Below are 144,179 nucleotides of genomic sequence, written 5' to 3'. Positions count from 1 at the left end.
GCTGTTCAGAGCTTGATGAGAATGACCATGTCCCAGGTAAGTAGAGGCTTGAAGTCTGAGGGGACCCAGGTGTCGCTGAGGAAGGGGAGGAGCGATCCTCAAACACTAATTGTCTCTCGGCACCAGGCTCTAGGCAGGAGAGGTTGTTGACATTTCTGCTTCTTCGAAATGTCTCAGCAAACCAAACCTGTTTGAAATGTGGCTTCCTTTCGCTGAACTAATGTCTCCAAGGGTGCACCAAGAAGGAACACAGTCTACAGGATGAACTGGCTTATGGAAGAAAGATTTTTGTAGTCAAAGCCTAAAGTGGGAGGTGCTGTAATAAACAAGCACTGGCAGATTTCTTGATTACAGGACTCAGAGCCTTTATTATGCAGTTTATGAATCTACAAGAAGCAAATGTCATACGCAATATGTCTTGCCTATTGGGCCACGAAGTCTCTGAGCAGATCCTTGCATGGCTCATATGACTCAAAACACCCTCTGAGAAGTATGCAGCCTCAAGAAATCAAAGGATCTTTCAAATGTGTCTGTCTAGCTACATCAAGGGACTGAGGAAAATGTTGTCTCAAGTCCTTGTCATCTCTGATTCTATGGCCAACTGAACACGGCAAAATATTAGAATCCAGCATTTGGTGTTTCATTATAATGGGTCCGGGACTTCTTTATTCAAGTCAATAAAAATAGTAGGAATAACAGCAGCAGTAACCAGCTAATTTCCTTTTTACTGAGCATGAATCTGCCAGGTCCTATATAGTGTCTTCTAAAATCTTCCTCAGTGCCCTAGGAAGGGGGTTTCCTGTTTTACAGATATGAAAGTAAACTTTCAAGATGTGAAGCAGCTTGCTCCAGCTCACAAAACCAAGTGGTGGCAGAGCCAAGAAACTGAGCCTAGAGCTCCTAATCAGCATGTGTTATGCAAAACCAGCACTGTGTCCAAGGAAACACAAGTCCCTCAGAGAAAGTCCTGGTGGCAAAGAGGAGGAGTTGTTCTTCCAAGGGGCATTAGCATAATGGATATAAGCATAATAACAGCCTTCAGAAGCCTTTAGACATTTCTATAGGGATTAGTACAGGTTTGGGCACTCAGTAGACTATCTATAAAAAGCTCTAAATAATGTCACCTTCTGCTCAAAAATATTTCAGCCCTCAGAACAGAGCACACACAGAGAGAGAAGGAGAAAACCAGGGAGAAGGAAGAGGGGGACAGGAGGCCAGGGTCTATACATACACATAACTAGTGAAAAACTCCCCCAGGCAGGGAAAGACTGATCCATTTTGTGAGCCAAAATTGCTTTTTTTTTTTTTTGTAGGCTTGGGAACAGCCAAAACCTAAACCCTACAAAACACTTCAGAGTCATCCTCTCTTTCCCTCACTGGACCCTTGCTCACATTCAGTCCATCGGTAGAGTCTCTCGATATTCACAGGAACTGGTACCAAATTCCAGAGTCACCAGAGTAGCTCCTGAGCCCATTTATTTACTGACACCTCCCCACTGATACTACCCTTATCCAAGCCACAATCATCTCCTGCCTCACCTACCACAGAGCCTATAACTACTCTTCCGTAACACATCCCTGCCTCACAATCTATTCCACACAGAGCTACTGGAGAGACCTCCCCACCACAACCACAAATAAAAATATGCCATGCTCTCCTTAAAATCCTCCAGATGTACTAAATGCAATTCAAATTCCTTAACATGGCCTCCAAGTTCGAGAGCTGCCTACTGCTCTTATCATCTCAGATCGCACTTTTCTGTCACACAGTCTTCCTTTCTGTTTCTAAAATGTCCACCTGTTTTGCCCATGTCAGGCTCAAACTTGCAGCCCCCTCTGCCTGAACAGTGTTCCCTGAGGTGCCCACTAAACCAGCTCCCTCCTATCCCTCAGGTTGTAGCTTTCCTCCCATCTCCTCAAAGGGGCCTTCCTTGAGCTCATACCCCACTGCACTCTCCATCACCTTCTCAGCACCTGTTACTACCTGAATTCCCTGTGCACTTTCTGGTGACTCACTTTTGGCACATCATTCCCCCTGGGATGTAGGCTCCAGTGAGCGAAGCCACTCATCTTGCTCACAACTGCTGCTCCATAGCACCTTCTAGGAACTCAAGGAGTATCTACTGAGTGGAAATAGACTGGAAGGATGGTCGCTGTGTTGGTATTTCTCTGAGAGAGTGAAATGAGGGATTTGTATCTAGTGGTGGGAACGAGGCTGGCAATGGGGAGCAGTGCCTCCAGGAGAAGCTGTGCACAGCATAGACCCCTACACAGGCATAAATGCGTCACCCCAGGAATCTTCAGAGACTCTGTTAGAATGACTTGGTGGACCTTTCACAAACCATGGCATCAAGGAATGGCAGCTTCATGAGGTTGGGGGATTTGTAATTATGGGAGTTAGCTTATCTAATTTAAGCTGAAGTTGGTGTGATCCCTAAACTCACAAAATGAGTCTTTGGAAATGTTGAATCATATCATAGCCTAGTGGCAGAGTCCTTGAACCCTCACATTCTCTCTGTCCCCTGCTCTCTATGTTATGTGGATTCCTATTTACCTGTGGCATTTGCCACCTTCTCAGACACCCATTATTGATAGCATCTAAGAGTAGAGCAAATGCTTTACTGAGGAGTCAACAGAGAGAAAAATCTCATTTTTCTAACATATCAGAGTCTTGGTGGAGTCAGAATTCAAAAGAAGCTTAGGAGGATTATATTTATAGAGTTATCCAGCCCTTCTCCAGTTATGGGAAGTTGCTTCTTTGCTGTTGGGAAGTAAAGCTGGAAAAGAAACCTCTCTAAAAAGAAGCCTAACTCTCCTGCAGGCCAACAAGACCCCCCACAGAAGAGCTGGCACTGAATTCCAGAGCTGCCAGAAACTATGCCGGGTAGGAATTTATAACCTTTAGTTTTCCTGGCTCCTCTTAATATGATTTTTCCCTGCAATGATATCTCTGAGTGATGAATAATTGACATAATATTCAACACATTTGAAGATCGATGTGATCTTAAGGCTATCAATCTATCCATTTTAATGCTTCCTTTGCCCACATCCCTGATGGGCCCAGAGATGAATGGGGGAGGGGAGATCCTGCAAAGCCTGGGGGTGAAGGTGACAGAACAGCCTCAAATTATCGTGTTCCCAGGATTGTTTGGGGGAGGGGAGAAGAACTTGGACTCAGCAGCACCTTGTTAAGACTCCCTGGGGAGCCACTAGTCAGGCGGAGAGGCAGACCCCAGTGATGAATGGACTTCTCATGCCCTTATTCTTAGTGTCTTTTCTCTTCTGAGCCACAAGATGACCGGAAAAGAATACAAATGCAGACACATACACAAAATGTATTCGCACAGGCATGCATGCACACACACACACACGCACACACACGCAGAGGCTTGGCAAAATCCTACTTAGGTTCAGAAGCCCTGCTAAACTATTCACTGTTTAGGTTAAAAAACAATAAATGACTGTAGGATGACTTTTGTCTTTGGAGTAAGAAAGATAGGGAGAATGTGTCAAATTTGGGAAACATGGTTATTTTCAAAAATCTTGAGTGAATATGAATACTTGTAAGCTTTCTTTTAATTCTCAGGAATCATAAGACCAACCCAAGGACAAGCGTATTTTATAATGTTAGGCAGTTTATCAGCTTGCTTTTATGAATGGGATCCCATTAACTGGTTTAACAGTAATAATAAAAAGCTTCTTAGGCTTGAGAAGACCAACATGTATAAATATAAGATGCTGAGGTTACTATTACAGTAATTATTCTGATCCATAAACTTTAACATTTCTAGTAACCCTATGAAACCCATTTCCCCCCAGTGGCCAGTGGAACTCCAAGCACGTTTCTAACTATAATTGTGCCATTTGGCAATCATGATCTTGAACTCCTCAGCTAGTCTCAAGGTGATTAGATCACTTATCTTTCAAAATAATCATGAATAAGATAGAGATTCATCTGATACAATTCTGAAATATTAAGAATCTCAGTCATTGGGGCAGAATTGACAGAAAATACGTGATCTCTTATTCACACCAGACACTGTGCTTCATGCATTATCTCATAGAACCCCCAAACAAAGCCAAAAGGTACACTGTTAACCTTACTTTATAGATTTAAAAGGCTAACAAGTATCAATTGTCCTATACTAAGTAAGTGGCAGAACACAGTTTGGATCTTACTCCCTTGTCCTCTGTCATTCTGACATAAAGTTCATGCCCTTGACAACCATATTTTTGCATATAATTTCTAAGTAGCCTAACATAAACCCATTATTTTAAAGGAAATGATGGAAGGAAATCATCTGTAAGTTTATAGATTCTAACTTCTGCCCCCAAAAAGTTTCCATCAGCTTTTTTATTTACTACAGTTCCTAACATAATAAAAATGATAGGCTCATTGCTAACAATCCCAAGGGATGGACAATCGATGAACACAATCTTCCTTTATTCCCCAGCTATATCAGAACTGACTGCTTCAAGAGATTTGGACCAACTGGCTTTGGGGATTCTATGAGCCCTATCAAGTTAAAGTCAAATTTATCTGACCTACATGGAATTTTCTGGGATAAAAGGCCACAGCTTCGACCAGTTTCCAAAGGGCCTAGACACTAGAGACAGACAGTATTCAGATCCAGAACCAAGAAAAGATGCCTAGAATTCCATCTTCCTCAGAATGAAGGAGATAACCCACCAACAAAGTAACATTTTAGGGAATTAAAAAAGAAATTATATGAAACCTGCATGATTTCTAATTTAGTAATAACTGCACACTTTTACTCATTAAACAAGATAGCTCTTCCTTCTTGATTCCCTTCAAGCAATGCTTGAGACTTAGCCTTGTTCATAAAGATTCTTCTGTTAACACTTTTGGCCTTGGGCAATCTTGTAGCAACACTTAGCTTGCGCTAACCCACATTTATATTCTTGACCCCTTTGTTACTACTTCAGGAATAGGAGTAAAATTTCAAAGTAAATCAAAGTATATTGTGAAGTAGGAAAAGCATAGTACGGAACAGCACGCCTCCTGTGTTTCCATTTGTCTGCTTTAAAAAAAGAAAAGGAGGGGGACCAGCTAGGAGCAAGGGAAGATAGACATATTTCCCTATTTTTGTATAGAACATCTCCTGAAGTTCACACAAGAGACTGCTAAGAGTGGCCTCTCCCGAGGAAGAGAAATAAAGGACATATTTTACTGTTTACTTTCAAAACTTGAATTTTACACCATGTACATGTGTAGCTTAAAAAAATACTTTCAAGGCAAATCAAAGAACAGTAAAGTTATCTTCATTTCCTATTCAGTTAAACTCTTATTTATGGTTTTCTTTTTTTTTTAATTTTTTTAACATTTATTTATTTTTGAGAGACAGAGAGAGAGCATTAGCGGGGGAGGGGCAGAGAGAAAGAAGGAGACACAGAATCTGAAGCAGGCTGCAGGCTCCGAGCAAGCTGTCAGCACAGAGCCTGATGCGGGACTTGAACCCACAAACTGTGAGATCATGACCTGAGTTGAAGTCGGACGTTCAACCGAATGAGCCACCCAGGCGCCGATGGTTTTCTTAACTGAAATACATGCCACTGGAAGTCTAACTAAAACCCAGTCAGAGGAAGTTCAGGCACATGAACTATTATACCTGCTTCTTTGAGCTGAGAAAACTCTAATAAAGGACTCCAAAGCATTTAGAAAGTTCTGCCGTTAGTTGCAATGGGCGGCAATCTGTATATAAAACACCTTTTGTTTCAATGTTACAGGATAGTCTGATCTTTTTAAGACATTTTCACCAATAAAGAGATAGCCACATTTAATTTAGATTTACCCAAAATAGTGCTACCAAACAAATCTCTCAAGCAAGCTTACAATTGAACAGATTCCTTCTGTACACTCTAGGTTTGAATTTGAGGAGTCAGAGACAATTCTGATCTGTCATGACTCATTCATCTGCCAGGTAAATGTCTTTCTTTTGATATTAATTCTAAAAAGCATCTCAAATTCAGAAGTGTTAAAAGGGAGGTAAAGAGAAGAAGACAACATACCCACCAGAATAAAAAAGAATTTTTTTGAACATAGACAGAATCAAGTGTGGTCAAGGATACAGAGTAATTGGAACTCTCACATATTTCCAGTGGGAAAGTAAAACGGTACAATCACTGTAAAAACAGTTTGGCAGCTTCCAATCAAGTTAAATAACACCTACCCACTGACTCACAAATTTCACTCCAGAATATATTCCTAAAAGAAATGAGCATATATGTTCACAAAAACACATGTACGTGAATGTCCATAGCATCATTATGCATAATAACCAAAGACAAAATGATTCAAATATCCACCAGCAAGAGAATAAAAGAACTATGGAATATCTGTACAATAGAACACTTCTCAACAATAAAAAAGGACTTCTACAGGCAACTATTTGAGGATCAAAAACGTTATATTGAGTTAAAGAAATCAGTCACCAAAAAAGAAGTGTAAAGCATATGTTTCTATTTATATGCAATTCAAATCTAGGCCAAAATCATTTCCAGTGATAGGTATCATAGTAGCAATTGCCTCTAGTGGAAAGGAGGGGGTGCCTGCAAAGGCAAATAAGTGAAGATTCTGAAGTGATGGAAAAATTCTGCATCTAAATCTGGGTGATGATTACTGAGATGTACTCATTTGTCAAAATTCATCAAGTAGTACATTTAAAATTTGTGCATTTTACTCTATGAAAATTATTCCTCAATAAAGTATTACTAGCATTGAAAAATCCAAAGAAATCTCACTTTACAATTGAGAGAATGTGTTATATAGTTATATAGTTTATGAATACCTAATCCCCCAAAAGTGAGACTGAAAAAGAGAGATCTGAGCAATCTTAAAAGCAATGAAATACGAATTCAGTAAATGCAATTATCACCTCAGTTATGAATTTACTTGACTCTGGCAAATTTCCTTCCTTTCTGTCTTTTGGAACAGCTGGACTACATTAGTAAGTTTGTCTGGAGATCCTAATCTTTGAGAATCTGATTCAAGTGATGACCCAAAGTCTAGAAAAATAACTATACATACACTACTTTGCAAAGGAGGGTCATAAATGATCTGAAGGCCATTTACAGATGCCAAGGTAGGCTAGAGAGATGTTTTTCAGACTCTTCAAAATTCAGAGGTTCTTTGTTAAAGCTCTTATCTTCTTTTTTTTTCAATATTTGTAATGTTTATGTTTTTTAATTTTTTTTAATGTTTATTTATTTTTGAGGGAGAGAAAGACAGAGTGCGAGCGGGGAAGGGGCAGAGAGAGAGGGAGACACAGAATCCAAAGCAGGCGCCAGGCTCCCAGCTGTCAGCACAAAGCCCGGTGCGGGGCTCAAACTCGTGAACCACGAGATTGTGACCTGAGCTGAAGTCAGTTGCCCAACTAACTGAGCCACCCAGGCACCCCTTAATGTTTATTTATTTTTGAAAGAGAGACAGAACATGAGCGGGGGAGGGGCAGAGAGAGAGGGAGACATAGAATCCAAAGCAGGCTCCAGGTTCAGAGCTGTCAGCACAGAGCCCGACACAGGGCTCAAACTCACAGACCGTGAGATCATGACCTGAGCTGAAGTCAGTCACTTAACCAATTGAGTCACCCAGGCGCCCCGAAGCTCTTATCTTCTAAACCGAACCAATGCCCTCTAAAATCCAAAATGGTCCATTGAAGTATGGAAATACATATTATTTTAGTTAAAAAAAAACAGGCATTTGTGCCTTACTAATATTTGACCTATATGGAATCAGTACAAGACATACAGTTTATAAATAAATACATATAAGCTACAGTTTCCTGCTCAAACTTTTCGTATAAAAATATATGTCTTAAAGTATGGAACTTTTAGATCTTTGAATTTTTCAAACCTTTGAATTTCATGAAATGTACCAATCTAACTCCAAAATGGAGATCCACATGTTTGGAGGTATTTTTGTTGTTATTGTTGTGGGTTTTTTTTTTCTTTTCTGCATAATCCCTTACATTTACTACAATTTTATTAAAACGGTAATAAGGGGCACCTGGCTGGCTCAGTTGGTAGAGAATGCTTGATCTCATGGATCATGAGTTTAAGCCCTACATTGGGCTTACTTAAAAATAATAATAAAATAAAATAAAATATAAAATAAGGTAGGAAGGACATAGTCTCTGTAATAAAGATATTTGCATGATATAGAGGAGCCTGGGAAGATGGCCAAGTAGGAGGATACTAAGCGAGTTTATTTATTTTTGAGGGAGAGAGAGACAGAGTGCGAGTGGGAAGGGGCAAAGAGAGAAGGAGACACAGAATCCAAAGTAGGCGCCAGGCTCCCAGCTGTCCAAGGTGCCGCAGGTGTCCAAGCTTACCTCCTCCCATGGATATATCTAGATAAAAGCCACATCAGGGCAACTAACCCAGAAAACTGCAAGACTGGCAGAAGAGTCTCCACAGTTAACTGTGGAGAGAAGGCCAGATTGAAAATGGTACGAGAGGTGGAGATTCTATTGGAAACCAAACTCCCAGCAAGACTAACCACAAATGGGAAGGACACCACAAGCATGGAGAAGGAAGAGGAACAGACCTCATACCAGGCACCCCAGACACAGGGAATCTGCACTGGGAAGACAAGTCCCCATAGTATTTGGCTTTGAAAACCAGTGGGTCTTAACTTCTTGAGTTAATACGACCAATGGAGCTTACTAAATTCCAGGTACTTTAAAAATCAGCCAGCTTGGCTCTGGAAGAGCTATAGGGAGATAGGAAATGGAGTTTCTACCCTGAAAAAGACAGCATAACAAACAACTCCACTGAGATAGAGCATAGAAACAGTAGTATTAAAAGCACCTGGAGAATTCAGGAAAAATATTTATTTATTAATCTTGGAACATGTGCTGGAAGGTCAAGGATCTTTAGGAGCCTTCTCCAAGAACAAAAGAGTTGTCAGGTGCCATTCTCCCCACCCCCACAACCTAGATAAGGAGATGCCTACAAGAGCCAGCTGAAACATTCTACCTAGCTTGCTAATGCCATATCACACCCCCATATTCTCCTGCAATCAACACTCTCCAACCCCTCCAAATCAATGCCCGACATAACTCATTCTACAAGCAACCATTACAGCAACCAGTGCCCCAAAGTGACTCCTACCCTGGGGAGAAAGGAAGGTAACCATACACACCAGTTCCTACTGCAACCACAGCAGCAGGGTGGAGGCAGACATCTGGTCTGACTGCAGGCCCCACCCACCAACAAAAGCCTTTCAGGGGATAATGCAGGGGAGAGTCATACAGTGGGTGTGACCACAGCCCCCACAAATGGGTTAAGGGCAAGCACCTGGTCTGATCCAACTATAAGCCCAAGGAGACCCAGACTGCCACCTTGACAGCATAGGGATCAAATAACAACCCTCAAGAGACAAAGAGCCATTGCAGATGACCAGACCAGAGGCAAATGTGGCTCAGCCACAACAATAGAGTGCATGAAACACACATAGGAGACACCACTGAAGTAGCTGGTTTTGGTCAACAGGGGGCATTGTCTTACAGAGCACTACCAGACCTCTTCTTAATAAGGCCACTACTTTCAAGATCAGGAGACATAGCTGACATTTCTAACACATAGAAACAAAAACAGAGTTAGACAAAATGAGGAGACAGAGGATTATGTCTCAAATGAAAGGAACAGGACAAAATCACAGCAAAGGAGCTAAACAAAATGAAGATAAGTAACATTCTCTGATAGAGAATACAAATAATAGTCATAAGGATACATACAGTCTTGAAAAAAGAGTGGTGTCAATGAGATCTTCAAACAAAAGATAAAAAATATAAAAAAGAATCCAAGATTAAGAACTCTAACCAGAGGGAATCAATAGTAAATTAAAGGAAGGAGAAAGTCATATTAGTGTTTGGAAGACAGTAATGAAAAGCAACCAAGCTGAACAGCAAAAAGAAAAAAGAATAATAAAAAATGAGAACAGGTTGAGGGAATTCAGTGACATCATCAAGTGGAAAAATATTCACATTATAGGGATCCTAGAAGAAGAGAGAGAAAAGGGGGCACAAAAATGATTTGAAGAAATAATAGCTGAAAATGTCCCTAATCTGGAGAAGGAAACAGACATCCAGATCAAGGAGTCACAGAGAGCCCCCCAAAAATCAACCCAAGGACGACCACGTGAAGACACGTAATAACTAAAATGGCAAGAGGTTGTAAAAAAAGAGGGAATTTTTAAAGCAGCAAGAGAAAGAATAGTTAAATACAAGAGAACTCCTATAAGGCTACCTGCTAGTTTTCAACAGAAACTTTGCAGGCCAGAAGGAAGCGTCATGATATATTCAAAGTGTCAAAATGAAAAAAACCTGCAATCAAAAATACTCTAGTCAGCAAGGCAATCATTCGGAATAGAAGGAGAGATAGAGTTCCTCAAATAGAAGCTGAAGGAGTTCATTACCACCAAACCATCCTTACATGAAACATTAAAGGGAATTCTTTGAGTAGGAAAAAAAAAAACCAGAATTAGGAATAAGAAAATAAGGAAAGGGAAAATTTCACAGGTAAATACTAATATAATAAAAGTAGTAGATTAACCACTTATAAAACCAGTACAGAGATTAAAGGACAAAAGGCATAAAATCAATTATGCCTACAAAAATCAGTCAAAGAATTCACAAAATGAAAGGATGTAAAGTATGGGGTGCCTGGCTGGCTCACTCACTAGAGCATGCAACTCTTGATCTCAGGATCCTGACTTTAGGGCCCACGTTGGGTATAGAGCTTACTTTTAAAAAAAGAAAGGAAAACAAAAGATGCAAAGTATGACATCATGTACATAAAACCTGGGGTTGGGGGAGGGAGTGAAAATTTAATGCTTTTACAATGGGTTCAAACTTGAGCGATCATCAACTTAATATAGACGGCTATATGCAAAGGATGTTATATATAAACTTAATGGTAACCACAAATCAAAAATCTGTAACATATATGGGAAAAAATAAAGAAAAAAAGCCTATCACTAAAGAAAGCCATCAAACCACAAGGCAAGAGAGCAAGAGAAAAAAATAACAGAACTACAAAAGCAACTATAAAATAAGTAACAAAATGGCATTAAGTACATAACTATCAATAATTACATTAAACGTAACTGAACTAAATGCTCCAATAAAACAACAAAGTGTGACTACATTGGTTTAAAAAAAAAAACAGACTCATCCATATGCTGCCTACAAGAGATTCACTTCAGACATAGACAACTGAAGATTGAAATTGAAGGGATGGAAAAACATTTATCATGCAAAGTGAGGCTAAACTAAAGATAGGGTAGCCATACTTATGTAAGACAAAATAGACTTTAAATCAAAGACTGTAACAAACTGAATTCAAGAATACATTTAAAAAAATTACAAACCATGATAAAATGAGGTTTATTCCAAGGATGCAAGAATGATTCAAAATTCACCAATCAGGGTCATCTGACTTGGTCAGTCGGTAGAGCGTCGTGAGTTCAAGCTCCACCCACATTGGATGCAGAGATTACTTAAAAAAAATAAATTAAACAAATTAATTTAAAAAAACCCTCACAAATCAATGTGATACATGACATTAACAAAACCAAGGATAAAAACATGATGACCTCATTAGATGCAGAAAATGCATTTGACAAAGTACAACATCCATTCAGATTTAAAAAAAAAAAACCCTCAACAAAGTAGGTTTAGAGGGAACATATCTAAACACAATAAAAGCCATATAGGAAAACCCACAACTAACATCATATTGAAAGGTGAAACAGGGGCGCCTGGGTGGCTTGGTTGGTTAAGCGTCCGACTTTGGCTCAGGTCATGATCTCGTGGTCCATGAGTTCGAGCCCCGCGTCGGGCTCTGTGCTGACAGCTCAGAGCCTGGAGCCTGTTTCGGATTCTGTGTCTCCCTCTCTCTCTGCTCCTCCCCTGTTCATGCTCTGTCTCTCTCTGTCTCAAAAATAAATAAACGTTAAAAAAAAATTAAAAAAAAAAAAAAGAAAGGTGAAACACTGAGAGCTTATCCCCTAAGATCAGGAACAAGACAAGGATATCCTCTTGCACCACTTTTATTTAGCCTAGTACTAGAAGTCCTAGCCACAGCAATCAGACAAGAAATAAAAATCATCCAAATTGGTAAGGAAAAAGGAAAACTTTTCCTATTTGCAGATGACATAACAGTATATTTAAAAACCCTAAATACTCTATCGAAAACTACTAGAACTGATAAATGAATTTAGAAAAGTCACAGGATACAAAATCACTGTACAGAAATTCATTCCATTTCTATACACTAATAATGAAGCAGCAGAAAGAGAAATTAAGAAAACAATCCCAATTGTAATCACACCAAAAATAATAAAATACTTAGGGATAAACTTAACCAAGATGGTAAAAGACCAGTACTCAAAAAACTATACAATACTGATGAAGGAAACTGAAGATGACACAAACAAATGGAAAGAAATTCCATGGTCATGAATTACGGGAAAAAATATCGTTAAACTCCCCAAAGCAATCTATAGATTCAATACAATGTCTATTAAAATGCCAAAAGCATTTTTCATAGAACAAGAGCAAATAATCTTAAAATTTGTGTGGAACCACAAAAGACCCTGACAGCCAAAGCAATCTTGAGAAAGAACAACAAAGCTGGAGTTATCACAATCTCATATTTCAAGATATACTACAAAGCCATAGTAATCAAAACAGTATGTACTGGCAGAAAAATAGACACAGAGGTAAAGAGAACAGAATATAGAGTCCAAAAATACACCGATACACCCACAATTATATGGTCAATTAACCTCAACAAAAGAGGCAAGAATATGCAGTGGGAGAAAGTTTCTTCAACAAATGGTGCCAGGAAAACTGGACAGGTACATGACAAAGAAGGAAACTGGACCACTTTATTACACCATACACAAAAATAAACTCAAAATAGATTAAAGTCCTAAATGTAAGACCCAAAACCATCAAATTCCTAGAAGAAAACAAAGACAGAAATTTCTTTGACATCAACTGTAGAAATGTTTTTTGGATATGTTTCCTCTGGCAAGAGAAATAAAAGCAAAATCAAACTATTGTGGCTGTACTAAAATAAAAAGCTTTTGCATAAGAAACCGGCTGTAACAAACCATCAAAAAATGAAAAGGTAACGTAGTGAGTGAGAGAAAATATATGCAGATGATAGACCTGATTAGGGGTTAATACCCAAAATATATAAAGTCTTTATACACCTCAACACAAAAATAATCCTATTAAAAAACAGGCAGAGGACATGAATAGTTATTTCTCCAAAGAAGATATACAGATGGCCAACAGACACATGAAAAGATGCTCAACATCACTCGTTATCAGGGAAATGCAAATCAAAATACAGTGAGTTATCACCTCACACCTATTACAATGGCTAAAATCAAAAACACAAGAAATAACAAGTGTTGGCAAGGATGTGGAGAAAAAGGAACCCTCATGGACTGTTGGTGGGAATGTAAACTGATGCAGCCCCTGTGGAAAACAGTTTCCTCAAAAAATTAAAAATTTAATTCCCTGCAATACCTATCAAAATACCAACAGCATTTTTCACAGAGCTAGAGCAAACAATCCCAAAATTTCTATGGAACCACAAAAGATCCCAAAAAACCAAAGTAACCCTGAGGAAAAAAAAAAAAAGGCAGGAGACATCATAATTCTGGACTTCAAGTTACATTACAAAGCTGTAGTTAACATAACAGTATGGTACTGGCACAAAAATAGACACATAGATCAACAGAACAGAATAGAAAGCCCAGAAGTGAACCCACAACTATATGGTCAATTAATCTTCAGCAAAACAGGAAATAATATCCAATAGAAAAAAGACAGTCTCTTCCACAAATGGTGTTGGGAAAACTGGACAGCAACATGCAGAAGATTTAAACTGAACCACTTTCTCACACGATACACAAAAATAAATTCAAAATGGATGAAAGACCGAAATGTGAAACCTGAAAGGTAAAAATCCTAGAGAACACAGGCAGTAACTTCTTTGACAATGTCCAAAGCAACTTCTGTCTAGATAGGTCTCCTAAAGTAAGAGAAATAAAAGCAAAAAAAAAAAAAAATCCATTGAGACTACATCAGAATAAAAAGCTTCTGCAGAGTGAAGGAAATAGTCAACAAAACCAAAAGGAAACCTAAGGAAGGGGACAAGATATTTGCAAATGACATATCCAATAAAGGTTTAGTACCCAAAATATATAAAGAACTTATAAAACTCAACACCTCACAAAATGGATAATCCAACTTAAAAAAGGGCAGAAGACATGAACAGACATTGTTCCAAAGAAGACATCCAGATGGCAAACAGACACATGAAAAGTCACTCAACACCACTCATCATCAGGGAAATGCAAATCAAAACCACAATGAGATATCACCTAACACCTGTCAGAATGGCTAAAGTCAACAACACAAGAAACAAAAGGTGTTGGCAAGGATGTGGAGAAAGGGGGATCCTCTTGCACTGTTGGTCAGAATGCAAACTGGGGCAGCCACTGCGGAAAACAGTATGGAAATTCCTCAAAAAGTTACAAGTAGAACTACTCTATTATCCAGCAATTGCACTTCTGGATATTTACCCAAAGATAAAGTCCACTGATTGATGACTGGATAAAGAAGATATGGTTATACACACACACACACACACACACACACACACACACACACATATACTGACACTGGAATATTATTCAGCCATAAAAAAGAATGAAATCTTGCCATTTGCAATGACATGGATGGAGCTGGAGAGTATTATGCTAAGTGAAATAAGTCAGTAAGAGAAAGACAAATACCATATGATTTCACTCATATGTGGAATTTAAGAAACAAAACAAACAAACAAAGGGGGAAGAAAGGAACAAACCAAAAAAACAGACTCTTAAGTGTGGAGAACAAACAGATGGTCACCAGAGGGGAAGCGGGTGGGGGGATGGGTGATATATGTAAAGGAGATTAAGAGCACACTTACCTTGATGAGCACTGAGAAACGCATAGAATTGTTGAATCACTATATTGTACACCTGAAACACTATTATACTATACATTAACTATACTTGAATTTTTTTACAAAGGTATTTTCAAGGTTCTTCTCCGGACTTGACTAGAGAAAGAAAAACATTGCAAAGCAGCTCTAGTGCATAGTCTTAAGTGCTGATCTTCGGGAAATCTCAGCACTTTTCATTTGCCTGCAACAATCTCACACACGTGGAAGAGAAAGAGCTCAAAGTTGTCAATGTAAAATATTAATTTTTTTTCTTGCAGAGTACCAAGAACTTTACTTTGACTATAGTTAAGAGTTGGAGAAGGAGTAGATCAAAGCATTCTTGCCTTCTTTCTGACTCCTGTGGTGATTTAGAAGACTGATCCGAAAGCAAGAAAATACTTGGTGATTGATTAAAGAGCCCTCCAGGACTTACAAAGCAGAGAAAATTAATAAGTGTGTCCAAAATAATATTCTGGACTGGCCACAAAAGCCCATTAAATACAAAACTGCTCACTGATACTTGGAAGTGAGTACCGCCACCCACTACTGGAGCAAATGCTCCTCACCTGGACTGCCCTACTTCCCCCTGCTACAGGTGATACAAGAGATAAATAAATCTGGCAATGGGGGGAAATGGGAGGACCTGGAAAATTTTTGTTTTTAACCTGTAGATCAGGGGTTAACCAAATGTAGCCTGCTGCCTGTTCTTATATGATCCGTGAGCTAGGAAATGGTTTTTACATTTTTCATCAGTTCAAGAAAAGCAAAAGAATATTCCATGACACATGAAAAATATACAATTCAAATCCATGTCCGCAAATAAAGTTTTCTTGGAAAGCAGCCATGCTCATTCATTTACCAATTGCCTAGGACTGTTTTATGCTCTAACAGCAGAGTGGAGTAGTGACCACATGGCCTAAAAAACATTTACTACCTGGACCTTTCCAGAGTATGCTGATCCCTACACCAGACTCTAAGTATCAGAAGGACAGAGACTATGTACTTGTTATCAACATTTGTTATTTGGCTGCTCGGCCTCCATCTACTTCCTTTGGAAGGCCCAGTCTGGTTCCTTTCAGAGTCAGGAGGCGGGGAGCCTTTCCTCACTCCCAGCACAGTCCTTTGGGTGGGGCTCACCTCTGTGAGACCAATCAGTAATGCCAGTCCCCTCAGGCTCAACAGTAGGGTTGGAGGCACTTGACTCAGATGGTCCAGAGTGAATCCTAGGACTTTAAAGAGTTCCCTCCCTTTTCCCAAGGACATCAACCTGAGAGGTAGAATCAGCATCACTGCTTTCATGTACAAATTGAGTTAACACAGAGTGAAAGAAACAACAGGCATAGAAACAGATAGACATGCCAGGTGCCTGCAATATGATCTGAACCTGGATCGTGCAAAGTCTGAAGCCAAATCCACTCTTCAGTTCCAAGACAGTTTTGTTCATGTTTGTTTGAACTTGATTTCCTGTCACATGCAATAAGAAAAAAAAAAGAAGTAGTAGTCTTAGCCAATAATTCCATTTCCATTTGATTCCTGACAGCATGGAGGCCCACAACATTAATACCGGAAGGCTCTGTAAATGCCCATGAGTTGGAATGACAGTTTGAACAATTTAGAGCTAAGAAAAGGAATCCCTGCAGTTCTTTAGATATACAGAGGTAAATAAACACAAAGAATATAGAACCCTCAAAGGCAAGATAAGTTAAAAATAACAGCAGCAATATCAATGCCCACTGATTGTCAACACGTGCCCCACATTGGTTCAATCTTAACATGTCTTACGACAATGTATTAAAACCCCATGTAACAAAGACACAGACGCTGGGAAGTCTTTATCAGATGTTACACAGTTAGAGGAGACTGCAACCAGGTCTGCCCGATTTGAAAGCCCACACTCACAAATCCTTTGCCAATTAGAGCTCTTCTTCCTCAGACACAGTCCTGTGAGGTAAGGTGGCCTGCCAAGGTCAACTTAAAAATCGGGTTCAAGTTGTACTGATCCCTTCCTATGTGACCTCCTGCAAGTGACCTTTCTGAATCCCCATTTCCTCACTTATAAAATGGGGTTATTGGGGCACCTGGATGACTCAGTTGGTTAAGTGTCTGACTTCAACTCAGGTCATGATCTCAACGACTCAAGAGTGTAAGCCCTACATCGGGCTCTCTGATGTCAGCACAGAGCTGATTGAGGATCTTCTGTCTCCCTGTGTCTCTGCCCCCATGTGCTTTCTCTCTCTCTCTCTCTCTCTCTCTCTCTCTCTCTCTCTCTCTGTCTCTCAAAAATAAAATAAAATAAAAACAAAAATTAAAAAAAATAAACGGTGTTATTATCTGCCTGTATCTGCCTTGGGGCACTTGGGTGACTCAGTCAGTTAAGTGTCCTACTTTGACTCAGGTCATGATCTCACTTTCTGTGCTTCAAGCCCCACACTGGGCTCTGTGCTGACAGCTGGAGCCTGCTTCGAATTCTGTTGTCTCCCTCTCTCTCTGCCCCTCCCCTGCTTGTGCTCTCTCTCTCTCTCCTTCTCTCAAAAATAAATGAAGTATTAAAACAAAACTTAAAAGAAAAAGTTGCCTTGAGGATTCGTTGGCCAAAACAAACGATAAAGCTCCTGGCACGTCAATTGACACATACTAGGAGCCTCAAAAGAGCTCATCTTCAGTTTCCATGCCTGGGCTAGGTCAGGGTGGCCCTGTAGAGCAGAAGTCTCTTCACAACCACAGTCTAGGAGAATTCATTCCAAGGGAACATGCACATGCTCAGCTGCTCTTGTGGGACCCAGAAGCAGGCACTAAACGCTGTGAGTGTACCCTTCACTGGCTCCTGGTAATGAATTGTGCTTTTAACCAGCCGGATGCAGCCAGACCTCACGTTCCCAAGCTGAAGCCCATTAGCATACACAGCCCCATTTACTGATAAATGCAAGTAATTTGTTTCTAGCGTGTCACTGTTTTATGGCTCCTTCCTGTCTTGGGGCTCAAGTGATGAAGTTTTATGCAGTTGTAGCTTTTTTTCCTTTTAATTGGAACTTTAGATTTCAAGAAACAAAAAATTCGTGTTTGATCTGAAATCTCTCACGGGTTTACAATCCTTTGGAGCATTTAAAGGGGAAAATGAAGGGGGAAAGAATGAGGGGGACGTCTAATTGATCAACCCAAGTAAAGAAAATCAAGGCAGCTTATCTTGTTAAATGAAGGAAACACCTAGTCACATGTCTTTTGTGAAAACTAGGCCATTCTGTTGTCTTTCCCAGCTGCTGTGACCATCTCTAGTGGACCAGGCAAGCAGAGGTACGAGTCCCTTTAACCTACACAATGGGTGTCAATGGAAGCAGCTACTCTGACACCCAGCCCTTCACCATACTTATTTGCACAGGACCTTGGTTAATGATTTGTGTAAGTTTCAGCTTCCTGTTCTATAAAGCAAGCATAAAAGTTCTCAATTCACAGATATGACCAGAAATGTGGTTGCAGTCAAGGAGACTATATGAGAATCTACACAAGTACAGATGGGCACACATAGAAGATCAGCAGGAGCCCCCAGTGCTCCACAGACAGGGCAGGAAGTCTGTCCAAAATGCTACTGCCAGCAGCTCAAACAGATTTCATCAGCCCCATTGCTGCCCTCTTGTCTCTTAGCTCATGCTAACATCCAGATAATCCAGCCTGAGGGTCTGCTTACCTAACTTGCTTGCTGGAGGCAGAGAGATTGAAAGTGTGGCAACCCTGGAGGGAGGCACTGCCCCATACCAGGGAGAGTCTCGTGAAGATACCCACCAAGGTAGCTCTCCCCCAGATGAGACATGTCTATGACAATAGGATGGTTTAAGAATAAACAACCTAACACACAGAAAGCTCTTAGCAATCTCCTAGAATATAACAGATGGCCAATAAATGGCAGCTATTATTATTGCTGTAATTAGCATTATTTTTAGCTACTACCACTCTGGCCACCAGGGGTGATACAGGCAGGTGATAAAAATAGACTCATTTTTGATGAATTCATGATGAGGGATCATGGGGAGAAGGCAGAACTATAGACATAAAACATACAGGCCAATGCTTCTGAGAAATAATACCTAAGAATATCAAGGCCACTCAAGAACTATTCTTTTTTTTTTTTAAGTTTATTTATTTATTTTGAGAAAGAGAGAGAGAATGTGCACACAAGCGCAAACAGGGGAGGCAGAGAGAGAGAGCGAGAGAGAATCCCAAGCAGGCTCTGCACTGTCAGCACAGAGCCCAACGTCAGGCTTGATATCATGAACTGTGAGATCATGACCTGAGCCGAGATCAGGAGTTGAACACTTAACTAAAGGAGCCACGCAGGAGTCCAAATGATCCTTGTTGGGATCACCATCCACCTGGACACTGGGTTATCATCTCCACCTCCACAGGAAAACTGGTGTTGTTATGCCAGGGCCCCCCTTCCATTTTGCAGATTCCAGCACACCATGGGCAGGGTCCTCAGCTCTGCTCGTCAAGTTTCTTCCATTTTAATGACCTGCCTCACATCCCACATGTAGGCAAGATAAACCTGAGGTCCTCCTAAGGTTAACATGTGGGCTCAAATTTTGTCATTTAAAAAGAACATGGGGGGGGGCGCCTAGTGGCGCAGTCGGTTAAGCATCCGACTTCAGCCAGGTCACGATCTCACGGTCTGTGAGTTTGAGCCCCGCGTCAGGCTCTGGGCTGATGGCTCGGAGCCTGGAGCTTGTTTCCGATTCTGTGTCTCCCTCTCTCTCTGCCCCTCCCCCATTCATGCTCTGTCTCTCTCTGTCCCAAAAATAAATAAACGTTGAAAAAAAATTAAAAAAAAAAAAAGAACATGGGTATGCTTGCACATTGTTCGCATCCAAAATACAGTAGAAGTCTAATTATGAGCCCTGTGGAACTAGGAAGAAAATGCAAGGTTGACATGGCAATTAATTCTTTGCATCTCTCTGCAGTGTACAATGGGGATTTTTATTTTTTAAGGGGAGAATTCTCACCAGGGGCTCAAGTCCTATTGTCAGTGGCTTTGAACTAAAATTATAACTGAAGTAATACCTTGCAAATGGGCTATAAGTCATTCTGTTATTACAAGAAAGGGAATTATTTTCTGAAATGTATGATTTGAGTTCCTTCTGGGAATGCTAAGGAAACTTCGTACTGCTTGGTTCTTCTACATAGACAGCGTACATGATGGTGTATTAAAGATGTACCTGAGGACTTAGAGGGCTCAGAAGGGACACGGCAGTTGAAAAAAAAAAAAAAACACAGCAGTGCTTGGCTGGCTCAGTCAGTGGAGTGGCATTGTGAGTTCAAGCCTCACAGTGAGTATGGAGATTACTTTAATAAAATAAAATCTTTAAAAAAAAATCCCACATACTCAATGTTGGGTAAGATTTAGTGAAATTAGTGGAAAATTAGTATTGGGTTTAAGGTCACTATCATCTAAAATATGTAATTATTACTCCATTTCCCACCATGCCAGATCTTTCACCCATCCCAATATGTTTAAAATATAATTCAAGTTAGGATAGTGATAATGCTAATAATTTAGCATTAGCATTAATCAAATTTTAGTTAAAAGTTAATGTACTGGGTAGTCATTCCTTCATCTGAACAGTAGCTATTCAATGCCTCCCATTTGGTGAAAGCAGTGCTGAGTTTCAGGGATGCATTGAAGAGCAAAGGCAGTCAGGGAGTGCTGGAAGTTTCCTGACTTTTGTAAGAAAAAGACAGTGATTATAGAAAAATGCCAAGTGGTAAAAGCTATTAGTTCTAACAGAAGGGTAAGACAAATAAGGCTTCTCTAACCAAGTGCAGCAAACAAGCTGAGAAGTAAAGATTATGAGTTGGTACCCAGGTCAAGAGTGGATGCGGCAGGTAGAGAGGAAAATGTTTTGTCAGACAATCATCCAACTTGCCTCATCATTCCTTCCAAGGAATTTCAAAGGTCTCTGAACATCCTTGTTACCTGAAAAGTATATACGTCCCTAGACCCATCCTTAGCGTGCCAACCAAATGAAAGACAAAAATTCTCAAATCCGGTGCTATTGTTTAAGCCACTATGAGTAAGACAATGAAGATTATACATACAACAATAAGGTGTGGCTCAGCCTTGCCCTCCATAATACCCAATCTCATTTTGAAGACAAATCTATAAATAAAAAATTAACTATGTTAAAAACCTAGTCATTAAAAATCTAACTCTCATGCATTGCTGGAGAGAATGCAAAAAGGTACAAGGTACTTTGGAAGACAGTTCCCAAAGTTGCAAAACAGGCAGTTTCTTTAAAAACTAAAATTATTCTTACCATATGATCCAGCAATCACATACCTTGGTATTTACCCAAAGGTATTGCAAACTTAAATACACACAAAATCTGCACCCAGATATTTATAGCAGTTTTATTCATAATTGCAAACACTTGGAAACAAGCAAGGTATCCTTGTAGATGAGTGGAAAAATGCACTGATATATCAAGACAATGAAATATTATTTAGCGCTAAAAAGAAATGAGCTATCAAGCCGTGAAAAGACATGGAAAAACCTGAAAAGCATGTTACTAAGTGAAAGAAGCCAAGTTCAAAAGGCTACTTAAAAAAAATCTTACTATAGATAATTCCAACTATCTAACATTCTGGGGGAAAAGACAAAACTATGGAAACAATAAAAAGCTCACTGGTTGGGGGAGAGGCAGGGCAGGTGAACAGGTAGAACACAAAGGCATTTTTAGGGCCCTGAAAATGTTCTGAGTAATATAATGATGAGTACATGGCATTACACATTTATCCAAACCCATAAAATGTTCAACACCAAGAATAACCTCTAAGGTAAACTATGCACTTCAAGTGATTATAATTAACAGAGGTTCATCTGTGGTGAAACAATGCACATTCTGGTGGGGATTGTTAATGCAGGAAGCTATACAAGCATGAGTGCAGTGTGTACTTAGCAAATATCTGTACCTTCCTCTCAATTTTGTTGTAAACCTAAAACTGGTCTAAAAAAAAAGTCTTTTTAAAAAGAAGAAACATAAGGTTTTCATCGGGTCTTTACGGGGAGTAGAAATTGATTGGTGAGAAAGTGAAGAAATACAGCCCAGGAAGATTTAATGGAGGAAATAAATTCATAGATAAGAGATTGAATGTCCAGTTTGGTTCTGGCTGAAAAATTGATCAAGTTGGCCAACTTCTGCCTAATCTGTACCCAAGGAAGACAATTATGACTGATTGATCCCCATTCTATTCCTATTCCTAAAAATTTTTCTTTCCAGGCAACCAATCCTGAGAAGTTGAAATATAAAACTTACCCAGAAAAATGGTGGCATGACTAAAAGAAGCAAGGGAGAGAGGAAAGAGAGCTGAGATTTGAGGGAAACAGTAAAGATCAACTTAATTTGTCAGTAAGGGTGTGTCTAGGAGAAAACTAGTGAAATTCAGCAAGACATATTCATCTGGGAATCAGCCTCAGAAAGGTGCTTCCAGATTAACATTCACTCTCTTGAGGTCTCTTTGCTGTAGAAAAAAACACAAACCCAGGCTACTTTGGATGGGGATGAATAAGCTCTCCACTGCAGAGGCACCAGAGTTGTGGAGACAAGGTTGCAAACTGAGTGACTGTAGAAATATGCTAGTGGACCGGATCAGGGTTTTTCAAACTTCCTTCATTCATGTAACTGTTAGTGTAAAAAAGGTAGTGATAGATATACTAGCAACTAACCAAGATTTTGTCCTTGAAATGCAAAGATAACTGCAAGAATATACCTATGTAAGTTAAAGGCTATCCATCGGATCATTTATGTCTCACATTGTCTAAACATTGGACAACATGTAATTGAGTAAAATTTACTGATCATGTATCAGCCACCATTCTAAAAGATTTATGCTCAGAATGACTCTCTTATACAAAAAATATCTCCATGGCACAAGAACAGACACTCAGATCAATGGAACAGAATAGAGAACCCAGAAATGGACCCACAAACATATGGCCAACTAATCTTTGACAAAGCAGGAAAGAATATCCAATGGAATAAAGACAGTCTCTTCAGCAAGTGGTGCTGGGAAAACAGGACAGCGACATGCACAAGAATGAACCTGGACCACCTTCTTACACCATACACAAAAATGAACTCAAAATGGATGAAAGACCTCAATGTAGGACAGGAAGCCATCAAAATCCTGAAGGAGAAAGCAGGCAAAAACCTCTTTGATGTTGCCCGCAGCAACTTCTTACTCAACACGTCTCCAGTAGCAAGGGGAAAAAAAGCAAAAATGAACTACTGGGACCTCATCAAAATAAAAAGCTTCTGCACAGCAAAGGAAACAATCAGGAAAACTAAAAGGCAACCGACATAATGGGAGAAGATATTTGCAAATGACATATCAGATAAAGGGTTAGTATCCAAAATCTATAAAGAACTTATCAAACTCAATACCCAAAAAACAAATAATCCAGTGAAGAAATGGGCAAAAGACATGAATAGACGCTTCTCCAAAGAAGACATCCAGATGGCCAACCGACACATGAAAAAATGCTCCACATCACTCATCGTCAGGGAAATACAAATCAAAACCACAATGAGATACCACCTCACACCTGTCAGAATGGCTAACATTAACAACAACTCAGGCAACAACAGATGTTGGCGAGGATGCAGAGAAAGAGGATCTCTTTTGCATTGTTGGTGGGAATGCAAGCTAGTGCAGCCACTCTGGAAAACAGTGTGGAGGTTCCTCAAAAAACTAAAAATAGAACTACCCTACGACCCAGCAATTACACTACTAGGCATTTATCCACGGGATACAGGTGTGCTGTTTTGAAGGGACACATGCACCCCCAGGTTTATAGCAGCACTATCAACAATAGCCAAAGTATGGAAAGAGCCCAAATGTCCACAGATGGATGAATGGGTAAAGAAGATGTGGTATATATATATATATACAATGGAGTATTACTCGGCAATCAAAAAGAACGAAATCTTGCCATTTGCAACTATGCAGATGGAACTGGAGGGTATTATGCTAAGTGAAATTAGTCAGTCAGGGAAAGACAAATATCGTATGACTTCACTCAAATGAGAACTTTAAGAGACAAAACATGAACATAAGGGAAAGGAAACAAAAATAATATACAAATAGGGAGGGGGACAAAACAGAAGAAACTCATAAATATGGAGAACAAACTGAGGGTTACTGGAGGGGTTGTGGGAGGGGGGATGGGATAAATGGGTAAAGGGCACTAAGGAATCTATTCCTGAAATCACTGTTGCACTATATGGTAACTTAATTTGGATGTAAATTTTAAAAAGTTAAAAATAAGATTAAAAAATATATCTCCAATTTATATACGAGAAAAAAAACACACATGGACAGATTAAGAAATTTCCATGGGTCACACTACTGGAAATGGTAGAACTGGGATTGAAACCCCACCAGCCTCACTCCAGGCGCCACCCTCACTATCCGACTGTGCTGGCTGGCCAGCCAGTGGAGCACTCTTCTGTAGAGTGAGGTCATGGGAGCTTGAGTTGAGAGGTTGCTAAAGGTTCATGGACAGAGGGAAGGGTCTCTGGAAATCCAGAGTTTTGATGGATGGTATGTACCCCATAGTTACACGAATATAAGGAATAGCATTTAACTAATAAGACCGTTAAGATGAGACCTCCACAGGTGAGAACATCACAGGATTAAGTATTTTCAAAGAAGATAATTTAATATCGTCTATAAACTAATACAAATTCAAGATAGTATACGTGTGTACATGAGTATATGGAAGAGAGAGGAAATAAGTGTAAGATGGTATTTATTTACTGGTCAGAGTTTAGTGCAGAAAACAAAAACTACTCTAGGTATCTTGGGAAGATTGGAACTTAATTCAGGGATTAGATGCTTGCAAAAATCAATCCAAGAGTTAGCTGAATGTAATTTAAAAGTCTGCCTCTAGGCTTCTGTGGGCGTCTTAAGTCCTGCTCATCAGGGAGTTCAGCTCTCCACTTCTGGGACCACTTCCCAACCCCTTGGTGAGTAGGTGAAACTTATGACTAGTTCTGATCACTGATTTCTGAGAGCAAGGGGCATGCATTGTTTCCGGGTCAGAGAATTTGACTCTTAGGACAAATGAGAATTAATTAATGAATTACCCAGGACAATGTGCCTCCAGTTCTCCATCCCTCTTCCGTGGTACCCAGCAAAGACTGAGTGGATGGCTACTTCATGTGTCTCAAGCTTAGAGTGAGGAGACGCAAAGCACAGCTCCTTGCCCATCCATAGGGGGCATGTAGCATAAACAAGAAATAAACTTTTGTTGTGATAAACCACTTAAGATTTTGAGATTGTTTGTTACCCAGCAGAACCTCACCTACACTGACTCAAACAGGTTCCGACTTAAAGATTATCAACTATCACAGCCACGATCTGGAGAGCAAGAACAATGATTGCCAGTGAGCTATCAAGCTCTAGCTGTTTCCATGGCTACCACCACTGTTGAAGCCAGAGCTTCCCCAGACTACAAAAGTAAAGAACAAATAGTAAACATGGAGTCTGGCTGCTACCAATATTCACATATATATTGGCAGCACAAAATCTCAGAGCAAACAAAAAGAATGGTTTTTACCTCCCTACTACCTTCAAAATCTCAAGGTCACCTCCATGCCAGGACCTAAATTGTACCAAGAATCCTAAAAGCCAAAGAGTCAGGAGTATGTGATTTTTATTCTTCTCATCCCCGTGGTGGAGTACAGGGACACAGAAGGTGATAGACACTAAGTGCCAAAGCACAGGATCCAGCACAAATTCTGGAAGCTTGCTCCAGGGACCCTCTGCATCAGAACCACTGGGGGTGCCTACAACCAGGTGCTAAAAATACATGGGCAGAATCCCAGGGAGCTAGGCATCTGTATTTTTTTTAAGTTTATTTATTTATTTTGAGAGAGAGAGCACATGTGAGGGGGGGGGGGCGGGGGGGGGAGAGAATCCCAAGCAGGCTCTGCACTGTCAGCGGAACCCAATCTCACACACCGTGAGATCATGACATGAGCCGAAATCAAAAGCCACACATTTAACCAACTGAGCCACCCAGGCACCCCTGGGCATCTGCATTTTTACAAGAACCCCGAATAATCCTCATACACACTGAAGCTCAGGTCCTCTCAATTACGGCAAAAAAGAATTGCCTATAAAAGAGGCCAAAAAAAAAAAATCCAAAGCTAAATGGCTCCTACATGAAAATTATTTTTCTATTTTAGTGACTCCTATAAGTTGCATATTTCCTACATCGTTTTAAGTCATCTTAAAATTGCAGATTTTGTAAGTTCGATTTAGTCCTCAAAAAAATAAATAAAACCCAACTCTTTTGTCTCACAAACAAGGATAATAAAGCACAGACAGGTTGACTATGTTCCTTACGACAAAATATTTTTAGTGAAAAATTTTGTGGATCCAAGAAGTGATTGACAACCAAATAAATTAGATTTCATCTCAGAAGACAAGTTACCAGCCACCTGAGTATTACCTGCAGAGAAAACAGATCTTGGGAAACCCTTTATCCAGAAGCTACAAATGGATAGCTCAAGCCACAGAGATAATCTTTTGTTATATACTAGGTATCTCTTTAACATTTGAGCTAACATCTAAAATTTGGGAGATTTCACATAAAAATGCATATATTCGATTGCTTTTGAAAAATTAAAAGAGCTGACCATTTGGGGCCCACATTCCCAACTGGCTCTTCTGTGAAGCAGCTGCCAAATGGCCATCCAACCTCCTGTGGTACACTCTCCAGTTTACTATAATCCCCACTAGTCCTTACTCTCTCCTGGAATTTCAGACTGAGGGTCAATGTCCATTTATCACCAGGCTTGCCGTTTTCGCTGTTCAGAAAGATTTCTTGTAACTCTCTGTGAACCAAAAGTACAGTAACAAATATAGACAGTGAGGCTGCATGAGTTCTCGGATCTTCCCATTTCATCAATTTTTATTGCCTGCCTGGCCATTGGGGACAATCTGCCACTGTGGCCTTAGTATCCGGTAGCATTTCCGTCCTGAGGACAAGTAAGCATGTGGCATACGGTCTGAACTCCAACTGAGGAGAGCCCCCGCCTGGTCACCTGCAGAACAGCACCCTGGAGAGCTCACTATTTTTCTATTCTGGCACGCAGAGTGGTTAGGCGTGCTTCTCCGTACAGAACACCACAGCGCTGTGTTTGAGGTAATTAGTTTGGCTCTAAAATTAGCAGTTAAATAAATGTTAATGAACAGCTGTTCCCAATAAACAGGATAAATTGAAATTAATAATTGCCGTATTCATTTAACTAATGAATTACCCACTTTTTAAACACACCGACATAACGTGTAATCTCCTGCCAAGCCAGGCCAGTCTAACGAAATTTATTTAGTGGCAAAATAGGGCAAACTGGGAACTGAGCAGGGCAGATACTGTGCCACCCGCTCTAAAGGTACCAAGAAAACAGAGGACCGCTTTGCTTCCATCTACTTTAAAAGGTAAAAATAGCTGATTGACTGTGATCCAAACACCAGGGAGAAGGGAGTAATTGCTTTTTGCTAAAAGTAGGATAAAGTTGTGCCACGTGTTTCCCAAAGGGCTTTGGTCCTGACACCCTCACCCTATCCCATCCCTTATTTTTTATTGAAGCTACTACTTGCCCATGACTCGTTAAGGAACCCAACCAGGTATTGCCAAAGAAGTAGAGAACCACTAGAAATCTTGAGTTCTCAAGCAGTGAGAAATCATGAGCTCAGGAGGATGTGGGTAGTCCTGACGATGCCAATTACCTTAGTTTCCCCATATGCGCAATGCAAACAGCAGTATCCTCACGGGACTGTGGTGAGCTTCGCCTGAGGTCATACAGGTCAAACAGCATATTTATTTGCCACATAAACTGCTTATTACGGAGTCATTTCCCTCTACACCCCAAAGGAAAAAGCAGATTCCAAGAGGCCAATGTGCCAGTCAGGTAAACCTTGATTTGCCAGAGCCTCTGCATTCATCATTCACACAACCCTCATTTAGTGTGTCAGACTCTGTTGCAGGCAGAGATGCCAACGTGAACAAGGGCTCTGCTGGGTGGGGTTCACACACAATTGTCCTCAAAAGGGCAGACACACTGGTGATGCGCAAGAATTTCCAGGTGAGTAACCTCAGGGGACTTGAGAAATGGCTACAAGGCTATAACTAGAATAACAGATGTGAGGAGAGACCTCCCTGAGAGGACCCCGAAGCCAGCCTTGGAAAGATCTCCAGGTAAAGAACAAATGTGAGGATCTTAAAATGGGAACATCTGGCATATTCCAGTTAGAAGATCAGTGTAGAGTATAGTGACACTCTTTGAGTTTCATTTTTAAAAGGCCATTCCAGGTGATGTGAGACAAAGTCAGCAGGAATGAGAGAAGTAGGAGGCTCTTGCACAGTGGCTTCAACTGGAGTTCTCCATATACTGCCATGACCTACCTCCTGGCCCCCTTTTGCAAAAGGATCCTCACTGCCCCAGGAATTCCCCCAGCACACTTTGTTTGTTACACGATATAAGGTCAATATTGAAGGGGCGCCTGGGTGGCTCAGTCAGTTAAGCATCCGACTTCGGCTCAGGTCATGATCTCGTGGTTCAGGGGTTCAAGCCCTGCATCGGGCTCTGTGCTGACAGCTCAGAGCCTGGAGCCTGCTTCATAGATTCTGTCTTCCTCTCTCTCTGCCTCTCCCCGACTCGTACTCTGCCTCTCTCTCTCTCTCTCTCTCTCTCTCTCTCTCTCTCTCAAATAAATAAAACATTTAAAAATTAAAAAACAAAAACCAAGGTCAATATTGACAGAAGGTGTTATGGTGAGGACTACACTCTCTTCCTCACTAGGAACTGACCTTGAACAGAATGACCGGGCTGTCTGCACAACTCTTAACCACCACCCCTGTTCACTCCTTTGTCCCTCTTCCTACTCACAACATCCACACGCTTGTTATCAGAGTGCTGTGCAGATGGGGAGACTCAAAATGGTTGTGCTTAAAATATTAAATAATCACAGACATATGCAGTGTTTCAGATTGGCTTAGAAATGATAGCCAGATTGGCTTGAATCCCAACACCACAATTTCTACCTGGGAAACGCTGGCCACCTCTTTCTTGTGTTGGTTTCTCCATCTTTGGAAGTGGGGAGGAAGGTCCCTACCCCTGAGAAGGTCAATTGTAACACATGAGAAGGTCAATTGGACATAAGCATGTCAAGCATATAGAAAATGCTCAGTAAGTGTCAGTTGGTACTAACAGGCTTTCAGTACATGGAGTTCTTCCCTGATTAACACAAATTTGTTCCACCAGTGATCCAGGTGTGGCTATGTAAGAGACAGTTGAGGGGTTCCCCGGGTGGTTCAGTCGGTTGAGCATCCTACTCTTGATTTCAGCTCAGGTCATGATCCCAGGGTCATGAGACTGAGCCCTACACCAGGCTCCACACTGAGCATGAAGCCTGCTTAAGATTCTCTCTCTCTCTCTCTCTCTCTCTCTCTCTCTCTCTCTCTGGACACCAGGGTGGCTTACTCAGTTGAGTGTCCAACTCTTGATTTTGGCTCAGGTCATGACCTCATGGGTTCATGGAGTCAAGCCCCATGTCAAGCTCTGCACTGGCAGTGTGGAAAATGCTTGGGATTCTCTCTCTTCCTCTCTCTCTGCCCCTTCCCCAATTGTGTTCTCCCACCTCTCTCAAAGTAAATAAATAAACTTAAAAATATTTTTAAAAGATTCTCTCCCTCTCCCCCTGCCCCTCTCCCTCACTCTCTTTCTAATATTAAAAAAAAGAGAGACAGTGGCCTTCAAAACTAGAAGCAAAGTTAGTGGTAAAATTACTTAATCGACAGGAGGTTTGGAGTTTTAGATAACAACTAATTTATAGATCTACTGGCAAACTCTTTAGTCTCAGCAGGAATTTCTTTGAAGCCAGTACAAGGGGCCCAAAACTTTACAGTAATCTAATATCAGGTGCAGGCAAAGTTAGGTGAGCCAGAACCCGCATACACAGATGGGGGATCGCCAGCTCAGAGGCAAATTTGGCCTTAACTGATATGTTCTGAATGTGCCTAATTTTCAACTCACCATTTCACTTCCCAATCTCTCTTTTGGAGGATACCTGCTATGGTATGGATGTTTAAGTCCTCCCCAAAGCCACAAGTTGGAATCCTACCACCCAATCTGATGGTCTTAGGTGATGGGGCCTTTGGGAGGTCATCAATGGTTGGGTCATGAAGGTACAACCCTCATGAAGGTGTTTAGTGCTCTAGAAGGTCAGGTGCCAGCATGGTCTGGTTCTGGTGAAGGCTCTCTTCCGGGTAGGCGGAGCTGAGGGGGCTCTGCACAGTACTACCCAACTGTGAAAGTCGACTTATGTATAGTGAAACACTACAATCCCTAAAACATATTGTACTAGAGAAAAACAAGATGAAAAGTTGTATACGTGGTATAATAAATAAAAATAATGGTTTGTACTTTTATACACACATTTGCATGAAAGAAATTGCCAGTTGCCTTTTCCCCTGTTTTTTTCCTAACAGAACCATGATTTTATTTATTGTAGCAATGAACGTGGCTGAAAGACTACAATTCCCAGCATCCCTTGCAATTATACCCTAATGACTCAATTCTGGTCAGTGAGAGACAATCAGAAGTAAGTCCAAGTGAGACCTTCCTACATTCCTTCCACGTCTGGCCCCAGATGTGGACATAATGAATGCTTTTGCCCCAATATTGGACCAGGAGGGGACCCTGAGGATGGAGAAAATGAACCGGGGATGGCAGACTGGTGCCTGGATCCCTGATGACACGATGCCAGCCCCGGACTGCCTGCACCCAGACTTTCCTTCTGTGACAAAGAAACTTCTATCTTATTTAAGCTATTTTTATTTGAGTTTCCCTATCACAGGCAGCCAAATCTAAATCCTAAGCAATACAGAAGCCAAATCCAACAGTCTGCAAAGATACACTCGACTCATTTCAGTTATCATCTGAAAGGAGGGCACGCCTGCAATTCCAGAAAGAAGTCCAAGGAAAATACAGCTCTTTCTCCTATTTCAGTTCTTAGAATCCATTCATGTGTCTGTACATCTAAGAATGGAGGTTAAAATAAAAGGGTACCATGCATGTTAAATGAAAACGAGAGAATGAGGCAGAGTCTAAGGAAGCAGCAGCTGGCAGGGCTCAGGGCCTCAGGTGCTCTGGAGCCGCTTCTCACTGAGTTGCTGTATGGAAGCCACAGAAGGGCCTGGCCATTTCAGCAACCACCTCCCCAGGGGACGCTTACCCACACTGTCAGCTGAGGACCCCCTTCGGACACACTGCACCTGCGGACTGACCGCCAGAAACCACCCAGCAGGCAGCAAGCCTGGTTCCTTCCAGATAAAAATGAATCCCAGCTGAGATATTTGCAGGGCTTTGTAGTCACTGAATCATTAGATCCCAGAAGGTGAGAGTTAGATTCATTTGCTTTCCCTGTCAGAAGGGTTTTGTCTTTCACCACCACTATTTCTAAGTCAGGAGGGAGGCGTATGGATGTAACAAAGATGATGTCATGTCAGACTTCTCCTGTATAGTCAGAGCAATGCCTTCCAATGCCATCCTGAGTGAGCCAAGGGCTGAGGAAGAAAGCTTGACTTACATATTCTGCTGGTCTTATGGTATCTCGCCAACCAACAAAGATAAGAGAAGCTAACGGGTTATGTCACTAAGATTTCATATCCACATTCAACTCACATTCACCAACTTTGGTTTACGTATTAGCAAAATCAGCAAGAAGCCCCAGATGTCTCAACAATGGAGCAGAAATGAAGAGCAGTTTTTCCTGATTTCAACATGTCTGACCTCTTTTGTTCCATATTTGGCAAAACCCCAACCCTGAACAGCCCAACCATCAACTCCCTCTATGCACACACCTGTAAAGCCTCGCTTGCACAGACCAGTATCCTAACAAATCAGCACCCCCTATCTCCAACAGGCATTAGACCAGACCCAATTCTGCTGTTCCAGAATGACCACATCTTCACTCGTCCTAATTCTCCCATCTTCCACCTTCGGTCCCCCTGTTGCTTGACAGTCTATATCAGGACAATAGTGCTAGACAGGAACTCCCACACCTGCCACCTCAAATGGAAAACCTCCATGTGTCTGCACCCATCTGTTCCTTCTGTCCTCTTACAAGAGCAGAGGACGGCCTGCCTCCTGTTTGAGGCCAGTCTGCCACACAGGATCTGGATTCCCTACATGCCTCGCTTTGCAAAGCAATTGCTCCGTCTCTGGTGTGATCCATCTTTCCTTGGCTTCTCCCAACCCACGTTTACTCTAGTGAAATATAAGGTCTGATGTTGTTAATAGGAGATAGGATCTCCTAAGAAATACCAGGGAAATTTTCCCAGAAGAAGCAATGCTTGAAAGATCTGAAGGATGAGGAGCAGTTAGCTCGGGGGACAGGGGGGCAAGAATATTCCACTCAGTGGGACCTTGCATGTTCACAGGCCCTATGATAGAATAAAGAGAGCACACGGTGCTTTCAAATTAACCTGTTAGAATCACTCATGTATTTTTACTGGCAAAAATAAATCCTGAAGAAGCAAAGTCTTCCTGACACATTCTTAACAACCAAGTAATCTTCATCTGGGAGCTATTTTAGTCTGCTCAGGCTGTTGTAACAAAATGCCACAGACTGGGTGGCTTGTAAACAGAAATTTATTTCTCACAGTTCTGGAGGCTGGTAATCCATTATCAGGGCACCCGCATGGTCAGATGAGGGCGCTCTTCCTGACCATAAACTTCTCATGGCTTCTCATGGTCATGGCAATAATCACATTCAGGAGGGTTTCACTCTCAGGACCCAATCACCTCCCCAAGGCCGTGCCTCCTAATACCCTCACCTTGGGAGTTAGGATTTCACCATGAGTTCGGGGGGACACAAACATTGATATCCTAGCAGTAGCCAATAAATACATGTGGCTATTTTAATTAAAATTAGTGTAACTAAATTTAAACTATTTAACACTTAAAATTAAAACTTTAATTATAAATTAAAACTAAGTATCCAACTCCTTAATTGCACTAGCCCATTTATACTGGGCAATACAAATGTAGAACGTTTCCATCATCACAGAAAGTACAATCAGACCTTGCTTGTCTAGACCACTGGGAACAAGAGAGTGGATACAAGATTCATAACAACGTTTATTTGATTTTATTTTTAACTGTATTGTTTGGGTTAATTATAGGAAGATTAGTAAACTAACGGTCTTTGGTTAATGTCACAAATTTAGTGATCCATATTCTTCTATAAACTTGTTAGCAGACGCAGTTTTCCCTACAAGTAGTTTCCCTCAAACACTTTCCAAGTTACAAATCCACAATCCTCAGAAGATAACTATTTAAGCTGACCAACTCAGTATTACAAGTTCTTTGCCCATTTTGAGTGAACACTTGGAAATTCACCTTTACGCTGAAAAGATGATAGGTAGAGATTTCAGTCAAATTTTATATTTCCCAATGTTATTATTCTGTCCTTCCTCTTATGTCTCTAAAGGATAAAGAATAACCTGAATTCAAAAATACTTGTGTCAATATCCTCTTTACTCAATATTTCTCATCATGTGCCATAGAGCTCATTGCCTGTGGTTTCAACTTTAACTAAAGCTGTCTTGGGGGGTTTAAAATAGTTTTGTTCCAAAGCTGTGAGGTCAAGAAAATGTGGCAAATACATGGCCAGGTGGCTGGAGGGCAAAGCAGAGGCCATGGTTAAGATCAATCCAGAGAAGCAGGCATGGGCAGGACTCTGGAGGGTTTAACTTGAGCCTAATGGCCAGGAAGAAGCCACTCGAGTGTTTCAAGAGTAAGAAGGAACAAGGAAGAAGGAAAAACTTGATCAAATTCAAGTTTTCCAAAGAGGATTCTGGTTGCTGTGTGGAGAAAAAGAACAAATAAGAGTCTGGAACAGGCCGAAGTAAATGCACACAGACCTCTTGGGAGGCTGTACATCAGTACTTGAGGGCAGGTGCCGGCCGGGTCATCAGCCAGAGGGTCACGACATTTCCCCAGTCCTAAGTCAAGAAGTCACGGGGAAACAAGATAGAATATTTGAAAAACAACCTCACAAACCTGAGTATGTGGTCATTCCCACAAGATTAGGCTTATTATAAATACTTACTACTTATTATAAATACTGATTGAGACTCAAAAAAAGAATTTGTTGAAGGAGAATTTTTTACTTATAGGCAGCCCAACTCCTATCTCAGGATTCCAAAACAAAAATTTATGATCACCTTGAAATTTTAACCCAAGCAGGATTAACGACTGCATGACTTTCCCCTGAAATATTAAAGCAATTCTACCTTTTTTTTCCCCCTATATTCCACACTCCTCCCTTATAAAGACATATGATGGTAATTTCCTTTTCTAAGAAGAGACAAATAAGTGTGGGCCATTTATAATCCTAGGATTCTTGGCAGACCACAGGGCAAATTCAGTCTACTTATGTGTCTTTTTTATCTGAATGATGCTTTAGAAGAAATTAAGAACTATTTTCCAATCAGCGAATTTCACAGAGAAAATTGCAATACTTTCTTCTCTTGAAAAAATCTCAAGATCTGACAACGGAGCTTTCTTCAAATGAGGCAACCATCAGCTAGCAACAAATGCAAGCTGGTCCTTTCAGACCCAGAAAACCGCTCCAGGTCAGGAAGATCTCCACTACCCACACACAACCTAGGTATTTGAATTCACACCCCCATTTGAGCGGTCAGCAGCAAGGTACTTTATTCCCTCGCCCTCTGCTGGCAAATCAATGCAACTGCACAAAACTACCACATAAGTCCAGTCGGCTGATTACCATCTGCAATTATCAGGTCAGCCTCTCAAAAACAAAATTCTCCTCCACCATATTCCTGAACTTCTTCTACCATCCAAAGATATGCGTTCTAGAAACACAAACTGAATTTGACTTTAACAGACAACTATTTAGGAAGTGAACAAGCACTTCATGGGATCAAGCCCCTCCACCGCTCTATCGTGACAGCCCAGCGCCTGCTTAGGATTCTCTCTTTCCCTCTCTCTGTGTCCCTCCCCCACTCCTGCTTTTTCTTTCTCTCTCAAAATAAATAAACAAACAAACAAACATTTTTTAAAAAGTGAACAGGAATGACAAACAGCAAATCCATTTAAACCATTCTCTTATTACAGTTAAGATTTGTATGGGGCACCTGGGTGGCTCAGTTGGTTAAGCGTCCGACTTCGGCTCAGGTCATGATCTCATGGCTTGTGAGTTCGAGCCCCACGTCAGGCTCTGTGCTGACAGCTCAGAGCCTAGAGCCTGTTTCAGGTTCTGTGTCTCCCTCTCTCTCTCTGACCCTCCCACGTTCATGCTCTCTCTCTGTCTCAAAAGTAAATAAACGTTAAAAAAAAATTTTTTTAAAAAGATTTGTGAAGAAAATACAGAATTATTTCATTTGCATAACAAAGCTTTGATCCCCCCCCCCCAAATAGTCAGAACAAAATAGCTACCCCCCACCTTCCTGCATACCATTAAAGCCTATCAGTTTGGTCCTGAAGTTTTGAGAGCAACACTACATTTAGTCACTGTGATGCTCAACTTCTGGTCACAACATGATACTCAAAGTAGCCATCATGGAAAAGGGCTCAAAACGCAAGAGGCTCTTTGTCACTGAGCTGATGCCAATGCAACCACCGTCCAAGCAGGGGAAGTCACCAGGCCTGCCCAGTCTGCATGCAAACATTTTATAGCCCACTGCAACCTAACACACTTTGACAGCTCTATTTTGCTTTTTTTTTTTAATTTGTATTTATTTATTATGTTTTTGAACTTCTCTGTGCATTGTGGTGCTTGAACTCATGATCCCAAGAGCAAGAGTCTCACGCTCCACCAACTGAGCCAGCCAGGCGCCCCTGACCGTTCTATTTTGAAAGACATTTATTTAATTAGAGATTTCTGCTCTATTTTTACCACCATTCTCCTCACTCTAGAAGATAAAATATGACAGGAAAGCCAAGCCCTGCTTTGATCCCACCCTGCAAGTTAATCACCACATTCCTAACTAGCAGCAGAACTGCCCGAGAATGTAAAATGCCAAGTATTTTGCAGCTGAACTGGAAATCGAAAGGTAATTGCCAAGTGTACCTAATCCAAGACTCTGGTGGAAATACGATAAACCCCACAGGTGTGTACAACCAATCCAAATTAGCAACGCTGAGAATTGTAATTCTTACAGAATTGTTTCAAGCCTTTCAAGTACAACCTGGGATCCCAGCAGAGCTCTGTCCCATTAAGCAATTAATTAATCTTAAAAAATTGTTTGCCTTCAACTACATCTATTTGCTTACAATGAATGTACTTTAGTCTTTTAAACTACCAGCTTCCTGGGAGTCCTGGAGACCCTCTCCAGAGGCCCATGAGATCGAAACTCTTTTCTATTAAGACTAAAATTTTATTTGCCTTTCTTACTCTCACACATTCATGAGTGCACGGTGGAGTTTTCTAGAGTCTACGTGATGAATGATACTTCAACAGACTGAATGAGAAGCAGATAGGAGAATCCAGCTCTCTTCTATTGAACCAGGTATTGAAAGAGATTTTCAAAAACATAGAACATCCCACAGTGCTCACTAGAATTTTGTCTTAGGAAGTGTGGTTATTTCTTAGGCGCCTGGGTGGCTGAGGCGGTTAAGCGCCCGACTCTTGATTTTGGCTCAGGTCATGATTCCAGGGTCGTGGGATTGAGCCCCTCACCAGACTCTGTGCTGAGTGTGGGGCCTGCTTAACAATCTCTCTCAGGGCGCCTGGGTGGCTCAGTTGGTTAAGCATCTGACTTCAGCTCAGGTCATGATTTCATGGCTCCTGAGTTTGAGCCCTGCATCAGGTTCTGTGCTAAGAGCTCAGAGCCTGGAGCCCTGCTTCCGATTCTGTGTTTCCTCTCTCTCTGCCCCTTCCCTGCTTGTGCTCTGTCTCTCTCTGTCTCTGTCTCTCAAAAATAAATAAACATTAAAAAATTTTTTAAAAAATCTCTCTCTCTCCCTCTACTCTTCCCCTGCGAGCACGTGTGCTCGTGTGCACACATGTGCTCTCTCCAAAAAAAAAAAAAATTTAATGCAGTTATTTCTTATAAAAACTGTAACTTATGTTAATATGTTAATGGGCCATTACCTTTAAATGAATTAACATTTAAAATTTTTTCTCAGCTTTAGTTTCTAGTAAGGTCAATATAAGACAGGTATAATCCACACCAACAAAAACTCTGAGGGGGCCTCAATAACTTTTAAGAGTGTGAAGGGATCAGGACACCTGGGTGGCTCAGTCGGTTGAGTGTCTGACTTCAGCTAAGGTCATGATCTTATAGTCGGTGAGTTCAATCTCCGCATCAGGCTCTGTGCTGACAGCTCAGAGCCTGGAGCCTGCTTTGGATTCGGTGTCTCCCTCTCTCTCTGCTCCTCCCCCACTCACGCTCTGTCTCTCTGTCTCTCAAAAATAAATAAATGTTAAAAAAAAAAAAAAGAGTGTAAAGGGATCCTCAGATCAATAAGTTTCAGAACCACTGTGTTAAACAGATTTCCTGTTGTTTATTAGATTAAGCAAGCTCTCTGCAAGCTGGTTTCATCTTAAATAATCTTTTTTGCATCACTAATGAAAAGAGGGGTCAGGTTCAGAATTCAACCCTCAAATCTCCCTGCAGACCTCAGCACACTGCCCCTATTTGCCAACCCTACAGTCTTCACGTCTCCCATGGAGGCATTTCCATTCTGTCCAGTGGCTCAAGGACTGTGCCGTATGATGATTACAGTCATCACAACCCATCATTTTTTCCACGGGTGAGCTTTTACCACTTGTCAGGCATGTAGCCTTCAATATCTCATTAAGAGGAGCTTCGAACAGGGCCTGGAATGCGATAAGCCCTCATTCAGTGTTGGCAGCGATGGCTGCCTTACAGTCGTCTGAGGAGGAATGTGTGCTAGTCTCCCTCATTTGCAGTTAGACACCTGTTACTTGCTCACGCACACACAGCTACCAAGCAGCAGAGCCAGGATTTCAACCCGGCTCCATCTCAGTCTCAAGTCCAAGGGCCAAACACTGCTGCTCATGCCAGTCTTTCTCACCCTTCGTGGTATAGATAAACCCTCTAGGGTTCTTGGTAAATGCAGATTCTGACTCATGGAGTCTAGGGTACCTGGAAGTCTGCATTTCTTTTTTTTTTTTTTCTTTTTTTTCTAAATTTTTTTTTAACCTTTATTTATTTTTGAGACAGAGAGAGACAGAGCATGAACGGGGGAGGGGCAGAGAGAGAGGGAGACACAGAATCGGAAGCAGACTCCAGGCTCTGAGCCATCAGCCCAGAGCCCGACGCGGGGCTCGAACTCACGGACCGCGAGATCGTGACCTGAGGTGAAGTCGGACGCCCAACCAACTGAGCCACCCAGGCGCCCCTGGAAGTCTGCATTTCTAACAAGCTCCCAAGAAGGCCAAAGCTGCTGGTCCCCGACGTACAGCTTAGAAGACTGTGCCACTGCCCTCTCATAAGCATCTTTAACCTTTTTTTTTTTTCCCTCTGCGTTCATTTCCCTCTGTCTTTACTGAGATGTCTTTAGCCCAATTAAAAGTGTTTTTCATCTTTGCCCTATTCAACAAGAGTCCCTAACCTTCCTTCAACCCCTGTTTTTGTCAGTCATTCACGGGCACTCAAACTACCACTTTCACTCTTTTCTCCATCAGCTGAGCCAGTATTTCGAGCTGTCACAAGGGGGCACCGGCTGCTCTTCGGTAGTCCAGGCTCAGCATCACAGTCTTGGTCTGGATGATCTATGGAATTGTGTGATTTCGCGAACTTATTATTAAAAATGGACGGGAACTGGGAAAATCAAATTGCAGGTGTTGACCAGAAGTATAGGTCTCAAACACAGCACAGATGAAATAGCAATAGACATTATGAAGGGTGCCAAAAGGCAATAAGAACTATCTGGCCTTAGTGCAGGCTTTATGACAGTCCACTGTGTTTGTCTGTGTAAGATAAAAAAAAAAAAAACAAACAAACAAGATGAAGAACTTGCCTGAGTCCAGGGCGCCTGGCTGGCTCATCTGGGAAAGCAGGTAACTCTTGATCTCAGGGTCGTGAGTTCAAGCCCCATGTTGTGTGTAGCTCTTAATTGAAGAAAAAAAAAAAAAAAACTTGTCTGATTCCAGGAAATATGTCAAATATTAATTCTAAAGACAAGTTACTGGGTATTTTATCATATTTATTAACTACACTTTGAACAGAGCTCTGCCTCATTTTCCATAGATCACCTCCATACACACTTCAGGTATAAAAGCCCCTTACACCACTATGTTACACATATTACATAGTAAGAAAGATTCACTGGTGATGGAATCTAGTAAAATCCCATTCGCAACTGTATACGTATATATAACTTATTTGTAAATATGCATAAAGAAATATGTCGAAGGGCTTCAGCAAATAAGCAGGGCTGTTGTTGAAGGGGAAACTCCAAGAGAAAATGTTTAGATTCTGGTCGTCATCACAGGAGAAATAGCTAATTCATATCAAGCACATGGACACTGTCTATTACACACATTTCTACCATTCCCCAGGAGCTGATCCCGTACCTTCCTTTGACAATTCATTACCTAGGGTTCCGTTTATTAGAAAGAAAATTAACTTTGGGGACATATTAAGGCTTTGGAGCCAAAGACAGACAACCTGGGATCAAATCCCAGGCTTACCACTTACTGACCACATGACTTTGAATTAGTTGCTTCCTAAAATGCAATGCTCAGGATTGAGTGGGCAAAGGCCTGGTAGTGGAGGATGTGAAGAATTCAAGGATTCAATATTCAATTTTCCAGGTAATCCCAGTACCCACATAACACAGGAAATGCAAATGACCTTAACAAGATTTAAGCCAGTTCAATGGTCTCCAGTGTCATTTGGCATTTATGGGCAAGGATGGCTCTTTCTAAATAACTGCTAATGCTGGCTCTGAGTAAGAAATATAGCCGAGGTTGATGGGAATGGACTGACTTTGATCAGTGTCATGAGACCCTACATAAGTCCTTTCCTCCCAGCCATGCGCTGTCCCATACAAACATAGAACAGAACACTCAGCAGCCATTTCAAAGATGTAGATCAACTGTTCAAGGTTAATTATGACATAATATGAAAAAGCCAATTTACAAAGTCATCTGGTAGCATTTTGTCAAAGTGACATATTACCTATGATATATCTTTGAAAATATACATATCAAGTTATCTGGGATGTGTCACATCTCACCCTTCCTGTGCAGCCTTCCTTAAGAAACCCAGAAACTCTCATGCCTTTCAACTTTTAACCCCTTTTCTAGATTCTCTGAGTGAATGATATACTCTGGAGTTTCAGAAACGTACCTCACAGGCCTCAAGAGTAAGTGAGGGGTGCTCAGTTAATAGAACTAGGATTCACTCTCCTCCTGCTTCAAAAAGAGCTGCTTTCATCTTACCTGTTGCAGATATTGGGCTCCTGATCAAAGGTTTTCCACAGCTAAATTAAGAATCAGCCCTACTGGGGCGCCTGGGTGGCGCAGTCGGTTAAGCCTCCGACTTGAGCCGGGTCACGATCTCGGGGTCCGTGAGTTCGAGCCCCACGTCAGGATCTGGGCTGATGGCTCGGAGCCTGGAGCCTGTTTCCGATTCTGTGTCTCCCTCTCTCTCTGCCCCTCCCCCATTCATGCTCTGTCTCTCTCTGTCCCAAAAATAAATAAAAACGTTGAAAAAAAAAATTAAAAAAAAAAAAAAAGAATCAGCCCTACTGACCACAGTATTAGCTTGGTACATGCTTTACATTCCCCGTGGTATCATCTTATGTGACACTATGGATGATCTTTCACCAAAGTACATACTGTCTCCTCAAACAGCGGGCCTCAAAGACTTTACAAGACATTAGTCCTCCTCCCTTCATGTATCCACAATTATTACAATGGCTTCATAGATTCCTGTTGAACAACTGAGAGTAGTTCCACTAGAACATCCATCTTTACAGAGGCGGTCAGCTAACAACAACCAAGATAGTTCCATCAAAGACTGGGACTCAATGGCTACAAATCTCCCCTGGCTTTTCTCATGACACCTGAAATCCTGTTTTACTGTCATCTCACACCCAAAAGCACGTCCTTCCCAGTGGCATTTTCAAAAGCTGTCAACAATTGCTCAAATAGAATTTTAAACCAAATACAGTATTATGCTCAAAAGTAAAGTAATTACATGGAGGGATGCCTGGGTGGCTCAGTTGGATAAGCCTCCGACTTCAGCTCAGGTCATGATCTTGTGGTTCAACGTCAGGCTCTGTGCTGACAGCTCAGAGCCTGGAGCCTGCTTCGGATTCTATGTTTCCCTCTCTCTCCCTCTGCCTCTCCCCCGCTCATGCTCTCTCTCTCTCTCTCTTTCTCCCTCAAAAATAAATATTAAAAAATAAAAACAATAAAGAATAAAGTAATTACATGAATCTGGACTTGGGTCAACTTGAACAATAGATATGAAAAAGCAGAGTTGTGCTGTCCAGTGTAGAAGCCAACAGCCATATGTGACTATGTCTATTTAAATACTTCAAATCAAATAAATTTTAAAATTCAGTCCCTCAGCTATCTTCACAGCATTTCAAGTGCTCAATCACTATATGGCGTTAGTGGCTACCATATTGGAAAGTATAAATATAGAATATTCCCTTCATCACAGAGAGTACTGTTGCATAACATTGATATCAAGGCGACCGAGTCTATCATTTCATAAAGTGTTCTGAAGGACACTAGCCTGGTAAAATGCTATAATCCTGTCTAAATTAATCTGGAAAATTCTGCCTCCACACCCCCTGCCTTACAATGTATCAGAGTATTAACATCCTGAAACCTCAAGACTTAAGCTCTAGCGTCAGATCTGAGTTTGAATTCTAGCTCTGCCACTTATTAGCAGTGGGACCTTGACAGAGTTTCTTCCTTTGATAAATGAACTCCTTTGAATTCATTTGAACTCCTTACTATTGTCATGATAATAAAATGAGATACTACATGTAAAATTTAGCAAGGTGCTTCACAAATACAAAAGCTTTAACAAATACAGTTCTAGTAGTTGCTTTTTGAAGTGCAGAGAAGCCCTATTTAACTTTGTTTAGTCCTGCATTTCCCAAATTCACTACCACCAAACTTCTTTAAGAATACATGGAAGAGAGAATAATACCACCCCACCCCACCCCCAATAAAGAGGCCTGTGCCCTAGCAACCTGTGAATATTTACCTCACATGGAAAAAAAAAGACTTGTCAGATGTGATTGAGGAAAGGATTTTGAGATGAGATGACCCTGGATTATGCGGTGGGCCCAATGTAATCACAGGGGTCCTTTATATGAGGGAGACAGTAGGCTCAGAGTCAGAGAAGGAAATGTGATAACAAAGCAGAAGTCAGAGGGGGCACCTGGGAGCAGATGCTGTTCTGCTGGCTTTGCAGATGGAGGACAGCCCATGAGCCAAGGAGTGCAGGCACCTTCTAGAACCTGGCCAAGAGGAGGAAATGGAGTCTCCCCTAGAGCTCCTAGAAGGAATGCGGCCCTGCTGACACTTGACTTTAGGACTTTTCATCTCCAGGACGGTAAGATGGCTTGTATTGTTTTAAGGCACTAAGTTCATGGTAACTTATTACAGCAGGAATAGGAAACTAATACAGAATACCCGAAAACATCTCTCAAGCGACTGATGTTCTGTTGCAAGTCTTATCTGGTGGGAAGAGCTGGATCCAGAATCAGGAATCCAGGGTCTAGCTCAGTTCAGCAACTAACAGTTTTCTAACTATTATCAGGTCAAAATCTCTGGGGCTTTTAAGTTTCTTCTACCAAATGATGACACTATCAACTCCTTTATCTAATTTAAAATTTTTTATGACAGTAAAAATGATAAACCTACTTCATGAAAGTAACTCCAACTTACTTATTTCAACTTTTGTCCATTCCAAGTATGGGGGGTGGGGGGGGGCGGGGTGGGATAAAATAATGCAGAAAGTAGAAAAGTTTTACAAGAATGTCCTGAACTTTCATCAGGGATTTAGAACGAGGGGCTGAATGAGCATATGTTAATGCGCTCAGCAGCAAAGCTACCTGAACCAACATTGTGTACCCAGGGTGAAATATTTGGAATCAAGTTCTTGCCTCTTTCCCTCTCTGTCCCAACATCTTTTCTTTCAAAGATGTGGAGTTATGATATTCAGTCATTAAGGACATTTAATTTAAAAAATTTTTTTAACTTTTTATCCCTCCCAAGGATAAAAATGCAAGGACAAAACTTATAGACCACAAGAGCTTCCTCTCCCATTTTAAAAAGAAAAAAGAATCCCAGAGTCAGGGGTGGCAATGTACCACTCTTCCTTTCTTAACACACCTCGGGGAAAGGAGCTCAGCGCCGCATCTCTGAATACCGCACATTTCTTCCCCTGTCCGGCTGGTGCACAGGTGACAGACGATGCCAGGCGCCACCTGCTGGATTCTGTGGACACAGCTCTCTAGTCCGTGCCGAAGAAACCATCCCATCAGGACCGGCAAGAAGGTGCAAAGAGTAAAATACAAGAAACCACTGAACTGTACAGATGGAGTAGGCCGTATGGTATGTGAATCATAGCTCAACAGAGTTCTTTTTTATTTTTTTTTTAATTTTTTTTTTCAACGTTTTTTATTTATTTTTGGGACAGAGAGAGACAGAGCATGAACGGGGGAGGGGCAGAGAGAGAGGGAGACACAGAATCGGAAACAGGCTCCAGGCTCTGAGCCATCAGCCCAGAGCCTGACGCGGGGCTTGAACTCACGGACCGCGAGATCGTGACCTGGCTGAAGTCGGACGCTTAACCGACTTCAGAGTTCTTTTTTAAAAAGAAGGTAAAAGAAATGGACATGGCATGGAATTTTGATTTTTTTTTTTTGTTGTTAACTAGATTTTCGTCTGAATGATGAGACCTGTCATTCCTTAAGGACCCACAACAAATGATACCCTACAAGAACAAAGTAGCTGTAGCCAGGGATGGGCTGACTGTGTCCAAAGCAGGATTTTAACCATTCTGGGCCCAAATAAATATTTTAGTCTTTTTCTTGCTGAAAGGTTATTCCTTTTGTGCCCTTTTATAAAACAATGTGTCCTTATAAAAGAGAGAGAGAGAGAGAGAGACCTGTGTCATCTTCACTGGGATGAAATCAATCCGTGACATAGTGCTCTCCAGGATGTCTTTGACCAGGGCCTCTGGTTACATTATAACAAAAACCATAGCTACAATTATCATTCACATTGTAACAATGTAAGAAGCAAACAAACTGTCAGGAAGGGAAAAAAAAGGTCAAATTAAATACACCGTAATATCAACCACAGCTGTGTTTCAATGGGACTTGGAGTGATTTTTTTCAAAAGAAAGTTTCAAGTTCTGCCTAAGCAGCCAAGATGCACCAACCTCCTTATACTCTTACTGTCCTTCACATCTATGTCCAAATGTTATCCTCCATAAAATCAAAACATGAACCATTAACCAAAAAAAAAAAAAAAAAAAAAAAAAAAAAAAATCCTTGGCAGGAAAAAGGGCAAGACAATGTGAAAAACAAGAAGCGTCAGCTGAGATTCGTGGATCCCAGCCTGTGCCCTGCTACCCAGGATCCAGCGGCCTCAACAAGTCATGTCCACAGTTAGAGCATCAGTCTCCCTACCTGGAAAAGTTTTGACCCACACAGCGCAAAAGGGCTGCTTTCAGGTATAACAGTCTCACTTTTTAGGGGCAGCGTTCAGATCTCCCGGCTCCCAGTCTACGGAATTTGAAATCTACAGGCTAGCCATCCCTACAGTGGACTTCAGAGGTACCTAACCAATAGCAGAAACAGGAGGGGGTGCTGTCTTGTAGGAGTGGCCACCCAGACCCAGCCAGACCCATTCACCACTCATAGACAGACTGTCACTCAGCATGCACCTGCAGCCTGGAACAACACTCCAAGACGCTAGACCCGAAGTAATGGGATGTGCCAGTCAGGAAGACCCCACAGCCAGAGCTACTCCACAGAAACAAGGTAATAGTAGTCCAAAAGATAGCACGACCCGTGGCCCTGGGAAAGGGGAGCCTCAATGAACCAAAGCCATCAGCAAAGAAGGAAACACCAACCATGTGTCGTGGCTCTTCCTCAACAGTGGAGTGGGAGAGAGGGGAGAGTAAGGAGTCTCCCTGAGGGCTAACCTAGAGAATGCCCACACAGCCAGAGCGGGGCACACTCAACGAGCTCACCAACTGCTGGTCGGCAAAGCCCAGCCCGATCCACTCTGCTCCTCCCAGAGCTTCCTGGGCAATGTTCAGAGCCTGCAAACCTACAGGCAGAAGGAGAGATTAACTCTCGGACACCCAAAGCAAACCCTGCTAACTCCTCTAATAAGAGATAGCTGTTTTCCGGTGTGTTTCATACAGGGAGACTGAATTCACAGCACTGATGAACTCAAAAAAAGCTGTGGCAGAGATGAGCAGGTCGGGGCAGGGCTGAGACTTCCCATCTGCAGGAGGCCTCTGATGGTCAGACCCTCCCCCACCGGCTCTTAGTTTGCTTCAGGTGCCCACGATGGCCACCCCCTTGCGGCACGGTCACTGAACTTTCCCGTCCATTCATCTCTCCAACTAGATTGCAGCTCCTTAAGAAAAGGAGCTCTCACACCGCCTGTGGCCCCAAGGTTGAGCACAGATGTTTGGTGTTTGGCACAGAGGTGAAGTGGCTCAGTGAATATTTAACTGAAAGAAAAGTCCACAAGCTTTGTATCCCCAGAGCTAAAGGGCTCAATACCTGTTGTTGGACTGAACTATACGAGTTTCACAATTGTGATCTTAAAGAACACTACCCCACAGCTTCTTTAGGGGTTCAGGATAGCGCAGTACTTATGAACACCAGTTCTGGAACCCCAACTCTGGGGCCAGACCCACCAGGCTTGCGATCCCAATTCTGCCATCTATTAGCTGTGTGATCTACAGACCCATGGGAAAGTCCTTTCAGGTCTCCATGCCTCAGCGTCAGCATCTGTAAGAGGAGGTTCTTAGCAGTAGCACCGTCCCCAGAAGCTGTCCTGAGGTTCAGTGCACAGGACTGGACCTGAGCTATAGGGTAAACTTTGCCCAGCCCTGCTAAGAGATCCTACTTAGCTCTGCTTTTATCAAAAGCCACTTACACACACCTAAAACTAATATAACACTGTAGGTTAACTACCCTGGATTTCTTTCTTTCTTTCTTTTCTTTCTTTCTTTTTTTTTTTTTTAAGCCACTTAAAATCTTGCCCACCACTTTGCTTTGTCTGGGTTCTCTCTCTCTCTCTCTCTCTCTCTCTCTCTCTCTCTCTTTTTCTTTTTTTTAGCATTTATTCATTTTTGAGAGATAGAGCATGAGCAGGGGAGGAGCAGAGAGGCAGAGAGACACAGAATCCGAAGCAGGCTCCAGGCTCTGGGCTGTCAGCTCAATGGAGGCTTGAAGCTGTCTGGGTTCCTTTGAAGTTTAAACTGGCTGAGGTCGTTTGCAACTTAAAATTAAAAAAAAAAAAAAAAGTCTATGGCTTATATTATCTGTTTTATTACTACCGCTCAATTTCCAGGGGGCTTCCTCTTAACGTCACCACATGGGGGTGTCCCCATGGAAGAGCAGCCTGGGACACATCTAGGCATTTGGGGGCGGGAGCGGCGGTGGCATTGCTGCTGGGAGCTTAGCATGAGTATGGAGTGGAGGCAGAAGGCTGTGTTGGGAGTCCATTTCCAAGCTGGGGAACCAGCACCAGAGACAACAAATTCTGAAACTCTCCCTTTCTCTCTGCTGACCTCAGATGTCCTCCTTCCCCCGCCAGCACTTTCCTTTGGGTCCTTCTAAACCACAATCTCTCCCTGGCTGCGTAATTTGTGTCTGTAAATTACAATCTCAGAATAGAATATCCCTTCTCCTGGAGCCAACTGAGCATTCTAAGAGCAGGGACAGATCTGCTCTTTACCTTTTATTTCTCCCTCCCAAATGACCCCTAAAAAAAAAAGAAAAGAAAAAAGCTTTATTGAGGTATAATTTGCATACCATAAAATCCACCCATGTTGAGTATACAAGAGTTTCCATACATTTAGAGTTGTGTAGCCATCCCCACAATCCACTTTCAACACACTTCCATGACCTCAAAAAGATCCTTTGTGCTTATCTGCACTCACCGCTTTTCCACCCCAGCCCCAGCCCCAGGAAACCACTAATCTACTTTCTGTCTCCGTATTTTTGTCTTTTCTGGACATTTCATCTAAAAGGAAATTTACAGCATGCGGTCTCTGTGTCTGGCCTCTTTTCACTTAGCAGAGTATTTCTGAGGTTCACCTATGTATGCTGTAGCATGAGTCATTCCTTCATGTGGCTGAATAGTATTCCGCTGCATGAATGTAATTTACTTAGTCATTCACCAGTGTGGGCATTTGGTTTGTTTCCAGCATTTTGGGATGCGGAGGCTGCTTCCCCTTTTCATCCCAAATAACTACCCATTTTATTTCTGTATTGTACTTGCTCAGTCCACCTCCCTCTCATAATTTCTCCCCACGATCCCTTCTATCAAACAGGAAAGGGGCTCAAATATGAGGCAACTTTCCAAAATAAATAAAAATAGGGAAACCTGACAAATGTTCGCTATGCATACAACTTAGTCCTATATTTCAGTGAATATGTTATCAACAAAGATCAACTTACAAATAAGAAGAAATGCATATGGTGGGTTTTCTTCCTTTAGGTTTGCTAAGTTATATCTAGCCTTTAAATGGAAAGGATGTTAACTTGAAGAAAAAGTGGATACAAGCTACATATAACACTTGCCAATACCTAGATGCACAAATGCTGATGTATCAAAAGAAAAGCAAAAACTTGGACTAGGTAATTCAGCTTGCCAATGGAGAAAATTCCTTTTTGCTGCAAGCATATAGTCTCTTTTCTTAATTTATTTTTTTAAAGTTTATTTATTTTGAGGTGGAGAGGGGCAGAGAGAAAGAGACAGGGAGAGAGAATCCCAAGCAGGCTCCACGCCATCAGCACAGAGCCTGATGTGGGTCTCCATCTCACATCTCCACAACTTTGAGATCGTGACCTGAGCCGAAGTCGAGTCAGATTGCAATTATTTCAAAATAAAAAGTTAAAACAAATTACCTCCAGAAAATGTGAAAAACTCAGGCTTGCAGTTCTTCAGGCCATACATTTGGTCTCTAGCTGGACCACCAAATTCAATTAAAGATCAGACTTTGGAGATGTTAAAGCCTTCTTGAACTCATGTAGGTAGCTGTTTGTCTTACCGGTCTTCAGGAGCCTGGACCATCATAAGCTTGAAGCCATGATACAAAGGAGTGTTTGGTTGTGGTCCCAGACCGCTGTCCTCCACATACTCCAGCTAGTGTATAATTCACACGATGTTCATTTGCTTCCAGCAGTGCTCAGTGAGTTTCTGTGCACCGCCCCCCACGTTCCTCCCCATGAGATGGAGGGGGCCTCTTCGCCCCCCACAAGTGCTGCTGCTGTTGAGGCGTCTATTGTTTCACCGTCCAAAGCGCTAACTGGGGGTTACGGCGCACTGCTGGGACAAGGCACTGCCCCCCACTACTGTTTGCTTAAGCACCATGACTTTCCAGAAAGAAGGGGAAGGCAGACAGAAAAGGAAAACCAGCACAGACAGCTTTCCCAATATTCAGGGGCTGCTTATTCTGGCAGTGTAGAGCCGAGATGGCTCAGGCTTTGAGGAATTTGTCAATGTCATTCCCTTAGTTTCCAGAGACAAATTGATCGAAAACAGAGCTAGTACCAGAACCCAAAGGTCAGACTGCCAGCCCAGCACTTTTGTGTCGGACACCAAGCATTCCTGGTTCCGCCAGGCTTAGAGTAGGGCGCGTCTTCGTGGCGATTCCACAAACCCCTTTGCCCGAATGACCCTAGCTCCTCAGATTCCTCCAGAGCACCTTTCCACTGGCCACCATAGAATGTCAAGACTGGTTCTAGAATCATTTTTTTTCTGTGAAATTTTTTTTTCTACTTTAACATGTAACTTCCTTTAAAATGCCTAAGGCGCCTTCCCCACAGAAATTGTTTATTTTTCTTTTATTCCTCCCGTCTAGGTAACTCCTCTGGGAGTTCTGTCTGCAGAGCAGCCTGATTCATCATTTGGTTGCCTTTATCATCGTCATCAGTTGCTGAAATGGTATTCAATGTGTTCTAGCTCAGAGTCTAACTATCATCACTTCTAAAGAAACTTGCAATTGTGCGACTAAATTTAGAGTCATTTGTAATTTGATTTTTCCGTAGGACTTCTTTGCAGTTTTTGTTTTCCTTCCTCAGCTCTGCGTGTTTGCTCTCAGCCGGCTGCCGGTGGGGTAGGATGGGTGAAGGCAGCAGCCCATCTCCGCAGGGGGAAAAGCAGCATCGGTCCTTGCTTCAGATCAACCCCTGACATCCACATCCCCTGGGGACTTGTTAGAAATGCACATTCTTGGGCCCTGCTCCAGACCTGCTGCATCAAGTAAGCGGGTGATTCTGGTCCAGGTTTCTGTGCAAAAGACTGACTTGCTCAGATGCGGGCTTTACTGAGTTACAGAGGGCAGTCAAGATTTTAGAAACAGCTGGCTGAAAACGATTGCCTGACTGGTGCGCGACACCCCTCCCCCCCCACCCCAGGAACAGAGCCCACTTACATGTATGTTGTCCTCATTTATCATTTATGAGTCTCTGCGGCTTTGACCCCACAGGGCTGCCGATCTGACATGAGGCTTGCTAATGAGAGGCACCCGAGCAGCCCTGCTGCTCACCATTCAGTGCAGCGGAGACGCGTCACATAAGGCAGAGTCGGGTCCACGTTCTTCCACACTCTGCTCTCAGGAAACAAGCAAGGGGAGGGTCCAGAGGTGTCATCTGACACGGATGACAGCCTATTTATTTCCTAGGCAAAAGAGCCGGGGCAGGAAGACAGAAAGAAGCTGACTTCTGTAAGGACGAGCCGCGTGGAAGAGGGGATGCTGGCAGCTGCCTCCACAGACTCCAACTCCAGCACCATGAACGTGTCGTCTGCTCACCTCCACTTTGCCGGAGGGTACCTGCCCTCTGACTCCAAGGACTGGAGGACCATCGTCCCAGCTCTCTTGGTGGCCGTCTGCCTGGTGGGCTTCATGGGGAACCTTTGCGTGATTGGCGTCCTCCTTCATAGCGCTTGGAAAGGGAAGCCATCCATGATCCACTCCCTGATTCTGAATCTAAGCCTGGCTGATCTCTCTCTCCTGCTGTTTTCTGCACCCGTCCGAGCGACAGCATACTTCAAAGGGGTTTGGGACCTAGGCTGGTTTGTCTGCAAGTCCTCTGACTGGTTCATCCACACGTGCATGGCAGCCAAGAGCCTGACGATCGTTGCCGTGGCCAAAGCATGCTTCATGTATGCGAGTGACCCAGCCAAGCAAGTAAGTATCCACAACTGCACCATCTGGTCAGTGCTGGTGGCCATCTGGGCTGTAGCTAGCCTGCTCCCCCTGCCAGAATGGTTCTTTAGCACCACCAGGCTTCACGCAGGTGTGGAAATGTGCCTCATGGACGTCCCCCCCATGGCCGAAAGGTTCATGGCAATGTTTGGTAAGCTCTACCCTCTCCTGGCGTTTTGTCTTCCATTACTCTCTGCCAGTTTTTATTTCTGGAGAGCTTATGGTCAGTGTAAGAAACGAGGCACTAAGACTCAAAATCTGAGAAACCAGATGCGCTCCAGACAGCTCACAGTGATGTTGCTGAGTATCGCTGTCACCTCTGCTGTGCTGTGGCTCCCCGACTGGATAGCGTGGCTGTGGATCTGGCACCTGACGGCTGGAGGCCCAGCCCCACCACAAGGTTTCATAGCCCTGTCTCAAGTCCTTATGTTTTCCATCTCTTCGGCAAATCCTCTCATCTTCCTAGTGATGTCAGAAGAGTTCAAGGAAGGCCTGAAAGGCTTGTGGAAATGGATGATAACCAAAAAACCACCAACTGCCTCAGAGTCTCAGAAAACACCAGCTGGTAACTCAAATGTCCCTCCCGACAATGTCCCATCTCCAGAGTCCCCAGCACCCATACCAGAGAGAGAGAAACCTGGCTCTCCCTCCTCCAGTGTAGACAGAACGGAGAAGGCACAGATCCCCATCCTTCCTGATGTAGAGCAGTTTTGGCATGAGAGGGACACAGTCCCTTGTGTACAGGACAATGACCCTACCCCCTGGGAACATGACGATCAAGAGACGGGAGACTGTGATAAATAGATTAATTTTCCAAGCAAAACAAATTGTGATTAATGTATTTACTTGCACTGCTGCTTGTCGATACTGCAGACTTTACGACATAAACCATGGTCCAGTTACTAACTCTAGGAATTACAAAAATGCTTCACAGTATGCATTTTCAAAATGTGCCGTTTGGTAAGTAGAACACCGTGTTAGGAGTCATGGTGATGTTTCAGAATTATATCCTGGCTATCCAAAGAATTAACTTCAGTGTCGTGTGAAGATGCTTCCGTCACACGTGAATAGAAATCCCAGACACTCTCTGTCCCTTGTTCACAACTGCTCTTACTGGGTACTCCTTAGGACTACCCTGTACTGGCTGGAGTAGAGCTTATCTTTGTCAAAGGCTGGACTCCTTTACTTTTACTTTCTTCCTGAACCTGCTAGCCTTAACTTCACTTAGCAAACTTTGTTTCACTTAAGCTCAAAAGTTACTTTATGAAAATCCACGTAGATTTTCCATGCCTGAAGGTTGCCAGAATAAGGATCAGCACTTCATTGTGGGCTCATTTCAAACCGTGGCTTATTTTGGCTAAGCTTCGCCTTACACTGAAACCTGCTTCTCTAGTCTTTGTAAAGAGGTCTCCGTGAGTCTTCATTTGCTAAGTCAGAGGATTTTTGCAGCTTAATTAGCATGACATTCTAAATTCTGATATGGAGAAAGAACTTTAAAAACTGCCCTTTCTCTTCCCAATTACCTACGCTTCCAAGATGCAGGAGCAAAGTACTCTTCTACAAGCTGCTATCAATCTGTTCCTCCCGATACCTCCATTCTGTCAAGATAAATATAAACTGTAGTTAATGACAAAAGTATTAATTACTGAAGGCAATCCTCAAGTATAAAGAAGGAACGGAGATGGTGATCTTCCTTTTGTTAAATGGTACTAAATGTCCCCTGAACACTGAACTCACTGAACCCTGCCCAAGTTTTAAAATACCTCAGGGTCTTTGTTACAAAGATGATCAAGAGTAACAAGGAAAAAAAAATAATAATAATAGGAAAAGAAAAAATTCCATGGATACAGGACAGAATTTGGCTAAGAATAGAAAACAAACAGCACAAAGGCGATGGAGAAAGAAAAGCAATACTACTAAATTTTGTGTTCCCAAACACTTTACCAATATAATTCAAGTAAAAGGCAACAACTTCATTTTACAGCAAGGTAAATCATACCCAATAAAACAATCATTATGATACATTTCTTTCCCTATTAAACATAAGGACATTTATCCATGATTCTTGATTACTTTATAATGGAACTCTGGGGTATTTTCATTGTGGGGTTCCCTCAGGAAAAAAAACTGCCATTTTGCCAAGCCATGGGGAAGTTAAAATACAAAAATATGCTGTGGATGGAATTTGTATTTTTTAAAAAATGTCCAGTCTATGGGTTTTAGGGTATGTTTTTTTGTCTTTACCAATGGTCGTGGTTTGCTTTTAACACAGAAGATAGGGCTGATTTCATTTTATCTGGTTCATTACAAATTTTTATTTTAAGGCTCACAAGATCACAAAGTACAATTTAACCCAAATACCCAAATACTGTTTTGTGAGACAGTTATACAAAGGGATTACCTTGAAAACTGTGGTGAACTATTTGAATTAGATTGTTCACTATATAATATAGTAAATGCTGGATGTGAGCTTCCACTGTTTTGACATTTTAACTTGTAAACAAATAAAAACAATTGCTTTACTTCAGATAGTCTTGGAGACTTAGAGCTGTCTTTGTCTTGAATGCGCCTTTCAAAATCATCACTTGGCACAATGGGGCTTTATGGGGAGGTCAGACCTTAGTATTGACATAGGTCTCAGGGTAAACTGTATCACATATCTTTAAGGAGTTTGACGGTAAGCGCCAAGTCAAGATGCAGATACTGAAACACAGTGTAATTATGATGACCTTTTCATTAAAAACCTAATATACAGAGTCCTGACTTGGTCTTTTAAAGAAATCTGCATAGTAAAGCTTGATTTGCACCTTAAATGAACAGTCAATCCCAAATACTTTACAACAGAAGTAGGAAATTAGGATAGGTATCACCAAACCGTTGGTTTTTTTTTTTTTTTTCACACTTTTCAACTGTGAGAAACAAAACAGTGAGTGGGCAAACAACACTACGTGGAATTCAGAACAAAATAAAGCATTCTAAGAGCTTTCACTTCTGCTGGCCAGTGATATTCCTACAACAGCTGTGCTCCTTTTGGCAAACACTTCAGTTTCATGCCTCACAGAACTTAAAAATCACTCGGGGTGCCTGGATGGCGCAGTCGGTTAAGCGTCCGACTTCAGCCAGGTCATGATCTCATGGTCCGTGAGTTCGAGCCCCGCGTCGGGCTCTGGGCTGATGGCTCAGAGCCTGCAGCCTGTTTCTGATCTTGTGTCCCTCTCTCTCTCTGCCCCTCCCCTGTTCATGCTCTGTCTCTCTCTGTCCCAAAAATAAATAAACGTTGAAAAAAAAAATTAAAAAAAAAAAAAAATCACTCAATGGGTTTATACAAATGACCTTCAAAAAAAGGGGGGAAAGGGGGAAAAACTATCTTGTTCATTATCAAATTGTACAGGTTAGGACCTTAGTCTGTTAATTCCAGTTTCTCACATACATGATTTCTGTAACAATTAATATATTTAAGCTAAGTACTAAGTAAAGTTAAGTGTGAATGAGTCTGTATGCATGTGGTCTGTGTCTTTGTGCACAGAACACACAATCTACTGGTATTTCCTCATTTTAGGTTTTGCTGCAATCACAGGAGATGGGAGAGAAAAGGGAAGATAAGTTATCCAATTAACCCATTTTTCTTAAACATGGATGTGGTACTCTGAAATGAGAAAGCTATGAAGGAATGAGACAGGAATCTTTAAAGTGGGGAGGTACAGCTAGAAAGAGCAAGTGGAGGTCAAAGGTACGTTCCACGGTATGATGTGCAGGGCACACTGAAAGGGTGCCAAGAAAGCTTCACCATCAATTGTGTTAACATAGAGACAAAAACAAGAAAACACACAAACAAAAAACCAGCATCTTCTTGCTATGAGGCAGTAGGATATTGCTAAGAGACTGAGCACCAAAATGGTTCTTTACAAATTTCTTCCCTTTTATACTGCAAATAATTTATTATATTCAAGCCTTTAAAAACTATGTGATATATAGGATTGGAAGTCAACTTTCTCTGTGCCAAATTACAGTTGCTACTGCTTTAATGAACAGGTTTAAAAGATGTCTTTGTTATAGGTTCCACAACAATAATCATATACAATCCACATATATAAAAAGGGTTGGTTTATTGTAGTTCAAATACATAAATTGAACATTCAAACATCTTAAAATTAAACTTTAGAAACAAAAGTTTAACATTCAAACTGGAGTATAGTTTACAGGGAACACCCAAGAAAGATAATTTGTTGTCTAATCCAGAATATTTGATAAAGATCACTTAATGGTAAATAAAACGTGTTTAACCATCAGTCCTATTCTGGCCAACATGTTAGTTATGACCGTGGTTCCATACCTGAGAAGAAATTACTAAATAAATCTTCTCTTAGGCTAAACAAGACTTGGCCTAGAATTCAGAGGGGGTAATCAAAGCACGTAAGTGAACAAACAAAACTAAAGTGTTCTTTAGAGACAAAGGTAAAAGTATGTCCATTATAATAATCTTAGCCTCTGGAAGATAAGAATTCAATTTTCAGTGTTTTCTCTTTTACCCGCTTTAAAAAACAAAATCAAAATAAAACAAACCCTAACTTAGGTTTTCTTGGAGTCTGTGGTATTTGCATCTTGCAAGTTCAAACCACAAATGCTCTTACGTCTTGCATGTTTAACACTGCTAGAAAGAACGTCACCAAGTCACTGACTTCCACACCTCATAAAAGGATGATTTTTAGCTTCAAGATTTTAGATTTACTAGAGACAGCCTATATTTGAGTATGTATGTCAGTCATGCCACACAAAGAAAAGCATAAATTATTTCCAAAGTGTTCTCTGTTCAGAAACTGTTCATGAATGCTTCTCCTTCTGTTCGTCAGATGGTTCTGCAATAGTCTGACTAATGCACATACATGTAAAAACCTGGAAATTGGCTCATGCAAGCGTTTTTGAATTAAGATACCCCTGTGGAAGAGTACTGAGAATTATTTTGTTGATCGTCTCGTGGGCTCTGACGCTGTGGGAGGTGGGGGTGGACCCCGGCGATCCAGGTCATCCACATAGGCCACAATCAGTTTACGCCTCTCTTCTGGCACACAGTCTAGTACTAGATACCGTTTGTCGTTCTGCAAAATTTTTTCTACATCTTTCAGGTGCTGATCAGATTCCTGGATTAGCTTTTTGGATCTGAAATAAGAAAACAAGTCCAAGAATTACTGACTGCTGTTCACAGGTCTTTCAGAAATGAGCTGGAAATGTCCATCTAGTTCCTAATTGTGTTTCCATTTTTTTTTTTTTTTTTTTTTTAAGAAAAATTTCACTGCAGTGGTCACCTTTGTAAATCGCCTCAGCAAAGACTCCAAGGAGTGAAAGGGCCTCAGAAGCTGAATTACCCTCCCACCCCTACTGGTGGTCCCTCCAGATCAGGGCTGAGGGTGGGTGGGTAAATCTTGCCCGTGCTGTACCTGTTCTGTGGATGAACAGAGGACTTCAGTCTGCGGGGCTGCCAATCCCAGCATCTTTCACAAGCTTTCACTTTCACATCTTTCACTAAATTAACTATAAAAATGTAGAAAGAAGTCTTACTTCACATCTAATTTAAAAGCCCAAGCTGATGCAAAACATTAAGGATCCTGACCAAAAAATCCAATGACAAAATACCTAAAAACCACACCCTCAGCACTATCTATCCTCCCGTGCACATACCCTTCATTAAGATGTTTCCAATTTTTCTCTTAAAGGAAGAAAAGCTGGAGCATGAAACAAAACTGCTTTCCTGTGCACTGACTGCTAAGCATTAAGCATTGTAAACTTGTTTTCCTGATGGTAAAACGGTTGGGAATGTGGAACTACTGGGCACGTTACGGAGAAATCTTGTCTAGAAACTCTGATTTTTATCGTTTAAAATTTGTATTTAAAAGTATCCAGCAAATTGCTATCATCTGGAAAAAAAAAAGTTTTTGCTGAGCTTAAGATGATTTCAAGCTTAAGAAATGTTCCACAACACTGAATAGTCTTCACAGGAGGCAGAGACAATGGACAGTGAAGGACTGTTTAAGAAATCTCTTCACAAATACAACTCTTATCAAGCGGGGGTACTCCTAAAAAAGCAGTGAAGTAAAAACAAAAGTGTGTTTAAAAAACTGGATGGGTGGGTAACACAAAATAAGAATTGACATCTGGGCCCTTTCTTTAAAAAAAAAAAAAAAAAAAAAAGTAAGGTAGACATGGGCTGTATTTGGCCTTTAATAAAATTGGCTTCTTCTTATTCCTAAAAATTAATAATGTCAACATGTGTGTGAATGCATAGAATGCTCTGGCCATTAGAGTAAGGACTAGTAAAGACAATGACTGCGGATATGAAACATTTCATTGCACACACCTATATGTTATAAATTTGGTCTCTTTCAAAAGCGTCCTGAAGTCAGCTTTGGCTGTGATGTACTTGTCTCTGATGTATTCTTCAAACTCTCTTTGTTTTTTCTGCAAAAGGACAGTAAGATTTAAAAAAAAAAGTCACAAATTCCAAAATTACTATCAATTATTTATTAAACCGGTAATTTGTAAGTCACATCATAAATAATTCCAAAGGAAAAGGCTAGAAAGTACATTTTTGTTCACGCAGCATTCATTAAACTGCAAAATATGCAATGTACATTTTTAAGGCAAAAAGAAGCCAAGAACAAGGAACCACTCAATATATTAGCAGTAGCTAAAGCCCGAGGGCTTGCAATGTGCTACACTGTGCTGAGGGTTTTATCAGGATATCTCCTTTTGTGTTCCTAACAACCTCAAGTGGTAGACACTCTTGAAAATAAAGAAATTAAGGGGGTATTTCCTGTAGACTATACTTCTATCTTCTAACACCAAGAAAATAATGTGGTATAACTTATGGAGAACCCCAAATAACATTCATAACTTAGTACTAACTGATCCTGAGCATTTAGCTTTTCTAGTAAGGAACAGGCATAATGGGTATAAACTCTTTGGGCTAATATTAATAATGACAATAATAATAATATTAAAAAGTATTATTGTCAATTTAAACAATCAGAAAAGTTAGAAACTAAGACTAGACCTGTCGGCTATCGGTCCACCACTCTTTCCCAGCCATGTGTACTTTGTCGTCCACACATCTACAATCCATCTTAAGGAAACAGGGGGAAGAATAATAGCTCTATGGGGTTGTGCACCCTAGACCTAGAGAAACCAACTGGGAAAGGAGAATGATGGGGAGAAGGAACAAATGAAAGGCCAAGGGATAAAATAAGACTGAGGTCAGCTACCCTATCCTTGGCATCATTCACTATTTCAGAACCCAGGGGAGTTCATTTTCCACACAGGAGTGAGAGCATCCCAGAACAGGGCTCAGCTTCTATAAACTTCCCCCATCTGCAGTTTCTCTACTCCAGTCTCCGGGGCATGTAACAACAAAAGATCACATTATGGCATTCTGCTAACACGGCTCTGGTGCTCTGACAGCCTGGTATCCACGGCCAGGTTGAAAATGTCTATGTAGTGGGACCTGACTGTACCAGAAACAAAAACTAGAGCTTCAGTAAAGCTCTAACATCCCAGAACACAGGCTTAACCCCAAGGATGACATTTTTACAGTTTCTACTTTGCTGTCTTATTAATGTATAGTACAAGATAAAAAAAATATGACCTTAAAATTCAGATTTACTTCTCATACTCTTAAGTTATTCACTTAAAACCATCAATGTCAGTTTAATCAAAATACATACTGGTGGTGCTGATTAAGCCCACATTTAATATTTATCAACTGACAGTAAATCTCAGACAAAATCCTCTTACCCTGTCACTGGAGGAGAACTTAATGCACCGAGGATCTTCCTTAATGATTTTTTTTACTTCTTTCCATGTGGATGTTAAGGTAATCTTTGAAAGGCAAGGAAAAAAAACCACAAATACAACTCACTTTCATCGCAAAGATCAAATGGCGGGAGCATATACGGTACACAGTATTGCACGCTGACCTACAATCTCCTGTAATAATGCCCAAATGTAATTGGACTAGCTAGAGACAGGAAGCAGCTTTAATACAATTTCTTTTTGTTGTTGGCCACAAGAGTTATATTCATGGTCCTATTTCAAGGTGGCCTAAGACAATCACCTGCAAACCCTGGATCCCCATAGGCAACACTGTAACTTCTGAAGAAACCACCACCAAAAGGAGATCAGGTATCAGAAGAAAACGTGAACGACGGAGGGAAAAAAGGGACCATGGGACCAAACTGAAAATGGAGCAAAAGATGCAATCCACTCAGTCTATCATTCTATCATTAGGAGGGATCAATGATCACACAACAAAGCCCAATATCAATCACCAGGAATGTGAAAACTGCGGCAGGAAGTAATTTCTAAATAATTAAGAATGCCATTAACATTTTACTTAAAAAAGAAAAGAAAAAAAAAAAAAACAGAAAAGAAAGTGTATAAAACCCATGCATTCCAGTAAGAGATCTAAAGACCAAGACACTACGATGTTTTTGGAATTATTCTTAAAGACCCATCTAGATTAAAACAAGGAAAATAAGAGACTTACTGCAGAAGTTTCATCCAGAAGTTGCCTAAAGTGCTCCCTCTTCTTTTTGGTAAGTGCTTCAATGTGTTCATTAAAAAGCTTCTCTTTCTCCTCTCTTTCCAACAAGGATCCAGATTCCCAACGGTGATCTTTTCGGAGAGTCCTCCGAGTATCAGACCATGACACATCTGAAGAACGCACCTAAAAACGTACCAAAAAATTCTATCACCAAAGATCTCTTTTTTCACATTTCAACAATAAAAGGCTTATTTATCTAGTTTAGGAATGATACAATTAATAATGGAAGCTTCTGGTGACTCCACCTTAAACAGTCACTAAAAATCTGCTTCTTTAAACTAGAAATCCCACCTCTCAGAGCTCACCCAAGCAAGCTATCAAGTATGGATTCAGAGGTGTAGAAAGATGAAGAGAATTACTTTAATCGTACTTAGGCACTCTATTTAACATCTTACCAACCTTCAGTAGGAGAAATGGATAGAAATAAAACAGGAAATATCTTGCTACAGGACTAAAGAGGTGACAGGAAAAAAAAACCCACCAACAGATCTTGAGCTCAAATTTGTACTTATCAACTACATACTGGAAGTGACATTTCAAAGCATAAGCAAGAATTAACATGGTCAGTAAGAGAAGACGTGACAGATCAGGCTGGTTCAACAACCAGCACAAGGCTATGCTTCACTGCTGGTAATAGCAATACAAGTTACTGCTAGTTACACCACTGCCAATGCTAATATGGGAGGCTAAAAAGACAGAAAGGTGAGAAAGAAGAAAAATATAAAAACATTTATTTAATCAACATTTATCAAGCACCGAAAAATGAGTCAGCTAAACACGGAGCTTGGTACTGGAAAAACAAAGTAAGACACTACCCCTTCCTTCAAAGGACTCAACTTTTTTAAGAGAAGACAGGCAAGTAAGCAAGTAACAGCAAAAGCACATAATAAGTGCTGTGAGGTGTATGCTGACCACAGGGCAGGCAAAGGGAACAGTGAAAACAAATCTGCCTTAGATGGGTCAAGATCAGCCTCACAGAAGAGATATGTGGGTGTGCTCTTGAAAAATGAGTTTTTAAGCGCACTCGAAGTATTCTAGGTGGAGGGATTAGCATGACTAATGCCAGAATTCATTAGGTGTAAATATGGTTCATTAGAACTAAGCGCAGAAAGGCTAGAGCTTAAAGGGGCAAGAGAGAAAACCAAAGAGGGTAACATAACATGAAGGTGGTGGGGGAGTTAAGGAATGAAGTCATATATTATGCTAAGACAACTGAATTTTAAATGTTTGCAACCACTATGAGTAGAGAAGCTTCTCTCTGTGAAAGCAACAGGGAGAGTGACAAAATCAGATTTGGTTTTTAGGATGATTTCTGTGACTGCGATAAAGAGAATGAATGTGGGGAAAAGTAAACGCAGGGAAAGAAATCAGTGAATGACTGTAACTAGCCAGAGAACAGAAAGAGGAAACTCAAAACATACCAGCAGAAGCAAGGGAAGAAATCCAAAGAACTGACAGTAGTAGTAACAACAAGAGTCCTTATGAAAGAGAGAAAAGAAATAGTAGGAGAGATGGTGACACAGAGAGGGGACAAAACATGTGGAACAGCAGAGTGGCCTCGGTGCACTGGCTATACAGACAAAACCCTACACACCTCAGCAACCCTGGGTGATGTGCAGAAGCGCTGGCAAGAAAATTCCAGAGCATCTATCTCCTGGGGTCAGTACACCTCCAGTCTAGACCTCATACCATTTACATGTACAATCATTCATCACCACAGTGGTGACCCTAAATCACCAGGCAAAAGGTTTAACTCTATTCAGCACATTTTGTTTATTATTATGGCATGTAAGTGTGTGAAAATTTAAGATAACTTCCATCAAGAATAAAAAGTTATCTTTGAGACTAAAAGATTATACATTTTTATATGTACAAAGAAACTTCTGAAAATGTTAAATAACAATGGTTTTCTTATTCTAGTGGGTGCTAAAACTATTTTAAAACACTTTATGAAACTTACCAAATTATATCTCTCAGATTCCATTTAAAGAATATTAAAATTTGCACTAACAAGACAACCTAATAGATCTCTAATATCCAGTACTTAAGGGACAGGGCTGGGGGGGGGAGGAGCGGGGAGTGAGAGGAATATATACCATGTCAGATAAAAGAGCCTTGAAATTCTGGATAGCTTCTTCTCGTTTGTGTTGCTCTCTCTCTCGATCTATTTCTTTTGTTTGTTCTGAACGTGCCTTTTGAACCTCTCTTTCTCGTTCTCGAAGGCTTGCCTCAATGCGGGCTTGCCTTTCAAGCTCCTTTTCTTTTTCTGAGTCCAAATTCTATAAAGTAAAATTACATTATCAAGATATGTTTCCAGAGTAAGTGGCTTGCCAAATACAGAATTTCAAACCTGGGTTTTACCAAGAATATACATTAACACTGTACCTCGTTTCCAAATCAACTACATGTGCTAGAGATCCTTATATTAATTATACTGACAGGAAAAATTCCAAATCCCAAACAGCAGCTAATACCTTTATGATGCAATTAAGAATTTTCTTATTCCATATTTATAGTATAAATAAACACAATAGTTACCTTGGCTATTTTTTCAATGTACTGTTTGAAAAGGTCTTCTCTCATTGAAGAACTATCCACTGCCTTGTAACGTGGATCACTTTCTACTTTGTCTTTTACTTTGCTCCATCGGGACTGACTGTCCAAGTGATGATTAGATAACAGTTCAAAGAAATCCGATTTAATCTGTATTTCAAAATATATCAGGGAATGGGGGGTGGGGGGAATCCACCATGAGAAATTCCTCATATGCAAATGTTTACAACCAGAAAAAATTGTTCACTTACCTTAAAGATGAGAATAATAACTTTTTAAATTCATTTATTTATAGTGGAATAAATTTTAGTCAAAGAGTATTAGAATTGCTCTTTCATGATAAATATAAAAATCAACAGACATAAACTCTCATTTAAAATCTACCAAACTCGGGGCGCCTGGGTGGCGCAGTCGGTTAAGCGTCCGACTTCAGCCAGGTCACGATCTCGCGGTCCGTGAGTTCGAGCCCCGCGTCAGGCTCTGGGCTGATGGCTCAGGGCCTGGAGCCTGTTTCCGATTCTGTGTCTCCCTTTCTCTCTGCCCCTCCCCCGTTCATGCTCTGTCTCTCTCTGTCCCAAAAATAAATAAACGTTGAAAAAAAAAAAAATTAAAATCTACCAAACTCAAGATAAATCATTTTCTCCAAATTATTCAAATACAGAAAAAAAATTTTTTTAGGTTGTTAAATTTTTCATTTCAGCAATGCCACGTTTTTATAAGAGAGAAGAATTTATATTTATTTTTAGATAATAATCAGGCTTATGAACTGACAGTAAACTACATTTTAATATCAAGTTAATAATAATGACTTATTTTAAAAAGTAGATGAATATAATTTTTGTTTGTTACAATAGGGGAATTTAGAAATAGATGAGCACAAATAACAAGTCTCATTCATTAGAAACTTGGAACGGTACTGCCAAATGTCTAAAAACAAGTAAAAAGCAGGGTAAATTTTTGTATTTTAATTAAAAAAAAATCAATGCCTGTACCCTTATATATAAATTATAGGATTTCTATGATCATAATTAATCATTACTTTAAAAACTATATTCACATTTTTGGTATTTTTTAGCATTAAACATGTATACCTTTATAACTCAAATCTGTTAATAAATTAACATTCTGAGCCAATCAAGTACCAACTCAGTAAAATTACACCAAGGTTATTAAAAGATATTAATCCTTTGGTAGCAACATGTACAATACTTAGAATCCTTCTCCCAAACTGTAATTCTTATTTTTTTAAATAGGGGATAACGAAATAAAGAAAGCGTTTATTTTTACATAACTTTGAGGACCTGTTTTAAAATTCAGTATCATTCAAGTTATCTTGTACTCCTATGAGGGGAGACACCAGAGGCAGCCAGTCAATTCAATAGAGAAGTCAGACCATGTCAAGAACCTCTCTTCCCTGTAGGAATTAAACATGCTGGCTTCCCGCGTGACCAAAGGAATCAGAAATTAGAAATGGAATCACATTCTTTCTGCCTATTCCAAACTCTCATTTCCCCTAACAGAGAATTAAGAGAGGATAATGTCATTTCTGGAAAACACTAGTAAGACTATAAGAAAAGAGTTTCTTTCCTATTAGAGAATTTTTTAAAAACCAAGAGCTAATCAGCTGTGGATTTCTTTTACTACTGAACCTGGCTCTTGACTTTGTAGTAATAAGAAATACTCATAAATCTAGTATTTTCACACAATGAAAAAGCAACTACTTGATATAGTGATGTAACAATTTTTCTGTTCATCTTGTCTACTTTGTATCTGACATGATGAACACCAAATTCCTAGATGCCTGTGAAAACTAGAAAGCAAAATTTACAAAATTTATGTTAAATAAAACATGCAAGCTACGTTAAACAGGAATCTTTCCAAGCCAATTTCCAAGTCAATTTATATTGACTTAAGACAATTTTCAAATATGGGGCGCCTGGGTGGCGCAGTCGGTTAAGCGTCCGACTTCAGCCAGGTCACGATCTCGCGGTCTGTGAGTTCAAGCCCCGCGTCGGGCTCTGGGCTGATGGCTCAGAGCCTGGAGCCTGCTTCCGATTCTGTGTCTCCCTCTCTCTCTGCCCCTCCCCCGTTCATGCTCTGTCTCTCTCTGTCCCAAAAATAAATAAACGTTGAAAGACAATTTTCAAATATTAGACACAAAGCCTACAAATGATTTTCTTACAGTTTTAAAAATGTGTGATGTATAAACAGTGAATTTTAAATGAAATTAAATTTTAACTTCCTCTCACTGTGGATATTACCATTACAGGCTATACATGGCTTACCAAAGCTGCCATTTGTATGAGAACTATCAACAACTGCATAAATGTCAAAAAATTTAAGTTACCCATTAGCAGCAATCCAAGACTCCACATTCCCAGTTTTCTTCTCTCCCCAAATCAAAGTACCTTACCATCTAGGCTGTTCACTTTAACAGGGAAAAACAGTCTCCTAAGCCTAATGTACTGTAACATACTTAACTTGTTCAGAAGAAAATTTAAGTGAGGAAAGAGAGAAAAATGCACTTCATGAGAGGATTAACTCTACTGTGTGCAACTTCAAATGTGTTGTTCCAAAAGGTATCTTATTTGAACCACAGTTTTATAAAAATGGGTTATACAATATAATAAAATTTAAAAAACCTTGAAGGTAGCTACTTTGGCAGACAAAACAGTCTAGCAAAAGTAAGCAGAATTTTAGGGGCATTTTTTATAAAATGGAAAATTACCAGTGAAAGCTACCTGCAAATGATTTTTCTCTTTAGCTTGAAAATGTCTACCAAAGGTGGGGGCTACTTCACCAAAAGTCAGTGTCCTTTACAGGTTTTTGACTTAGCAAAAAACTTTTATTATCTGGCTGTTAACTGCATTACCTCAATACTACAAACAGCAATTAGAGAATCATAAGAATAAAGAAAGCAAACTCCAATAAACTAGCACCATGCTACGAGCACTAATCTTTCTATTCAATTACATACAGCTAAAATGGGGTTTAAAAAAAAACAGTATAGACAATATACTTCATAGGAATAATCATTAAAAGTCATGAAGAAAGTAATAAAACTTCATTAACCAGCTACTTCTCAGACCGTGAATATAAAATACACTGTATTTAAACTCTTAAAGATTTGTTCCCAGGGCCTAGTTAGTAAGTATTTTTGCATTCTTTAAATTGGCTGAGAAAGTTTCACTTATTTCCTGCCTCTTTTTTAAAAATTTAGTAAAGGTACAAAGCCAAACCTATAGCTTAGAGAATTATTTTACAATCAAAAGAAAGTAAAGCTGAATACAGCAGGTTTATTTAGATGCAATATCTATTTAATTTACTTTAACACATTTTGGGCACAACTCTCATCACTTCATAAGGAAAAAAGACTAAAAAAATGTAAAGTACCGGAACTGCGGGAGGCTAAAGTCACCACACAGAGATACCAATTCTTTCCTCACTAGGGAATCCCATAATACTTTGTGTATCAGTGATTGACAGCTGTCAGACTGAACTGATTGACAGGCCGCACAGCACAAAACTGTAAAGTCTATCCACTTGTTATAAAACAAAATACACAAAATAGTTACAAAAAGTGTTTAGAAAAAGAACATTGGTTATAAATGCAAAGAGAAAAATATTCAATTTGTATAAAAGCAATCACACAGTATCAACTATTTATTTTACTTGGTATTCTTTAATCAAATAAGGTATTACCAAAAGTCAAAAGTAGCAAACAATACATTAACATGATTCTAATTCAGCATACACAATGTTTACACAGAACTCAATTCTGCACATTTCCTGAGAAGCATAATCATTTACGGAAAAAAAAAAAAAAAGTTAAAGGTGAAATAATAATTCTGGAAGAATCTCCACTGAAGCCCAAGAAACCAAATAATCAGGAAATTTCAGATATTTCTGACAAAAGTTATTTCACCCAATACTGTTGCTATTTACAGTGCAGGAGGCTTGAGCCCATTAAGAATGGTATTACTTCCCTCATGACATTCCTTAATAGAATTTGTGATGTTTTAACTTTCTGGAATGAAAGCCCATTTTAAATGTCAAAAATGATTAGGCTTCAGAGGTTCTTCATCTCCATCCACAAAGCACCCAGGGGGACTAAGGAGAGTGGCTGCGTGTTCTGATGGCCCGCGCACCTCCGGTGCGGTCTCCACCCGCCTGCCTCCCCAGTGGTGGGCTCCTCTCCGCTCCTGACACCACTACCAAGTGACATTTGGAATTCATTAATCTTTCATAGCTGACCTTTATTTCTGATAAGCAATAATTTATACGTAAGATATGTTTACTAAAAGATTAGAAAGTCACTAAAATGCTATCTGTTAGAAGGCAAAAAAGATAAAAAAGCTTTTTAAAATTTAAAGGTTACCGCTTATTAGGAATCTTGAATTTTAGCAGGCACCAGTGAGTAGAAAGATCTAACAGTCAGTTCCGGGTGTACTGGGCAAACTCAGTATTAATAAAATTTAAAGCAAATCTATGTACTTTAGTAAACTTATTAAAATAAGCATTATGGAAGTAAAGTGACTGAATACACACACGTAAACAACTGTAAAAGTGAACTTACAAAACTAACCAGTCTGGGGGTCCTGTGATCTATGCCCATGAATGAGATCAGAAAAAACATGGCCCCAGCTTAGTCTCTTCCCATTCACGCTCCTGTCAATCACCTCATCTTACCTTCTCACCTCTGGTCTTCGAATCTTCTTTCTCTTTCTTCCTTGCAGCTGCCACAAATTCATTAAACAAGGCTTCTCGATCTTTCATCTTTTCAATTGCTTTGAATCTTGAATCTTTAGCATGCTTGGCTGCAAATTCACTAAAAGTAGCTCTGTAACAAAATGGCAAGTGTGCTAACTTTGGTAGAGCTATTTCTGCTTATAGAAAGGTACAGAAGAAGATACCATTTTTCCAGCCAGAATATGTGCCAAAGACTCACTAAGTCCCAACATTTGCCTAAAGAGTAAACAATGAGCTACAGAAAGGAGTACAAGAGGGCTAAAGGGTGAAAATGTGGTTGGTGATTTGTACGCTGTCAAGCATGACACTGGGGGATAACACATCAGAGAACAAAAAATGTATGTGCTTCAAGAGACTTAAGAGCTCATCTATTTCCACACTAAGAAGAGGCTGAGTCTTGCTTCTAGCCATGGTGGAGTTAACTACCGAATTAGATCTCCTTCCAGAAACAACTGTGAAAGAAGACAAATGTATGAGGCAAATGATTCCAAAACAGTGCATAATAGGTAGGGTAGTAGTAAGACTGAGGAAAGGCCCACTGCCCTATGCCACAGGACAATTTCCCAAGGTACAGAGAGCTACAGTCCAAGCAGAGTACAGCAGTCCCAATAGCTACAAGTAGTAAAGATCAGAGTCTGGGTGTTAAAATAGCAAGGGAAGAAGCTCTAGAAAGATAGTACCCAGTAAATATACCACAAGGCGATTCCCCATGAATAGAAGGCCAAGGCTGAAGGGTACAATAGCAGGGAAAAACCGTATCCCCTGCCAAAGTGCTACCTGGTTAAGAGCAAAAAACAAATGTTAGAAACTGAGTAGTGCAGAAAAAGAACAGTATTCGGACACTAAAGTCCACAAAAGCTGCACAATGGAGACAAAGCTGGACTGCTGAGAAACTTCCAACTTCTGAGACCCACACTAACAAAGCCTTAAATCAAAGCTATATTCAGGTAATCAGCCTGTAACTAAACTGCCTGCGAAAACAAAAATCCACTCTTCAGAGTAAGGGAACAGACTTTCAGAGTCTCTATAATCCACTATTTTCAATATTCAATCAGACAACACTAAACATACAAAGAATGTATATAACCCAAATCAAAAAAATTTTTCAATCCACAGAAACTGAACTGAAAATGCTCAGATGCTGTTCTGGAAGAGACAAATCCTTTAAAAATATTGTAATTATATTGAAAAAATTTAAGAAAAATAGATTCAAAGAACTAAAAACATGGCCTTAATGAATGAATAAAAGGGAGTTTTAGTAAAGACACAGAAAATAGGAAAAAAGAACCTAAAACTAACTGAAAGGAAAAATTCATTGGGTAGGCTTAGCAAAAGAGCAGACCTAGAATAAAGAGCTACTGACTCCAAATTAGATCAGTAACAGTTATCTAATCAAAAGAATACACACACAAAAAAATTGGGGGAGGAGGGGAATAGTCTCAGGGATTTGTCAGATAATTAGAATTCTAAAAGAGAAAACAATCAGAACAGAAAAAATGCTGATCAAAAATTTTCCAAATTTGATGAAAACATCAATGCATAGATCCAAAAAGCAAAGCAAGCTGCCAAGAAGGCTACATAAAAAAATGAGGCCTACAAGGGATAATGAGGCTCAGTATAAAAAAAAAAACTTTCTCCACAAATAAAAGGCATTTATAATTCATACATTTGGATATATTTCAATACTTGAAGCTTTCACCTCACATAATAATTTGTCTTATAATAAATACTCCCATATTTAGCAAGTTTTTTTAGAAGGGAAAGCTAAATCTTACTCTCTCCCTTTAAAAACTGTTTATTTCAATACAAATATAGAACACATCTTCTTAGGTGTTAAAGCAAAGATATACTACAACTTTAATTGTAAATAAACTGGTTAACTTCAGAATTTAGTATTTAAAACATCAACTGAAGATTACGAGTACCATTCATAGCTAACATTTGCTATTTTGAAGCTTTGCTAACCAAACCCGTATTCTAATAATCTTTTACATATAACTATCGTTACTCACAATACCTAATTTCATTAATTCAACACTTTTTAACAACAGGATACATTGCAAACCTGGTTTGAATACTGGATAGGTAAACTTAATAAAAGTTTAAATAAAATAAAAACGTGTATCCCAGGAACAGGATGACATACACGTAAGTCCACTAAATCTGTTTTGTTTTCATGACAAACTAAGCACCTTGCATTATAATTTTAAGAGAGAATTACTACTATGATTAAAGAATAAACCTGTTTTTAAATGTAAAATCGGGGCACCTGGGTGGCTCAGTTAAGCATCCAACTTCGGCTCAGGTCATGATCTCGCAGTTCATGGGTTGGAGCCCCACGTTGGGATCTGCACTGACAGCTCAGAGCCTGGAGCCTGCTTCGGATTCTGTGTCTCCTCTCTCTCTGCCCCTGGCCTGCTTGTGCTCATTCTCAATCTCTTTCTCTCAAAAATATACATTAAAGGGGTGCCTAGGTGGCTCAGTCAGTTAAGCATCTTGGCTTCGGCTCAGGTTGTGATCTCACGGTTTGTGGGTTGGAGCCCCACGTCGGCTCTGTGCTGACAGCTCAGAGACTACAGCCTGCTTTGGATTCTGTGTCTCCCTCTTTTTCTGCCCCTCCCTGCTCGCACTGTCTCTCACTCTCTCTCTCAAAAATAAACACTAAAAAATAATTTCTTTAATAAAAACATTAAAAAACTACAAATAAAATATAAAATCAATTTCTAAAAGTGAGAATTATTTTACACATATTTATATCATTTGTAATAAAATGGGTAAAATAATTATTTTTTCACTAGAAAAGACTAAAATGAAATTTTAGCATTAGATTGTGACAGAGATTTTTATAGAACTCATCTCTCAACTCCAGAAAGTGCTGCTTGGTAAACAGACAGTCACTCTTTTCTCTCAGGGAGAGGTGAGGGTGGATAATAGTGGTAGGAGACTGGGAAGTGACCAGGAACTGACCCAAGGAGATATGCCTTGAAATTTCTTTCAATCCAAAAAGAAAAAAGACATAGAAATAGGCACTAAATTCTCCCCAGTCATTTTTTCCTTCAGAATAAGCTCCAATGTTTCTTATCTACAAAATCTAGTTATAATATATAGTCTCTTCCCATTTCAAAGAGAATTTAAGTTAGCGGACATATTTTCTCAATTTTAAGTTTTTCCTCCTCATTTTCTGCTTACTAAATTTGGTTCTAATCTCTAGGGTCACGTTAAATGCATCAATATAGCAATACAGCACAATGTCCCAAGTGCTAAGACTTCTAGTTATGTGTCTCATGGCTTTATTTTCTGAAGTAACCTGCAAGGTACAGCTTGCTCCACCAATTCTGTCAGCCCCAAAAGAGCACCCACCTGGGTACTGGGATAGAGCAGTAACTTAATTTGTCAAATCCAAAAAACGGAAATCTCTTCAGAGTCTCAGTTATTGTCAGATCCATAAGGGTTTTAATAAATAAATGTATTTTGCTGAATCATTTGAAAATAAGCTGCAGACATCATGAGACTTCATCTATAACTATTTTAGCATGCATCTCCTCAGAGCAAATCCTTTTTCCTCTATAACCACCGTACCCAAGAAAATTGTGAATTCTCTAATACCATGTAATACCAATGCATCCATGCTCAAATCTCCTCAACTGCCTCCCCAAATGTCTTTTATAACTGAGTCACAAGTACTGACCCATGAACTCAATGTTTTGATTAACCAAAAAGAAAGGACCAAGACCCCTCGGAGAGTCCGAAACTCTACTCTCCCCTGACAAATGTTACGTTCTTCAGAGCTCCAAATACTCTATTAACTTTGTTATCTGAGATGTGTATTAATGCCCTAGGTTTCTCTTCATGTTTCAAATATAAAATTATAATATTAAATATACTTTCTCAAACAACATTCTCTCTTCTACTTCCAATGACAAAAGTAACCGTTTCAACAAGATGAACTTTTATAAAAAGTGCCATTTAAACAAGACACTCCATAATTCTACCCTACAGTTTTAAAAATTTTCCACGTTATGAGGTATTCACAGCAACCAAGTAACAAACACTGTTGCCAAAACTAAACCATAAATAAAAAGTAATTTTCTCTTGCCTAGACTATTCTGTATTAACACTGGAATCCAGTTGAAATCCTACATTCACTTGGGTAAGGTATGAGACAAGCATATAAATCTATACTGGCTGTTTTAGAAGACTGAGTGAGATAATGAGATAACGTGTGTATACGTATATGTGCTTCAAGTGCATGTATGTATGTATGTATAAGTTTGTACATACAACTTTTTAAGTGCACATAAGATATCCGCTAAATGATGCCAAATATTATTGTTTTTATGATGCTAGTCACGTTAAGTTTTAAATGTCTCCTCTTCTACACCCCATTACACATACTCATTAACAATCAACTGAATCAACAATCAACTGAAAATATCAGACAAAAACATATCTAGACACTGCCTCTCAAAGAACACAAGAGGTTCCTCTAAAGGAAATATATTAAGAATAAAGATTAGAAATGCATAACCAATAATGAAATAAACTTTTCATGTCCAATTATCCAAAAGATACATATTCTCTTAGCTGATCTTAGAAGAAAGCACATACATATTTTGAAATGTTACAGTAATGAACCATATACCTTGGATTAAATTTTGCTTCTTCCATCATTTTTTTGAAATCTTCCTTGGCTTGCATTATTTTGTTTTTCTTTTCCCTGCGTTCTTCCTCTGCCCTCGTCTTTACATATTGATCAAATACCTATCACAAAAATAAACCAATTGGGCAAGTTAGTCTTCCATAGGAATAATTTAATTACCAAACTATGGAATCTGTTAAGAAAATACTGAGTCAATGTCTTTGTCCAAACTATAATAGAAAAAAATGAATTAGATATCTCAATTGTATGCAGATTATCTGTAGCAAGTCTCACTTTAAAACTTCAGTTGACAGTGTTACAGAAGCACACAAGCCCTCGGCTGAGACTTCAGAACAAAGTTAAAAGCCCCTTTAATTTTCATTGTCCCTGATTACAAACTGAATACACGCATATTAAAAAATTTCAGGGGATATAAAATATATAAATTACAATCCTTCCAAATCTCTTCTAGAAAAAAAACGTTAAGAGTATGGAACAGATAGTTTACATTTATTTCTGTGCTTCTTTTTAAGACATAATTATCTCTACCAAAATGTAATGCTTTACATCTATCCCATAATATTTTCCCCCACCTAATCATGTACAGACAAGATAATAAACTGAACATGCACATCTATTTCCTTTCTTCCAATGCCAATACAATGACAAGAGGATTTCCCTTTTTAAGTCACAAACCAACAAGACCAGGCAAATGGGAAAAAGAAAGAGCAAGTCTTGAAGATGAAAAGCACAAAGATAAGCAGTAAAGGACTGGCAAAAATGAGAGAGCTGACCCAAATTCAACGGTCAAGAAAAGAAACCAATTCTTTTTTTATTAGAGAATCCTCAAACAGTTCCAGAAGTGACAGCACCAGATATCCATGGAAGTGAGGGCAGAGTACAGCTACAATAAGGCTGTTAAAGAAGGAGTCCATCAGAAAATCTCCCTTGCCAACAGCATGTATCTGGGGGCTCTGCCACTTCTGAGCCTCAGTAAAAGGCAAGTGATTATTCTCTAGAACCAGGGTGGGCAATTCACAACCTGCTGGCCAAACTTGGCCTGTTGCCTATTTTTGTACAGCCCAGAAAGAGTTTTAACAGTTTTTAAATAGTTACAGAATAGAGAATTTTGTAACATTTCATGACATGTGACAATTAAATGAAATCCAAATTTAGTGTCCACAAGTAAAACTTTATTGGAATAGTCAGGCTCATTCCTTCACATCTATCTACCTGTGGGTGCTCCTTTGTTACAGTATCAGAACTACACTACTATGACAGAGACCAAATGGCCCCCAAAGCTAAAATATTTATTGTCTGACCCTTTATTTTAAAATCTTGCTAGGGGCGCCTGGGTGGCTCAGTCGGTTAAGCGTCTGACTTCGGCTCAGGTCATGATCTCACGGTCCGTGAGTTCGAGCCCCGCGTCAGGCTCTGTGCTGACAGCTCAGAGCCTGGAGCCCATTTCAGATTCTGTGTCTCCATCTCTCTGACCCTCCTCCGTTCATGCTCTGTCTCTCTCTGTCTCAAAAATAAACAAACATTAAAAAAAAAAAATTAAAAAAAAAAAATAAAATCTTGCTAATTCTTGCTCTAAAAGGTAAAGCAGTATCTCTCAAGGTAAAGGGGGGGGGGCATACCTAATTTAACATACTAAAGTAAGTTTTATGTTCTAATAAAACTAAGAAAATATACTGTAATCATAAAACAAGAAAAACTTAAAGAACAAAAAGAAATCCTACAAATTAAAGGAAACAAGGAAAACTCAAATTAAAGGATTTGACAATAAAGTTGAGAAAGTCATCCAAAAGAAAGGGGCAGAGGTAGAAAATAGGTGAAAAGAGGGCGCCTGGGCGGCTCAGTAGGTTAACTGTCTGACTTCGGCTCAGGTCATGATCTTGCAGTTCTTGAGTTCGAGCCCCACATCAGGATCTGGGCTGATAGCTCAGAGCCTGGAGCCTGCTTCAGATTCTATGTCTCCCTCTCTCTCTGGCCCTTCCCCTCTCGCATGCTGTCTCTCTCTGTCTCTCAAAAGTAAACATTAAAAAAAGAAAAATTAAACAGGTGAAAAGAAAATTTAAGGACTAGACAAAAAGGGCAAATTCTCTGTCCCAGAATGAAAAAATAAACAGGTTGGAAACAAATTCAAAAAAGCAATGTAAGAAAATCTCCCAGAACTGAAAGACAGGAGTTTACATACTAAAAGGACCACCAAGCACCCAGCATAATGGGCCCCTTCCACCAAGGTACACAATCACGGTGAGATTTCAGAACGCTATACACTAAGAGGAGATCCTACACATCCACAAAGGAAAAATAAACAGGCCCATAAACAAAGGCCCATAAACTGATGGCTTCAAACACAACACTGAAAACTAGAAAAAGAGCAACGTCTTCAAAATCCTGAAAGAGAAAGATTTCCAATTTCAAATATCTTAAACAACCAAACAATTTCAAATTAAGGGTACAATGAATGTTTGCAAACACGCAAGGCTCCAAAGTTTATCTCCCATGCATGTTCTCTCAAGAAGCTATTACAGGGATGGAATGGGTCAAAAGGGAGTAAACCAAGAAAGAAAAAGACTTATGATGAAGGAAACAGGTGAAGTCTCTACCCCCAAAAACAAGAGAGATGAGGGAAATCTCAGGATGATGGTAAAGACTGGTCACGCTCAAAAATAACAGCTGTATGTCAGGTGTAGAGGGTAACCAGTCCAAAATGAAGCAAGGCACACGCTCTGGAAGAAATGTCTTGAGAAAGATAAAACTGGGCAGCACTCTATTACTTTTCCTAGCATATTTTACAGAAATATTTGTCTCTTTAAAGGTGTGCATGTACATCTTTAGAAAAAGTCAAACAAAAAATGTTCTTTACAAAACTGAAAACTTTATTCCAGGTCAGGCCATGTCTGTCTACCAATCTTTAATAGCTGTACAGAGATACCTACAACTATCTCACCATCTCCTGCCAGGCACGTTGGCCATTTTCAGCACCATCCCAATACAGCACTGCAATAAATCCTGAAAGCATGTGCAGGCTGACCCATGTGGGAAAGAGGGTTCTTCTCAAGCCCTCTCTCCCTTTTTGGTATATACTTTCTTATTTGTAAAAGTAGTGAACTACAAATAAACCCAATGAATTTATATTAACTTTCTTTTCAGAGGCTGGAGAAAACTTCACAACCCTTCCTCTGGGATATCCCACACCAAAGTTAGGAATCGCTAGCTGAGATCACCTTCTCAAAGAAAATTAGGAGTTCTGGTATGCTTCCAAGCTTCTCCTAATTATTTGTGTCATGCTTCCCAATACACTTGAGCTTTTTAGGTCCCCTATTTTAAGCGGTTATTTTCTTAAAACATCAACTTGTGAATGTTACAATAAACACCACAAAAGTTGTTAAGTTTTTATAAAAAATTTCTTGTAGACTTCTATAGATGTAATCAAAACATCCATATTAAAGAGCTACATTGTCTAAGCCAATGTAGCTTCTAGGGTGCTATATTCCATTTCTTTTCGTTTTTATTATTTTTTCAAACAAATTTTTTTGACGTTTATGTATGTTTGACAGAGACAGAGGGGGACAGAGGGCGAGCAGGAGAGGGGCAGAGAGAGAAGGAGACACAGAGTCCAAAGCAGGCTCCAGGCTCTGAGCTGTCAGCACAGAGTCTGATGCAGGGCTTGAAACCATGTACTGCGAGATCATGACCTGAGTCAAAGTCGGATGCTCAACCAACTGAGTCACCCAGGAGCCCCTTCTTTTCGGTTTTAAACAACTTTATTGAGGTATAATTGATGTACAAAAAGTTGTTCATATTTAATGTATACAACTTGTGAGTTTGGAGATAAATATACATCTAGGAAACCACCACAGTCTATGACGTAAACCTATCCACCTCCAAAAGGTTCCTCGAGCCCTTTTAATTTATTCTCATTTTTAAGTGATATTAAAAACCCTTAACATAAGATCTATCATCCTAGCAAAAATTTCAGTATACGATATAGTACTGCTAGCTATAGGCACTATGCTGTACAGACCTTCAGGACTTAGCCATCCTGCACAACCATTTCCATTTCTTAATCTACATAATTACACAGTATGCTCACTTTGTGAAATTTACGACGTTTAGATTTTAATGTATGTATATTTTTCTTCAACATTGAAGTTTGTGAAAAGTATGGGTGTGATACTGTGTTTTAAGAAAATATATATATTTGCCATTTCCAACATGGATGGAGCTAGAGTATTATGCTAAGCAAAATAAATCAGAAAAAGACATATCGTATGATTTCACTCATGTGTGGAATTTAAGAAACACAACAAATGGCAAAGGGAAAACACAATGGCAAAGGGAAAAGCGAGAAGCAAACCAAGAAACACTCTTAAGTACAAAGAACAAATGGATGGTTACCAGAGGGTAGGTGGGTGGGGAGGTGGATTAAATAGGTGACAGGGATTAAGGAGTGCACTTGTGATGAGCACCGGGTATACCTGGAACTAATATTACAATATATGTGAAGTGGAATTTAAATTAAAAAGAAAAGAAGAAGAAGAAGAAAAAAAAAAAAAAATATATATATATATATATATATGGTCTCTGTCCTGGCTCCAGGCAAGAGCTCCTAAAACCCTTTTAATTTCCTAAGTGATAGGAGAGACAGGAGCCTCTACTGTTGTACCTGGCTTTTGTCCTGTCACTGAATTAGATAAAGGAGAAAAGAGCAAGTTTATATTGTTCATACCAAGCCCCTTTCAACTACATCAAAGTTAGTGTCAGGAGGTGATTTCTGGAAAGTCTCTCTAGAAAACCACAGGATGGCAGACAGTTGCCAGTGGAATCAACCATGTGATTAGAGCACTGGAACTTTCAATGGCTGGTGACTGAGTCCAATCACCAATGGTAAATGATTTAATCAACCATGCCTATGTAAGCTGTCCCCATAAAAATCATAGCCAAAAGCGTTCAGAGAACTGTGAGCTTGGTGAACATATCCATGTACCAGGAGAATGGCACACTCCAACTTCACAGGGACAGAAGTTCAGGGACTCAGGACACTTCCAGACCTCGTCCCACGTGTCTCATCATCTGCCATTCAACTGTACCCCTTATCATATCCTTTATTACATTATAAACCAATAAACATAAGTGCTTCCCAGAGTTCTGTGAGCCATTATAGCAAATTATTAAAGCTGAGGAGGGGAACAGGGGAATCCCTGAGTTGTAGCTAAACTGAAGTGTGTAGAAGGTACTACTTGTGATAAGCATTTGAAGAGAGGGAAGGTCTTGTGGGTCTAAGCCTTTAATCTATGGGATATAATTCTAATTCCGTGCAGTGTCAGAATTCAATTCAATGGTAGGACACCAGCTGGTATCAGAGAACTGACTGATATAGAAAAATCCCTACACATTTGACGTCCAAGTATTCAATGTATAGAGGAACAGAGTTTTTCAAGACGCCTCTATTATTTCATTTCATTCTCATTTCAATTTAATTCAATTTATACTTTGATACTGATCCAGTAAAGAGTGGCCAAGACGGCCAGTTGACAATGAGTAACTATATTGGTAATGTATTACTATTTGTAATACATCGACCTTAAAAAGCTCTCAATAACACTTACTACATTAAAATGCTTATTTTTGAAATAAGCTACCTTTTTTTTTTTTTTTTTAAGGAGGCTTCATGCCCACCACTGAGCCCAACACAGGGATTGAACTCACAACCCTGAGATCAAAAGTCAGATGTTTAACCTATGGAGCCACCCAGGTGCCCCCAATTTTAAGTGTTAGCATAACTAGTCTCTACCTCAGAGTCTAATATCCTGCATGGAAATGGTCTGCTTCTGTTTAAAAATGTTATTCAGTTTAAAACTTTGTCAAAACAGGGGCACCTCAGTAGCTTCGTTGGTTAGGCATCCAACTTCAACTCAGGTTATGATCTCACAGTTCGTGAATTCAAGCCCCGAAGTGGACTCCCTGCTGTCAGCACAGAGCCCACTTCAGATTCTCTGTCTCCCTCTCTCTCTGCCCCTACCCCACTCTATCTCTCTCAAAAATAAACATTAAAAAAAACGGTCAAAACAAAAAACAAAACAATTTCTGACTCAAGTGATCTTTTATCAAAAACAAGATTAAATAAAGAAAATCTTAATTTAAAACTTATAGTTACAATTATATAAAATACTTCTAGAATGATGTAAAATATACATAAATGTACAGATATATGTAAATCTACAGATAGCTAGAAAAGTAAAAGAGATGCACTTGCAGACTGAGACATTTTCAATAAAATTGGTAGTTGTTTTAAATCAAAATACAAATTTCAGAAATGGAGTTACAAAGTGCAAATACACGACCTAGATACTTAATATGTAACTTAAATTAAACTTAAATTTAACTTAAATATGTAACTTAACTGGTTTCTCCCTGATTTTACACTCTCATGCAAATAAAACTAAGTACTAAAAAAGTACACATATTAATTCCAAATGTTTGCTTCTCCTTTCATTTCTTACACTCCAGTTTTAAGAATTTTACTCAAAAAGGATGAGAACCTTTAAGTAGTCTTTATTTAAATGGAAAAATGCTTGATATTCTTCATCTTTTTAAGTATTACTCTTAATAAGAGGTAACACCATCAGCTTACAAAATGCCTGTAAAATTGGGAAAGAATTTTAGCTCTCAATACGCACTTGTAATTTAACTCAGAAACTATAACACTCAGCAGCATGAAGAGTCACGTCACTAAGGTTTTAAAGTAACCCTTCAGGGATATTTAGGTTAAGCACTGCTGCAGGCGTTACACATATAGCAATGAACAAAGTTCCAGCCCTCAGAATTTATATTCTGCAGCCGGAGAAAACAGTAGATAATTTTAGATAATTAGAGCTGTGAGTGCTATAAAGGAAAGAAAGCAGAGACACATGGCTCAGAAGGCACTTGGACAAGCACCTGAATAAAATCATGGGGCATATGCAAACACCTAGGGGAAGAACACTCCAGACAGAGGAAGAGCCAAGTATCAGAATGTACCCAGCTTGTTCAAAGCACAACAAAGGAACTGTGGCCAGAATGAATGAATCTAAGACAAGACCTTCAAGAACTATGCAGATAAGAGTGTAAGTATAATCTTACAAGCCATGATAAAGAATTCCAGTTTTATCCTAAATGAAATGGTAAGCAATGTACATTTTTTGAGCAAGGGAACAGTAACAGTGCCTTAATTTGCCTCTTAAATGTAAAATTAGTCTGGCTGCTATGTGGAAAAAGAACTTGACTCCAAAAAGCAAGAACGGAAGGAAGCAAAGAGGTCAGTCAGGGGCTACACAGATGCTGAGAAATGGTAACGGTGCCCTGAACTACAGTGTTAGTGGGGGAAATGGTGAGTAAGTTGTATTTACAAGCTTTTGGAGGTAGATTTTGCTGACAGACTTGAAATGCACAGAGGGGAGAAGTAAGGAATCAAGGATGATTTATACTTTTTGATAGAGACCATTACACACAGTTTAAAACACACACACACACACACACACACACACACACACACACACACACGCTGTGTTTGAAATGCAGATGCAAGTATCTTTGGAAAGTCATGCTTTTCTATTACGCAGACTAAAATACATGTCTGGCACAGTGTAAATTTCCTCTCTTTATAAAAAGTTTGTGATGAGACCTACATGCATAATGGCACAAACAGTGCAGAGAATTACGCCAACTATTAAATTACAAATCAAGAATAGACTACCAAATGAAATCTTGTCGTAGCTCAATAGCCCTCTAGCAAGTAGTTCAACATACTCACCATTCTACAGAGCTCAGTGTCAGGGTGGTCCAGGTAATTCAGAAACTATGTAAGTTGGAAGTGTGCAAGGATTTAGAGGACGAAGCGATCACTGTGAGAGGATATATACTGCTGAATCATCACAGGAATAATGGCACTCAATAACATGGCAAGTCTAATTCATGTTGACACTAAATGAGCAGAGACCCTGAAGTGTCCATCAATTCTTTAAGCTTATGATGAAAAGACATTCTAACAGATGGTGCTTAGATGTAGACTTGTGTGCTTAAACGTAAACGGGTCTCTGAGTGTTTTCTACCTACCACACACACTCATGCATATATACTGGCACAAACAGGAAGGCTACAAGACCAGGGTCCAGTCATGGTCCAATCAGTCGGGTAGGATTGTAGGTGTTTCTTCTGCCTTTCTACTCATCTGTATATTGCTATTTTTCTACTATAAATCTGCAACATTTGCCCAGTAAAAAGTAAATTAATAAACGCATTTAAAATGAATTTTGAAAACTCCCTGATACAACATCAGCATATTATGAGGCACAAGGACAGAATACTCATGAAGCAATACCCACGTCCATAATAAAGGCAAAAATATGCAAGTATTTCTGAGGCAGAAATGCCCACAGAGAGGGTAAATGTGTTCTAAGATATGAGACTATGCGTTTTGAGTACTGTGTGTGGGGGGGGGGGGGGAAGGATGGCATTTTATTCCTTACGTTTTTAAATTATGCTGTTAAGGGATATACATTTTTTAAATAATGTTATTTTCCTTTTACCTGTTTTCTCTCTTTAGGATTGAGAAGTAAGTACCGAGGATCAAAAACTATCTTGTGCAACTCCTTCTCCCACGTTGAAAAAGCAGACACCTTTAAAATAAAAATGTATTGCCTCATAATTAAGTTGGCTCTAAAAACATAAAGGTCATATAATTTTCCTTGAAATCTACAGGACATCTGCTTAAAAAGGAGGCATAATAAAAACCATACTGAAGTTTCCATCACTAATAAATGACAAGCAGTGGGAGGCTAGCAACGGCAAATTTCCACACTAATTGGCTCTGAACATTTCTGTATTATATAGAAATAACACACACCTAATTACTCATTAAAATAACCACTACTGTGTGACATTTTAAAAATCAGTACATCAGAAAAAGCCTTGAAGATATGCATTTTGATTTCCCATGCTTGCTCCAATCTTGTGAACAATGTTGCAATTTTAAAGTGAACAGTTAAACTTATTCAAATGAATCTGTGAACATAACCAAAACGTCAAAACCCCTCTCAATTAAGCTCTATTAATAATATCATAAAGTACCAGTTCTCCTTTAACCAAACGCCATTCTGAAAGTATTAAAAGAAAAATTACATATACCTTACCTATCCCATGTCGTCCGCCACTCTGTAATGTTAATACTCTGTTAATACTCATCTTATATTACTCACCAAAATTTAATGACCCAACAAATGTTGGGTCAACATTTGACCCAACAAATAACATTAAATGTTATTTGTATTTAAAAGGACAGTAAAAAGGCATTTAGTCAAACATGATATGATGAGCCAAGAAAAAGGCTGCTTGAGAGAGTACAGTAATTTGATAGGCTTCCCTTACCTCCCCCCCAAACATGAGCACTAACCTTAGATTTGACCTTTTAGCAAGACATATTTATATTACTTATACAAAACAGAAATATCTCCCCCAAAGATTGTTTTCTGACCCCTCTCTCTAGCAGCATGTCCTTGAACTGCTTCATTCGGGCCTCCAGAGGGACAATGGCCCTTTCTCGGGCAGCTTTAATTTCAGCTTCCATGGCAGCTTCTTTCTCTGAATCAATGTCTTTATTATCGTCTCTCCTATAAAAAATAAAATATAAGGCATCAACTGACAAAATATTAACAAGGAATCTTACTAAAATCTTTAAATCAATGGAATATTCAAGACTCACTACTGAGCAGCATATTTTTGGCAAAAAAAAAATTATATTGAGGGTTTCAAATGAACTCTAAGGGATAGGCAACTTTCATTATAATAAAGTTACATGAGCTTCTAATGATGTTACAATGGCTATATTGTGCTGTCTCTCTGTCTGATACACAAAATGAACTACCTTACTTTCAAAAACAAACAAAAAAAAACTAACATTGCAATAAAACTCTATGTGTTAGAAACAAACAGCACAAAACATAATTTTTAGTTCTTGAAATGATATAGGAAAAATAGTATTTTCCAGAATGTTTTACATTATAGATCCGTAAAATATTTTTATCTAATAAAAACTGGTATAAGTCTTAGTAATCTCAAATATTTATTTTGAAAATAAAATGCAAATATCTGCAAACTTGGCCAAGTGGTTATGTGAGATATATACCTTACCTACCTGACATCTTTTTTACTCACTTTCTGGGTGGTAAGTTGAGATTTAAGTTGAAGGACAGGTCCCAGAGAGCAACATAGGCCCAGGAGTAGTTAGATGGAATTAGAACTGTTCATCAATGACTAAACTACTTCTTTTTCCTCCAAAAATGCACCTCAGGGCTAAGGACAACCCTGTTGCTGTATGGTACTCAAGTGAGATTGTAAACATGAAATTGAGTCACCTCTCAAACATCTGCACTATGAAAAAGGCCCATTCATATGAATAATCCAAAAGAGAAAGTAATTCAATAATATTTGAGTGTGTCTCAGCAGATCTTCCTCCTTAAATATGATCTGCTAAGTATCAAAATAAAATTGGTTCATACTCCCTACACAAACTTAAGGGAATTGGGAAAAACAAAACATCACAAATTTCAAAAGCATGCTATATAGGGAAGTGAAGGTAGCCCAAGAGATTTAAATGGCTAACCCGCAAATATGGTTAAGTGAGAGGTAATTAGCAATTTAGGGAATGAATCAAAAGAAATAGAAGACATAGTCCGTGACCTGCAGGAACTTAGCGAGATAGTCTGTGACCTAAGATATGCACAAAACAAACAGGTAAAAGTAATTTGCCAAACAATATACCCTCTTATAATAATTTATTTAAGAACTATTTAAATAAAGAATTAAAAGACATCCAAGAAATATAACTAATGAAAACAAATAACCTTTACAGAATTATACTAAATGAAAATGTCACAATACAAACTATCACTATCTATCTCAATAAAAGAAAGAAAGAAAAACTAAGCCAGGAAAAATAGGCTTTTAACTTTGTACCTAAATAGAGAAGCTCGGGCAATCCACATAAAGGACTTCTTTGACATTCTCCTGATAAAAGCAGTTAAAAACCTTACAGAGTTGTCTATAAGAACAAACAATTAAAAACAACCTAAAAGTTTAACATTGTAGGAACATCCAAAATTATGGTTACATAAACAGAATGAATACAGTCATTTATAATAATTAAGAAAACAAATGTCTTATTCTAATTTTTTTTTTTTTAAAGCACACAAAGTCAGTTGATTACAACTAATAAAAGTATTTACATATTTGGTCAAGAACTAAAAAGTCAACTGCAAAAATGAAAATAGCTGTGTTACTTTGGTTGATTATGAGTGACTCTCTTTAACATCTTAATGTCTTTAATATTGTCACTAATGATTTTTTAAAAAGAACCACCCTTCCGAGGGTTTGTCTCACTGATTTCCTTGCCATAATTTGGCTGCATTCAATCTGTCCTTTTCAGATAAGGACTATGGATCATCCAGTTCCTAATAATGTCTTCAAACTTTCCGTTTTGCTGCTAAATAATGGTCCCATTCCCCCCCCCCACCACAGCCAAATACCATCTACCCCCCACCTAATTAGTGATCCCCCTTAATTAGTAACATTCCTATTTCACCCAACTACAGAGCACTGGCCAATCTAATGCTCCCACTTATGGCAGTCTCTTTCTCTCAAAGCTCGTTCTAAGCTCACAGGTTCCCTCTACACCAGGTATTAATAACCACAGACTCAAGGAAGAGCTAGGTGACAAGTATATAAAAAAAACAGGGAAGTCTGTGTATCTATAACTATGAACTTTCTGAAATGGTGTCTGTTAGGGTCTACACTAAAGGAGGAAGTTCATTTTTTATAAAATTCCAGCTTAATGAATATCTGAAAATAATTTATCAACTAATTCCTAAAATGTCACTTGGCTTCATAATATACACTTAAATAATCAAATATTCTGCAAATCTAGCAACAGTAAGGACACCATTTCTACACTCTAAAGCAAAGCTTTCTAATATCAGGCCTTAGAGAGCAATCATGACTTCGGTCTCCTAACAACATACATATTAGTTGTCACATCCACAAACTGACTGTGACTTAATTAATAGCTATAATCTGCCTGAATTACATAAACTATAAGTATTACTTACTTCCGTTTTTTGGCTTTAACAGGTTCATCTTCATTAAGTTCTTCCATTAATTCCTGTTCTTCTTTAACTGTAAGATCAAATTTAATTAAACCTTGTCAGAATATAAAAATAAGCAAGCAACAATTGAAATACTTAAGTACTCATCCTTCTGCTACCCACTACCAGAACACTTGCTTTAATAGTATGAAAAAGTAGGTACAATTTATAGTTCACTCACTTGCACTCATAGAGAATTGCCATTTTTGGATGGACAGCATTGTCGGGGTCGGGTGCCCTGGCAAAAACGTATCAGTTATTATTATGAAGTTACATGCATATATTACACAATCTTTTCCTTTAAAAAGTCACCGTTTCCGTAACGTATCCATCCCATAATATTCTCTCCTCTATAAAACATTAAACAAAACACAATTCTATACTTCTTAAATTAATCTTCCCTTTATATTAAATTTCTAATTCACTTTGAAATGTTTATTCATGACACATGGGAAAAACTAATGCCTAGTGACTCTAGAGACAGACAGGGAAAGTTTCACTGATTTGAAAGTGACTCCTAAGCAAAAAATGTAGCACCAAATATACACAATCCATGAAGACTTCTCAATTATTATAAATGACATGGATGAGAATTTATTTCATTGGAAGTATTAGTGATTCATTTATGCTTCTACATTTGATGAAGGGGGGGTCTATAAAAACAATCCTATCAAAATGAAGGCAAATTACCAATAAAAAATATGCAATCAAAATTATGTATAAATATTGGTGTTCATTATATACAATGAAATGCTGCCTGAACATGAGGTACCTTAAAAGATAATCTCTTAAAAAGGTTTGTCTTTATATTGTCAGAAATAAGGCTTGCCTTCCCTAAGTTTCAATTACTTTAAAAGACTAAGCTTTGGGGTGCCTGGGTGGTTTAAGTCAGCTAAGCATCTGACTCTTGATCTCAGCTCAGTCCTGATCTCTTGGCCAATATGGAGCACCACGTCAACCTGCTTAAGATTTTCTCTCCCTCTACCTCTACCCTGACCCTGTTCGCTTGCTCTCTCTCCAAATAAGTAAACAAATAAACAAAAGACTAAGCTTTCATAGTTTACCAAATTTTGAACTTTACAAAAGTTTAATAACCAATATTTTAAAAATACTCTGTACAATTTTATTTCAAAAAATATTACTAGTTACAAAAGGTGCTAAAAGAACACTGAGAAATGTTTTAGTATTATTAATAAGCAAATGGCAAACCTTAGCAAAGACAACATTATCTTGGACTAAAAATCTTGATGAGGCAATTAAAAAAAACACACATATAAATATCTTACCAAAAAAACTGTCCAAATTCTCTATTTTTTTTTTTAATAACTCTGTTATTGAACTCAAACTAGCATCATGGACTATTTCCCATTTCTCAAATTTGTTATATTCCTTGAAAACAGCAAGCTTTCCTAAAAGGCCTCATATTTTCTATAAAAATATTAAAAGAATGTTAAAATTAGAGGACAAATTCCTAATTGAAAACTTACTTAGTTTCTTTACTTCTTCCATTCCTTTTTTATGAGGTGGCTCCTGAATAATTTTGTCAACATCCGCCCTTCCAATCAGATCATCAGGTCGGTCCCACATAGAGAGACGGGTGGTAGGATTATAAAAGAAGACCCGCTCATCACCAGTCCAAACAACACACCTACGAATTGATTCAAATATCAGTTTCTCAGGTTATGGAACATATTTGACAGATAGGTCTCTTACTGTCATCCTGCTAAAGGAGAGGTGGTGGTGGTGGTGGGGACACCTCCAGACAGCAGGAGTTAGCCAAACATGACTTTTAAAGGAGAGAGCTGACTGGCAAAGGTTAAGAACAGCAGCTCAACACATTAGTGGATAAAACCAGGAAAAGCAAAGTAATTCATAAAATTAGTAACTTGGTCTGGCTCACTCAATCTGAGAGTGCTGCATTTTTACCTACCACAAAAGATGAGTTCAATGGCAACAAACAAGAATGCTATCAAGCAGTTCTAAAGCTAAAGAACAGACCACAGCACAGTATCTATTACATAGTTCTTCTATATATTTCTTACCAAATCAGAATTTTACATACTCAAATGCAACCTGCTATGAAATCTTTAATATCTCATTATATCTAATACAAAAAATAAGAAAGTACTGACTGCACTATGACACCATAGCCCACTACAGTTCACTGTTCCTATTCTAACAAGAAATTCAGACAAAATAGAAAAAATAAGAACATAAGGGCTCTGTACAGTTTTTAAAAAATAAATATTTAAGTTTGGAAGAGAGTCAATGTTTACAGCAGCAACTGCAAGGGTATAAATTTCCCACTTTTCCTCCCTGAAATCTCTGCCCCGAGAGCCCCGAGTCACACAGTAGCATGGTCAGAGTGGCAAAGACAGCAAAACTTCCAGTAGAAACCAGGTCTCTATGGTCAGATAATTAAAAGTTCATCAACAGCTGCCAAGCCAAGTTAATCCAGATGTTGAAATTATCAGACAAAACCTCTATTGCTGAAATAATCAAAGACTTTCAAGAAGCAATTATAACTGGAGTTCATGAGATGAAGAAAAAACCTGAATGAAAACATGGTCTCATTACTGAAATAGAAACTGTGTAAAAAAAACAAAAAAAAAAACAAAAAAAACAAAAAAAAACAAAAAAACCCAAAAATTATAGAGACAGAAAATACAGAAATGAAGCAAAGGAAAAAGACAAGCCAAGAAACTTAGTCTCATACCACAGAGAACAAACTGGTTACCAGGGACACGGTGGGTGGGGAGAAGGGTGAAACAGGAGTTAGAGATAAAGGAGTGCACCTGTGATGAGCACTGGTGTGGTATACGAGTGCTGAAAACACTACTTTGTACACCTGAAACTAATAGAACACTGCAGGCTAACTATACTGGAATTAAAATAAAACTAAAACGAAAAAAAGAAAAATACACAATTGAAATTCAATTTCTCTAGCATAGAGATGAGAGGAAATGATCAGTGAACTAGAAAGTAGATCAGTAATTATCCCACCAGAAGAACAAAGGCAGTAAAAAGAATCAACAGAGATTCAGAAACTAAAGTGACTATGTCAAAATGCCTTATGTAAACGTCACTGGGATCCCAGGAGGAAAGGATATTGGGGCAGAAAAAATTTTGAAGACACAATGCCCCCACCCCCCCAAAAAAGTCCAAATTTGGTAAAAGATACAAATATTAAAGAAGCTCAGCGAACCCCAAGCAGGATAAACTTCATGAAAACCATACTTAGAAACAACATAATCAACCTGGTGAAAATCAAAAATAAAGAAAAATCCTTGCTAGTTGCTAGTAGCTAAGAAAAACTATGGCACACTACAAACAGGGGAACAAGTCCAATGACCGTGGATTTCTTACCAGATATCCTAGAGACAAGAATACAGTAAAACAACATCCTTAAAGTGCTGGGGTGGAGGGAAAAAAACACTGCCAACCCAGGATTCCCTATACAACATAAACATCCTTTGGAAACAAGGGCAAGAAAAGATATTCCCAGATGAATAAAAAATAAGAGACTTCATCTCCAGCTAACTATTAATGAGCATGGGGATTTTTTTTGGGGGGGGGGGGGAATAATGAAAATATTCTAAAATTGAATATGGTGATGGATGCACAATTCTGTGAATATATTTAAAATCAATGAGTTGTGCACTTTAAATGAGGGATGTGATTTATCTCAATATAGTTATATTTTTAAGAAATAGCTAGACAAAAAAAGTATATGCTACAGGATTCTTGACACGATATTCTATAAAATACAAAGTAATCTAAAATAACAGAAAGCAGAGGGACACTTAAGGATGGGATTAGAGGGAGGGATGGACTACAAAGGGATACAAGGAAACTTTCGGGATTACTAGAAATGTTTATTTTGATTGTGGGAATGAACTTGAACTATTTCACCTCATTGTACTTCGACGATTGTACTTAATTAACACACATAAAAATGAGAAACGTAACTTTTGATTTTGGGGTTTAAGTTTGAGCCCCATATTGTGTAAAGAGATTACTTAAAAATAAAATCTTTTTTAAAAAACTGACAAAATGTGTAATGTACTACCAAACCAAAATCTTTTGTGCAAATGGACTAGATACGTTTTGTCATGGAATCCAACAAAAAAAACAAGGCTCACTGATCCTAGGGAATACAAAATGCTTCTACTTCTGATCTCTCTTTACAATTAATTTTAAAAGCATAGGTGAAGATAAGTGTTATTATGTTCCATTAGACTAACCCTGAAAGGGGCACCTGGCTGGCTCTGTAGGGGGAGTTTGTGACTCCTGATTCTCAGGGTTGTGAGTTCAGGTCCTGTGATGGGTGTAGAGATTATTTAAAAATAAAATCTTTAAAAAATAATTTTTTTTAAAGAATAATCCTGAGATACTTAAGCCATCTCGTTAGATGTTTAACTTTACTGGGAAAAAAAACCTATCCTAAATTTTCTGTGCTAGTTTCTAAAACACTATTTAACTGATATAAACAGTAGTAACTACTTTAAGACAGAGATTCTATTTTACTAATTGATGTTGGTTTCAAAATACCAAAGTGTGCCAATATAGCTCCAACAGTACTAGCGGTAAATGTGCAGTGACGTTTCAGAATTAACAGGGGAAATAATGGACAAAGAATTGTGTCAAAAAACTGCCCTGTGCTAATAATATGAAAGATAAAATGTTGAAGGGTGAAGTATACTACTATCTGCAACTTTTAACCCATGAAAAAAATAAGAATGGTTGGAGATGCATTGAGGATGAAGCAGATACGATAAAACGTTAGCTGTAAAAGTTAGGTGGTCAATATTTGGTGCTTGCTGTTCTAGAAACATTCAATGTTTCTCTCTGTTTCAACTTTTTCATAATCAAATCCCACCGTAAAAAAAGCTCTGGAAACAGCAACAACAAAAAACTTACAGAAACACAACAGCAAGCTAATTAATTAGTAGACCTGTGCCACTCTCAGTATAGGCAGAAGAGAGTAAAAATTAAAAGATAAATTTTCCTAAGTTAAAACGCAACACGCACTACAACACAGATAAAGCATGGCAAATACAGGCAGCCCTCACTCTGCACTTTATGGGACACTGTAAAAATAACTGCAAGTTAAATCTGTATGATGCAATCTTAGTAAGCAATGGAAAAAATTACAGTTAGTCCATGACCTTTAAAAACTTTTGTTGAAACATTAAAAATTCTCTTAGAACCAGAAACTAAAATTTACTGATCCTAAGGAATACAAAATACTAAATTTGACCTCTCTTACTTTAAAAGAAATAAACTAATGCTGTGAAATACCAGGGAAAAAAAATCCCAACATAAGTAAGGGAAATATGAAACTTCATGTTTTACATTTAGCTTAACTCTAAAAAACAGTTCTTCGAAAAGCAACATCTGAAGATACCAAGAGATAGATAAATTTGATTATCCAAATGAAGTGGCATACTCTGCTCAGGTGAGTAATTTGTTTTTTCTTGTTTTAAGATTTTTAAATTTTTAAGCGTTCTCTAGACCCAGCTTGGGGCTTGAACTTACAACCTAAGATCACAGACCAACTGAGTCAGCCAGGCACCCCGTGAGTAATTTGTTTTGCTTAAAGTTAGCACTTACCCATTTTATAAGATATAGAAAATAATTAATTAAGGAATTAAAGTTCTACTGACAATACATTCTTTCACTGACAAAACTTGGAAAATCATCTAGACAAGCAGGTATCCTTCATGTATTCAGATAGACTATAAAAGCACTAGGAACACATAGCTGCATATGGGGAGGTGGACTTCCTAAGAAAGACCTAGAAGCTGTAAACAGAAGATCAATAAATTTGATTTCATCAAAATATAAAATTTATGTATGAGAAGACAGCAAAACAAAAATGAACAAATAGGGAGAAGCTGTAATGTATGTAAAAGTCAAAGGGGTTAAGAGCATACATAATAAGCTCTCTCCTATCATTAAGAAAAAGACAAATCCACAAAAAAGATGAGGAAAACTGTGAAGAAGCTATCGACAGCCAATGAACATGAAATAAACTCAATTACACCATGTATTCTGGAAACATCCAATAGGACTCCTTTTCTTAAAAGGTTACCAAAGATTTAAATAGACTATCCTAACACTGGTGTGAGGGAGAGAACACTGGTAGGCTATTGCAGGGAATATTAACTGGCACAATCCAGCCTGTCCCCCCAAAAAACCTTTCTGAGGTCAACTTAGCAGTATCTACCAAACTATTAAAGAGGAGTATCACTTGATTCAGCAACTTCACTTCTAGAAATCAATCCCAACAGAAATACTTGCAAGTGTTCACAAAGAGATATGTGTAAGGATATCCTGAATGTCAATTTTTGTAATGCTGGAGGGGTGGGGGAGGGAAGACAAACTAATCACCCATTTATAAAAAAAATTATACATTTATGGAAAATTATGCTATCACAAATATATTTGTACAAAAACAGCAAAATTTCTGGGACATATTTAGTAAAAAAAACATGGAAAATATATTGTTTTTAAGACACTATAATATGCATGCACACCACACATAAAATTCTATACACATGTATACAAACAACATAGCAAAGGGTCCAGAAATTGTATGAAATCAAATTTTTATTAATGAGAAGGCTTGGTGAAGGTGGAATTCTGTAATTTTTTACTTCCTGTAATTCGTTCATATCATATGTTTTTACAGATTCACATATTCTTTTCTAATATATGAGACTGACGAGAAAATAACTCAAAGCAGGACACAAAAACTATAGATATAAAACAGAGTAAAAGAGGTTTAGAGGATAATAAATACAAGAGACCTGACATGCAGATAACATGTTCCAGAAAAGGAAAAAAAACAGGTAAAAAGAAGCAATAATGAAACAAACTCCAAAAGACAATTTCACTCATCTGGAGAGAAACCCAAACTTGAAAACTGATGAGGCCCACAAAGCTTCAGCCTGGTGCAGTTTGAAGTTGGTTATCAGCTTTTCATGTACAATACTCAAACTCAGAAACCACAACCTAGGAATATATTCGTTGAATAGACTCTTTCCATAACTTTGATTATGGATCCATGGCAGATATTTTGCATAATTATTTTTAAAAATGAGGGTGTGTATCACATTGGTAAAGTGAAATATACAGAAAACAATTATTCCAAATGCCTTTAAAACACAGTAATTTGACTACATATCCCTGGAGGGACATATCCTGAACACAAAAATAACGGGGAGAAAAAAAAGCCTGAACGATCTTCAGTATCGCACTGTTAATGACAGTGTCAGTACTGTTATTGTGTGACCTGTTGTGTGAGCAAAGCAAATGAGGGGCACCTGGGTGGCTGAGTCAGTTAAGCATCTCTTGATTTCAGCTCAGGTCATGATCTTAGGGATCCTGAGATCAAGCCCCATGCTGGGCTCTGGCTGGACAGCACGGAGCCTGCTTGGGATTCTTTCTCTCCTCCTTTCCCTGCCCCTTCCCCGCTCAGAGGCCCACAAGCTCCCTCTCTTTCTCTTTCAAAATACATAAATATTCAAAACAAACAAAACAACAAAAAGAAAAGAAGTAAATATGTCACTATTACTCAGAAACAGGATCTTCAGCAGAAAAGGGGATACTGAATTAAAACAGATGATGAGACTCAGTAAAAATCTTGTACTAAACCTGAACTGCAAGTAATGATAAGAACTAATGATGTATCTTTAAATGTGTGCATGTTCAGTCTGTGTCTCCCAAAGAGACTTAATAATGACTTATTCAGTAATAACACCTATCCCTAGATCCTATAAATGCCACTTCCCACAAAAGGAAACCAGGCTCCACAGCAAAATGGCCGAATCTAAGTCTGAGACAGGAAATACATGAGGACAGCCAGGAACATCTTTGCCAAACACAAAGTAAGGAAGGTATCAACAACAGGGTTGTAACAAAAAACCCTGGAGTCAACCTTAAGAGGTTTCACCCAGCCAAAGATGAAACAACTGAACTTCAATAAGGATATTAACTGTAATGGATAGAAGCATATAAAATATATTGAGGGGCGCCTGGGTGGCTCAGTCGGTTAAGTATCTGACTCTTGGTTTCAGCCTGGGTCATGATCTCACAGCTCGTGAGATCAAGCCCCACATCGGGCTCTGCACTGACAATGCAGAGCCTGTTTGTGATTCTCTCTCTCTCCCTCTCTCTGCCCCTCCCAAGCACATGCTCTCTCTCTCAAAATAACCTTTAAAAATATATATATATTTAAATGTATGAATTTACAATACTCAAACCAACTCATTATTCTGAAAACTTCAGCACTGTTGACATTTGGGGCCAAATAATTAACTCTTGTAAGGAGCTGTCCTGCACATGGTAGGACATTTAGGAGTATCACATCCCTGCCCTCTAACGACTAGACGCGATACACTATTAACACCTCCCAAGTCATGACAACCAAAAAACATCCCCAGACACTGCCAAACATCCCCTTATGAACTATTCTTGCCAAAAAGATCAAATCTGAATCTGATCGTTTCTTCTGTATCTACTTGATAGTTTGCAGGAAAATCAGGAACAGAAGACTCAAAGAGTACCATCGGGATGCAACAATAAAATCCAGACTGTGAGTCTCCATATAACAAATATATTTATCTTTTAAACGACAAAAATGAGAAAGAAAAAGCAATGAAGATACAATGGAGGGGAACCTAGAGATTACAAGACTTAAGAAACAATTCACTACAACATGTGGACTGTATATGGATTACATAGGCTGGAGCAGGAACAGAAGAGAGAGCATTGATGCAGGTAGAAGAAGGGCAAACCAAACAAAAGAAGGAAAGAAAAAGTCTACCACCATTCAACTCTTCAATTAGAAGTCAACTTTATACAGTTCTATAAATGTAATCATGGATGTGGGTATACACACACAATCAATTTGCAAGTATTTTAAACAATAAAAAGTAGATTCAGAATCTCACAGTGGCTCAAGTCTGTAACTATGTATGATAAACATTAATGAACAGTACCATGAAAGGAGGAAGACAATGAAGCAAATGAGTTTTAGGTTTGAACACCAAAAATATTCATTAGATAAAAACATCTACTTGACATGTTTGTTTTTTAAAGCATCTTTTCTTTCTAGATGATAAAGTATGTAACAATCAAATATGGTAATTAAGAAAAAAATAATTAAATGGGGTGGCTGGGTGACTTAGTTGGTTAAGCGACCGACTTCTGCTCAGGTCACGATCTCACAGTTTGTGAGTCTGAGCCCCGCGTCGGACTCTGTGCTGACAGCTCGGAGCCTGGAGCCTGCTTTGGATTCTGTGTCTCCCCCTCTCTCTGCCGCTCCCCTGCTCATGCTCTGTCTCTCTCTCTCTCGATAAATAAACGTTACAAAAAAAATTTTTTTTTTAATTAATAAAAAAAAGAAGAAAGAAAGAAAAAATAATTAAATAAAGTAACTTACTAAAGTAAGCCAAGTACATACCACGGAGTACCAGGAATAGGGGTAGTAGCTACTGGCTTTGCCTTCTGGGCAGCCTTTTCTTCTTCGGTCATCTCCTCTTCTTTAGGCTCCTATAGGAAATGATGTTACTCCCATTTATTTAGTATCACAAAACTATACTGAATTACTACACAATACAAGTAACACTGCAAACACCTCAAAGTGCAACCAACATAAGACTGGTTAGTAGCACATGGAGTACAGACTCTGAGTAAGAATTTCTAAGAAAGTTCTAACTCCTTGCTCCCTAGACAGAGCGCATTCTATAACAGCAGATGCCAGCAACAGCAGATGGTTCTATCTTACAAACTCACTGACCATCTGCTTAGGAGCAGAAATGGAGAACATAGTATAGAAAATTAGAGAAGACCTCTTCATTTAACGTTATGTCTTTCTTCTGCTAACTTCCTTACTAATAAACATGACTACCTTTGGTCCCTGACCGAATATACGAAGCTTTGAAAAAGCAGAGCTCTTTCAGTACTGTATAGAGATCATTCCATGCCAGAAGACAGATAAAATATAACATTCCCCAAATGTAAAACTGTACTTATAATTTTACCATGTACCAGTCTATAAATAATCAGGAGGCTAGAGACTGGGTCCATGCTCTGGTCCAAGGCCCTTTCTTTCTAGGGGCCGTGGTTTATTATAAGTAATTTAACACAATTTTCAAAGGAAAAACTATATGACAAACTTCAAAGAACCCTAAAATTTCAGAAATAAGATTATAACAATTATGTGAAACTGTATCAGATACGTTTTCAAATTACAAGTAAATTGTACCCAACAATTAATTCTGGCTCCCAGGTTAACGGGTCGTGGCCCTTTACCTCCTTTATCTCCTTTATTGGCTCTTCCTTAGGGTCTTCCTCCTCCGTCTCCATTGGCAGAGGTTCTTCAGAAGGTTCTTTAATTGGCTCTTTAATCTTCTCCTCTAATTTTTCTATTACAAAGTTAAGACAATGTCACTTGTTGGTTTTTGGTGTAACTTTCCAAGAACTTTCAGAGACTAAGCAGGTAAGATATTCAGAACTAGGGGCACCTGGGTGGCTCAGTCGGTTAAGCAACTGACTTCGTCTCAGGTCATGATCTCACGGTTTGTGGGTTCAAGCCCCACATCAGGCTCTGCGCTGACAGCTCAGAGCCTGGAGCCTGCTTCGGATTCTGTGTCTCCCTCTCTCTGCCCCTCCCCCACTTGTGTTCTTGTCCCTCTCTCTCTCTCTCTCTCTCAAAAATAAATATAAAATGTTAAAAAAAATTTTTTAAAAAAAGGATATTCAGAACTAGAAGTTATTAACCACAAAGATGAAATGTTCTTCTCTGTATCATCATCAATTTCAACCTAAAGCACTGGTAAACTTCAAACTCCTCACTATACCATGAGAAAACTGTCACTCAAAAAGAACCACTCATTTCAGAGAGATATGAAGTCTTTCAAGTCATTCACATATCATTTGTAGCAATGAGTCACTCTGTTGAAAGGGATGAGATACTAAGATACTTAGAAACAGGAACTGGTGGTAAGAAAATTTTGAGTCTTCTTCATCCAAGACTTCAAGGGCCTCCTGTTTTCTTCAGGACACATACAATATACATATTTCAATATACTACCAATGTCAGTAATTACACAACGGAATAATTATGTAATTCCTGACAACAGAAAAAAAAAAATCTATGTGTGTGTATGTATGTATAATTTAAGATGGATGGAAAAATCACAAACATGGAAGTGGAACTGGCTTTTTAAATAAATACATGCTTATGAATTCGGTAAAAATAAAGAATCCAACAACTACAGAATTAGCAAATCCTGCAAATGTGCTAAAAAGGAAGTAACTCAGAATTTCAAACAGCACCCTATTAATAGCATCCCAGTTTTTACTACGTCTCAACAAGTCATGAAAACTATACCTTTTTCCTTTAGTTCTTGGGGTTTTTCCCAGGTTGATTCTAATGTTCTATTATTATAATAGTATGTCTTTCCATCGGCTGTTTTATATTCAGTCCACTCAGAAACTGCTGTTGCTCCAGCTAAGGTAGCAGGTGAAGCCGCAATAGCAACCTGGGGATGGATCATAGGTACGATAGGAGGGGCCATTCCTGGCAATACACCTAAAAGAAGAAGCAGCAGCAGTTAGGTCCAAGCATCAAACTGCAATGCAAAATAAAACTCTAAGATACGAGCTAAATCTTTCTATTAAATATTAATAAATGAATGAGCAAGCTGGAACAAAAACAAATCATATAAAACGTGAATCACTTAATGCTATTTCCCTGTTCAGTTCTAAAGTCTAAATTCAGTTAGATTTAGAAAATCAACTCAAGAAGTAACTTAAGAACAGTCAAAAATTCGGGTCACATTTAAGATGAAGTCTTAACCATAAACTATAAAAATCATGACACATTCTCTACATGTGACTAGAAATGTATTTTTATAAAGGATTTCTCAAATTGTAATGAAATCAAGGTAACAAGCATATCTCCTGAGCATATTTCCTGAAGCAAAATTATTTCCTAGTTCTAAGGTACCTAGAAGGGTACGAATAAAATTCTCAGTTTAAGTAAAAGACTGAGTTCATTATCAAATCTACTTCAACAGATAAGTGATTAAGTCCAATGTCCTTTTTAAGTGTTTTGTCAGTTTAGTCTTTTCCTTAAAAAAGGTCATTTCTTCTATTTTTTTAAAAGATAAGCCAAGGTTAATATTCTTTTACAATACAGCTAAACAAGCTGATATTACACAAATAATTAAGGATATATGAATCCAAATTGAACAAAAACTCTCAAAGCCTCTTCTAGGATTTAAGTTTCAGGCAGCTATCTTCAATAACTTTACAATGTAAATTTATACTACACAAATATTCACACACATATACTCACTAGCATGCAAGCATAATCACATCACTTTACACATGGAAATGATTTTTTTATATTTAACTTAAAAACACAGATCAAAATAACAAAATTAAATGTTATGAGTATGAGAATGAAGTTGTTTACACTTATTACAAAAATTAAGATATAAAGTGATCTGACCTTATTTGCTTTTGTGAACCAAAGAAGCTAATACTACAGGCAATCGGGAAAATTAAGTGTTGGCCAAATATGACAACTGCATTTATACTGCTCATTAAAAAGAAAAATATAAAAAAATCCACTCACTTGGGCAAAAGTAAATAAATAAAAAGGATAAACAACAACATTCACTACCATGCCAACTTACAGACAAAACAAACTAAGATGGTTTTAAAAATTACCGGTCTTGGTGGTAGCGACTGTCTTTACATACGGGCAGCTGACTATTTGCATCATTGCTACACCTGTAAAATGGATAAGCAAGCATACGTTGGAAAGCTGCCATGGTATGTCGGCTACCACTGGGATTCAGGGAAATAATTGACCACTACAATTTAGGATGCTATTTCCAATGAAAAAGACCAAGAATGGAGTAAAATTTCTTTGTGTGTGACATTCTGTGGGAAGTAGTGCCAAATCTAAGGATAACTAATTCTAAATTATAGCATCAATTACCTTTTTATCAAACCAGCTCTGACAATATTTGAAGGAATCTCAAGAGTTTAAATTCAATGAAGGAAGCCCCTTCATTATACAGATGTAACAAGTTCTCACGTGGGACATTCCCCCACAGGACATCAAACCCATGCTGCTGTTGCTTAGACACCAGTGAAAGGCAGATGCAGCATGACACTGACAAGACACTTTCTCTGTGCTGCTAAGTGGGAACTACATGCAGAAGCTGAGGCACGGAGCGTAACCATGCAGAAGTAGAACAAGAGTAAGATAGGACAAAGAGGGGTGCGAGAGAAAGGAAGACAGTAAGGTATGAGATGGATTCAAATATTCCACTGCAAATAACATTTTAAATAAATGGGCATAGATGAAGAGAAGGGTAGCATTCAGCTAATGACAAAATATCCATGTTTACTGCCTGCTCTGGGGAACGTCACAGGCTTGAAACAATGTTGAAGCAGGCTAACTGTAAACATAAAGAGAGCCCCTTTAGTATCATTAATGACTACATGGGCTGATTGCTTCAGAAACCTCTATTATTTAAGCCAACTAAAGGAGTAGCACTTGTATTAAAGAATGGAAATTACGTACAGTTCTTAGAAGAATGAAGACTCATCATGATGCATTACAATGGTGATAAAAAGGGAATGAAAGGGAAAGCTGGAAAACTAAGACTGATTAATTGAAGAAATCCAAAATGAAGTGTGAATTTAAAAAATTTTTTAAAAGAAAAGGCCAAAGGCAGGAGGAAAGGGGGTTCAGGGATTGAATTATAATTTCTATTTGTTTTGGCTGAAAAAACTAAACCTAGTTTGGTACCAATAAAAATTCAAAATAATGTACTATTTGCCCCACTAAAGTACAGGAAAAGAAATTTCTCTTAACTTAGAGGTGAAAATTGAAATTAAACCCCTGGGTTTGTAAATAATGTACCTAAGTTCACGCACACACACACAAAAAATACTGCCAATTTTCAAAAAATGTCTTTAATTTCTTAATTACTATTTTAAATAAAGAATATTAAAGCTAAACTTTCTATTAACTCTGAAATGAAAACAAAAGCACTGGATCATAAAAGCATGCTGAGTTAAGTTATATGTATAATTTTGTTTTCCCTGATGTTGTAAGAAAGCAATGGAAAAATTCATTTGGTTAAGGAAGTTATAGCACATATTAAGTTTAAATTAGTATAAATACTGCCATCTGCAGGACCACTGAAACTATTAAGCAAGCACTGGAAATTTAATTCTTAGACTATATGAACTTTATTCTCAAAAAATGTTCTCCAAAACCATCCCCCAAAAAGTAATTTTAACTATTCAACTTAAACAGAAGAAAACCAAATCTATTCATATTTAGGCCTAACCGCCATTGTTAAACATAAATTGGGCCAACACAAAACTCCTGTATTTGACTAACAACACATAAACCATACTGAAAGGTCATATTATGTTTCTTCTCATGCTAAAAACATAAGATAAACTTCACGTTTTCTTTGAGGGTGATTACATACAAAAGAGTCACAAAATTACCACATATCTAAATGTTTAACCTTCTATTTCAAGGGAACATCTGTTCAATTTTCCTGTAACTTTATCAAACTGTGTTCTACTAGGAAATTAGAATATTCCATCATTTAGCATTTTGAATAGTTCTGATGTCACTGACAGTAAGTTTCTTAAATTCCAAATTAAGATTTTATAGTCTTAGAAGACGTGCTAGAATTCTAATCCAATTTACTATCCCCAATTCCAAATCTTATTCCTGTACTTCACCTACAATTCTTCCACTCCTTTCCTTTATCTTGTTTGAGGATCCCTTCCTTAATCATTCTCAGTAGAGCCATACATTGCTATTACAGATAGAACTTAAAACTCCAAGATAAATTATATCTAAATCTTTCCTGTCACCTTACTGCCAAATTGATAAAAAGAAAAAAAATGATAGAAAAAGAGATCAATCCCATCATATATGAAAGATTTGGGAAGGAAAAAAAAACAAGTATTCCCTTTCTTTCTTTTTCACTAAAGGACCTTGGAGGACCGAATTAAAAGGCAATAGGAGAGGCACCTGGCTGGCTCTGTCAGTACAGCGTACGACTCTTGATCTTGGGGTGTGAGTTCAAACCTCACATTGGGTGTGGAGATTACTTAAAAATAAAAATAAAATCTTTAAAAAAAAAAGGGAGAATGAGAAAATGAACATTAGTATCAAAGATGACTTACTATATAAACAATTATGATTACTTTCTAGAAGACATTAACTCTCTTTAAAGAATCTTTGGCAACCTGGACAAAATTTTACAGATTATCTAACTCAAGGTCTCTTCCAAATGACCTACAAAATGACATTAGTGGCTGCCATTAACTAAATGCCTGTTACTGCCAAACTTCATAGGTACCACCTCATCTGCTCAAATGGTCACCACCATCTGTTCTAAACTTTAAAGTGGGGGTAAGGGTCAGAGAAGACCATGACATCAAAATAGAGATATAAGTGAAGGGATTTTATTGTAACAAAATTCAACATTCTATAGAAATGAATTTTTGCTACTCTGACCTTTCACCCACTGGTCCTGTTGAGAAACGTCAAAGCAAAACAAAGTCCTTTTAGTAAGCCTCTCAATTACTTCAGCAACATTACTATGCTACCTCTCAATCTCCTCTCTACAGAATTAACAACCCCATGCTCCTTGAGATCATTCAGAATCCAGTATCTGGTCTGAATACTATTCCTGATCAAGACTGTGAGAGGCTATGACCAATGTCAAGCTATTCTCCATGTATCACTTAGTTTTCTACAAAAAGTATATCCAAAGGGTACCCAAAAGCTTGTCTTAAATTAAATTTAGAAAAAGGGTAATCCCTAGTATGAGGAAACTTTTTGGTTTCCCTCTTACTTTCTTTCAAGTGATATGAGTTTCTTAAAACATCACATACTGAGCATTATCTGACACTACATTAACAATGTGCAAAAGGTTTTCCTATAGGGAAAAAAAAACACCACTAATTCTTAGAATTTTGGTTTTTCTTTCTTGCTAAGGTATAAAATCTAAGTGACTGCCTCTTTTCCAAGCAGGCACAAGGAAAAAGACAATTAGAAAAGCAGTTATAATTAAAATATGTGCAAATCTAAGAAACGGATGTAGTACAACCCTCTTCTTACATAAAAACTAGTACAATAAAGTGGCAATAATAGTGGGAGGAATGTGAAAACGGGAGACAAGAGGCCTACATTCTATTCATCTTTGCCACAAACTTCACAGCAAAAACTGTGAACATGAGGTCTCTACGTCAAAAGCTTCCAGTTGTAATACTAGGAGAACAGACATGGATTAAGGGATAAACGTGTTTGTCAACAACAAATGCATTCAAATTAGGATGCCCAACACTGTCACTGTTTAATCCCTACAGGGAAAATTCTACTCCACAATCTCACTAGAATTGCTTAAATGTTTACACGGTACAGGTTATACTTCCCTTCACAACTGTTACAAGGGTTAAGTTCTGGCTTTGCTTTAGATCAATTTCTTATAGTTAGGTGACTAACACTTTCCTCCCAGTAAAACAGTTATTAAGAGCATGGTATTTGGGTCTGGAGCACCCAGCTCAAATCCCAACACCATCACTCATAAGCTATGCGTCAAGGGCAAGTAATTCAGCCTGTCTATGTACCTACCTCCTAGGATAATTGCAAAAATTAAACTGAGTTATCACATGTAAAGTGCTTAGAACAGGGCACAGTATAGAAAATCACTTAGTATCAGCTATTAATAACTTGTAATTTCTCAACTTTACAGACTCAATCCTTTAAAAAAAATTGCATTTGAACATAGTTACAGGAAAAGATGATCATTTTTAATTCATTGAGGCCATTATCCAAAAATGAGTGTAGCTTCAAATGTGGCTCTAATTTTAAGACATGTAAACAACAACAAAAAAAGGACATTTACCAAAACTGAAGAGAAAATACTGCCGTTAGCCATGAATCTTTTAAAAACATTTCAAACAGGTGAGATTCAAGGCAAATTTCAAATGCAACAGACACATGAGAACAAACTAACTGACAATATGAAAACATAACTAGAAGGACTATTCTCATCCATTGATTTACCTGGAAGCGGAATTGGCATGCCAGGAAGGGGAACACGAAACGGAGGTACCATGACTGGTGGAAAAGCAGGTATTGCTGCTGCTGGCTGAGGTACTGAGTGAGGAACAGCAGGAGGTAACGTCTGGGGGTGCGGCTGGGGAACAGTTTGCACAGGTGTGGCTGTAGGAGCAGGAGTTGAAACACTAACTGTAGGCGTGGCAACTGAAACAGCAGAACTTGGGGTCTGATCTTGTGTTGTGGGTGCTGATAAAAGATAAAACAAAAATATGTATCATTCCTTCATAAACCATTTCACTATATTCATTCATCATTCACTCATTCAGTTAAGTATTTAAGAGCCCATTCCATGCACTGCAAGAAATTTGTAAAAAGGTCTCTGTCTTCAAGAAGCTTGAAGATAGTTAAATGAAATATAAAAATTAACTAAAATATAAAGTGAAATGCGATAAATGTATAGGAGTATAAATCAAGACGCAAAGACCATTTCTAACTGTGAGAGGGTACAGAAAAAATTATATAGTGTGATGATAGGCCTTGAGAGATTAGGATTTCAACAAGGACAATGACAGAGTGGAAGGAGAAAATAAGTAAGTGGTGGGAAAAGTGAGTAAAAAGCCAAGAGGAGGTAGCAAAAGGGAATTGTTTAAAAAATACAAGGCAAGCAGTCAACTAGTAAAACAAGAGGCATACCAAAAGAACCAGTGAGTTATGGCTGGAAAGCAGACCAGAGGCATAAAGGAGAAGGCTTTGACAGAAGGCTAAGGAGTCTGCACTTTACTGGGTAGGGAAAGGAAGAAATTATGTAAATGTAGAGAAACGACCTAGAAGAATGCACACCAACATGTATGTACTCATTACATCTGTGCATGCCTTTCACATTTTGCTACATATCCTTCATTAGTTTAATTTTTTTATAACAATGCATTCATGTGTTATTTGTGCGACTTCATGAATGTAAAAGGGGTGCAGGGGAGGCAAAATGAAGGTTTCTGTATGGAAAAGAATTAATCAGTGTTCATTTGATGAATTAACCTGGCAGATGAACAGGAAGGAAAGCAAGAACAGAGGTGGGAAAATCAATTTCAACCTATCTGGAATTGTCCAAACAAGGAAGAACAGAGAGAAAAAGATATGCAGTGACTAATGACTGACTATGAACAAATGGAGTAAAAAACAAGTTGGGTTTCTCTACAGTTATTTCAAAATAAGAAGGTAAAAAAAAATAATAATAATAATAACTCAGGTTTCCAGTGTGAGAGACCAGGAGAATGTGAAATTTGGGATAATTTATTTCCAATATGTTCTTTTTAAGTATCAAAAATAAAACATTTCATCTTTAGTTATCACATTTATAATCAAACTGTGACCAAAAAATAAAATATGTGTTTTATACTTCAGAAGTTACAGTACTCAAATATTATAAAACAGTTTTGTAATTTTATAACCCATTTAGTTCTAACACAAAACTCATTTTTGGTAATTCATTGGTAACAAATATTTCATGGGTTTTTGTTTTGTTTTGTTTTTGATGTAGAGAAAAATTTCAAACTACCTGTATTGGACTAAGAATGAATTTATCAAATCAAATAAAATAAAACAGTGCATTCCCAATCTGTATGCCAATTTTATCCTAAGGGAAAGCGCACTGTTTAATACAAGCCACCCAATACTCCAACTGACAAAATTTGTATCTTTTTTCAGCTCCTAATAATGAAAAACTCACTCAGGCTGGGAAGATGTGAGCAATTTCATACTTGTTAATGAGGGACTCACCTTGGCTAAATAGACAGCAGGGCCAAACAAGTATCTTCAGGGGCCCAGGAATGAATTGTTGGTCTAGCATAGACCTAGCCTTAGGGTACAGTATCATATTAATATAATTTTATAACAGTGTGAAAAATACAAATTACATGCAACATTTGCCCAGTCCCATAAATATACCACTTAGCATTTGTAATCTACTGTAATGGCTGAAAATATATCTAGTTATTCTTCCCAACTTCCCTGAGAAGCAGGATTTCATCAGCATTTTTCACAAACTTGCATCGGATAAAATGAGTTTATGCTCAACTGGGGCTAAAATATAAATTTCTTAATTTTTATTTTCATTTACCCACAGGTCTATACTGCAGTTCATACAGTTACATTTTTTTTTATGTTATGGTAATAATATTTAGATATAATTACTAGAGGTAATCTTACCAGAGGTAAGACAAAAAAATACTGTAGTCAGGAAAGAACAGGAGTTACAAAAGCATCAAATTTCAAGCAGAAAAGAACACCAATGGAGATGGCAAAAATTTATTCACTCAACCCATTCCTCCTGCTGACACAGGATTTTCTAAATTTGATTAGTGGCCATGAGTCATGAAAGGACAGAGATAAAGGCAATGAAAGAATTCAATGGGAAACTAGGAGAATGGTAGCTAGGACTTAATGCTCAGAAAAATTCCTACCAACTCCTTTTGCTAAAATAACTAGTAAAATGCTAGGCCTCAAAATATACTACTTATCCAGCCTCAGATCTTAATGAAAAAAGACAAGCGAGTGCAACAGATGGAGAAATACTAAGATTGTAGTAGGACAACACTTCAGGATACTGAACCAAGTGAAATAAAAACAGACGTCAGGAATACTCAGAAAGAACATCAAAATTAATGTTTAAAGGCAGTAGAAAGAACACCCTTTTGCTATTCTGTTCATAGAATAAAGGCCTCCCAATCACTGAAGCGCAGTGCAAAAAAGGACAAAAAGGAGTTCTGAATAGAACAGCTCATAACAGCAAGACAGCTATGGGCCTATATGGACAGACCATTCCAACACAGAAATGGAATATAGGACAGTTAAATTATTTCACCTCCAACCTTCCTTAAAACAAAGTACTACTATTTCTCCTTCCTAAGAAGAAAGGGAACAAAGCATAAACAACACAGAGCCTCCACATAGAACTGCAACGCTTTTATTAATCCCTTTCTGCCATTACCACAACAGGTACTCCATAAACACTGGCAGTTTCCTGCCTTACCACACAGGTTTTTAGAAGCACTAGCCTCTAAAATGGCAAAGCCCCTCAGTCAGCTGGCTATGGTCACCGTTACGCTTCTCTATCAGAATTCACCTTAGCTAAGAAAGAAAAGACTTTTATAAAGCATTATTTACATCTCCCTACTAAGTGCATTTTCCCCCAAGCTGTTAAAAAAATATCAAGTGCAGCCATTAAAAAACTGTCTCCAGGGGCGCCTGGGTGGCTCAGTCGGTTGAGCATCCAACTTCGGCTCAGGTCATGATCTCGCGGTTTGTGAGTTCGAACCCCGTGTCAGGCTCTGTGCTGACAGCTCAGAGCCTGGAGCCTGCTTCAGATTCTGTGTCTCCCTCTCTTTATGCTCCTCTCCTGCTCACATCCTGTCTCTCTCTCAAGAATAAATAAAGATCAAAAAAAATTTTTTTTTTTAATTGTCTCCATATTAGGTATACCTTACTTCCTCAGTTACTTTTTCTATCAATCAAATGAGATAAAATTTGAATCTACTATGAATCTCTCTCATTTACAAATTTCTTTCAGGATAAAATACACTAATAATTCCCAAGTCCCTGAAGCTAGGGCACTTTTCTTATTCTCATCTATTATCGAGGTAGCAAGATAATCCAACTTCTAATCACCTATAGGGATAACTATGCATCTTCATACCAGTATCATAACAAATAATCATATCAATAAAATCATTATTTAAATATTTTGGACTTCAATCTCGGCCTATAAATTAAAAAGATACATAAAAATATATAAAACATATATATAAACAGAAATCTCCCAAAGCTAATAGTATACATATTAATGACAATTGTTTCAAACAAATTAATAAAATCTTCTCTCCCCATTCCTAAAATCTATTAATCCCTCTCATCTTTTTAGAAAAAGTCTAACCTTGAGGCCTCTGTGACATTATACCTGAAAATTCTCTTACCCTTCTGACTGCTTCTATCTCCACTCCTCATTCATCTGCCCGTATCCCATTCTAAAACCTACCTACCTCTAAATGAGATTACTGAAAAGTTCCTACCAACTTCCCCTTATTTCAATACTACCCCTCACCCAAAAAAAAGAACACCAGAAAAATCTTCCAGAACACTTATGCTAGACCCTGGAACCTGCTCACCTCACCCATTTGCCTGGTTCTTAAAACTCTCTGTTACCTGGTCTCACTCTTACACAATCTCTTAACCAATATAACTCCCCCTCCCCACCTCAGAAGAGCTTCTTAACAATCCAATAAACTGCATTTATCCTCATCTCCTGACCTTTGTTTATGATGTTCCCCTTACCTGAAAGACCGGTCTTTACTTTCAAATCCACTCAAATCCTACTGCACATCCTTCACAATCAACCTCAATACCCAGTCCACCCACTTACTTGTCTCTCCCTTTTCTTGAATTCCTGCATCTTCTATTTTCACCGTATAGCTGTGCACACTACTCTCTAATTGTTTCACATGCATTATTCTTGCCTCAATTAGAAAAACTGGAAGCCCTGTGAGACAGGAACCAAGACTTCTACTTATGTTACAAACCCCACAGCACCCAGCGTTATTACTTGGTCAAGATGGATAGCTACTCTGCACTTCCTAGTTTAGCTTTGTGAATTCCAACAGGACAAATAATTTCTTCTACTAATGGAAATTTCTGTTCTTTTTTAACCCAAAAGGCTTAATGTCAAAAATGTATTTTAAGTAACATGAAGGATAATACCTGAAACACTAGGATCATTTTGCAATGCAGTCCCTACCTGTCCATTTCTCTAACCCCTAAATGAAAACACATGCTGGCTGGTACTCACTTGATACTGTCTGCGAAACCGAAGAGGCAGTTGTTGTGGTAGAAGTGGTAGAGGATGGGGTGGATGATGATGTTGAAGTGGACACTGCAGGTGCTGGGCTACTGGTTGTAGGGGTGGAAGCTCCTACTGCTTGTGCTTGTACTTGCGCCTGCACCTGTGCCTGCGCCTGCGCCTGAGCCTGTGCTTGTGCCTGCGCCTGGGCCTGGGCCTGGGCCTGGGCCTGAGCCTGGGCCTGGGCCTGGGCCTGCGCCTGCGCTTGAGCTTGTGCTTGTGCCTGCGCCTGAGCCTGCGCTTGAGCCTGGGCCTGTGCCTGGGCCTGCGCCTGGGCTTGGGCCTGAACCTGAGCCTGGGCTGCAAGCATAGGTGTCAGTTCTGACTGCTGAATAACCTTAACTCCATCTGGTTTGGTCCATGCAGATTCACGTGTCCGAGCATTATAATAATAAACCTGCAGAGGAAGCAAAATCATTGGTATCCCAGAATCTGTCAACTATCATTAAAAAACACTAATGCAACTATACCTTCTCTAAAGAAGTATTAAAAAAAAAAAAAAAAAAAACAACTTAGAGAAGAGGGAAAAAAAACTTAGAGAAGAGAAACTGGCTGTTGAAACCATAGGTAATAATAGGTATGAAACTAAGTAATTTTCCCCTTCTCCACCTTCCCCTAATTTTCTATAATGAGCACACTATATTTTTAACACAAAAAGGAAAATCGAGGTTCTATTTTATGCGGAAAGTTAAAAGCAGGCCTTAGAATGCTCTCTTCAGAAAGCCCTGCTTGCAAAGCTGGCGTGTAACTGGCATTTGGAAACCTGAATTTTAAGAGGGTTCCCATCATTCCCTGAAAACCCACAACCACCTTGGCTCAGGTGAGCTTCCTTGGTAGACAACACTTCACACGTGTTGTAACCATTCCATGCTGGAGGAATTAAACATGTCCTATGTAATTCCACTGACAGGATTCTTAGAAGCTTGTGCTTGGTCTCCTCCAGTCTTTGCCCCATGTACCTTTTTTCCTTTGCTGGTTTAGCTTTGGATCCTTTCACTGTAATTAGTGTTAGCTGTGAGTACTCTTACATGCTGAGTTCCAGAAGTCCTCCTGGCAAACACTAAACCTCAGAGTTACTTTGGGGACTCAGAATCACAGATGAACATATACAAGCACTCCAGACAACCTTATGTCTGTGCAGAAGTCTAATCCAGTGAGCCTTTCTTGAGTTCTACCCTATCCAGTGCTTATCTGAGACTCATTTTAATTGGCAAGGATACTGTCGTTGATCTCCACCTGCCAGAACTCTTAACTTTTACTCCTGTCACCAAGATCACAACCTAAATATACTTTATAATTTACCTTCCCATCTGGAGTTTTATTTTCAACCCATATCTCCTCAGTAGGAGGCAGTGCTGGAGTACCAGGAGCAGTCACAGGAGGCATTCCTGGTGGAAACATCATACCCGGAGGAGGAGGCATGGTTCCCATGGGTGGAGGCATAAAAGGTGGTCTCTGTTAATTAACAACAATAATAATGGTCATTTGTACTTCTCTTTTTTACCTTCAAATTAGTAAATTCTACCCAAGCATCAAGTACTATAAGAGAAACTAGTTTCACTCTAGTAGTAAAAACTAGTCCATGCAAATATATTCATCAAGGTTATAGAAGTTACTCTTTAACAAAGATGACTACTAAACACACTAGAAGGAAATATATGAAAATACTAACAGGGTGAATAGCATTATGGGTGAATCTTGCTTTATTCTTTACACTTTAACTGCATATTTCATACAGTGGGCACTGGCTACTTTTCAAAAGGAAAAAAATGAGTCATAGATCTTGTTTAACACTAGGCACACCAATGCCTCCATAGGTCACCTATCGCAGGAACCAACCATAACAGAAACATTATTTTATAAATAATTTTCTAAGAAAAGAAAAATCGGCTCTACCTAACCCTTTTATTCTCTTTTCCCGTAAGAAGCAACTATAAGCTAGGAAAATATTCGTCATTTTCTATTTTTTGAAGCAATACTAATAATGTAGCTCAAACACATAAACATCAGTAACTTTAAAAGACACAATCAAATAGTTACCCATTTTACTTTTAGTGGAAAATAAGAATTTAAATGACATAACATTATAATTAAAAAAAATCCTGGAGCCATTACTGATCCAATCCTATCTCTGATAATTCCTTCACTGTCATTCTTCAATGACTGCTGACACAAGACCCTCAACCAAACAATTTAACTGAAACTGCTATATCTTAGCAGAAAAGTGGCCTGACATTTAAAAACAGATTCTGAAAAGGAACTAAAAAGATTTCCTCTATAATTTATGAGTAACATTAAAATTCAATTATTCAAAGCATCTTATTCTGTGTCATGCAATGGACACTATAATAATGTGAAAATGCATTTCCTTTTCCTAAAAATGTCTTCTTTTCCATACTCCAGGTTTTTCTGGATTCAGTTTCATGTCTTTCCAGCATCATCACACAGACCCATGTTCTCTGAAATAACCACCCCAAATAGGTCTCATGCACCGTTAGCTGGAAATCATTTGGATTTAAAGTAAAACCACACAATTATCCACGGAGAACAAGAAAAGCTTCACAACATTAGAAAGTATCGCATTACAACATCTGATTTATTTCCATTAGAGGGTTACATCAGTCCATTACATTTTACAATATTCTACAAGTAGATTTAACTCTTGAAAGCACAAATAAGAAAAAATCCACCTATAACAAGTTATACCACAGTCAGTAGGTCAAAAAGTGATTTCTTCTAATCTTCAAGGAAATATAAAAGCATTTAACATTTTGTTTAAGGGTGGGGGTAGGAACTATTCATTACTTGGAAGGCAATACAATTATTAAGCAAAATATTAAAATTTTGTGACTCTTCCATAAATATAACCCTATCTACACTGAGTTAACATTGCTTAAATGCTACATCATTACCCTTTTCTATTTTTAGTAAGTTCATTCTTGATTATCCAAGCAAATGGAGGGCAGATGACAGCACTGTATTTATTTGGTTTCAGGGGTGTGCAGACTGGATAAAGTAAGAAAACAAAGATATATACTCAAACAAAAAGAATACATTCTCAAAAGTAGACATTTGAGACTTGATACCTTCAGGACATCATTTCAGACAGATAACTGAGTCTACATAAACTAGAGTAGAATATTATGCTTCAGGTTAAAATACCAGAAAAGTTTTTATTTAAGGAAATCCCACAATAATTCTATTTCTAAAATTGTAAGATAACCCTACTTTTCCCCCAGGGAGACAAAATCTAAATTCTATCCTAGGCATCATTTTCCTGGGAGAACTGCTCAGAAATACAAGTACTTCATAATATTTAAATACTTACTGGCAACATTTATCATTGAAAACATATTACCCCCCACTCTATGCATTAATATTTCAAACTTCGTTTCCCATAAAGACAGATTACTAGAGACAATTCTCAAGATATAAGGCAGGTAAGAACTACCCTACTAATTCCTAGTTTTGTATGTACATTTTTCTATGGTTTTTCACCATCTAATAAATTCCCGTTCAGAATTTCTATACTAATTATGTTGTTACTACTGCTTTTGGAGCAACACATTTACATATGGATGTTCTCTTTAGCTCCCATTTTCCATTAAATGAAACTAAGAACAAGTTTTTAAGCAAAACTCATACACAATATCAATACTGACATTGACAAACAAATGACAACTTCTACATTCTTTACCTGGAGGTGTGGAGGGCCCATTGGTGGAGGAATCCCTCCTGGAGGAGGCATTGGCGGCATATTGGGATCAAAAGGAGGACGTCCAAAGGGGGGCCGAGGTGGTGGTGGAGGGCCTCGCATCATACCAAAAGGGGGAGGAGGTCGCATGAGAGGTGGTGGGCCTCGCATCACTGCATTTGGTGGGGGAGCCGGGCCTCGGAACCTCAAGGCCTGCTGTTGAGCCATCCTATGTGGGAAAGCAATGTATAAATTTTTCCTTCTCAAACATATAAAATATAGCTATTCATCTCTAATTAAAATCAAACTTAAGAGGCCCTTAAGATCAAGTGGAGCTGGAAAGTCATTATTTCACAACCATCGTGGTAAAAAGTGCATCAGTAAGAATGATCAGTGGTCACCAAATCCAGGAGGAAATCTGGATAAGGATGATATCTGATGGTCTTAAAATGTCTCCCCACATGCTATGTTCAGTTGCAGGCAGGATGAAGAAACATCAACTACATATTAGGGAAACTGGGCAACACCCTGACCAAGTGATCAAAATTATTATCACCTAAAAAGAATAAATGGGGGCGCACCTGGCTGGCTCAGTCAGTTGAGCTTTGGACTCTGGATTTTGGCTCAGGTCATGATCTCAAGGTAGTGAGATGGAGCCCCACGTCCACCTCCTCGCAGGATGTGGAGCCTACAGATTCTCTCTTCCTCTCCCTCTGCCCTCCCGGCTCATGCGAGCACGCTCTCGCTCTCTCGCTGTCTCTCTCTCATAAATAAATAGATAGGTAAATGGACAAATGGACACCAAGTGACTGAGAGGGATACACAATCACCTATTCCGAGCACCTCAATCTAATAATGAGGAAATATTAGACAAATGTAAAATGAGGAATGTTCCATTACAAAGGGAGAATGAGGGCTGTATTCTTCACAAATGTCAATGTTATACATAAAAGACAAAGGAAGGCTGTGGAAATGTCGTAGATTTTAAATGATGCTAAAGAGATGACAACACAATACTAACTCTAGACTGGATTCGGTACTAGAGAGAAGACTTGCTAATAGGATATAGTGAAGTAATGGGCAACGCTGGGATATGGAGAGTAAGTACTGTTATATGTGTAAATTTATGAAGTTGATAACTTATCATTAGAGAGGAGAGTATGTCCATTCTTAGAAAACAGACACTTAACTATATCTTACCCTCAAATGGTTCAGAGTAAAAAAGAACATGCATACGTGCAAATAATAAGGCAGAGAGGTAAAATATTAACCCTAAGTGTATTAACTTCATTTTTGCAACTTTTGGAAATTACTTCCAAGTACAAAGTTTTTACAGGGGGTGGGGGGTAGCAGCTTAAGAGATCATGAATATTCTTTAACTAAAGGACAAACCCTTCGCTACACTGAACCCCATCCCATCCTTCAACCTCTAGGTCATCACCCTGGTTTATTTTTCCCATGGCATTTAAACAGATAGGAAGTATCACATAAATGGTATTACCTATCTCCTCTCACAAGCGCTTTTTTTAAAAAACAAAATTTTAAAAAATATTTTATGCTACCATGTATCAGGCAGCGCTGTAAGCTCTTTTTAAGTCATTTAACCATCTTTTTTTTTGAATTTTTTTTTTTTTTTAACGTTTATTGATTTTTGAGACAGAGAGAGACACAGAGCATGAACGGGGGAGGGTCAGAGAGAGGGAGACACAGAATCTGAAACAGGCTCCAGGCTCTGAGCTGTCAGCACAGAGCCCGACGCAGGGCTCGAACTCACGGACTGCGAGATCATGACCTGAGCCCAAGTCGGACGCTTAACCAACTGAGCCACCCAGGTGCCCCTCATTTAACCATCCTAACGCCAGGAGATGGATGCTACAGGTGACCCTTGAACAAAACAGGTTTGAGCTGCACGGGCCCACTTACAGGCAAATTTTTTTCAATAAATTCAGTACAGTACTAAATTATGTTCTCTTCCTTGTGATTTAACATTTTTTCTCTAGCTTATTTTATTGTCAGAATACAGTATATAATACATTTAACATACAAAATACATGTTAATCAATTGCTTATGTTATGGGTAAGGGGTCCCAGACAACAGTAAGCTATTAATAGTTAAGTCTTGGGGAAGTCAAAAGCTATATTTCAATTCTCAAATTGTGGGGGGTGGGACAGCATCCCTAACCTCCACATTGTTCAAGGGTCAACTGCATTATCAACTTCATTTTAAAGATGAGGACACTAAGGCACAGAGAAGTATCACTTGCTAAAGACCTCACAGCTGGTTCAGCAGTAAAACCAGGATTTGAACACAGGCAAACAGTTCTTAAACACTACACCATGCTGTTTATGTAAGCCTCTCTAGAGCAGGAATTCTGTCTTGCTCTCCTGTATATTCCCAGCACATAGTAGGTCTCAATATTCGTTGAATAAGCCAATATTTAGGCACTATTGTACCTAAGCTACCTTACAAGTAGGGTATACACATTATAAAATTATTTTTAATATAATTTCCTTATTCTTCTCAAAAGCTACTATAACTCTCTTTATATATGAAATTTACATTTTTGTGCCCATGAGATTAATAGTTACATTCCTTATGCATATCTGAAAATAATCATTTTCATACTCTCTTCTCACCAGGCTCTTCCAACTTTCCTACATCCTTCAACCCTCTGCTTAAGATTATCCTTTGAACTTTCTCTAAATTTTCCACACTGTAGTTCAATTCTGTCACAAAAAAATCTTAAGAACCAGTATGACTTCCATGAGAACACTAGGATTGTAAACACATCCAAGAGCTACTATTCCAAGAGTATTTAACCAAATTTGCAAATTATCCTGCACTCGGGATGGCAAAGTATGAGGTAATAATGGTGACGGCAAAAAGAAGTAAGGATGGGATCAAAATAATCAGTCTTCATATTATACACACTCCCTAAAGACAGACAGGAAAGTCTTAACCCCTGGGCAGAAAAAAAGTGAACCACCAAGGAAAGATACTGTGTTTCAGTCTCAAGTTAATAATGTACCTTAATCTTCTGATTTCCTTTGAATCTGCCTCTCCCTTTTCAGAAAAATTTACAGTAATTCTTTCTTTAGATTTTCACTTCCTAGTTACAGGCTGAAGTTAAGCGGTGAGGCTTTTGAATCACAAAAAAGTCAAATCAGGACTCTGCCTTTTGTTGTTAGACTAGTTACATAATTTCTGAGCCTGAGTATACTCAGTATTAGTATACTAATGTAAACTAGCAGGGGCAGAGAAATAAGACCTATCTCCTATCTCACTGTTCAGTGAGATAATCCCTGTGAAGCATTTAGGATAGCATATGCTACCCAGTAAATTATCATTACCTAGCACAGTGCTCAACTTCAAAAAGCAATGTCAATTTGACTAGACAGCTTAACTTTCAAGTCTGCCACTAAAAATGGTGACAAAATTCACAGAATTTCCTCCATCAACAGCCTAAAGGTGCCATCTTCTGATGTCAGATATGTATAGCACATGTGTTGAGCTCTCTGTACACGCAGTTGCATCCCAACAACCTCACCAGAAACTTCAAGTTGGAGTAAATGAACTAATAAAGTACTTGGAAGAGCACCTAACACTTAAGCCCCCTGTAAGCAGGAGCTATTATTACTGTGGCCATAACATTAGTGTAACAGTAGTAAGTGTTAAATGGTATTAATGTGAGAAAGCTAGCTATACTGTAGTGTTAGCTACATTACTATAATTACTATTATTAGAATCTATATAACCTGACCTCTACCGACCTATTTTTTGATCAAATACTTTAAATAAAAGTTCATTACCTTGAAGCCTGTGCACTTGTTCCCTCGGCCTGGCATGCTTCACCCCAGATGTCTACCTAACTGGCTCCTTCTCATTCGGCCTCACTTCAGATGTTACCTCAAACTCTTTTCTCACCCCAAACCCAGTCCCTCTCTGGCTCGTAACCCAATTTGCGTTTTCAATTATGATACATGTTACTAAGAAATCTTTCACTTGTTTACTTCTGGGTTCTCTCCACCCGCTAGTATATAAGATCCTCTTTGGCATACTGCTGCATCCCAGGGCCCAGGACGGTAACTGTTCAAGCATTACTCTTGCAATGGTCATGTAAACTGGGTACTTCCTATATACCAAGCACGGTTACATGGACGGTGTTTGTACTAATTCTTGTAGTCCTCACAATCCTCATAAACTTACCAGTTAGGTAAGTTTGGCACCATTTTTACAAAGGAAACTATGGCACAGAAAAATACCTTGTTTAAGGCAGCTGGCTAGTGGTAGCACCAGTGTATTCTTATTCCCATTTTACAGTTGCGGAAATCGAGACTCCCAAGTACCTTGTCATCAGACAAAGTATTAACAGGTAAACAAAGGCCTTGGATAAAAGATCTAGACAAATACGACTCTACAAAAGCGCTGTTAATGGTCTTCAACCATTAAGGGACGGGTGGCATTTGTACCTCTAAATAAATTTTGTCTACTGTAGGTTATTTGCATCCCTACCACTTCTAACCTTTTTGGAAAACAGAAGGCTCCTTACAAGAATAGAAGACTCTTTTTTTTTTTTTTTTTTTTTACAAGAACAAATGTATCTCCCTAGGATATACAATCTCCCCAGTGGTGAAGACAATGCTGCAAATACTTTAATAGGAAGGACAAAAATAGAGAGATGCTACATCATGATATATGGGAGTCAAATTATGTGGTAAAACTGTGAGGAGACCTAGACCCTACCAATTACTCAGTGACCTTGAATAAGTCTCTTCACACTTGGGAGGTTGATCTCATTTGATATGAGGTTAGTTCAGTTTAGAAATTTTGATCAATCTTAATTAGCATGGAAGCTCCTTGAGGACAAAAGTTTTTGGTCTGGTTCAAGGCTCCCCTGCCAGCAGGTACCTAGGTCAGTGACTGTCACAAAGCACACACTAAATGTAGGTCCATAAGTAAACCATCTGTAATCTCCTATATTCTTTTATTTACCATATATCCATCCAACACCTCCCTTGCCAGGCACTATGGCAGACACAACATGATACACATTAAGAATACAAATACAAAAATAAGCCTCAATTTGTACCATCAAAGAAGCCACATAAACAGGTAATTTCTCTTACACCATGAGAAATGCTATAATCAGTTATTTTATATAAGTAAAAGTTTTTACAATATGCTCTGGAAGCAATTTCCAACCCAGGAGGCTAAGATCTAAAATATTTGCAAGAGAACACCTAATTTAGAACCCTATTCAAATCACTTTTACAACAATGTCTAGACTACTAGTAACAAAGTCTAAAAGGCTACTCTGTAAAGTACTAAAATGCAAAGTAATGTTCCCAATAACGAGGTAAGTAACTATTCCCTTGGGATCACAATCAGTAATAAACTTTCCATCACTAATACTGAACCACCCTGACAATGCACTTTGATCACTCATTACTAACGTACATATGGGGTTTAAAGGATATGAAATTCGCCCCTGAAAGAAAACAAGATTTTACTCCTGTCAAGTAAGGATTTCTCTGTGTGACAATTCAGAATTGAGAAGACAATTTTTTCCTGAACACTTGAGCAACAATACCCATTTCTTTCTACAATTTCATCTTGAGCTCCAGACAATACTAAAGAGTCCTCATAACCTACACTGCTCTTTTTCATTTTCAAATGCTGACAATGGCACAATTCAGAATGAGAGCTGAACATCTGAAATGACATTTTCCCTTATCCAGAAAAAAAAAAAGTACCAAACATACATAAAGCTCAGTATCTCTTTTCCTCAAAAACCACTAAAACTAAAGAATTTTACTTTATCAAGACACTTTTACTGTACAAGATCTTAATTACAAATCCCATAGGCACTAAGATACCAACGGAAGAAAGGTCACTGCACTCTTTAGGGCAATGGCGTAAGCACGAGAATGGAACAGCGATCCAGATTGCTGGCTCTGGAGCCTGACTGCCTGGGTTCAAGCCACTTCCTGGAGCCACAATTCCATCAATGCGACCTTGTCCTACTTCCTCGACCTCTACGAGGTTCAGTTTCTTCACCTGTACGATGGGCCGGTAACTTAACTGAAGAGGGCTCTGGTCTGTGGCCTGCAAAAATGACAATAGCCAACTACCCCAAAGGCACACAGAAACACGTACCAAACGGCTGTCGCCTATGGCTGTTATTCACAAATGCGGCATGAGGCATAAACGGATGAGAGAGAAAGGAAGAAAACACACAGGAAGTTCAGAAAAAGAAGCGATGAGGCGAAGAAGGAACAGGACAGACGTGGGGACCCCCGAGGGCCGCGGAGGGCGTGGGGAAGGCTGAGCCAGAAGTGGCGAGGGATCCCGAGGAGTTAAGTGCGAGTGGAAGGGGTCGATGGGGGAAAGCCCGGCCCTCGGCGGAGCTGAGCCGGGAGGAAGGTTGAGGTGGGCCGAGGCGGAGGCGGCACGAGGCTGAGGCGGGGCCCCAAGGCGGGAACGCCGGACCCGGCCCGCAGGCCGCAGGCCGCGAGGGGCGCTGGGGCCCAGGGAAAACCGCAGGGCGCGCCCGGAGAGGGCACAGGAGGCCGCGGCCCAGCCCCGGCTCGGCTCTCTCATTCAAGCCACCTTCCCCTTCCCCCTTCGCCAACCCCATGCGGTCCTGGCCCCGAGCCGCTGCGGCTCCTCCGCCCACCCCCCGACCGCGGATCTCCGCGCGGCAGGCCTAGCCCCTGGAGCCCCACTGTGCTGAAATGTAAGGGAGGACAGCGCCCCTTACCTGAGCTCCCCCGGGTTGAATCGCTCACCGTCCCCCCCGTCCCCGCCACGCTCCGCCATTACAGAGGGCCGCGTTCATCCACCCGCCGACTGAGCGTCCCCGATTGGCCGGTCGGATCGTCAATCCCGTGCGAGGGCGGGGGAGATCGCAGAGATCAATGAAATGATTGGTGAAGCTTTCCATCAATCTTCAGGCTGAGAGAGGTATCTGCCTTGCGATTGGCGAAATGGCCCGCCGACTTTGAAAGCGGTATCCAGACAGCCAGGTGATTGGTTACTCGGAGGCTTTATGGGAAATGAGACTAGAGCAACGAGAAGCCGCCGGCGCCCTCTCGCGGTAAGCAAAATTAGGTCCTCCCACGTACTGCCGGGCCTGCGGTAGCCACGTGTCTGCCGGCTTCCAGGAAAGCCAATTGTGGAGCCATGTTGGCCGCTTATGGGTAATAGTGGCTCAGGCAGAGACCCTTTCCATTGCGAGAGCCAATCAAAAATCGACCTGAATTGGACCTAAGCCAATCACAGAGTTGCTGTGGAAATCAGCTATTTCCCAGCTTTTCAGAATCGCGTGTTAAGCGACCACCCGTTGATAGCCACGTTATTAATAAAAGATTACTAACTACCAAAGTGTCTCCTAAAGTGTATCGTCATCTGATGAGTGTTATAAGTTGCCGTATTAAGACAAGTGGGAGATGGCAAACCTCTGCGCAATTTACAGTAGAAAGCATCTGCCCTTCATGCCTCTCTGAATTCAGCACACCCTCGTACCCAGAAGGAAGTCTGTTTATTGCTCTTTTTATTAAAGGGAAAATGTAAATAAATAAATAAATAAATAAATGGAAAATTTTTAAATAAAGCTGTAGGCTCTAGGGTATTAAAGGCATAAAGATGATGAGCCCTATCTATCATGAAGGAATTCAAAATATTAAAATAATAATACATAATTTTTAGTCAGACCTAACCACATGTACGAGGCACTGTCCTGAGTACTCTCCATGTACTAGCTCTTTTAAGTCTCATAAACACTGAGAGGTGGGCACTGTGAATAGCTACAGTTTATGCATGAAACTGAGACAACAGAGAACTTAGGTAACTTCACAAACTCGCAAATGGCAGAGCGTAATAAGGGCTCTCTCCTCTCTCTCTCTCTCTCTCTCTCTCTCTGTGTCTCTCTCTCAAAAATAAACATTAAAAAAATGTTTTTTAATGTAGTAAGAGCTAAACACAGCTTCAACTGGTGAAGGAAAAGAATGCAGAGCGCCTGGGTGGCTCAGTCGGTTGAGCGTCTAACTTCAGCTCAGGTCATGATCTCTCCGTTTGTGAGTTTGAGGCCCGCATTGGGCCCTGTGCTGACAGCTTGGAGCCTGGAGCCTGCTGATTCTGTCTCCTCCTATCTTTGCCCCTCCCCCACTTGTTCTCTCTCTCTCTCTCTCTCTCTCTCTGTCTCTCAGAAATAAATAAACATTAAAAGAAAGGTTTTTTTTAAAGAAAAGAATGCTTAAAATTTCACTAACTATATGACATTCAAACAAACTGGAGCCTAAGAGTGGGAGTTAGATCCCTTTTTCAGTAGCAGCATACATCCCCAAATCATGCCAAACTATTCTGAGAATAATACTGATATAGATGGCTCATGACAAACTATTCCCCAGTGCTGAGGGGAAATAAAGCATCCCAAAATAGATACCTTATAGAAAGCAAATCAGTGGCATGTATAAAAGATGAAAACAAACTGTCAGTTTGAATGAATGGAAGAAACACTCTGCAGTTGTAATGAAAGTTTTATCATTTGATAGTTTTATTACTTATATCTATCTATAGAGAGAGAGACATTAAGATATTTATATCTAATTTTATCATCTTTTTTTTTAGATATGTAGAGCAGGCATACCTATATATATGTATCATATGTATATGATTTTATGTTTAAGTATTTCATTGTTTCATTGCCATAGCTTATTCATATAAACATGAGCTTGAAATTTGCATATTTTGCACTCAACAGTTACACAAAATATACAGCAAATATCTCATCTGAGCTGCATCTACAGTGAGCCATTTTACTGAATCAATGTGAAAATATAAAGGGGCTCAGTGCATCTTGCAAGAGACCAAATGCAGTTCCCTGTGGCCAAAGCGTGATAACTCAGGTTACTGAAAACGTGCATAGCTGCACAGAACAGAACAACAAATACTACCGTTGCCAAATTAGCAACAATTGAATTACAGAGCCTGAAACTTAGTCTGTCAAAGTGAGGTAAAGAGACAGTGTTTGTTTAAGACTAGTTAATATCATCAGGGCTTTAAGTTTTGGCTATGAAGTCATCCTGCAGAAGTGACTCTTGAAACGTGGTTCCAATGCAGAATCAGGCGTTTCTGAACACCTATCTTAAACCTATCGTAGGTACTTTGCATACACTATGGTTAATCCCCTCAGCAGCCCTACAGGCAGACGTATTGTCACCAGTTTATATGTGGAGAAACGAAGGCTCACGGAGATTTCATAGCTTGTGCAAAGTGACATTCACACAGCCAATAAAAAGTGAAGCTAGGGTTTCGAGCACAGATGTATCTCACACCAAAGCCAACTGGGGACTGCTAAATCCCACCCAAACCAGAAAGATAGCATAGTTAACAGACCATTTCTGCCTCTTCCCTCTAGACTGAAATACTTTGAAAGGACTCTATTTTCTTCACTGAATCCCCAACATCTAGCAGAGTGTTCATTCACCCGAGAGGCCAGTGTTGTCTACTGGGCTGTGCAGCTGTATTATTCCTCGTTGGGGGAAATAATGGTCTTTGAAACATTGGAAGAGAACTCAGTAATGGAGATACACCTGCTGGCTACCTAAGAGGCAATATGGATAGCTGATTAATGAAATGAGATCAGGATTCTAGTCCTGGCTCTATGAATTCCTGGCAGCATAATCCTGGGCAAATTACTTGACTTTCCATAGCTTCAGCTTCTCTATTTGGAAAATAAAAGAGCTGCCATGAGGTTTTATAAGTGACCATTTACCATGGCCTAGGCAGCAACAAACAGGCCTCAATAAGTAATATTTGTTAACTGAGTTGCTTTGGGGCATTTTGCTAGCTGATGCTTTACCTAAACGGTTAAAATCAAGATAATTTTCAGCTTTTTGCACATGTCTACACGAAGACATTGAGCTATCAGCCAAGAAACTAGAACAATATTACTCTATGAAGAGTAAACATCATACTAAATCAACATGTGGGTCAGAGCAGCAAATAAGAATAGTAGCTTACCCCTGCTTTCTTTCTTATCTGTGTCTAGTTGTCTATATCTGGGCAACAAGTTGCCCCCGAATTTAACAGCTTAGAGCAACAAAATTTCTTATTTCACAGTTTCCATGGGTCAGGAATCCAAGCTCAGCCTCTAGCTGGAGGTCTCTTGTGAGGCGGCAATCAGGTTGTCAGCCAAGGGGGAAGATTCACCTGAAGTTCAAGGATCTGCTTCTAAGTGCTCTCATCTGGTTGTTGGCATGTGTCACTTCCTTGCACGTTCTTAAAAACTGAGGACATCCCCATGGATGTCTCCATGGGGCTGATGACAACATGGCAATTTGCCTCTCCTCCCATAAGCAATCTAAAAGAGAAAGAGACAGAATGCCCAAGACAGAAGCGACAGATTTTTTGTAACTTAATGTTGGCAGTGAAATTCCATCACTGCTGCCATATTCTGTTCACTAGAAGCAAATTGGTAAGTCCAGCTCACGCTCAAGGGGAGGAGATTACCCAAGAGTTGAATGCCATCGCCAGGGGTCATCTTTTAGCTCTCAACTTCCACCTTACTTCTCCAGAAAGCAGTGTTCGGAGAGAAAACCTGACTTCCTGCTATTTCCCCTCTTAGATTCTTTTCCTGTAACACCCCTCATGTCTCTGTAACATTCCAATCACTTGTTACTACGTATTGTAACAATTAGCAGTGTGTATATGATATGTTTTACATATATTGTGTTATTTCTTTCCCTGTTAACTTTTTTTGTTTTTAACGCTGAAGTACTTTAAATTATAAACATCGTAACATTCTACCACTAAATACATCAGTATGTATCTCTTAAAAAAATACATAGTTTTCTATGTATCAAATATAACATTTTCACACCTAACAAAATTAAGGGTAATGCCAAGTCTATATTCACATTTCCCCAGCTGTCTCTAAGATGTCATTTTTAGCTGGTTTGGCCAAAGCAAGATCCGATTCAGAACCATGCAATGCATCTGGTTGCTATGTTGCTTAGGTCACTTTTAACCTACAAGAGTTCCTTTTATCAGGACACTGACTTGCTGAAGATACCAGGCCAGTTCCACCCTCTGGATGTCTCTGATTGTTTCCTCTAACCCTTGTATTTCTGGAAGCTAGAACTTAGATCCGAAGACTTGGTTAGATATAAGTTGAACATTTTTATGAAAAGAGCTTCATAAGTAGTGCTGTTTATTTCAGTTATAACACACCCAGAAATACAGGCATATCTGATTATCCCATCCTTAATGATGCTGAGAGTGACACTGGGTTACCGCAGTGACAGCTCTATCCTTCCACCGTAACCAGTGTACTATCTGTACTATTAATAGTTACACCTGGACTCTGGTCAGAAACCAGGACTATTTTGGGCAAAATTGGATGAACGGTAATCCTACCTATCAACCACTAATTTAAACGGTTTAATGGTTTTATCTTTCCCTGAATCAATATTTCCTCGGGGTGGCAAAATAACGAGTTTCTAATTATATGTTACCTTCTATGTATACTACCTAACAATTCTGCAAATTGGAGATTTCCCTGAACAAGAGGAGCTATTTACTTACCCAAAAATTCAGTGTGTGTTTTAAAAGGTAGATAAATGTGTGATTCTTTCCCTTTATTTGTGAACTTTCAAAATAAAAAGGTGTCTTGATAGCCGACTCAACTAGAGACAAATTGGGTGTTTTTCGAATTCCTTTCTTTAAGTTTAACATAGACTCATGGGTTGTCAATAGATTCATTCCCTTTCAATTAACTAAAATCAATAATAATTTTTGATGCTCAAATTTCCATAGATTACCCATTTGTTCTTCACAACAATCTTCTTTTTTTTTTAAGTTTATTTATTTATTTACGTTGAGAGAGAGTGAAAGAGAGAGAGAGACAGAGAGAGAGAGTCTGTGTGAGCGGGGAGCAGCAGAGGGAGAGGGAAGGAGAGAATCCCAAGTAGGCTCTGCACTGACAGTAGGGGTTCAATCCCATGAACACTGAGATCATGACCTGAGCTGCAATCAAGAGTTGGAGACACAAATGACTGAGCCACCCAGGCACCCCAACAATCATCTAAGTAAGGCATCATTACTATCCCGTTTTACATATCAAGAAACTGGGACAAAGGGAAGTTAAGTAACTAAGAAAGGAAGTAACTAAGCTGGCTCAGAGAGTAACTTCAAAGTCCAATTGAATCTAGATTCCAAGACACTAGGGAATGAATTCATGTTTTTTCAGTTCATTTCTCTTGAATGTAGCTCAGTGCCAGTCAATAAATCAGTCAATGAGCAAACTGATTAATTGATGATCATTTCTAATTGACTCACAAAAGAAGTTATAATACCAACTGAAGACTTTCAGATTAAATAACATAATGACTGGGATTAACTTCAAAATAAACAAGTGTATGGGAATGCAAGCTGGTGCAGCCACTCTGGAAAACAGTATGGAGGTTCCTCAAAAAACTAAAAATAGAAGTCACCCTATGACCCAGCAATTGCACTACTAGGCATTTATCCAAGGGATACAGGTGTGCTATTTTGAAGGGACACATGCACCCCCATGTTTATAGCAGCACTATCAACAATAGCCAAAGAATGGAAAGAGCCCAAATGCCCATCGATGGATGAATGGATAAAGAAGATATGGTATATATATATACAATGGAGTATTACTCGGCAATCAAAAAGAATGAAATCTTGCCATTTGCAACTACATGGATGGAACTGGAGGGTATTATGCTAAGTGAAACTAGTCAGTCAGAGAAAGACAAAAATCATATGACTTCACTCATATGAGGACTTTTAGAGACAAAACAGATGAACCTAAGGGAAGGGAAACAAAAATAATATAAAAACAGGGAGGGGGACAAAACAGAACAGACTCATAAATATGGAGAACAAACTGAGGGTTACTGGAGGGGTTGTGGGAGGGGGGATGAGCTAAATGGGTAAGGGGCATTAAGGAATCTACTCCTGAAATCATTGTTGCACTATATGCTAACTAATTTGGATGTAACTTTAAAAAATTAATAAAAAAATAAAAATAAAAAAATAAACAAGCGTAGGGAAGTACAAGGCAGGAGAGAGGGTCATAGATGAAACAGGGCTGACTGTACCTTGATAACTGTTGAAGCTAGGTCATAGGGAAGTGATAGTTTATGATGCTATCCTCTCTACTTTTTAATAGTTGAAATTTTCCGCTAACAAAGAAAATAGTCTAAGCCTTGAAACATTGAAATGTAGGGAACTACATAAAAGAATGTTTAAACTGGTACACAGCAAAGTGTAGCTGCTTACATTTTTAGTCTATAGTCTGACAAAAGATAAGAGAATAAAAGCAAACTGATGATACCAACTATCCCAACACAAGCTAAAGTAGATAGGTAAAGAGTAAGGTCTCCTCTGTAGTCATAATGGTCACTATACTTATCATAGTGAGCTTTGCATAATGTATAAACTTGTCAAATCACTTTGTTATGCACCTGAAACTAATGTAACATTATATGTTAACTATACTAAAATAATAAAAATAAAATTAGAAAGAGTAAGAGCATCCTATTAAACAGATTAAGGTAACAGAAATCTCCTGTCTGACTCTTTCATTGGAAAGCTGATAACGATGGTATGTATAATATTGTTTAAATGCCAAAATGTAGAGAAAGCCTGATCACTACAGAAGGAAAAACCTGTGAATCTCTCTTCTAGAAGAAAAGATATTCTCAAGAGAAGGATTTAGCCACAGAAACCAAACTGAAGAGGCAGATGAAAAGATGCCAGGTCACAAAACGCACTGGAGTTTTGACATCCATTAAAAATATTGTTTCTAATAAATGTAGAAGCAATGAGGAAAACAGAAAATCACCGTTAGGATACCAAAGTAATCATGCTGCAGGCAAGTTCTTCTGATGCATGCCTAAATTAGTGAATGAAACTGTGAAGACAAACAAGATACTGCATAGGCTCAAAATATCTCCACCCCAAATTTATAAAATACTGCAGTGGTTTTAAGATATGCCAATGAATTCTTTGAGACTCCTCCCTCCAAAAGGTGGAGGTTGATGTTCTTCTCCTTGAGTGTAGGCTGAACTTAGGGACTCTACCTAACAGAGTTTACACTTAGAGTGAAGAAATATGGCACAAACGATCTCAACCAAGTGCTCAGGGTTAATATCTTTAGTGAAGGTGTGCACCCCTGATACGATGTGATGAGGAGGTCTCTTCACCTCCGTGGCATTCCTCCCCAAAATCCATAACATCAGTCTAAACCTGAGGAAACATTAAACAAATAGCAATTAAGGGCATTCTACAAAATACCTGACCGATATTCTCCAAAAGTGTGTAAGTCATGACAGAAGGGGAAGGACTGAGAAACTATCACAGCTTTAAGGCAGCAGAGGAAATGTAACAACTAAATGCAATGTGGTATCTTGGATTGCATCCTGGAACAGAAAAAGGACACTTGTGGGAAAACAACTGAGGAGATTTGAATAAAGCTGGTAGTTCAGTTAGAATTGTACCTTTTGGTTTTGATAAATGTACTATGGTTGCATAATAGGTTAACATTAGGGTATCTCTGTGGTAACTTTGTGTCTCTTCTGTAAATCCAAAATTATTTCAAAATGAAAAGATTTCAAAATGCGTCATAAGCTTCCAGACAACTAGCTTTCAGTGGTGCTAACCAAGGACAGAGGGTACGAACCACAGCCATATTATGATGTTTACCTTAATTTATCCATCTACAAATTGAGAAGACGAGATGAGACACTTATCCAATGATGAGGGCAAGTAACGCAAAGAGATGTCCCTAGAAAAGTCTCAGCTACCTAAGTGCCGAGTCCTCCCAAGATGCCCTTGATCTCGGGAAATACTTGTGGTTAAGGATTGCACTCCTAGCTTTGCAGTCTCCCCAACAGATTTTGTTGGCACAATAAGACCAGAACCAAAGTCAAAACACTCACTTTAAAGTGAGCACGTAAAGACCCATCTCCATAAACCAGAATGCCAGTTTATTTACAGAGAATTACAATAGTCGGGTGAGCCAGATGTCCCTGTCCTCCCTGTGGGCCAACTTACAGAGCCAGCGAAATTATCAGAAAACAGCTCAATGAGATTGGAAGCAGAACAAGGGAAGTAAGTTATTTGATTTGAATTTTTAATAACAGTGGGTCATGACGGACTGATAATTCACTATTCCAAATAGAGATATACCTTCCATTTGGTCCACCTCTGTATGCTCTTGCATTGGGGATCTCTCTGCTCTTCCTCTCATGTGTACCAAAGCCTACTTCCCTAACTAGAAGGGCATTTTATTTATTTATTTTTTAATGTTTATTTATTTTTGAGAGAGAAAGAGAGACACAGTGTGAGCAGGGGAGGGGCAGAGAGAGAAGGAGACACAGAATCTGAAGCAGGCTCCAGGCTCTGACCTGCCAGCACAGGGCCCGACACGGGGCTCGAACCCATGAACCATGAGATCATGACCTGAGCCAAAGTTGGACACTTAACAGACTGAGCCACCCAGGCATCCCTAGAAGGACATTTTAAAAAGAATTGTGTTCTTTTCCATTCTGCTCTGTAGGGAACAAACAGAAAGGAAGTCATTTTTATCATTAACATAATTGATTGATTCAGTCAACAGACAATAAGTGGTTGACAAGCTCATGAATTTGTAGACCCTTAAGATAGTTCCATTGACCACCTGGGATCTATGAATCACAGAGTAGAGGACACCTGCACTAAGACAACTATCTATGTTTCGTTTCCACAATTTTTCCTCAATTGGATACCATGTGATTACTTAGGCCTCCGCTTATTAAATGGTAATCGCATTCCCTAAGATTACCCTCATTTGGATTTGTCCTGGAATAGTCACCTAGTCATCTGCAAGCTTTGGTTTTATTAACACAGATGACTGGATCTAAGTCCACTGTGTATGCATTTTGCTAGAACCTTTGGATTTGTCCCCAGAATACTCAATGACACATTTACAACATCTTGGTTATTGATCCAAACAGTACACCAAATCCACTGTGTAAAGTAAACACTATTTCTTTTACTGAATTGGTCAAAGGGAGCCCTTCTCTTTCTTTTATTAACAACAATCCTGTCTTTTATGGCTCATTCCAGCCCCAGAATCATACTATTAAGATTTTGTTCCTCAAAATTAAAACAACATCATCTCAGGAATCCTTGTTGAAAGTTAATATTTAAGACTTGTTTTAAGACTATCTGTCACTTGTTATTATATGTTATATTACACTTGTTTTATAGACTATCTGTCAGATACAAATTCCCTACATTGCTACCTGAGAAGTTACAAAAGGAGTTTACTGGAGAGCTGAAAGGAATCTCATCTGGTCCAACATTCTTTGTCTATGGATGAGGAAATAGAGACCCTGAGAGATTATTAACTTTGTCGTGGTCATATATCCAGTTAGTGGCAGACACAGGGCTAGAACCCAAGTCTCTACGACTTTACTTCCTTGGTTAAATCTGACAGAAAGCTCTGTCTCTCAAAATTTATAAAACTCAACATCTGCAGTGTCTCATTAAGCCTCACACAAGTGTCAGGACAGATTGAGGCAATCACTGTTTTATTGCTCAAGTAATAACTCACCATTTTAGAAGTTACTTGAACTCTTCTTCATTACACAAAATGTATCAGACCAAGGGTTCTAATTTTGGATTCAGAAGATAATTAACTTGTCCATTTGGCAAATCCATTCATTTGTCCCTTTAGCAAACATGTAATGAACATTCATTTTGTGTGAGGAACTATCATAGCTGCTAACGATGCGAGATTCATTGTCCATGGAGTACAGTCTAGAAAAGGGGTAAATAAGCCAAATCTTAGCCAAGACAAATGACTAATATTTACCGAATGATTACTACATGCAAGCATTTTACATGGAACTTCGCACGTAACTCCTCATGACAGTGAAACGCAGCTGTGACTTATCATCTCCGTTTTGCAGATGACATTACAAAGGTTAACTGAGTGGCCCCAACTCCTACAGTAAGTGCCCTATTCAGGCAATGCCACACTACTACATTTGCTTCCAACGTTTATGCCATACGGCTTGGAACTCAGGCAGAAATACAGAAGGGGCAACTATATTTGGAGGGAGACTGCGCTGTGGAGGTGGAAACTGAGCTAACAGAAAGGACTAGGAAAGGATGTATTAAGGACAGTGTTTTGGAAGTAATTTTAGGAACTACGTGACGGAAGGACTAACATATAGGGGAGTGGCAGGCAGCAGGACTGAAAAGGTGGGTGAGGTTCTATTTTATTCCGCAGGTGATAAATTATTTGAGAATTCCAAGCTGGGGAGTGACAGGATCAGATCTGCTTCTTAAAATGATCGCTTGGATTACAGTGCAGATAAGGAGTTGAAACACAGCAAGCTTGAAGTCAGGGAGACCTAGAAAGCTTTTGTTTTTGACCACGATGGGGCTTTAAGCTGAAACAATGACAGTGAGATGGAGAAGAGGGAGCAGGTTCAGAAACTATTTAAAAGATAGAATCCAGAGCCAGGCAATTGGGCAACCAACTTCCGCTCCTGTCATGATCTCGCAGTTCACGTGTTCGGCCCCCGCGTGGGGCTCTGTGTGCTGACGACAGCTCAGAGCCTGGAGCCTGCTTCAGATTTTGTGTCCTCCTCTCTCTCTCTGTCCCTTCCCCACTCACACTCTGTGTCTCTCTTTCTCTCTGGAAAATAAATAAACATTAAAAAAATAAAAATAAAAAATAAAAGAATCAGGGCGCCAGGGTGGCTCAGTCAGTTAAGCGTCCAACTCTTGGTTTCAGCAGACGTCGTGATCTTACGGTTTCTGAGATGGAGCCCTGTGTCGAACTCTGTGCTGACAGCCTGGAGCCTGCTTGGGATTCTCCCAACCCTCTCTCCCGGCCCCTCGCCCACTGGTGTGCTCTCTCTCAAAATAAATAAATAAAACCTTAAAAAAAATAAAAGATAGAATCAACAAAACTCAGTGATGGGTTGGATTTGAGTGTGGGACAGGTGGGGAGTTTTAGGCAACATTAAGATTTCTGACTTGGACAGCCTAGGTAATACACAGGGATAACTTCTCCAACTTTACAGATCAAGTATTAAGTACTAACACACACACACACACACACACACATACATACACCTATATATGCAGTATAGTACAGATGTATATTCTCAACAGACTTGTTCTGGTTTTAGACTTTGATTCACTCTGCTATATTCAAATTCCCTTGCTAATGAAATCTGTTATCACCAGATACTGTAGGGTTTTTAGAACAAAATAGAAAACAGTAGAAATAATTTACCCACAGCCCAATCACTTTTGCCAGAACATCAAGACTCCACGAGCTTTTAATTAGCAAGCTTCCAGGACTGTCATGAAAGGTCACAGCTCCCTTTATGCAGAAGAACCTGTTAGGCCAAAGTATTTGCACTAAAAAGTAAACAACAAAGCAAATCACTATTAGTGGAAGTCACTATTAGTGAAATGACACACTCACTCATTGGAGAAATTCCACAGCCTTTCTACTCTGTACTAGCCCTACACTAGGGACATGGAAACAAACCAACTCCTGTCCTTAAGGAGCTGGTGGTCTAAGGAGGAAGACTAAGAAACAAAATTGGCAACACAGATGATAAGACCTCCAGCAAGGATTAGCTCAGATCCTGGGGAGCCCAGCAGAGGGAGAGGGGCAAGAGACCCAGCCCTGTGGGCAGGGGGCTCCTCGTCGCTGAGGTCAGGCCAGCTCCTATGTAAGAAGCATGTGACTACACTGGGCACAGATAATGTGGGGAGGCATTTTGGGTGGCCAAAAAGCATGGGGTGAAAGAAGGGCATTTTGACTCATGGCACCATTTTGTTCTAGAGGACATTTTGATGCTGCAATATTGAGAAGTAAGCAATCAAGGCACAAGGACCGCTGTGGCTTCTCTGCTGCAGGCTGCCTGGGTTTGAATCCTGGATCTGCCTCCTGCCGGCTGTGTATTTTGGGATAATTCACTTCCAGTCTTTGTGCCAAAGCTTCCCCATCATGAACCGGAAATAACAATTATATCTCTGCAAAGAGTTATTGTAACGGTGAAATGAATATAAGCCCATTTAAAGAGTTTAGAACAGGGTTCATAGTAAGTGTTCAATAAACGATACCTGTTACCATTACTATAAATATAATTTTTATTCTTTTTTAATGTTTATTTATTTTTGAGACAGAGACAGAGACAGAGCCCAAGCCGGCTCTGCACTAACAGTGTGGACGTGGGGCTCGAACTCACAAACTGTGAGATCATGACCTGAGCCGAAATCAAAGTCGGGTGCTTAATCAACTGAGCCACCCAGGCACCCCTAAATTTTATTCTTTTTACCTGATCTCCGCTTGCTTTATTTATCTCTCCATGCCTGGATCCTTCCCTCTGTTTTATGTAGCTCTCTCTGTTGCATAAAATGCTCCCAACTTTCTCACAGGTAACCAAGAAATAAATATAAACTATTAGTCTAGTGTCCAGTTCATAATGGATATTTCTGGTAAAAAATAACCAACACAAATTAAACCTAAGAACGGCTATGGTTGTGTGTGGCAAAATATGGTTGCTGACTAAAAACTGACCCAAAGGTCAAATCTTCAAGTGCTAATTTGCAAAATTTGTCTTGGAAAAGTTGGGTCTGGCAGAACTAACAGTCACTGAAGGACCCTCATGAAAACAAAATAAAAATTGGTAAAATTTGATGTAGATAAAACTGCTGGCTGATTCAAATCTTCCCTCTGAAATTTAAGTGAACACTCAATTCTGTCTGAAAGACAGTATTGTCAGTCTATTATTATTTATTACTAACTTAGTAAATGAAAAATCAATAGCAAAAATGGTAAAAAAAAAAAATATTTCATAATATAGAAAGTTGACCCACAAATTGGTTGATGTTTTGGGGGCTTTATTAGTATTGGAGTTTGTTGGAAGGTATGGGGGCTAGCGGTGTTTGCTCCTGAAAAAGCTTTCTCGGGGCGCCTGGGTGGCGCAGTGGGTTAAGCGTCCGACTTCAGCCAGGTCACGATCTCCTGGTCCGGGAGTTCGAGCCCCGCGTCAGGCTCTGGGCTGATGGCTCAGAGCCTGGAGCCTGTTTCCGATTCTGTGTCTCCCTCTCTCTCTGCCCCTCCCCCGTTCATGCTCTGTCTCTCTCTGTCCCCAAAATAAATAAACGTTGAAAAAAAAATTAAAAAAAAAAAAAGCTTTCTCAGTGAACATATAATAATGTCAGTGTAATTTTGATTCAATGTCAAAATGCCACTAGGGCCCAAGGGTTGGGATGGGCATGTAGGTGAAGACGTGTGTGGGTGGGAGGGTGGGAGAGGGTGTGCGCACACACAGATGTGTAGAGGGGAAGTTAGGGGAAAAAAAAAAACAAAGGCAGCATGGCTTCAACAGAAAAACAGCAGAGCAGAATACCCCTCATGCCATTAGGAATCTCATGTTATCCTAACTGATGGGCCAGAGACAGAGCGGTGCACAGACTTCAAGATCAGACTTGCATTGAAAAAGGGTCCTACCACTTACCAGCGCTCACCCTGCAGAAGTCACCACCTCCTCAGACCCCAGCTTCCTCATATGAAAATGAAAATAGCAGTTGTACTCACCGCCTAAGGTTATTATAAGGCCCACCTGAGTTAAGGCCATCGGGGCAGGTGCCTGGCGCGCAGTCAGGCCTCAGTATAGACGTCAGCTACTATTGTTTTTATGTGACTTTTTCAGCGTGTATGTGCTCCCTGAAGTTACTCATCCAGCTGGCAGTCAGCTCTGAGTAGCTTCTTCTGAGAGGGGCCTTCAGATCCTGTTTCTAGGCCCCTGAGCCCAGTTTCCAGGCCCTCAGCACAATTGCCACGCTTATCATCTGATCCCAGCGATGTTGAGCCGTATGTTGAACACAGAGCAAAGAGAGAGAAATAAAAGAGGAGAAATAAAGGGCACTAGGGTCGTGGCTGTTAGACATATGGGGTACATCAAAGGATTGTCAGGCAGATGGTGAGCAGGGCAGCGGCTCGGGGCAGGAAAACACCTGGGTAACATGCACTAATTAGCTGACAGGTGGGTCAAGGACTGAAAGAGGCGGGAAACAGTATGTTGTTTATTCCCCAGAATCAGAGGCTGCCTGAGGCCAGATTCCCTAATACCCCTACTCCTCCCGGCTGAGTTAGTAAGAATAGTTACAAAGAGCTGGTAGTAACATTAACTCTCTCTTCAGACTAATTCGTTCCAAGTAAGAAGCAGTTAAGAACATGTTCTGCTTCACCTTGAAGAAGCCCCGGCCGGGTGCATAGAAGCTTTGCTGACAGGTTTGATAACTGGGCCTTTCAAGAAGGGCTGGGAGCCACTGTGGCCTCACTAGTACTCCGCTTCCTCCGGTCATATCTCCCCCGAAACTAAAATACAGCTTGGAAAGACAGCTTGGTGCCCTCACAGTCGCTGTGGCTTCCTCAAGCCACGACACGCTCTCTCTTTTATGAGGCTGCGGGGCTATAATTCTCATCCCCTGACATTTATGGGAGGCTTCATATTAGCAAAAGGCTTTACAGCCATTTTTATGAGGGATGCCTCCCCGGGAACTGTCGGGTACAATCACCCAGACTGAGGCGAAGGAAAGAGAGCAAAGCACACACGTGTACAGCCCTCGCCTGCTGGCCCGCAAGGAGCCAGGGTCGGAGCCTGCAAACGCCACTTCTCTTCAGCCGCGTGTCAGACCTGATTTTCATGCCCTTGGCAGCTCTCTCTATCTATCACCATCTTCCATCTGCGGCCAGTCCCCAGGTCCTGAAGGTGCACCTCCCGGCCTCCGTTTCTGTCCATCTCCGCACGGTCGCTCTGGCCCAGCGTGACTCCCGCATGGCCCCATCTGGCTCGGCATCCCAGTCCCGTCCCCTTCCTTTAACCACACACGCAAGACAAAGTATATTTACCTATTAGATGCTTACTTACTTGTTTAACGTATGCACCTTTGTGAACTTTCTCCTACTTCTGGAAACATCTGTATTGATACCCTGTAGCAAATATGTTGCATCATAAAGAATAATGTTTTAAAAACAAAAATAGCAAACTTCAATAGCTTCCTCTACAGAGTAAGATTTACTCTGAATAAAATCCAAGTTCCTTTGCAGACCACAGGGTCCCTTCATGACCTGGTCTTTCCTCCACTCTGTCCCCTGCTCCACCCTGGATTCAGGACCCGCCAAGCTCTTTCCTGCCTGCAGAGTTGACACCCCCTCCTCAATCTGCCTGGAAAGCCTTTGGTCCTGTTCTCAGCACTGCCAGCTTTGTCTCCCTTCCAGTCTCAGCTCACACATCACCTTCCCAGCCCATCCGATCTTAAAGTGTTCCTTCTCCCCTGTTTCCCTGGTAATTATTTTCAGAGTACTTTGAACAACCTTAAAATATTTATGTGTTGCCACATACACAGTCTATCCGCTTTGCTAGAATGTACATCGCATGAGAACAGGGTGTATTCCTCACTATTGGATTTAATGCCTAGCCCGGTGTCTGCACAGAGGATAAGCTCAGTAAATACCTACTGAGAAATTAGATGAAGTAATAAAGCAATGTACTGAAAAGCCTCTCTCCTTCTCTGAACCCCCTGATAGTCTTCACTATTGCCACTAGAGGGCAGCAGAGACCCTGAGTTATCTACTCTCTGATGTTTATGCTGGGAAACCTCCAGAAAACTTTGCCAAATAGCAGACGCGAGTTTATCAGGAATTTCAGGAAAATGTCCAGGTTTACAAAATCTTTCTTCTCCTTGTTCCTGAAGCCTTCTATGCTCTGTACCATTTATATAATTTTATTTTTATATTTAAATTTCAGGCTGACAACACTTCTCAGGAAATGAAAGCAGATGTTGTATCGCCTAAGCCAAAAAGAAACCCAGTGGCCTGGAGCCTGTCCCTTCCTGCCTGACAAGTTAGTGTGGGAAAAAAAAGACACGCCTATCCTGACTGGCAGCTGTTTGGGACTTAAGGATTTACAGCTCTCCCTTATGGTGTGTGGGGAGGAGCAGGTACCAGGTAGGCAGCTGCTGCTTGTGTTTTGAGCACTTGCAAGGGCTGTGTGTGTGTGTGTGTGTGTGTTTATGGTTCTGTCTTCTGCTTGTATGTCTCCTCTTTTTGTTTAACAATCCCCCCACCCAGGGCAAGAACCTCACAGTCTTTGTGGGCTTTGTGGGCTCCTTCACTAAGAATGCCCACTGAACCCAGGTAATCAGCAGCAGAAATGGCATCCACACACCCTTAGAACGGTGTTTTCATTCACTGTCTGTCCAACAAATACTGACCGAGTCCTATTCTGTTCTCTGTGGGTACAGATACTCCATTTGATTGAAAGAACAGTCACTAGAATCAAAAGGGAGGCAGGGGTTCTCAATCGCAGCAATATTGACATTTGGGACTAGATAATTTTTTGTTGTGGGAGCATCCTAGGGTGTTTAACCACATCCCTAGCCTCTGCCCATTAGATGCAGGTAACACCGACCCCCTAAATTGTGATAACCAAAAATGTTTCCTGACATTGCTAAATGTCCTCCTGGGGGGCCAATCTTCACCGAAACCTTGCAAACCACTATCTTGAAGATCATGATGGATAACTTTGGGGATATCTTTCCAGCCTGGGTCAATGACCCCTTTCTCCTAGCACTGTTCCTCCTCCCTGTCCCATGCTTGCAAGTGCTGTGACCTGAAGCTTAGAGACTTGGTATATTGGTCATCTGACCCAACTTAGGCCTCTCAGCTTCTCTCCTCTGGGAACTTGAAACTAGGACCTAGGTACTGACTACTGCCTGGGTTCTTTGTGGGGCCAAAACTTTAGGGCAAATTTAGAAGGTATGGGTGAATGTTTGATAACATAGGGCCAGCAAGCAGAGACATTCTACTGCAGAGATAAGAATGAAATCGACTCCACAGAAACACAGAGGAAGAGTCAGAGACAAGTCACCTAGTTCTAGCATTTTCTGGACAGGCCAAACTCCTACCTTGGGTAGTTTAAGAAATTCCTGTACATTTATAAGTAATTGCTCTTTCATGCTGGGACAGTTTCTTGTTTGTTTGTTCTGTTACTGGCAGACGAGTCCTAACTGCTATATTCTCCGTGACCTGGAACAGAAATCATAACCAGGAAACGAGGGACCTAGGCAGTTGAAGAGCAGTATTTAGCCCTCAAGGCAGCTCCACTCTCCTCAGCACAGGTGCTGTTTTCTCCTTTCTCTCCCAAATGGCTTCCTCACCCTCTCTAGAGGGTTTTCTCTTGTCTTAACCTTACCTTGTACACAGCCTGCTGTGCCATGGCCTTGACTTAGCTTCTGGTTGTCCATTCATCACCAGCTTGAGTGCTAACAGCAAACCCAGGCCAGGTTTCTTGGCTCAGATTCCTGACCAAGTGAGTCTGATTGGCTCATGTGGCAAACATGGTTGGCTGGCCCTCCAACAACCATCACTCTCAATCAGTTTTGTTCAGGTGAACAACCCCAAGTGGCAAACTAAATTAATTTGTAAAGCAAAAGATATAAGAGGAATCTTTAGGAAGGGGAGGCTTATGGGAAAGAATTTTATCCTTGATGTAAGAAGGCAAAGCCAATGGAAGAATTAGCCCATGTCCTTCCTGCTGGGTTTGGACATGTCATGTGAGGACGTGATACTTGAAGCCATGGCAGCCATTTTGCAACCATGAATTAAAGCCAAGAAAACTGCAGAGAAACTGACAGAGGGCTGTAACATCCTTGAGCTGACGAATCAACCAACCCTTGGAGCCATTTACCTTTAGACTTCTTGTTACATGAGATAATTAGATGTCCTTACAGTTTTAGCTACTTTGACTCAGGTATCCTGTTACTTGAAGCCAAAAGGATCCCAACAGATACAGGACAGCTCATCTTTTCAGGCCAGGTCACTCAGGTCCTAGGTCACTAGCTGGCTACCCTGCAGATTTATTGCCTTGCAGTCATGCCCCTACCTCCGGACCGTATGTTTGTCCCTCACCCTAGCCTTTTATGATGAAAATTTAAAAACCGACAGAAAAGTTGAGAAAATAATACAATGAACACTCAAATATACTTCACCCATATTCATCAGTTGTTAACATTTAGCTCCGTACATTCACTGCACGTAATCCCCTCTATGAGGTTATTTTTTAACTGAATCATTTGAAAGGTGGTTAGAGACTATGAAGCTTCACCCCATAGTATTTCACCATATATCTCGTAAGACACAAGGACATTCTCCTACATAACCAGTAATGTCCTTTGGAGCTTTTTTGGGTTTGCCTTTGTTTTTATTTTCATTCTTATCCAGGATTTGTCAAGAATCACATGCTGGTTTAGATGAACATAAGGGAAGGGAAACAAAAATAATATAAAAACGTGGAGGGGGACAAAACATAAGAGACTCATAAATATGGAGGACAAACAGAGGGTTACTGAAGGTGTGGGAGGGGGGATGGGCTAAATGGGTTAGGGGCACTAAGAAATCTATTCCTGAAATCATTGTTGCACTATATGCTAATTTGGATGTAAATTAAAAAATAATAATAAAATTTAAAAAAAAGAATCACATGCTATTTTATTTATTTATTTATTTATTTTTTAACGTTTATTTATTTTTGAGACAGAGACAGACAGAGCATGACCAGGGGAGAGGCAGAGAGAGAGGGAGACACAGAATCTGAAACAGGCTCCAGGCTCTGAGCGGTCAGCACAGAGCCCGACGCGGGGCTTGAACTCACAGACCGTGAGATCATGACCTGAGCCGAAGTCAGACGCTCAACTGACCGAGCCACCCAGGTGCCCCAGCACATGCTATTTTAAAGTCATCTCTCTCTCCCTCTCTCTCTTTCTTGGGATGCCTGGGTGGCTCAGTGTGTTAAGTGTCCACTTCAGATCAGGTCATGATCTCACAGCTCGTGAGTTTGAGACCCGCATCAGACTCTGTGCTGACCGCTCAGAGCCTGGAGCCTGCTTCAGATTCTGTGTCTCCCTCTCTCTCTGCTCCTCCCCTGCTTGTACTCTGTCTCTCTCTCTCTCACTCTCAAAAATAAACATTAAAAAAATAATAATAAAGTCATCTCTCTCTCAAAAGCCTCTCCTTTATTCTAAAAAAATTCTCCTGCCCTTCCCGTTTTTTGTTTTTTGTTTTTTCTTTTATTGGTCTTTCCTGTCATTGACTTTCAGGCCAGTTCTTTTACACAATGTCCACAATTTGGGTTGTCTGGTTGTTTCTTCTATAATTCTTCAGAATTATATCCAGTTAAGATTTTTAGCAAGACTCCACAGAGGTGAGGCTGGGACCATCTCAGCACATCACAACACAAATGCCTTTCTGTCCTTTTATTGGTTACACTAAGCTGAATTAGTCGATTGAGGTGCTATCTGTCTGCTAGCACTCCTCACCGTAAAGGCATCTTTGCCCTTAGTGATGAATGACTAATCTGCGGGATGGTACTTTGAAAATATGAGAGTATCTGGTGTCCCCAACATTTTCAGCGACTGTTTTAACAATCATTAATAAGGCTTGCCTGAATCAACTATGATATTAGTGATTGCAAAAATCACAATTAAAAAAGCTTTATCATTTTTCCATGTGTTTTAGCTATCGTTCCACTGTTCAAGAAGAGCTTTCTCTTCCGTCACACACACTTCTGCAATTCTCTTCAATATCATGATGAACTCAGAATATTCATTACCAATGATTTTCTTTTTAATTTTCATTTTGTCCCAAATTTGTCCCCTCCCAAATGGGAGCCCCTTCAAATTGGTTTCTGGGTCCTTCTGACACATCCCTATCTGTTTTTGAGCACTTCCTTGCTCTTCCATCAGTGAAAGTCCCAAGCTCATCTTCTACTTTCCTTGACCCAGACCTGGAATCAGACCTGGGTCCTTTCAGTGAGAAAAGTTTGCTAGAAACCAAGAACTGAGTGATAAGAGTGCTCACTGTAAGTGGGATGTCACTGCTTCTAGGCCCTTTCAGTAGACACAGCCAGGAAGTGTATTTTATTTTAGATCATTAATTTATCTCAATCCCCCCAATTCTAATAGAACATCACAGGGTTCTTCCTCCTTTCCCCACGTCCCTATTTTATCCCCTTTCTCTCACACTGAAAACTCTAATTTTCACCAACGCCAGCATAGCTATTCATTTACTGCTCGTTATAATACACCCAATAGTTTCAGAATTATTATGTCGATACCACTACCAACAAACTTACTAATGAAGTACAAGATTGTTTGAAGCTTTTATTTTATCCTTAGAGTCTAGCCCCCTAAAAGTAACGGTGTGTCTAAAGACCTTTAACCTTGACATAAGTTCATTTGTTTATCTTCAAATTAGGATTTTCCTGTCCATGTTGATTTCTTTTCATTTCTTTCTTTGTGGTAGTGGGTTTTTTATTATCTTTATTTTTAAAGATTTTATTATTTTTATTTTTAAAAATTTTTATTGAGACATAACTGATATATAGCATTGTGTAAGTTTCAGGTGAATCACATAGTGATTTGATATATGTACGTATTGCAACATAAGTACAATGGTAAGTTTAGTTAACATCCACCATTAAAATATGGAATACCTCATGAATTTGCGGATCATGTTTGTATAAGGGCCCTGCTAATCTTCTCTGTATCATTCCAGTTTTAGTGTATGTGCTGCTAAAGGTAGCGGTCAATAACTTTATGAATATGTAAAATGTTCTGTAGTTCAAAAGTTAAAATCATACGAAAAGGTAACCCAGAGAAGTTTTCTTCAATCCCCATATGCATGAATTTTATTAGTTTCTGGTTTATCCTCTCTTATTTGCAAAAAAAGAAACAAATATATATGTGTATACATGTGTATGTCCTTATTTTGCCTTTCTTTTAATTCAAATGGTAGTATTTGGTATACACTCCTTTGCACTGTATTCTTTTCACTCATATTGCTCTCTGTTATGTATACACAAGTCTTTCATAACACTAATTTTTCACTATACGGTCTATTTTATTTGCCCTATCAAATATATTTGTACTCACTTTATTTTAAGGGTTAGTTTTATATTAAAGCTAAAATAACCTTAGTCCCCCCCTCTTATTTTTGTTATTTTCTATTGGTTTCCTAACAATATTTAAATGAGTTAATAATTTATTTTCTCTTATCCCAATGCACCAGTTTGCCATGTGAATAAATATCCTTTTACCCTCACCAGTAACTATAAAATAATCAACAAGTATATTCTGTTTTATATCTCCGTTACCCTTCTGGCCCTTTAATTATTGTATAATATCTGCTGGGTATGTACTCTTCTCATAACCATCATAGTTTTATGGGTGATTACATAGTTATGCTCATCATTAGTCCTCTTGTCAATGCCCTTCCCTTTTGGTGGTCTAAAACACCTTTCCTTAGGAAATTCCTCAGGAAGGGCACATGGAAGCAACAGTCTCTGGTTCCATCATGTTCATAACTTTTGACATATTGGCTAGATGTAAAACCTTTGCCTTAGGATTTCTTTCTTTGAATCTTTTCAGTATGCTACTTTATGTATTCTGGGATAAAGCCAAAGACAGTCACTTAAGTCATTTGGTATTTTGACTAAACGCCCAAATCATTTTTTTTTTTTTTTGTAAGCTTCAGACATCTCTTAGAATATACCTTGACAACCTTCATTCAGGATTGATTTTCTAGGTACTAGTGTCAAATCTCTTTATTTGAGGGAAGTTTTCTTAAATGTTACCTTTTTAAATTTCCATTGCTTTTTATTTTCTTCTTTGTGCATCTTCTAATAGATTATTCAACCTATGTATGTGTGTGTTGATTTTTTTTTTACTTTCTTACATTTATTTATTTTTGAGAGACAGAGTGAGACAGAGCATGAGTGGAGGAGGGGCAGAGACAGAGGAGACACAGAATCTGAAGCAGGCTCCAGGCTCTGAGCAAGTGTTCAGCATAGAACCCGATGTGGGGCTTGAACCCACGAACCGTGATATCATGACCTGAGCCAAAGTTGGACACTTAACTGAGTGAGCCACCCAGGTGCTCAAGAAATCTTTTTAAATTGCCTTGTGCTTTCTGAGATGTGATTCCTCTGCTCTTTTATTTAGGCTTTCTTTTTCCTTTCCTCTACTCTTTTTCCTTTCTTTTGAATTGAATACTACTCTCAGAACTCCACCCTTTTTGCCTGAAAAGGAGCTTGTAATTTTGAAAGCTCTCACACCCCAGGCTATACCAGCTCCTTTAGACTCTATCTCGAACAGAGCCACAGCTTTGTTGGAGTGTGCAAGAGTCCTTCTGGTTCCAGTTGGTCTCAAATTGCTTTACTCTGCATTTCACTGAGTCGTGTTGTCAGTTCTAGAATTGTGTTCTCACGTCGGTCAGATACCTCCCTGCTCCCTCCTGCCCTGACACGGATATGCAGAGCAGTGCACGTTTAGTAGTTGGTGGTGTTCCTCCACTTGCTCGTGTTTGGGGCTTCATGAAGATACCATGTTCATCTAGATTTTTGAAGGTGTTGACCTTGGGCCTTGGATTTTCCCGTTAGAGTTTATCTGTCTTTTTTTATGGGGGCAGGAGGATTTCAGAAGATTTGAAAACCTCGCTGCCCCTGCTACCATCTTCCCACCACACCCATTGGTTTATTCGTTCATTCATTTATTCAACAAATAATTTTGAACCCTGAATTGTAATCTTATGCCTTTTTGTATTCTCTTGGTACCCTTAACTTTCAGGCCCCTGCTGCTTGTTCTGGCCTGACTGCCATTGTAATTACCCGTCCATTTAGGCGCATACGTATCTGCCACCTAGGGCTAATCATCCATTACTGGGAGAAGCCGAGGGCCCTCCCCCCATTACCTCTGCGCAACCATACTGAAGAGCTACATGCCCTGTGTCTCTTGCTTCTCTTGCCACATCTGGACTTTTAAAATACTACAACATAGCGCATTTAATCTGGCTTCCCAAATGGCTGCTAAAAGGAATGCATGAAGATACTTGAGGCATAAGAGAGTTAACTTCCTTGGGGCAACCATACCAGTGGGAAACAGAAAAAAGGTTGGAGCTGGCCAGATAGATTCCCTCTACCTTCTTCCTACCTGAAACTATTACAAGGCACCTCTTCTTTGTTCTGCCTATCCTGAGACATCCATGAAGTTCACTAAGGCACCATCCGCCAGCCAAGGAGTGCTGCATAGCTCTGCACCTCCTCTAGGTGGAGGTGCCTGTTCTCATTCACACAAGAGTCAGGTACAGGTGAATAGCTGCCCCCTGAAGCGCAGACATGTGTGAACAATGATGGGCACCTAGAAAAAGGAACAGGAACCTCAGAAATCATCAAATCATCACCTACCACCCAGTTCCTTCCATTACATCTTTGCCAGATGGTCTACACTCTGCTGGACTAACCTCTATGAGGAGGTGTTCACAATCTCATTTTCAGCTTTAATTGTTTGAACTTCTCTTTTCCTTTCTGTTTATTAATTTTAAGTTATACTTATTGATCTATAATTTATATAATTAACAATATAAATTGTGTTACCTTAAAATATAACTATAATTATATATAAAATATATATAATTATACAAACTACAAGTAGAAATACAAACTATAAATTATAGTTTTCATTATAATAACATCAAATTGTAGTATATAATTCAGTACATTATAGACAACATAATTATAAATTATCATATATAATTTAAAATTATTAATATATGCTATAGACTTATATACTATGTAGTATATAATATGTAATTATAATTATACTTAATTGTATCTATTAGTTATAATTATATATTATATACTATATCGTATATAATTATAATATAAACTCTAATTTATAACTTAATCTATAATTTCAATTTTAATTTTTAATCTATGATTGACCTTTTTTGGTATAAAGTGAGTTTTGATGAATGCACATACCCCTGTGTGACCACCAACGCAATCAAGTAAGAATATTTGCATCACTCTAAAAAGATCCTTTGTGCTACTGTATAATCATTTCCCTCCTCTCACCTCCAGCAACCACTGATCTGATTTCTGTCCCTATATTTTTCCCTTTTAGTGCATGTCATATAAATACAATCGTGTGTAACCTCTTGTGTCAGATTTCTTTCACTTGATCCAGCCATGTCATTTCACCTATCAATAGTTTGTTGCTTTTTATTACAGAGTTGTATCCCCTTGTAAGGATGGACCACAGCTGTTCATCTGCTCACCTGTAGATGGACATATGGATTGTTTCCAGCCTTTAGTGATTATGAATAAAGCTGTTATAAACATTTGTATACAGACTTTTTTTGCGAACATATGCTTTCCTTTTTATTGGATGGATAAGAATGCAGTTGCTAGGTCACATGCTAAGCATATGTTTAACTTAATAAACAACTCCCAAACTGTTTTCAAAAGTGGCTGTATTGTTTGATATTCCTAGCCGCTATGTATAAGATTATCTTTCAATAATTTTTACAATTTGACAAGTACTACACGAACCCATGCTCGTTATTTAAATAAGTCAATCAATACAGACAGGCAAAATTCCCATTTGTCTTCTTAGCAACCCCTCTCCACTCCCTAAATGCAGCCACTGTGACTGATTTGGTGTGTGCAAAAAGTATTTCTTATTTTGAGAAAAATTAAAAACTCTTTGCAGCACCACATCCAAATTCTAATCCCTCCTAGAAGGCATGGCAGTGTGGCAAGACTGCTTTCACTGGTGTCAGCCACACCTGGAATTTAGTCCTGGGTCTGCCACTCTCTAGCTCCAAAGTATGGAAATAGCAGCATGCGTATAATTAAGATGGAGATATAAATATCTCCTTATAATTCATATATGAAAATAAAATATTTAAATATACATTATATATATTTGAGTTTCCATTTGCCATTCCTAATTAATATAGATTTCTAATTTCTCTGCCATTACTGGACAGTAAAGGTTAACACATTAATAATAGCAGACTGCCTTGGACCCTACACAAGGCACATTAGTGTAAAATATTCATCTGGAACTTAGTTGTCCAGAAAAGTCTGCAGGAAAGCCTTAGGAAGACGAATAACGGGAGCAGCGACTATATATAGCCCATTTCTAATATTTATAAATTCGCTGTGACTGACCAAATGCAATCATGAGCTTAAAAGTAGTGAAAACTTAGAATGGTGAGTGCCAGGGGCTTGGAGGGAGGGGGAAACGGGGGAGTTGCTGTTCAACAGGTATAAAGTCTCAGTCACGCAAGATGAGAAAGTTCTAGATCTGCTGTATGACATCGTGTTTATAGTTAACAACACTATACACTCAAAAAGCTAAGAGGGTAGATCTCAAAGTATGTTTTCTTAATACAATAATCAAAAAGGGAGGAATGTTAGTGGAAAATTTGGTAAAATCCTAGTGAAATCTGTAATGTAGTCAATAATATTGTATTAATGTTAATTTCTTAGTTTTGACAAATAGATAATGGTTATGTAAGATGTTAACATTCAGGGAAGCTGGCTGAAAGGTATACACTAATTCTCTGTACTATCTTTGCCATACTTCTGTAAGTCTAAAATTATTCCAAAGTAAAAAGTGTATTTTTTTAAGTAATGAAAACCAAGTCACCCACACAAGGGTATTCGCTGTATGATTTTTATAATGACAAAAATTGGGGGGGGGGAGAAATCATTTAAGAAGGACTTGACTAAAAAAAATTAGTATGTATCATATAGTTATTAATAAGATAAAGTTAATGGTGAATATTATGTAACAACATGGAAAGCAGTGCATAATATATTAAGTAGGAGAAGAAGCTTACCAAAGCTCATTTGTGTATGTATGCATGTGTATATATATATATATATATATATAAATTTTATGTAAAAGATATGTATGTGTGTGTAGGTTAGTATAAAAGATGCCTAGAAAATTAAACCCCAAACTGTTTACATGGTAATTTATTCAGGTACTGGTTGAGGGAAAAGCTATGTCCATTTTTTATATATGGGTTGTACATATAAGTTGTGTTGAATATTTTATTGAGCTCAGGACAGCCCTTGGTCAAGAGAGGCTCCCACCTCAGAACTCAAGAGTCCGAAAATCACAAGTGCACAATGCAAAGGTAAATTTATTAAGGGATCCGGTACCCTCTGCTGACACGGAGCAGCCACAGTCCTAGAGTCCACACTGGTGACTTACACCATTCAGGCCACAGGAAACGTTTCTCTGCATCTCTTGCCCTCTGTTCTAAAAACAGTAGGTGACTTTATCCAAACGTCATGAGGAATCGTGGGTTGTTCTGCAAACATCATGGAAGGACATCGCTTAGGACTGTCAGGAAAATCTGAGCTGTGGAAGCACTCCGGTAAAAGAAAAGACAAATTAATTAACTTGTCAAATCCTTCCTCTCACATATCATTGATGTTATAGATTCTTGCATAATAAAGTACCAATTCCCCACGAGTGTTTAGCATCTATTTTCTTGCTTTCTTGAAGTTCCAGTTTGCAGACCTATAAGTACTCACAAATCACTGCAGAATTTGCAATAGTCACATACAGCAGCCAAAGAACAGTATGCAATAATAAACCAAACATCCCTAATTCTTTTTTTTATACATAGTCTAGACACAGCATGCTTAAGCATGAAGCATAATCCCAATTTTTTGCATTAACAGCTGATGGTCACAGAACACAGGAATTGCTAATCATTTTATATTTATAAAAATATCTTCTAAGATATAATTAAATTTTAAAACAAGTAACTAAGCTTTATTTGAATAGTTTTTGTTTAAATTTTACTGTTCATTAAATATTATTTCATTTTTGCTCATTAATAACTTTTTGAGACATCATAGGAAAAATAATTTTAGCTTTTCAATATTTTAACATTTACTTTAATTACATTTTGATGAAATACAGGCAAACTTGGAATCTTTTGAATATGATTGCATTTAATCTTTTAATCCTATAGATCATGGAGAGTGAGAACATGCTGGCATTGGGAGAGAACCACACATAATGAGCATAGAGCTCAGAAAAGGAAGGGCTGAAAAGAAAACAGAAAAAAAGCGGTTTGCTTCAATTTTTTTAAATTGCAGGCAATGAAAGTGAGCAGACTTCTGCTAAGCATGACCCACATACAATTTACAAACATTACAAGTTATTTACTTAATGAAGACTTAGTGGCTGAGCAAAACAAAAAAATGGGCAAGGAAAGTATTCCTAGCAAATCTACAACCTGAACAGATCAGATCAAACACTTGTGGCTTTATGTACTTGAGTAATGCAGTGTTTTTTCCCGATCAATGTTGATAATGAAAAAGATAATATAAAATTCACAACTTAGAAAAAAATAAATGTGATTCTGGCCTGCCCATCAGACAATAAATTACCAAAAAAAAAAAGAAAAAGGCAAATTGGATGAGAAAACTAAAAACTTTGAATTCGTACTGTTTATTGGAAAGTCACCCTAGAAAATGTCTGTCATGACCTTTTAAAATCATGAGAATGCGTCCAGAACAACATAAGTTACTTCAAATTATTGGTTATGAATTCTCCATTGGATAACTATGGGAGAAAATGTTATATTTCATATTATAATAAAATGTTTTTTTCAAATGGAGAAACTATAGAAATTTTGTTATATTTTAAGTTGAAAGACAAAATATTATGTTACAATTACCACACATTTCCCAGCCAATCTTCACAAGTCTAGCTAAGGAAAATGTGAGTGGAAATACTTAGTTTCTCAATTAAAAGAACGCACAGTGTTACTTGCAACCAAAAATAAACAAAACCAAACAAAAAACCTGTTATGCAAACACAAGAACTGTTTAAAAAAAAAGTCTAAAGTAACAGTAAGTGAACAATAGTAATCTACAAAGAAACTACTAAACACAGATATAAAATACTGCTGTGATATTATTAAGAGAATAGTAATAGATGTTCCATATTTAGCCAAACTTGTGGGACAACAGCGGCAAAATAGTCACAGACAACAATAGAAATGTTCTAGTTTAGTAGAAAAAAATGACTTTAAAATTTGACGCCAGAATAGCCAAGTCTGTAAGATAGATAAAAGCTAACCCTTTAAAATCACATAAAAGGAAGAGAATGCAAAATAGTATTAAAAGTGATGAAAGAAATTACACATAAAATTCTAAAAATTAATAACTTCTTTAACTAGATTATATTAGGGCAGATCATACTCAACAACATTCATTATACCTACTGTCAAC

General features: G+C 39.3%; 2 protein-coding genes and 1 non-coding gene across 10 annotated transcripts; 1 reads left to right on the top strand and 2 right to left on the bottom strand.

Moving 5' to 3' along the window:
• The first annotated feature begins 50,068 nt into the window (after window positions 1-50,068).
• Window positions 50,069-51,412, top strand: GPR151 (G protein-coupled receptor 151). The gene has a single exon (XM_043590306.1). It carries the CDS (start codon window positions 50,069-50,071, stop codon window positions 51,326-51,328), a length of 1,260 nt encoding a protein of 419 aa, XP_043446241.1. The 3' UTR covers window positions 51,329-51,412.
• Window positions 51,413-54,611: 3,199 nt separating this feature from the next.
• TCERG1 (transcription elongation regulator 1) lies at window positions 54,612-116,008 on the bottom strand. 8 transcript variants are annotated; one of them, XR_006298664.1, is made up of 24 exons: window positions 115,721-115,846; window positions 108,963-109,188; window positions 106,568-106,720; window positions 105,215-105,662; window positions 100,381-100,623; window positions 95,994-96,056; window positions 94,648-94,848; window positions 93,567-93,679; window positions 92,716-92,804; window positions 84,734-84,894; window positions 83,428-83,484; window positions 83,211-83,277; window positions 82,063-82,113; window positions 80,582-80,717; window positions 79,638-79,727; window positions 71,062-71,180; window positions 66,360-66,510; window positions 61,656-61,820; window positions 61,214-61,396; window positions 59,061-59,240; window positions 58,310-58,393; window positions 56,877-56,977; window positions 55,960-56,053; window positions 55,566-55,681 (listed from the first exon to the last, which is right to left on the bottom strand). XR_006298664.1 is itself a non-coding variant. In XM_043590238.1 (23 exons), the coding sequence occupies exons 1-23, from the start codon at window positions 115,777-115,779 to the stop codon at window positions 55,480-55,482; spliced, it is 3,342 nt and encodes a 1,113-aa protein (XP_043446173.1). In that variant the 5' UTR covers window positions 115,780-115,846; the 3' UTR covers window positions 54,612-55,479. The 8 variants fall into 8 exon arrangements, 7 of the variants coding, with proteins under 7 accessions (XP_043446173.1, XP_043446196.1, XP_043446189.1 ...); XM_043590238.1 differs by lacking the exon at window positions 55,960-56,053 and having other exon boundaries at window positions 54,612-55,681; XM_043590261.1 differs by lacking the exon at window positions 55,960-56,053 and having other exon boundaries at window positions 54,612-55,681; window positions 100,381-100,539.
• Window positions 116,009-136,553: 20,545 nt separating this feature from the next.
• Window positions 136,554-136,657, bottom strand: LOC122496445. Its single transcript, XR_006300814.1, has one exon. It is a non-coding gene; the product is annotated as a U6 spliceosomal RNA (small nuclear RNA).
• Window positions 136,658-144,179: the final 7,522 nt, after the last annotated feature.

This window comes from Prionailurus bengalensis, chromosome A1 (genome assembly GCF_016509475.1).
Source record: "Prionailurus bengalensis isolate Pbe53 chromosome A1, Fcat_Pben_1.1_paternal_pri, whole genome shotgun sequence".
NCBI classification, from domain to species: Eukaryota; Metazoa; Chordata; class Mammalia; order Carnivora; family Felidae; genus Prionailurus; species Prionailurus bengalensis.
Note: the sequence above shows the minus strand (reverse complement) of the source record. Positions and strands in the feature narration are given on the sequence as shown.

Coding starts and splice junctions, on each gene's coding strand:
- GPR151 (XM_043590306.1), top strand. CDS start 50,069: ATGCTGGCAGCTGCCTCCACAGACTCCAACTCCAGCACCATGAACGTG.
- TCERG1 (XM_043590238.1), bottom strand. CDS start 115,779: ATGGCGGAGCGTGGCGGGGACGGGGGGGACGGTGAGCGATTCAACCCG. Junction 82,114..83,210: donor GTTAAAGCCAAAAAACGGAA/GTAAGTAATACT, acceptor TGCTTTTATCAG/GAGAATGTCAAAGAAGTCCT. Junction 80,718..82,062: donor GCCCGAGCTTCTCTATTTAG/GTACAAAGTTAA, acceptor TATTTTTTATAG/GAGAGACGATAATAAAGACA.